This window comes from Rattus norvegicus, chromosome 1 (assembly GCF_021556685.1).
Source record: "Rattus norvegicus strain SHRSP/BbbUtx chromosome 1, alternate assembly SHRSP_T2T, whole genome shotgun sequence".
In the NCBI taxonomy this organism is placed as follows: Eukaryota; Metazoa; Chordata; class Mammalia; order Rodentia; family Muridae; genus Rattus; species Rattus norvegicus.
In genome coordinates, this window is record NC_141534.1 from 16754786 (window position 1) to 16898964 (window position 144179).

Genomic DNA, 144179 nt, shown 5'->3' on the forward strand with positions numbered 1-144179 from the left:
AGTGTGTAAATGTTTAACATACAAGTGTGAAGACCTGAGTCTGAATACCCAGGACCCACAGGAAAACTGGATGAGACAGCAGGCATCGGTATTCCTCGTGTTTCCACAGCAGGGTAGGACACCGGGACAGGAGAATTGCTTGGAGCTCAGTGTAGCTCAGTAAAGAGGCCGTTTCAAATAAGAAGAAAGGCAATGACTATCAGAAGCTGCCCTCTGACCATTTGCAAGCCTCAGCACACCTGTACACACACACACACACACACACACACACACACACAGACACAGGCACTCCCACATATACAAATACACATACCCACACATATACACAAATACACTCATACACACACACACATACACTTATACATACACAGTAACAAAACACACACTAACACACACACACACAGACACTCCCACATATATACATACACACCCACACACACCCACATACACAATACACATACATACACAGTCACAAAACACATACTAACACAAACATATACACAAATTCACTCACACACACAGACACTCCCACATATACACATACAGACACATACACATACCCACACACCCATACACAAACACACTTACAGGCACATACACATACCCACACACCCATACACAAACACACATACACATACACACACACACACACTTATACATACACAGTCACAAAACACACTAACACACATATACACAAATACACTCACACACACATACACACACACTAACACACATACACTTATATATACACTTATATAGTCACAAAACACACACTAGCACACACACGCGCGCACACACACACACACACACACACACACACACACACCCCTAAGCCCTGGCACTCAAGTTTAATCAGTTCAGAGTGACAATCCAGGATATCACTCCTTCTCATAGGTCTCAGTAATAAAAATGTAAAAATCCAACCCCTGCAGCCTGTGAGAAGACACTCTGGCATAGTGAAGACTGTCTGTTTGTAGCTCGGCTGTGGACTCCTTCTTCTCACTATGTGCTTCCTGGTGATAGTGACGATACTCACTTGGCTGACGTGGTCCTTGCCCAGGCCCACGGTTACTGCTGGACTCACACTCTGCTTCTAGGCCTCCTCTTCCCCAGGAAGCTGGTGCTCGGAAACAAGCAGTTACAGGACTGGACCGTTCACAGGAAGGTGCTTGGAGATCAACGGATGAGGCATCTATCAGAACTCTGGAGACCTTTCTCTGCAAAACTAATGACAGCTGGGCTCAGTTTGAAAACACACCAGGCCTCTCCTTTAGGAACCAAGCCCCAGTTCAGGTGAGTCCAGTTGCTATTTTTTGGTATCCATTCTAAGAAGTCATTTTCAGGAGAATGAGGTTCTTATCCTACCACAGACATTTTAACTTTGGAAAACAACTCTCTGTAGTTCTAACTTCTTCAAGGGTGTTGGGTTCCAGACTCATTTTTGTCCTCTGTGCTTGTAAATCTAAGGTCACTTTACTTTTCCTTGTAGTCTCCCCTGAAGAGTAAAGCCAGTTCACACTGCATCCCTCATTCAATGTGGGGTGAAGCCAGTTCACACTACATCCCTCATTCAACGTGGGGTGAAGCCAGTTCACACTATGTCCCTCATTCAATGTGGGGTGAAGCCAGTTCACACTGCATCCCTCATTCAATGTGGAGTGAAGCCAGTTCACACTGCATCCCTCATTCAATGTGGAGTGAAGCCAGTTCACACTGCATCCCTCATTCAATGTGGGGTGAAGCCAGTTCACACTACATCCCTCATTCAATGTGTGGTGAAGCCAGTTCACACTGCATCCCTCATTCAATGTGGGGTGAAGCCAGTTCACACTGCATCCCTCATTCAATGTGGGGTGAAGCCAGTTCACACTATGTCCCTCATTCAATGTGGGGTGAAGCCAGTTCACACTATGTCCCTCATTCAATGTGGGGTGAAGCCAGTTTACACTATATCCCTCATTCAATGTGGGGTGAAGCCAGTTCACACTGCATCCCTCATTCAATGTGTGGTGAAGCCAGTTCACACTGCATCCCTCATTCAATATGGGGTGAAGCCAGTTCACACTACGTCCCTCATTCAATGTGGGGTGAAGCCAGTTCACACTGCATCCCTCATTCAATGTGGGGTGAAGCCAGTTCACACTGCATCTCTCATTCAATGTGGGGTGAAGCCAGTTCACACTATGTCCCTCATTCAATGTGGGGTGAAGCCAGTTTACACTATATCCCTCATTCAATGTGCTGTTTTCGTACATTTATAAAATTGTTCCACACAAATACTTGATTTTGGCAATACTAGATTCTTTATACAATCTCCCTGCCCCCCCTCTTTCTCCCTCTCCCTCTCCCTCTCCCATTTACTTTTCCCATGGCATAAAGAGTGGAATATGCTATAGCCATAGGTCTGGTTGCTGCCCCATCATAACACCTCTTCTATTTAATAGTCTCTACACAGTGTTTCTCAACCTATGGGTGATGACTCATTTGGTGGTCGAATAGCCTTTTCACAGGGGTCACCTAAGATCACAAGAAAACACAGGTATTTACATACTATTCATAACAGTAGTAGAATTACAGTGATAAAGTAGCAACCAAAATAGTTTTATAGTTGGGGTCACCACCTGATGAACTGTATTAAAGGGTCACAGAATTAGGCTAAGAACCATTGTTATAACACACAGTGATTTGCATAAAAGATATGCATTAAGATACCTTCTTAAAATGCTGTTAAGAGTTCTTTGCTGATAACATTCTCTAGTAATAAATTTGTATCATTTATTCATCTTAAACTTATGACCCTTCATTTCTTCCACCCTCCCTCCCTCCCTCCCTCTCTCCCTCCCTCCCTCTCTCCCTCCCTCCCTCCCTCCCTTTCTTCTTTCCTCCCTTGCTTTCGGGATCAAGCCTAGGCCTTGAGCATACTAAGCAGGACCTTGCCACTAAGCAACATCCCGGCCTACTTTATTCCTGTTAGACCCAATGGCCTACTTCGTTGATGAGAATTCAAGCTTTGAGATCCAGAATTTGTAAAATAATTATAATCTCATTGATTTTTAGTTTAACTAAATTGTTCTTGCAAGAATTCTTGCGAGAGTTTTCTCTAACGCTCACTAAAAGCCACTTTGAACGTTGGTCTCTATGCGTTGCAGCAGATACTTTCAAGTTTATGGAATTTGAAACTTCCAGAAGAAGTTCAAAGACATTTCACTGTTTTACTTAGACCTGTAGGAATTTCTAAGAGGAAGGAGGCATTCTTTAGTTCCTGGCAGTTTATAAAAATAAAATTATGCTTTCTGACATTGGGTATTTAATTGCCTATTTAGGTTTATAGGTTTGTAGGTTTATAAATCTGAAAAATAATTATATTGTTATGCCAATAAAATTAAGCAAATTGAGAAACAATTGTATTTACAATATTATTTGTACCATAGCTCTAGATATCATCCAAAATGTGCAAGTATAATGGTTCATTTGTTGAAGAAACATGATTGCTCAAGCATTATATTACTCAGAGCGACATCAGTGTCTAGCATCTTACCCACAAAGATTCTTTTTTTCGCTATTTTACCCACAAATAATAAATAAGCACATTTTATGAAACCACAAGATCCTATCTTCTGAGAATAGAATTTTAAGTAGGATAGATAAAATTTGAAGTGAAATTGCAAATATTTGGGCCAGAGAGATGACATAGTGGATTAGGGCACTTGGTGCCGAGCCTGATGACCCAAATTTAATACCATAGATCTACACAGTAGAAGGAGAGTCAGCTTCTCCATGCTGCCCTTGAACCTCCTCATGTGTGTGGCATTTGTAGTCTGCCATAATTAATTAGTAAGTGTAGCAGTTTTGAAATTGTGAGGACTTACAATTCATACTGGAATGTTGACATATTAGGCAGAGCATTATCTCCATAGGATGTGTCTGCTTGGTAATGGCAGGACAGCCTAGACTCAACAGGAGTAAAACATGACAGTGCTCTGCCACAGGACCCCACAAAACCCAACCTGACCCCTGAGACAAGAATCAACCTTCATAAATAGGTCACATTTTGATTCTCAACAGGATCAATTTGTATCATTATGCATTACCACATAGCCTCTTTCTTTTCTTGTGTGTGTGTGTGTGTGTGTGTGTGTGTGTGTGTGTTTATGCAGGCACATATGTGTATGCACACGTGAAGTTCCAAGGTCAACCTTAAGTCCTATTGTTCAGAAGCCACACATGTTGTAGGGGCAGGGTCTAGCCCCGGAGCACACCAGCTAGACAAAGCTGACCAGTCAGCAATCCCAGGTATTCTCCTGTCTCTGCCTTCCCAATGCTGGGATTACAAGCAAATGACACTCCCTCCAGCTTTCTCCTTGAGTTCTGGGGATTATTTCATGTCCCTAGGCCTGCATGGCAAAGAATTTAACAACTGGGCTATGTCTCCAGCCTTCTTTTGTTTTTCTTCATAGCATTCATCATTCTCAATTATGTAATTATTCATATATCATCCCTAAAAAATTTTATTGGGGAGGTACTACATCTGTCTTGCTCACAACTGTATGCTCACAACTGTATCTACAAAGGCAATCAATTAATGATTACTTGTTAGATTAATGAGTAAATGAAAGAGAACTATGTGCAGATTTCTAACTCAGTGGGGCTGTAACTAAGGCTCCAAGGTGGGTTATATTGTAGGAGTGGCATTCGGAATAAAACAAAAGAAGTCCTTAAGAGGAGCAAAAACAAGCAAGCAAGCAAACAACAACAACAAAAAACAACAACAACAAAAAACAAAACAAAAAACCCAAGGAAATACCTGGGGATCTTTGGTAGATGGCTCAGCCAATTTTCTAGTGAAAATTCTCATCTAGTAAATTCAAAGTAAAGATGTCAAATAGTTTTCAAATAAATACATGATTCCAAGTAGCATTTGGCCAGGAGGCGTCAGTGAAGAATCTGCCAGCTGCTATCAGGACCAGCTACAGGGACACAAACATTCTAAACAAATTTAAACACACAAATGGAGAAGTTTTAGGACCTCAATTTAAAAAGGAAGGAAAAAAAAGGGAGACGCGAGAACAAGTACATTATGGAACCATAAAATTTGACTTACTAAAGAGATAACACCATAATTTAAATTTAAATTATTTTGCTCTAAATTATTAGTAAACTTGTGATCTATATCACCGAGGGAGTTTTCTGAATGAAAAGAATGTCATCACGTTAGCTTCTCAGGGTGTCTGACTGTCCTGAACACCAGTGCAGCCCTGCAGCCATTCCAAGGAGATGGAGTGATGGGCATTTTGTGGCTTCCAGAGCACCTTATTATACATTTTATTTATTTTCATTTTTTAAATTTTCTATTGTGTCTGCTTTGATCTTAAGAAGTGTTTCTGTTTTATTCATCCCTGTCGTTGTTGGCCCGAAGCACCACCATTTCTATTTGTCGCCCCAGGAGTGATTTAATTCTTTGGTTGAAGAAGAATGGCAGCATTAGGCACACGTGATGAGCACTGTTAGACGTTCTGAGCATTGACAGCATGCACAGCCCCTTGGCGACCAGTGAACACTGATTATTGCCTAGGGAAATAACACATGAGAATGAATTCTAGCCTGCTTCTTGGTGTCAAACATGAAACCAACCAAGAAGTAATTTAGTATACATAAGCTGCCCAATTGGTGGGGACTGGTGCTAGTTAGGTCCTCAGCATTATTCAGAGGTGGTTTCCTCCTCCTCCTCCTCCTCACCCTCCTCCTCGTCTTCCTCCTCCTTCTCCTCATCCTCCTGCACCTCCTCCTTCCCCCTCCTCCTGCAGCTCCTCCTACTCCCCCTCCTCCCCATCCTTCTCCTTCCTGTCCTCCCTCTCCTCCTCCAACTGGTGGGGACTGGTTCTAGCTAGTGCCTCAGAATTAGAGGTGGTTTCCTTGCCCCCTCCCCCTCCTTCCCCTCCTCCCCCTCCTACTCCTCCTTTCTGTAGTACTGGGCCACTGAAACTAGACGTTATTACTGTATTTTCGATAAGGGTTCTACCTCTGAGTTGTATTACCAGCTGAAGTGGAAACTTCTGGTTTCTTTTAGAGACTCGGTTGTGTCATGTGATGCCTTTCCAGGAGCTGTCTTATGAGAGGAAGTTTTGCTGAGGCAGACACGCGAGAGGACATGTGATGTTTGGAAAGAGTTATCACTAAGACCTAAAAGAGAGTGAATGGCGCTCTTGCATTGGTTTGCCTTGTAAGGCTTCACTGGTCTTCACTGATCTTTACGTGTGACCCCATAGAAAAGTGCCAAAGAACTTCTCATGGCAGTCTGGCTGCTTGCTGCTTCTGCAGATTCGGTTGAGCCACACGGTTACTTCTGGGTCGAGCCACTGCTGCTGATTCCTGTTCAGAGTTACCCGCAAAGAACTACTTCTAAACAGGTCCACATCCTGCTTCAGCCTCCAAAGCAGCAGGGACTGCAGGCCTGTGGCACCAGGCCTAGCAGATGATGACCTGTTTGGCTACATTAGGAAATCTGACCACGAGGACGCAACTGAAAGCCGCATGCACCCGAGTGAATGGAGTAGAAGCTGTGCGAAGCCATGCTACCTATCCACCCTACCGTCCTTAGAATTTCTCTCACTCTTTCGTCCATTATCAATCAAGAACTCCAACATTCATAAGAGGGTGTAAAAAATGCTCAAGCGGGTAAGATCTAACAACCGTTCAGTCGGAACCAGATAGAAAATGCAAAACCCGAAAACGGCTGCTGAGCCCAGTTCCCATTCTTTTAAAATGTGTGCAGATGGTAGCTTAACAGCAAGCAATTGGTTTGAAGTTTGTAGAACATCGTGCCTTCCTGCTGTGTGATGGTTCATAGTGAGTCTATCAAGCAAAACAGAGAGGACTCTGGGAAGCATGTATCTAATGTAATGAATTTTATCCTTGTGAAGGCCATGGCACACCTACCCCTCTGGAGATCTAGCATCCACTTGTAGCCATCAGTTGTCCTCTACTGGCCCAGTCTCCCCCCTCGGCTGTCGGCCATTCTTGTTCAGCACAGACAGCAGGATCATATAGCATGGGCGCTGTGTCTTGCCTCCTTTGCTTAATATGAGCTTTAAGGTTTATGTATGTGTTACAGGCACCACTAGCCCAGAACTTCTTAACTACTGACTGGTGCCCCATAAACCAGGCAGGCTCATTTTACTTGGGAACTATTGTGGAGGAAAAGACATCTCGGAGTAGTGAGTATCACCATACCCGATTTCCTTGGGTTATCTGAATTGTCCTATGGTATTTGATATGATTTTAGGGGGCATCATGTTTTCGTTATATGTTATATGTTATAAAGAAATATAAATGATATATTTTTATACTGCCTTTGTGCCTGTGGAACTGCCTTTGGCGTTTTTAATGATTGTGTGTATACATATATAGCACCGTGTTATTTTTAAATTCAGGAAGGCTATCTCTCCCTTTTAATGTTCATAGCTTCTCTACTTGTCTTAGAGTACTAAGTAAGCTTAAATAGAAATGTTGAGTGAAATCAAACACAAAAGGGACCTCATTGCCTATTTAGATCCTTGGAGAAAGTTTTGCTTGGGAAAAGGGATGGTCAGATACCCATCATGTCATAGTCATGGCTAATGGCTTGGCTGGATGCTTTAATTAATAGAACATGATTGCAAATTCAATGACAATGAGGCTTTGGATGATATGGGCAGATATTGCGTGTAAATCGCAGAGACAATGCTTCTCATATCAGTGTTCAGCAGCGGAGTGGACATGACGAGGCGTCCTTTGGACTCGAGTGAACTTGGTCCTTCAGCTATCCTTGTCTCCTGGGACCATGATCAGAGTGACCATGGGCAGTGGGGAGCTATGCATAAAGGAGTTGACCAATGTATTCCTCTCTTCCCATTGTTTGGATCTGGTGACCAAGAAGTAAAAATGAATGTACCTGGTCCATCTCACCGTTGGCCCTAATGCAACACTGATAAAATTACTCATAATTTTTACAGTTTTAAATAGACCTCTTGCAGAGAGGTCTTAGTTCTCATGTGAGGGGTGTTTCCACCATGGGACACAGCATTTCTTTTTATTAAGTGGGAATTTGATGCTTTCATGGACCCCTTAGAAATTTTAACAATAGTAAATCAACAGGCAAGGAAGTTCTCATTCTGACAGGAACAACTCCATCAAGGGGAAGTTAGGCTTCTGTTGCCCTGTTTGGATAAAGATGACTGTCTCTGTAGTTCATGTGTACTCCCGTAATAAAGGTCAACACAACCGTAACAGCAGAACCAACAGTTCATACATACACCATAGGGATAACAGTTCAGTTTATTCCAAAAGAGCAGTGGTTCTCCACCTTCCTGATGCTGTAAGCCTTCAGTACAGTTCCTCATGTCGTGTTGACGCCCCCAACCACAAAATGACTTTCATTGCTGCTTCACAACTGTAACTTCGCTACTGTTATGAACCATAATATAAATATCTGTTTTCTGACGGTCTTAGGCGACCGCTGTGAAAAGGTCACCTGACCCCCAAGAGTCACAGCCCACAGGTTGAAAACGACTGCACTAGACAAAGAGCTTCAAGCATCCAAACGCTTGCTTGAAACCAAAGGGAATGAGAGGTCAAAGGAAGAAGGAAGTTACAAATTTTAACTGAAATCACGTGATCAACTACAGGCATAAGCAGTAACGTATTTGATATTTCTTTGCTTTCATATGTGTGTGTATTTAACAAACCATCCTTTTTCTGACTACTACGCATGACAGTGTAATATCAGACAATGTTAATAAAAACTAAATCTACATTTCAATTTTTAAGTCGTGGTTTGTCAAAGGAAGAGTGTGATTCAGATAGAGGAAAAGAAATATTAATTAAATTCGAATAAAAATATTTTTATCTTCTTCTGGAAAAGTTTCAATATATTTTAATTACATACCTGACATTTGTATCATATCAATAAATAATTTTACTATTGTTTTTTAAAAAAGATTTATGTTTTATGTGTTTTGCATACATGTATGTCTATATGGGAGTGTTGGATCCACTAGTTCGCCTGGATCTCCTGGACAGTCGTGAGTCTGTGGATTGATGTCTATATGCAGGTGAGGGCAGGCACAAGATAAGGCGAGGCCTGTGATTGGGTAATGAAAAAGTAAGGTGGGCACAGAGTTTTGGAGAGAGGAGAGAGAGAGAGGAGAAGGTGGAAGAAGAACCAAGAGGGAAATGGGGAAGGATGAATCAGATCTGTTTGTCCTTAAAGATCACAGGTAGCTAGCTATGAAAATCCTATAAGGGATGGATTACAGGACAATTTGTCTGATCTAGGTGGGCAGTTTAGATCAGTATCAATTGGCTCTGAGTTTATTGCATGGACCTTTTGTGGGGTGAGAATTTTCTGATATAAATCTGATTGATAAGTTACACGCTTATTGAGTTTTGATTTTAACTGGTTACTGGGAATTGTAACAATAACCACAGGGGGTGGGTGCAGGGAATGTAAGCAGAGTCCACAGCAAGAGAGCTGCTAGATAGGCAGTCCCTGTATGGGACTGGCGTGGCAGCGACCCACCGTGGAAACTAGATGGGGCTAGCCGTGGTGGCGAGATCACCTCATGGCAAAGAGAGTACCCGGCAGGGGTGTGGGATGGTGCATTTCTAATTATTATTATTTACTGCTACATGAGCCTTCATGTGGATGCTGTGAATTAGACCTGGGTTCTCTGGAGGAGCAATCATTGAGCGGTCTCTCCAGCCTGTTACCATTGCTCTTTGTTTGATGACGAACATGGTTGAAGTGAGGTAGCCAGGGAAGCACCACATTAGAAAGGAGTAGACTCCAGTGCCTGTTCTGGACCATTTTAGTTAAACCATCATGCTTCTCCGAATCACTTACCCATGGGGCTTCAGCTTAAGAATGGCTTTGCCAGAAACCCGTGAGGGATTGGGAATATAGAAGTGACCTTACAATCGTCCTTTACAGTGGTTAGTATGGGAACCAGGCTCTGCTGTAGAACATGCTTGTCTTTACCGATCAGCTGTCTGCTAACCTAGATGCTAAGCTATTCTTTAGATCTTTCAAATCCCAGGCCGAGTCATGAGTAGCTTCAGGGACCAGAGATCACCTCAGTTTGCGATTTATTTTTATTATAAAAGGCAGCAAGTAACGAAAATAGGAGTTCTTGTCTGGGCTCCGGTTCATCCTCGTGAACTTTAATTTTTCCTCAGAGGTTCTCTCAATATTATAACCTTGGATTTTTATTTCCTTGGTAACTTCGCATCTAATTTGCCAACATACCTTTTCTAGACTGCTTAACTCTTCTTAAAATCAAATCCTTAAAGTAAATCCCCCATTACACACCCCTCAGCAGTTGTGCGCGTCTGTTCCCACCGGGCTGGTGTGGTCCTTGTGTAACTTCCATAGCTTTATCTTCAAGTTTTTAATCTGCTGATGAGATTTTTTTTTCCTTAATTTTCTAACCTTCGTTGTTGCATTCGTTGTCTCTCGCGTTTCCTCTTTACGGTTTCGGTTTTCTTGGTTGAGATTTCTTAATTTTTCTTTTCTATTTCTCTGAAATCGAAACTCTCAAGTACAAAGGACCCTTTGAAGTTATGACCAAATTATTTCATAATCTGTGCCATTTCTGAGTCTATTCTTGTTGAATGAACTGCCGTTCAGGTTGTGGATCCCAGCGTTCTACCTCTTGGGGTCAAAGGGAAAGCATTCTCCAGGGACTTAGCAGGTTGAATTGTTCATAGATTAATGAGGAAAGGGCACATGCTTGTGACAGGAGCACAGAAGCACAGCGGGAAGACATGTTCAGGTGCTAAGGTGTATGGCTTCACAGGGGAGGGAGAGATATGTGGAATATAGGGTTCTTTGAGACATACATATCAGTATTAAGGAAATGAGTATCAAGAAATAGTTGCTGTTTTTAGAAGAATGAATGGTAATAAGGATAAGGTCTTTTCTGATATGGTGACATTTCTCACCTACTTAAAAATTTAAATATATATATGTATACATATATATACACACACACACACATACACACACATATATATATTATTTTAGTTCTGTGTTTTTATTTATTGTTCTTGTTTATGCAAGCATTCCCACACATGTGCTTTGTGTATCATGGTCTATATGTACAGGTTAGAAAATAACTTTTGAGAGTCTATTCTCTCCTTCCATGTCGATTTGGAGAATCTAGCTTGAGCCATCAGTTGTTACCCACAGAGCCACCCCACCTGCTCTGGATTCCTCCTGTGATAAGAATGTAGTAAGGAGAACTCCACAGAGCAATCAAAGGCGATCGGTTTCCTCTTTGGTAGGTCCAAGTTAGCACCAGATGAGAAACGACCAAAGCATGTTCTAGCGCCCATGCGTCTTTAAGAGCCTTTGATTTAAAGTAATGGGAAGACCAGGAAATTCCTCAGTCTCCTTTATTTGCAAATCTAGTAGGATTATTTTTAAACTAAATGCTGGACATTAAGGAAGCCTCCTTAGTAGGTGGACTTCATCAGTATCTTTGAAAGAGGATTATGTGTGATTATGTGTACTTAACTTGCTGACAGCCTTGATTCTTCGGGACTTAGAGTAAACTTTATGACCAGCTTAGCCTTATTCTAAGACATGGAACTTCTGGAGCTTCTCCTTATTCTAAAGTGTTTAATGAAGCCTGGTGTGACAATCCACGCCAAAAAAAAAAAAAAACTGAGGTAAAAGTGGGTAGAGAAACTATTTCAAAATAGGGGGCCATTGAGGCGACAGAACTTATACACAGCTCAGGCTGCTGCTGGAACATGAACTTTTGTTGACATCACCCTTAGATTGGAATTAGATAGTTTTCAGAGACTCCAGATGCATACACAAGTCTCGCCTGACTCTGTTTTATGGGTATATTTACTATATATTACATATTGTTTCATTTTCTGCTTCCATAGCTTCTGGGCTGGAATCACTCAACGTAGGTAACTGCAGCAACAATTTCATGCTTTTAAACCCTGAGACTTCAACTCATGGGTCTTCCCTTCTTGTTCTTTTCCCACCAAGTTCTGTAACTTTAATTTTTCAACACCTATTTTTAAAGATGGATCTTAAGTGCTTTGACCTCCCTTGTAGCCTACGACCCACCAGAAGCAGTGGAAAAGGAAGGATTCATGGGGAAGTGGATCTGTTTAGAAAGGGTTCTGTGGGGCAAATCCTATCTACATTTTCACAAATCAGCAGTTCAGTTAACAGGAGACAGTGGCAGCTCGATCCACTCACCAACGCTTCACGAATACGCCAGTGGTCCAGTTCAGAAGAGTCAGGATAGGAAACAGCAGTGGTGGCACTACCTATCAGAGACAGCCAGTCCTCGGCCTCAGCATGAGTCAGTAGAAGGGACCAGTAGGAATGCAAGGAGAAGTTCTCATCTGTGCCTCTCTCAGTGAAGTGAAGAACGACAAAGACATAAGACCAGCAAGCTTGCACAGCTAGCTCCACGAGCAAGCCAAGCTCGGCCTCAGTCCCTGTCTGTCAAGTCCCTTTTATAACCCCTCGAACATCACATGTCCTCTGGAGGTCTTGTCTCAGCATGTGAGTCTGTCTCATCATGGTGCAGGTGACATCACTCTGCTAATCAGCCGGAATGTGTGGAATTGGCAAGAAATTGTAACACACCACCAGAAGTTTTTTGGTGTGTTTCTCTCTACGGAGTTCTGACAAATGTAGTTCAACTACATAATGTAAGGCAGACTAATACATGCATTGTTAGTGACGAATCCTTCATTGTGTGTCCTTTTATATGCTTGCTTTAGCAGAACATCCTTTCACCTGTGTCCGCTTCAGCTAAATGTCCCTTCATGTGTTTGCCCCAGCAAAACACCATCCAACCAAACTTTCCAAAGAACACTTAAGCTTCCACTTCAAAATTTTGCTTCAGAAACTTTCAGTCTGCACACGCACAGCTTACTGGTCAACCAGATACTCGTAGGCTTTCTACGCCACACTCAACACTGTCAAATTTTCACATCTCAGTGGCTCTGAATTCCAAGGACTCAAGTGGCATCTGAGGACTGATGTATTGTGTTGGGACTTCTTCCTAATCCAAAGCCTAAGAAGTGATGCCAGGCAAAAGGCTGGGACAATCACAGAGCTCAACACGTGTTTCTGTCCTTTCAGGGATTAAAGTCCTGTTGTGCTTTTTCTTTGGGGTCCAGATATTTTCAATAGTCCACATATTTTATAGCTGCTTATGACTGGAGGCCTACTGGGACAGAGTTCCCTTATTGGAGCTAGAATCAGAATTTATTTGCTCCATTCTTATTTAATCCCCAGCAACCAACAAATCTATTTACATATATGGCACTTTTAGAGCTTGATGACTAAGCCAAAGGAATAGAGTCCACAGTGAGCAGAATCTCTTAAAACTCTCTTATCTCTGTCATAGTTCCCAATACACATACTGCTTAGAAGTTGATGGTTATCTTAAAAGTAAAATCGCTTGAATGCTCGGCTATTTGCATGCACATTTTCTTTTTGTTCTTCTACTCAGCTCTGGGAATATCAGAATTTCCTGTGCATGAGTATTAGAATATAAATAAACAATCCCCTGCTTAATGAGATATTTAAAGGTCAGTTTTGATTGCATAACAGTTCATCCTAATGTGCTGAAGTTCACTCCTAGTTCCTAACTTAAAATGTGAATTTATTATTATATTTCTTTTATGGGTGTTGAACATTTATTATTTTGCATTCTGATTTATTTATCCTGTGGAACTATGCAAGGGCAATTCAGTCCTATTGAGAAGAGATGGAATGGTTTTGAAAGGAAAAGAAAAAACACTGAGAAAAATCTAGAACTAAATTATAGCCCTTACATAGAAAGAAGAACATACACTCTTCCTTTCCAGGCTAGAATACAGAGATTTTGAAAGATATGTCCAAAGAAACATTACTAGACAATCTTCCACATACAGAGGAAAATGAATGAGGTTTGTCTCAGGCATGCCAACCTGAACATATTCATGCCTTTATTATTTCGTTGGTGTTTCCCAGTAAAGTCTTCTTGATTGTTTGGACATCCGAGTCACTTTCTGTTGGGGATTGGTTCGAATGCTTTGAATTAATCCAGCCCCCCAAATCAGGAATCTGCATGTCCAAATGCTGAAAGTCCTTGTCCCCAATTGATTTTTGATGGCTCAATAAAGAGCCAATGGCCAATGGCTGGGCAAGTAGATTGCAGAGGGACCTTTAGATTTGCATGGGCTAGGAACTGGGAGAAAGGAAGAGAGAGGACTGGGACGTAAGAGCTGCAGGAGAGAAAGCCACGCAGCCATTTAAGAATTTGGGTGAGCACTGGTTTGGAGGAGAAGGTTTAGGAGTCTCAGGAGTACCTGAAGGGAGCTTTCGCTAGCAGGGGAAGGTTAGGAGTATCCAACCTTTGAGTTAGTCATGTCAAAACTTAACACTCTGTGTGTGTGTGTGTGTGAGTATGTGTGTGAGTATGTGTGTGTGAATGTGTCTGTGAATGTGTGTGAATGTGAGAGCATGTGTATGTGTGTATGAGTGTGTGTGTATGTGGGTGTGTGGTATATGTGTGTGTATGTGTGTGTGTATGAGTGTGTGTGTATGTGTGTGTATTTATGTGTGTGTGATGTGTGTGTGAGTGTGCATGTGTGTGTATTTATGTGTGTGTGAGTGTGTATGAGTGTGTGTGTGGTGTGTGTGTATGTGTGTGTGCATGTGTGTGTATTTATGTGTGTGTGTGGTGTGGGTGGTGTGTGTGTGTATGTGTGTGTGCATGTGTGTGTATGTGTGTATGTATGTGTGTATGTGGTGTGTGTGTGTGCGTGTATGTGTGTGTGTGTGTGTGTGTGTGTGTGTGGTCCATTTGTGATTCCAGATAGCTCCTATGAGGGTGTGCAGTGTGACCCTCCGAGATCCAGAGCAGTTAGCTAACTACTGCTACAACCTTCCATTTGTATGTGTTAGAAGAAATTCTTAGGCTATGCCTGACTTCCCCTCCTCATCATCATATCCCTCCCACAACTCCAGGGGAAATCCCTACTCCACCATAGGCCAAGCCAGCCCCAATAACCCCAAGCAATCCCCCTCTCCACTCCTCATCATCGTATTCTGCCCATACCTCAGGTGGAAGACCCCCTGCTCCATCTATCAAAGATCATGCTTCCTCCCAGAACCCTAGGTAGGCTGCTCACAAGTGGACTGCCCATAATCTCACTGTCTCCACCAGCTCTCTCCTTTTCACCAACTCCCAGTCCCCAACTCCTCTGGAGGACCTCATCTATATCAGAGGTCACACCAACTGACAGAACTCCAGCTCCCAACTTGAATAGAAACCCCCTGCCCAACCAGCAGCCATCGTGGCCATCAGAAGTACAGTCCCCAATTCACACAGAGACCTTCCACTCAACCACAGGCCACTCTGGCTAGAAAACCGGAGAGAAAACAAAAGCTAAGGAACAAAACACCCATGTATAAAAAAAAAGGCAAACTCAGAAATTAGAGAAACTGCAGTCAAGTCAAGACGTAATGTATGGAAAGAATAAAAATTAAGATAAAGAGAAACTAATTAGATTTAATGATATTCCTTAGTACATTATTACATACTTAAAAAGAGAAAAAAAGAAATTCTTAGGGGCTGGGGGAGGATCAATCAGTAATGCATCTGCCACACATGCATGAAGACTTGAGTCCAATCCCAGTACCATCTAAAAGCTAAGTGTCAGTGCCTATAGTCCCAGAACGGAGACAGAAGAAGTAGGAAGAGGTTCTGGGGTTTCTGGGTAGCTAGTGCAGCCCAGTTGAAGAACTCCACATTCAACAAGAGACTGTCTGAAAAATGAGGTAGAGAATGATTGGGGGAGTGTAATATTGATTTACTTGCCTGCACATACATGTGCACACATGTGCAAGTGCATGTGAACATGTGTATGTACACATTCTCACAAAGGCTTTATTAATTTAACCATAGAAGCTATTGCCATTGCTCTTGGTCACCCACATAAACTAGATAATAAAGCCTTATTGCTAAAGACTGTAGGGGGAGGAGTTGATACTAAAATATGGTTCCCTAATTGCTTCTTGACTATATCATTAAAGATAGCAGAAGTCACTTGCTGGGTGAAGAGGAAAAGGTGGGATTTCTGGGTCCCAGGAGAAAGAGAAGGGGACTCAGGGAAGAATAGGGATTTCGACCAGACTGTGGAGCAGATAGAAAGTGGCAGACATGTAGGTCTCTCAGGCCAAGGACAATGGAAAAGGTCACTGTTAGATTAAGGTAGGAAATTCTTCATCTAGTCATTGAGTTATCTGGTCAGTTTTAAGATAACAAAAGTCTCTAGTGTTTTCCTTGGTCAGGGCTAAAGGGGGCAGGTGAAAAGAGCAGGCAGCCAGGGTGGTTAGCTGTTAACCCACGAATAGCAGCAGCTCCCAGCATATTTGGGAAGGGTGGCTGACAGCAGCTTGCCCAAGCGAGCCAGAGGAGGAACGGGTGGCATTCTCATGAAAAAGCCAGCTGGCAACTGGCAGAGCTGAGTGAGACGGCAACATGGTGGCATAGCCAGGAGCTTGGAGAAAGCTCCCAAGAAAGAACAATTGTGATTTTAAAATTTAAAAAAGGCACCACATACAGGATATAGAAAGCATTCTGCAACTGAACTGGAAACTTCTTCTGTGCCGGCTAGTATCTCTAGTGTCACAAGGTTTTCAACAGTCTTTACAAGCTGTGGTCCATACATGCTCTAATAAAACCTTGACAGGCAAGAGGGGCTTATTAGTGCAATAGTAGCATGAATATTGTAGGAGTAACCAACTGATTACTGGTTGAATTTGAGGTCCATTCATAAAGGAGGAAATTAATGTCTGGTGCTATAAATCTGTTAAAACATAAACAAAAGAGACTGAGGCAGTCAGAGGAATGCACTTGGATGCTTAACTAATGGAACATGTATTTAAGTGCCTTCTAAATATTTATGTTAATACCCTTATATTAATTAGTTTTACTCCAAGCCTTGGTCAGAGAAACTTAATTTTGTAGTGGTTGATGGTTACTGTGGAGAGTCACAACTGGTCAAAGTGCCGAGAATAGGTGATTATTGAGTACCCAGCCCCGTGTGAGACGCCATCATCCCCCTTTCCAGGGACCAATGAACAGTATGGAAATGGGGGCAGAAAGGTTTTGTGAGAAACAGAAGTTGAAGCAGAATGCTGTAAATGGTGTCTTCTAGATTTGACACAGCAATGGTAGCAACTTGCACCATATTATACCTACAAAGGAAGAAGGAAAGGAAGGAAGGAAGGAAAAGAAGGAAGGAAGGAAGGAAGGGAAGGGAGGGAGGGAAGGAAGGGAAGGAAGGAAGGAAGGGAGGGAGGGAGGAAGAAAGGAAGGGAAGGAAGAGAGGGAAGGGAAGGAAGGAAGGAAGGAAGGGAGGGAGGAAGGGAAGGGAGGGAAGGGAGGAAGGAAGGAAGGGAGGAAGGAAGGAAGGGAAGGAAGAAAGGGAAGGGAAGGAAGGAAGAAAGGGAAGGGAAGGAAGGAAGGGAAGGAAGAAAGGGAAGGGAAGGAAGGAAGGAAGGGAGGAAGGGAAGGGAGGGAGGGAAGGAAGGAAGGAAGGAAGGAAGGAAGGAAGGAAAGGGAGGGAGGGAAGGGAGGAAGGAAGGAAGGAAGGAAGGGAAGGGAGGAAGGGAAGGGAAGGGAAGGAAGGAAGGGAAGGAAGGAAGGGAAGGAAGAAAGGGAAGGGAAGGAAGGAAGGGAAGGAAGAAAGGGAAGGAAGGAAGGAAGGAAGGAAGGAAGGGAAGGGAAGGAAGGAAGGGAAGGAAGGAAGGGAAGGAAGAAAGGGAAGGGAAGGAAGGAAGGGAAGGAAGAAAGGGAAGGGAAGGAAGGAAGGAAGGAAGGAAGGGAAGGGAGGAAGGGAAGGGAAGGAAGGAAGGGAAGGAAGGAAGGGAAGGAAGAAAGGGAAGGGAAGGAAGGAAGGGAAGGAAGAAAGGGAAGGGAAGGAAGGAAGGAAGGAAGGGAAGGGAGGAAGGGAAGGGAAGGAAGGAAGGAAGGAAGGGAAGGAAGAAAGGGAAGGGAAGGAAGGAAGGAAGGAAGGGAAGGGAGGAAGGGAAGGGAAGGAAGGAAGGGAAGGAAGGAAGGGAAGGAAGAAAGGGAAGGGAAGGAAGGAAGGGAAGGAAGAAAGGGAAGGGAAGGAAGGAAGGAAGGAAGGGAAGGGAGGAAGGGAAGGGAAGGAAGGAAGGAAGGAAGGGAAGGAAGAAAGGGAAGGGAAGGAAGGAAGGAAGGGAGGGAGGAAGGAAGGAAGGAAGGAAGGGAGGAAGGGAAGGGAGGGAGGGAAGGAAGGAAGGAAGGGAGGAAGGGAAGGGAGGGAGGGAAGGAAAAAGGATGGAAGGAAAGAAAAGGGAGGAAGGAAAATAAAAAGGACGGGAAAGGAAAGAAGGAAGGGAAAGAAGGAAGGAAGGGAAGGAAAGGAAAGAAGGAAGGAAGGGGGAGGAAGGAAGAAAAGGAAGGAAGAAGAGGAAAAAAGTATAGAAACGTGAAAGTGGGAGGGAAGTGGTTGGGAAGGAGGAGACAACGGTGGGTGGAGATAAAGAGATTGATGAGCAAATGCCATTAAAATGCATCGTGCGCATAATTGAGATGATATTAACTTATAAGTTAATGCAGCCATGCAAAGAAATCTCTTAGGTTTTCCTGACAGATATGTTTTCTGTGATGTGAGTGCATATATGCTGTGTGTGTGTGTGTGTGTGTGTGTGTGTGTGTGTGTGTGTGTGTGTGAGAGAGAGAGAGGGGGGGGGGGAGCTGCATAGTACAGTGGTTTGAAGTGTGGGTTCAGATCTGAATAAACAATGTCGTATCTGCTGTGTCACTTTTTAAAAGACATAATTCCTTCTTCACAGGCTTAAAGGAGCTCGACGCAACTTAACTCAGATCACACACAGAACAACCAATAAAAACTGTTAACTTCGCTTATGTTGGTGTTGCGTGCTTGCACCCAAGAGCCTAGGTTTGTGAATTCAAGGTTAGCGTGAGCGATGTACAAAGTTCCAAGCCAGTATGGGATACAGCTAGAAGCCCCGTCTCACATCAATAACCCCCGCCCTTCCACCATCCGTAAACTGCCCACAATCCCTCAGTGAGGGGTGAGTCTTTTGAATCTCTGCAGGAGGAGGCTTGTGGAGAAGAGGTTTCAGTAAAAGACAAAGGGGAATGTGGAAGGGCATGGGAGGATAAAATGAGCAAAATTCACCATAATATAAAATAAAATGAAAAAATGTACATAGCACAAGCATACACAGAGAGAGAGAGAGAGAGAGAGGAAAGAGAAAGAGAAGAGAGGAAAAACGGAGTGGGAGTAAGGGAGTTTTAGCTATCATAGTTATCTTGGATGTGAGTACATGTGAGTTTATGTGTATGCAGGCAGTTTCTGGCTTTTAATGGGACCACACCCTTAGGAGATGCCCGTGGCGTTCAGCTTTAGTATCCCGGACTAATGGTTTTGCATCAATACCTACTTTGGAGGTTCACGATCCTTCAGCACAGAAGGTCCGTGTTTAAAAGTGTTCTGCTCTAGACACAGTAGAGATAGATATCTGACTGGAAACATGCCACGTCTCCTGTCCTGTGACAGGACTATAAGCATCACTTGTGGTGATGGCAGTGCAAAGTCTTTTACGATTTAATAAATTTCAAAATGTTATGAATAACTTATGGAAGTGAATTTGTCTAAGTAGTAAAAGCCACTGATCTGAATACTGTTTCTGAAATCCTCATTCAGTCCTAGTTGAAGCATATGTGTTCTGCCTTGTAGAACATAGCTCCATTTCACTCTCTGCTGGAAAGTGCATTGCAGATACACGTATTCTTATTTGTCTTCAACTCCTCCATGATTAGAATCCTCATAGCCAGAATCGCAGGTCCACCCATTTTTATTTGCTTATTTATTCTGAGAAAAATGGCGAGGCTACTTTTAATGTGTTCAGAAGAAGCATTTTGTGGGTACACATTATTTTTAAATCTCTCTTATAAAAACTGCAAAACACTGACAATTCTAAGACAGTTTCTATGAAATGGTGCATTCTGAAAAGAAAAAAGAATATATACTGTGGTGTTTTGACCCCCGTATGCTCGAATGTTTGAGTGCTTGGTGGCCCTGTCAGGGAACATGGAGGAGGTGAGACCTTGCTGGAGTTGTATCACTGGGGGTGGGCTTTGAGGTTTGAAAAGACCTTACTCCATTCCCAGTCATCCTCTCCCTCCCCTTCCCCATCTCCCTTCTCCTCCCCTTCCTCCCCTTCTCCCCCCTTCCCTTCCTCTGTCTTATGATTCTGGATCAAGATATGAGCTCTGCCACTACTCTAGCACCATGCCTCCCTGCCTGCCACCATGATCCCCATTGTGATGATCATGGACTCTCCCTCTGAACGTTTAAGCCCCAGATAAACTCTTTCTTCTATAAGTTACTTTGGTCATAATGTCTTATTACAGTGATAGAAAAGTAATAAAGACAGACATGGGAAGAGATTCTCAACATATTTGCTATTTTATACTAATTTAAAGAGACATTGTCCCATAAGGTTTGGAAGCATTAAAGATGCAGTCAAGTCACCAGTCATGGGAAGGGGTCTGTCTTGCTACCACACTGTGATAATCAATCTTGATGTCAACTCGATGAGATTTAGAAACTCTATAGAAAAAAATCTTTAGGGAAGTCTCTGAGGGATTACCTCAATTGAGGTAGGAGACTCACTCTAAATATGGGAGCCACTATTTCATGAGCCCTAGGACTGAATTGAAGAGAAAAGAACCTCACTGGAGGACCATGTGACCAATTATTCTCTGTGCCTACCACATGCCTTCCCTGCCACAATAGATTATATATTTCCTGAAACTATAAGTCAAAATAAACCCTTCCTTCCTTCCTTAAAATGCTTGTGTTGGATATTTCTTTTTAAATCACAACAATAAACGTAACTGCGACATAGACCTGTGGTTCTGGTTGTGTACAGATTTTTGCAGAACATATTTTTCTCGTCTCTCTGCTGGCAGAAACTTAAAGTTCAATTGTTTCTAAGTCCTTAGTGAATATTATAGTATGTAGGATAATGTAAAAATTCAGAGTTTTAATTATATATGAAAGTCTGAGTTAAGCTAATGACAATATTTAGTGGTGTTTCATAGTTTGAGTTACATATAAAATAAAATTTTGTTGTCTTAAAATGTGAATAATAAAATTTGGGTTATGCAGAATTTTTCATTAATGAATAATTGAGCATGAGCTGTCAAGGTAATGTTCCTTAAAGTATTTCTGAAAGGATCAATAAAGACATGATAATATTTTGTCATAGTTCAGTTTGTTATAATTCAATATAGATAAGAATAACTAATCAAAACCCAACTTTCTGGCTGGAAACAAGCTATTTAATGAAGTAAATGGCAAAGTCTTGGGATAAGGCTGGACTTGGTGGCACATACCTTTAATGTCAGAACTAGAGAGACTCTAAATTCAAAGCCAGTCCGCTCTATGCCGTGAACTCCAGGACAGCCAGGACTTCATAGAGACCCCTTGTCTCAAAACAACCAAACAAGCAACTAACCAACTAAACAACCAACCAACCAACCAACCAACCAAATGAACAAATGTCTGAGGATATAGCTCAGTGTCAAAGCCCTTGCCTAGCAAGGGTGAGCCTAAGGTCGATCTTTAGTACTGCAGAAATCATAAAATGTATTATCTTTATGCTCCCTTGCAATTAAATGTTGGTATGTTTCTAAAAGAAATGTTACAGGTGGGATTAAATTTCAATCAAAAATTACTTTATCTTCATTTTCTGTCCAAAATTAGAAACGAATATCACAGTATGTGACTTATTAAGCCGAGGGTGGGAATTACCAACAAGACAAACACTAAGCATGAATTAGTTGCTATAGGATGGCCACGCACTGTGCCGGCACATTGTGAGATCAGTGATGCTCCTAGCCTGTAGGCCTCACAGCATTGCACGATCCCCCAACGTTACACTAATTAGTGAGTGTCCTTATATCAACACTAGACTCCATTGCTCCACAGTTTAGATTTGGTTTCTTTGTATAAGTTCTGCTTCTGACTAGATTCAAAATAGGCATCACTGAACAGCTCACTTGGTCTGTAGTAAAGAAAAGGGGAGGGGGGGTTACATGGGAAGATGATCCAAAGAAAGCAAACGGAATAGATTGACACTGTTTTTCTCTACTGTGTTAGAGCAAACAGGTTAGTGAGATGCATTCACCGGTTTGAGACTCATTTTTATTGATGAAGTTGGTAAGATACAGTCCTAATAGGTATTTAGGTTGTGCTAAATATTTTATAGTTTTCAAAGAGTTTAATAATATGTCATTGAATTTGATTTTACCACAACCAACAAATAAGCCAGGACGTATAGTGAGCAAGACACAGAGAGAGAGAGAGAGAGTGAACGGGCACAGAGAGAAGAGAGGGGAAAGATTTTGCTTGGAATGAACCTAGCTGCATTGAACAAGGGACAGATAGTGTCCTTTAGCCGCTGGGCCTGAATTTGTCTTCTGTCAACTGCAGGTCCTAAGTATCAGGAGGTAGGCAAAAGATGGCAGCTCTGTGCAAAGAGTAGTTAGCCCACTCCAGGTCAATATCACAACTTTTCAATGTAGATAAAAGTGTAAGGGGCAGAAACAACCACACCTAGAAATGTTGTTCATTCTAGTTGGGGCTCTAAATAGGCTTTAAGTCTATTTAAATTTTGCATTTAGACTTATAAAGACCAACGGGTTGTCTGTATGACTCAAAGTCTTTCTGGAGATTCCTTCATGTCCGACATTAGCTAGAAACTGTTTCAAGAGATCTGCTGCCCTCCAAAATTCTGGTTTTTAGAGTTAGTGAAAACCTTCTAGACTTTTGCTTCTGAAGTGCAGTAGAGAAAAGTTGAGTGTCTGTTTGGCAGAGTGTTGTATACTCGGTTATGTAACATGCCTAATGACTATGCTTCTCTGACACATGCTGGGCGTGTTAGCATCTTTAGTAAGGGAGCAGTGTGTAGCATTTAGTGTAGACATTTGAATGGTTAGTTTTATATGCCAACTTAACAAGGCTGCAGAATTATGAATCAAAGCTCAGTTCAGATACCCCAGTGAGGTCTTCTGTCATCTGAGTGGGCCTTCTGTAGTCAGTAGAGGGGTGTGTGTGTGTGTGTGTGTGTGTGTGTGTGTGTGTGTGTGTTGTATACAAAGGGTGCCTATTTACAATGGGTGTGCTGAGATTAAAGGTATGTGCCACCAAGTCCAGCCTTACCCCAAGACTTGTTGTGGTTTGGAGTTGAGGAAGTGCCATGGGGAAGGCTGTGTTTTGCTCTGGAAGATGAACTGATTCATAATTACACATAGTTTCCTTGAGAATGGTTCAAAAAGGTGTTCTGTCTTTTTCTGTTTTTACTCCATTGTGTTTTTAAAGGAAAGTAAGATGATCACTAGGGTGAGGAACGTGATACAGAACATCTGAGGTTCTATCACAAAGCCTGCAATAGGTACTTAGAACCCAAGGAAAACTTCATTGTGGTCCATTGCCCGGTGCTCAAGCTACAAGATGAGAGTTCCTGCTGTTGACTATTTGCGAACCTCATTTCTCTAAAACAAATTATATTAGTTTTTGTTTGTTTGCTGGTTTTGATATATGTATGTATATATGTGAATAATTTGTGTGTGTGTTTCCATGTGTGAGTACATGTGTTTGTGCACTTGTACATATGTGTGGAAACATGAGGTTGCCATCCAGTGTCTTTCTCAGCCACTCTCCTTCTGATTTATTGAATCAGGGCCTCTCACTGAACTTGAGTTATTCAGGATAGTCTAACTACCCAACTTGCCTTGGGCATGCCCTGTCTCTGCTTCCTGGGTGCTGGTATCAAAGTCAGGCTGCCGCACCTTCCCAGGGTTTGTGAGGGTGCTGGGATCCATCTTAACAGTTCATAACTTGGACACATTGGACAAAATATGCATAATGTTTCAAACATATGAGCTGTAGATGCTCACATCTTGTAAAAATGAATGAGAAATAGAAAAGGAAAATATTAAGCAAAAGGATGTGGAAATTCTGATTTGGGGGTGTAGAACCAGGAATGTTTTTAAAATGAGAAAACTAAATCTTCAGTTGTTACTGGATTCAAAAAATAATTTTGACAGATGTAAAAGAAGGGCTCATTTTTTAAAAAGCAAGTAAACAGGCTTGTAGAGGGTGCATTTTCCTTTTGATAATTTCTCTTTTCCTGCCACTGAAGTGTGGGAGGAGAGGCACATGTAGTTTGCGAATTCAGAAGAACTTCATATTACCATACTAAAGAAAAAGATCAAAGCTCGTAAATAACTTTCTATGTGGTCAACAAACTTAAGTCAAATGTAGAATGGAGTCTGGGTCTCCTGGAACTTAATCCTTTTCTGTCAATTCATTCTCAGCTGGGATCCTGTGTGGGGCCTTTAGGCTTTGGTTGGCCTCTCTTTAGTTCTTTCAACCACCATCCTTTTAGGTTTTATGCCGAGGACAAACACATAGGCTCTTTTCTGGATCTAAAGAAATCTAGAAAGAGTCCTCCAATATGTCCACCACAGAACTCAGTCGCATAAGAACTAAGAGAATTTAGCAGGCCATTGTACTAGAGCAGTATCACAAAATAACTCAACGACAGTATTTGGGGAAGATTTATAAGGAGATCAAACCGTTCTCAATTGGCTATGGATATAGTTAAAAAAAATCTGTCCAATGTATTTTTTTCTCCTAAGTACACGTGTATATCTAATTCACAAGTAAATGTGAAATCTGTGCTATTGTAAAAATAACCACAATTATTTAAAAAGCCATCTTGTATTGTCCAAATTCTATCAGCACTTAAATATAATTTTACCACATAAGTACTTATATATAGCTGAAAAAGGGCTTTGAAAAAAGGCTCATCAAAACCTCACTGTTTATGGAAATAAAGGAAACTTTAGAATATCTACTAAGAATTTAGTCACCAGATACATCTTGAGCAGCACCCAGGAACTCGGCAGGACTCTAGGCCCCAGGAATACAGGAAGAAACAAAACAGACAGAATGCCCAGTGGTGGTAGAATTTCTCTTGCTTTCTTGTCAAAGTCAGTCAGGCGATCTTCTAGAAAGTTCGCCTTTATAGTTGAACATCAAGTAAGAAAGCCACAAACCTATTTTCATCCCTCTAGGCAGATTGACTCTTAGGTGTGTATCGAAATGGGCTGTGTCTCAGGAGGTCACATTTGTAGTGAGCCATATTGGATTTGGGCCTAGCCGCTTTGTGACTGCATAGCTCAAGGTGGCTACTTGACTCTGGGCTGCATGACCACAGAGGTTTAACCTTGAAATGACTGCCATACAGACTTGAGATTGTTGAACTAAGAGCCTCTCCCAGGAACACCCTGGGAGCAATGACAGGATGTTTCAGCCTGAGCAAAACACCGGATGTCCCTGAGCAGATTCCTAAGAAGGGTTCGACCTTTTCAAAGAACATGTCCCCAGAAGACTGTTGCCTCTTTGTTATAGGAGGATATCTTGCAGTGTAGTGATTCACCTTATATCCTTGGGCATTTCCCAAACTCCCCCACCCTAAGCTTCAGTTCCCGCTTCTATTCCTGCCTCAGAGCTTTAAATGCTGTACATTTCTCTCAATAAACGAGACCTTGACAACAGAATCTTGCTTGGTCTCCTTCTTCTCTCGCCCCCCATTTAGGCCCAAGGGTAGCACCCCTTCGGGACCCTGAATAACTGGGTCCCCGCTGGCGGGGACACACATTAAACATGAATGTGACATGTTAATGGCATTGAAGAAATGGTGGTTCTGTGAACTTGGAATACGGAGTGTGTGGCTTATTGTCCAGAAATATCAGAATTTAAGAGATATGATCTACGTCCATTTCCGGATGTAAGTTAGGTCAAGTCCTGTCTAAGATCACGGACATAACTCGTCTGCTGCTGGATAAGGAAAGGGAGAGAGGAAAAATCAGGGTGTTTTTAGTTGATGGTCATTTGGTTGAGAGCTGGAAGATTATCCCTAAAGCATGTTCCCAGAAGATTCAAAACATAAATAAAAAATGGCTTAAAACTTTGAATGAAGGGACGTGGAAGCTACGTATAGTCTGCTTATTGACTGGGAATCATAGACCAAAAGTGAAAGAGGACATCATTGCTCTCAAGTGTTTCTTATTCAGTCAGCTTTTGGGGGTTTAATCCTTACAATTTGTGTTCCTGATCGTTCTCTCTGCTCCCTCTTGTTAACTGTTACTATTTTCCAATTATTCTCAGAAGACCAGACGTTGACGGGGAGGAGATGGAGTTCCAGTTAAGCCAGGGCCACCCATGCTTAAGAAAGATAAGAATCTGGCCCCGTTGTCAAGATGTTCAGGAAGAGACTCATAAACTTTCCTTGTAACCTATGGTAATATTTAAAATCTCATTAAACTGAAGAAGTGAGGCTTGTGTTTAGCCCAAATTTCTGACTCTATTTAGGAAGACACAAAACAGCTAGCTCTTATTCATAACATAAAAACTAAATCACCTTTCTAGTTTTAGCTGAATAGTCTTGGTTTCTCTAAACTTTTTTTATTATGGGATGTCTCAGAAATGTGCAAACGTAGAAGCACTGTAAGAAACAGCCCAGAGTCCAGCACTTGATGCAAAAATGTAAATATCACAAACATAATCAAATATTTCTATATTCTTCTTCTCTGAATAGTTTTTTTTCTCTATTTCCAGTATGAACAACTTTTTTTTCTCCATCTTTATTAAATTGGGTATTTCTTATTTACACTTCAGTTGTTATTCCCTTTCCCAGTTTCCAGGCCAACATCCCCTTAACCCTTCCCCCTCCCCTTCGATATGGGTGTTCCCCTCCTCGTCCTCCCCCCATTACCGCCCTCCCCCCAAACAATTCCATTCATTGGGGGTTCAGTCTTGGCAGGACCAAGGGCTTCCCCTTCCACTGGTGCTCTTACTAGGTTATTCATTGCTACCTGTGCAGTTGGAGCCCAGGGTCAGTCCATGTATAGTCTTTAGGTAGTGGCTTAGTCCCTGGAAGCTCTGGTTGCTTGGCATTGTTGTTCATATGGAGTCTCAACCCCCTTCAAGCTCTTTCAGTCCTTTCTCCGATTCCTTCAACGGGGGTTCCGTTCTCAGTTCAGTGGTTTGCTGCTGGCATTCGCCTATGTATTTGCTATATTCTGGGTGTGTCTCTCAGGAGAGATCTACATCCAATGAACAACTTTTCTAATTTCATATTGACCATGTACACGTGTGGCTTTACCCTTACATGTGTGTGTGCTGAGCAATAAATAATGCAGTCGTTTCAAGTGCTTTCAGCCATTAGAAAACTGTACCACAGAGGCTACAGCAACAACTTAGTGGTTATCTCTGCTCTCACACAAAAAAATCCAGGTTTGATTTCCAGAGCCCACATACCAGCCACCAGCCTTCTGCAACTCCAGGTTTAAAGGATGAGACACTCTTCTGGTCTTTTCAGGCCCAACACACACACACGGGACACCTACACACAGGCAGACAAAATTACTCCTGTGCACAAAATGCAAATAAATAAATCCTCTTAAAAATTATAGCGCAAGTATATTTCTCTGAAACTCACCTTTCTCTCCTCAATAAAGCATTTTGGAGATATTTAACGACGAGTCAAGTTGCTCTCTAAACAAGGGAAATAATTCATGTGATCACATCTTTTATGTATAATTTCCAGTTACTTGATACTGCTCACGTTAGAGGGGAAGGCTAGGAAATCAGAACTGAAAGGCGATAAACATTTGTGTCCTTTCTCGATTTAGTCTGGGAGTGACAGAGAGGAGTGATGACTGTGGCAGTCGTGCCCAGCGACCTCTCAGTTTGGAATGCACATTCTTCATGAATTTGCCTAACTATAGAAAATGTAAACACTGGGAAATGTTCAACAGTCTTGTAGTATTGACATTGGCATTGTGGCATTGCCTCAGCTGTCACTCTGAAGTTAGAGTCTGTATCTTAAGCTGAGTTTAGCTCAGCGACAGAACACTTTTCTAGCATGAATGAAAAATTGGATTTGACTCTACTACTGGCGGAAAAGCATTCATCTTAAGACAATAAATAATATGCCTCTTTTTCCAGATTTTGGGTCCCTATGCAGCAGCAATGTGGCAGTCAGAGACACTAAGGAAGAGACATTTAATGTTGCATTTTTGACAAGTACTTGAGACATTGCTTGATCACACGAGATACATGGAGGCTGGAAAATCTTTTCAAATTAACAAGATAACCTGTAAGTGGAAGAGAAAAGGCTAGCAAAAAGAGTAAAGAGACTGGAAGAAGTAAGAAAGGTTGGCTGGGCTCTCTGCCCCTTCTCTCTCTTTCTCTTTGACTCTCTTCTCTCCCTGACCCCTTTCTCCCTCTCTCCCCTTCCCCTTTCCCCCTCCTCCTCCCCCTTCTCTTTCGCTGACTCTACTCCCTTCTCAACTCCCTTTCCCATATCCCCAAATAAACTATTCTGCACTATAAAAAAAAAGAAAGAAAGGGGCTGGGGATTTAGCTCAGTGGTAGAGCGCTTGCCTAGGAAGCGCAAGGCCCTGGGTTCTGTCCCCAGCTCCGAAAAAAAAAAAAGAACCAAAAAAAAGAAAGAAAGGTTTGCTGGGAACGAAGTCCACTATGTGCATGTGTGTGCATGTATGTGTATGTATGTGCATGTGTGTACATGTATGTGCATGTGTGTACATGTATGTGCATGTGTGTACATGTATGTGCATGTATGTGTATGCATGTGCATGTATATGTATGTGCATATATGTGCATTTATATGTGCATCGTGCAAGTATTACAGTGAAGCACATTAATATGTGTAATTCATTTGTGGTGCTAGAGGATCATAATAGTATAGAAAAACATCAGAAATGATTGTTTGCTCTCCAAGTACAAATTTGTTCCTCTTAATTTTTGAACACATATTTAATTCTCTTGCTCTAAGTTTCGTTTTTTATTATTCCCCAATAGACTGTTTCTGATGCAATCGTGATTGCAAAGAAAATGAAATGTGTTTGCTCCTTTTGGAACATTATTCATTGTTTGTTCACGTTTCCATTAGGTTTGGCCTTATAGTTTCATGTTCCTCAAAGACGCATTTTTTTTAAATAACTTTTTGACCTGATTTACAAAGAGGATGAACAACTTCTACAAGAAATTACTACCTTGCTTCTGGAAATATTTGTTCTAAGTTACAGGGATAGGATCAAACCAAAGTATCTTTGAGTAAATTGGTACATTTGGAAGCATTTAGCCATGTAAGGACGTTAAACTTGAACGAGGACTTGTCTCTGCCTTTTGGCCTCTTTGGCAGAGCATCACTTGTGAACAATGGCCCCACCCCACTTGTGAACAATGGCCCCACCCCACTTGTGAACAATGGCTTTGCCCATCCATGGCCATGAGAAGAATCATGTTCACGTGTTTACATTACATCTGGGTTGTGAGCTACTCACAAAAAAACTTTATTTTGTGAATTTATATCAATTTCATAGAAACATTAAAAACAGATGTATGAGGTAAGGAAAGGCAAAATATGTACATGGATCCATTAAATCAGCATAAACAAAAGAGTGACTTACTCTTTCCCTTTAATATTGCAAAAAACCAAAGTCATTTTTACTCATTGACATAGAAATACACCCCCAAATAAGAACAAAAGTGTTATATATATGTATATATAACTATATATATATATCAGTATATTTCTGTTTTTCATCTTCTCCAGAACCAAAATGGAAATGCTTCTGGTATCATCAGTCACGTTTCAAGTGTTAGTTACACATATGTGTGTTTGTGTGTAAATATAATTTGTGTAGCTATGCAATAGACTTCCTAAGTGAATCTGTACCAAATGTGAAGTTGGAAAATGTTTGGGTTCTCCACCGTGACGTATTGATTTATTAGTTTGAGACTAGCATGTATAATAACATGATACATTTCACGGTGGCATCGTCATACATTATCTTTGTAGATCATTTTTCTGATTTTTTTCTTCTAATGTTGGTCACAAATTCACATAGTCAAAGGATCTTGGAAATGAAAGAGTCCTTTAAGATTGACTGTCTACTAATTAAATTTTCTCTTTAGTCATAATTTGGACAAGGCTTGGGTCACAGGTTTAAATAGCTATTTATCTGGCAGTTCAAAGAAGTTCTGGAGAGTGATATATTTCACTGTTGTCAACCATGAATTCTCTGTTTAGACATAGCCCATGTTTTAATTGGGCTATTTGTTTTCTTGATGTTCGATTTTTGGAATTCTTTAGATACGCTGGATATTAGACCTCTATATAGTTGGCTATAGAGCTGGTAAATATATTTTTCCTATTCCGATGCCTGACACTTTGTCTAAATGACGGTGTCCATTGCCATAGACAATGGTTTTAAGAAGCCTTAAGAAGGTTTTAAGTCTCATGAGGTTCCATTTACTGTTGCTCTTGGTGTCTGCGCTGTTAGTGTTCTCTTCAGAGAGCTGTTTCCAGTGCCAATGAGTTCAAGACTATTCCCACTTTCTCTTCTATCGGATTTAGAGTATCTAGACTTACATTGATTATTTGATCCATTTGAAGTTAAGTTTAATGCAGGGTGATAATATGGACCTATTTGCATTCTTCTATATCCAGCCATCCAGTTTGACCACCATTATTTATTAAAGATGCTGTCTTTTTTCCAATGTATTTTTCTGGCATACACACACACACACACACACACACACACACACACACACACATATACATACACACACATACAGATATCTATAGATGTATGGGCTTATTTTAATGCCACTAATACTAATTCAATTCCATTGATCACCAACCATGTCTGCTTTCAGGCCAATACCATGCTATATTTATTATGACTGCTCTGTAATACAATTTGAGACCGGAGGTGATTATATATCTAGCAGTTATTTCATTATCCAAGTTTTCTCTCTCTCTCTCTCTCTCTCTCTCTCTCTCTCTCTCTCTCTCTCTCAGCTATCCTGGTGTTCTTTTGTGTTTCCATATGAAGCTGAAAATTGTTCTTTCAAGTTCTGTGAAGAATTGTGTTGGGATTTTGATGGGGATTGCATTGACTGTATAGATTGGTTTTGGTGGGATGGTCATTTTTACCCCACTCATCCTATCAAGCCAAGAGCACTTGACTCATTTTTCATTCAGTAGTGAGCTGTTCAGTTTCCATGTTCAGTTTGTAAGCATTCTGTTTGTTTGTTTGTTTGTTTTTCTGTTCTTGTTGATACCCAGCTTTTATCCTTGGTAGTCAGATAAGATGAAAGGTATTATTTTAATTTTTTATCTTGTATCTGATAAGACTTGTTTTGTGTCCAAATATGTGGCCAATTTTGGGGGAAAAAATACCCATGAGGTACGGAGAAGAAGCTATGTTCATTTGCGTATGAGTAAAATGCTCTGCAAATATTTGTTAAGTTCGTTCGATTTATGACATCACTCACTCCATCACTTCTGCTTAGTTTTTGCCCGAGTGACCTGTTCGTTTGTGTGAGTGGATTATTGACGTCACCCATTACCACTGTACGAGTGTCAATATGTGCTTTCACCTGTAGTAGTGTTTCCTTTATGAACATGAGTGCCCTTGTGTTTGCTACATAGATGCATAGCGCTGAGACCATTGATGTTAAGAGTTATCAATGAGCAGTTATCAATGTTTATTGGTTCCTGTTATTTTGTTGTTGTGCTATGTGTAAATGACCCTCCCTTCCCCTACCTTTGATTTTCAGATCTGAGGATATTTATTCCTTGTATTTTAAACTTGGCTGGATTTCCCCCAGGATCTTTGGTAGAGCTGCTTAAATATAGTTTAAATATAGTTTTATTATGGAATGTCTTTCTCTTTCTGCTAAGATTGACAGTTTTTCTGGATACAGTAGTCTAGGCTGGCATCTGTTGTCTCTTAGAGTCTGTAGGACATCTGCCTGGGCCCTTCTGGCTTTTACAGTTTCATTGAGAAGCCAGGTGTTGTTCTAATACGTCTGTCTTTATGTTACTGTCCCCCTTTCCCTTGTGGCTTTTAATGTTCCTAGTTCTGAATGTTTAGTGTTTTTGATCTTTTCTGGTCTACTATATTTGGTGTTCTGTGTGTTTCTTGTACCTTGATAAGCATCTTCTTCTTTAGGTTAGGGAAATTTTCATCTATGATGTTGTTGAAAATATTTTCTGTGCCTTTGACCTAGGTTTCTTTTCCTTCCTCTATTCTTATTACTGGTAGTTTTGGTCTTTTGCATAATGTCCAAGATTTCCCAAATGTTCTTCTGTATTTGGATATTTTTATTTAATATTTTCTTTGGCTGAGGAATCCATTTCTTTAGTCTTCAGTGAATCAGACTCTCTCTTCCATCTCTTGTATTCTGTTAGTGAGCCTTGCCTCTGAGGTTGCCATTCATAGTCCTAAAATTTTCACTTCCAGTTTTCTCACAGTTTGGGTTTTCTTTGGTGATTTCTATTTCTACTTTCATGTCCTAAAGTGCTTTCTTCATTCCTTTCCATTTTTTGTTTGGGTCTTTACAGATTTCACTAATAAATATATTCATATCATTTTTAAGGTCCTTGAACACATTTATGATAGCTATTTTGAAATCTTTGTCTTGTGTTTCAACTGTGTTGTATGTCTCATGGTTTGCTGTAGTAGGTTTTCTGGACTCTGGTGAAGACATATTGTCCTGGCTATTTTAAATTGTGTTTTTACACTAGCATCTAGGTATCTGGGTTTGGGATGATTATAATTCTAGTGTTGATGTTTTTCTTGTCTTTATTGGGTAGCTTTTCTGCTTTGTTTGTTTTGTTTGTTTTTGTTTGTTTGTTTGTTTTTTGGTTTCTGTTGTCTTCTTGGGATCTTAGGAGACTGTTCACTGTGGGTCACCTGGTAGGGAGAGCTTCTGAGTCTCTGACAGGTGTGGACACTGTGTGGCCAGGGCAGGCAATGCTTCTAGGTATTGGGAGCTAACAGGAAGAAGTGAGATGGGCTAGAAGGACTGGGAGCTGAGAGGGCACATGGAAGGAAGGAAAGCTAGACTAGCCACAAGGATCTGTGGCATCCTCAGACAAGGTAGGGAGAGAGTGAAGACAGGTTCCCACAGGTAGGCTCCTGCAGGGCTGGGGTGAGGCAGGGAAACTGAAAATGGTGGACAGTAAGCCGAGTGAAAATTGTATGATTCCCAAGAAGAGAGGCGAGAGGGTTTCCAGGGAGAGTGACTCTGGGTGTTGGAGACTGAGACAAAGGGGGAGAGTGAGGGAGGAGGACTGTAAGAAAAGACCTGAATAGCTCCCTGGCAATTGGGGCAGAGAGGAAACAGGGGCCTCGGCAGGTGGTCTGCTACAAAGCTGGGGAAAGGACTAGGGAATTAGAATTGGGGACCGGAAGGAGAGTAAAGGCCACCTACCTAACTCCCTGGCCAGCAGAGCCAGCGAGTTTCCAGAGTTTGTTCTCTTTTTGCTTTGAAGAAAAAACCCTCATCACCTGCTGGTTTAAAAAAAAAAAAAAGAGTACATGAGAAAATGTGTTTTGAGACAGCGCATTTCAAATGCCCCCTTTGTAAAACTCTAGAAATTTCATGGTATTTTCCATTTACATCTTTGGTTTCTCTTACAGATGAATGAAATTTCCCCACCTTCGTTTTTCGTTACCACTGACCAAACATGAGCACCACCTGGTGAACGAATCATGCTGGGCGTGCCTCTGTGTTTGTTTACACGCTTCCTGTGAGGACTGCCTATGGCAACAAGAGGCCTCACTTTGGATTCCGTTCCTGATGTTTATTTGATCAAAGAACATTCAGCTTAGTCTTTGTGAAGCAAGCTACAGCACTTGGTGAACTCATTTATGTGAATAAAAAAGTTTGTGCACAGCCTAAACGGGTGCAAGATAGTTATTTTTTTTATTAAACCAGTAAAAATTAACATTCCATACAACTTGGCTTAGCTTAAATCCTTCTGAGCCTGCTTGCTAGCTTTTCTAACATAAGGCCTTGCCCAAAGAGAAATCCTTGCATTTCATGATTTCCACGAGAGCAAGCAATTGTATAAAAGGGATGAAAAACTGGCTTTCAAACATAAGCTTCCTACTTTGACCCATTTTGAATCTGTCTCTGCTTATCCTGAGCCTTGTGAGGAATGAATGGTGTAAGAGGATGCTTCTCTGCCTCCCCAGAAATGAGAAACACTCCTGTAGCCTCATGTTACAGAGCAACTAGTAAAGCTTTCCAGTCTAAAAATAGGGATGGCATAAACAGTTTTCTCGTGTGTTCTGTGTTCTTATATTAAAGGTTGATACCTTCCACTTCAACTTAGAGTAGATGCCAGCTCAACTTGCTGACACACTATAGGATCTTTACCGGCCTGTGTTCGGAACTCAGGTCCTTTCCGAAAACCCCTTTCCTTGTTGGTTAGTCAACTGCTTTTGGGGTCGTAGACTCGATTGTGTATGAATCATATCAGAATTACCGAAGCCCTTCACCGTGGCATACTATTTTGAGATGGGGACCTTTAAATAGTTAAGTTAAAATAAGAGTCAAGATTCAATCTCACCGATATTCTTATAAAAGGAAAATGTTAAGACATGCAAAATATACCCATCAGGGACCCCTGTGAACACCGGGATAGACCATGTGTGAACAAAGGCAGTTGCAGCCATGTATACATCAAGAAGAGAAGCCTTAGGAAAAATCAATTCTGTAAACACTTTAATCTTGATTTCCAGCTTCCAAGTGTGAAAAAAATAAATAAAACTGCATCATGTCTGCTGTCCACTATCTTCAGTGTCTTTGTTTTAAAAAGAAGGGAGTTTTTCACAACCCCAGCTCTGCCAGTGGGATTGGAAGAGAAATGTGGGAGTTTCTATCTTGACTGTCAAGATGTAGTAGTCACCACTTGGGGCAGGATGGAGTTTACTCTCCTCAAGCGATATGAGGACTGGATAAATGGATTCTGGGGGAAAACAATGTTCTTGAACATAGAGAAATGGAGAATGGATGTTCTCTTATTCTAATGTTCTATTGTGGAGCGAGCAGTGCCGACCACAGATGTGTGTCTCACTTGTTAAACAGACCAGCAGTACCTTCCTCACAGCGTACTTATCCCTCCTCTGAAATCCCCTCCACCTTTCAAAACCTTGAAGCTTGACCTATGGTTCCTTTCTTGTTATCTTCAAGGCATTGACCGCAACTTGCTTCCCTAGGGGATAGCCCAGAGCCCAAGCCTCTGAAGAAGCAAGCATGGGGACAGTAGTTTGGCTTTGTACTATTTGTGGAACGGAGATCTCTCAAGAAATGTAATTGCAGATATTTAAGTGGAAACATGTTATTTTCAGTGTTGGGTATCATACTCAGTGCCTTACACACGAGGAACAAGCCCTCTACCACTAAACTATTCCCCAGGCCAAATACTGACACGTAATGTGTGCACTTGAGATTTGGGTAAGCACTGTGATCCATCCTGCATTAGGAGATTGTGTATCTTTAAGGTGGATTAGGAGATTGTGTATCTTTAAGGTGGATTAGGAGATTGTGTATCTTTAAGGTGGATTAGGAGATTGTGTATCTTTAAGGTGGATTAGGAGATTGTGTATCTTTAAGGTGGATGGCATTAACACAGCCAATACCAGCCGCTACCTTAGTTTGTGTTTGAGGCACTTTAAAAAATGTTCCAGGTAGCCAGATTCTCAGTATCTTCCAAAGAAAAGAAATATGTTTTCTTTTTTCTTTTTTTTTTTTTAAGATTTATCCCAAGAAAGATGTGGAGTCACAAGCTTTGAAGAAACTTGAAGTACGTTTTTACTATTATAAGATCCTGAAGAAAATGAGCCACTTAAAAGGTTTGGGTTTGGAAAGACCTCTAGCAAAGCAGGTCTTAGGAAAACTGTATTTTCTCTGCCTCCATTCCAAAGACAGTTAGTTATACATTGTTTCAGGTACAATATTTAATTCATACACACATATACACACACACACACACACACACATACACACACACACACACACACGCTTATTAACTTCAAAAACTAAATGACTCAAATTATATCTAATATATACCTGAGGGTTTCTGACTATCAAACCATTTGGAATTTAATCTTACTGTCTGATGTACCCTTAAAAGAAGTCGTAAGATAAGACTAGATTACAAGAGTTATTCTGAAAAAGATCACCTGGTGTTTCAGTCATTCATTTAAAAAAATCAAAGCACAAACAAACAAGATTATGAAACCATAAGCCCAAACCCAGATCCACAAACACCCTTACTTTGTCATTATGTCCAGAGCCTTAAACAGGTTACACACGACCCATTTTGTTGGTGCATACACTGGTAACAAACACCTTCTGAGAAGATGAGAGAGACACAGACTACATTTGTGTTTCAGTTCTTTTTTTCTCCCTCAGTCTCTCCACCATTTGTCTTACTAAAGTTGAACAATGCACGTGGGCATGTGCACATGTATACTCAGACACACACACACACACACACACACACACACACACACACACACACACTGGTGCTCAGAAAGAGCATGGCCTTTGAGTCAGAAATTTGAGACCTGAGAAAATCTGTGGACACACATGTCCCATTACACTGACTAGCAGTATAAAATTTGCATACACACACACACACACACACACACACACACACACACACCTTTTAATCTAAGTTTCTTTATCTATAAAATAGGTAGCACAACATGCTCTTTCGCCAACCTGCTGCTGCAAAATTTTAAAAACGATGTCTTTTATTCTGCACTAGGTTCAGCACCTCAGTGCCCCAAGATATCTGCTAGATATCTTCATCTCAGTCAGCAAAGCCTCTCACCCACTTTGCTCCATCCCATATCACACTGCTGATGGCCTCTCTCTGAGCCTGGCAACAATCTCTCTACCCATCCAGTTCCCAAGGCAGGTTGTCACCATGTCAGAAATATACATCTCAGTTCCGTGGTGGCCTAGCGTCTTTGGCTGTCACATACTCTCTTACACTTAAATCTGCACATGAAAGAACATACAACACAATAACCTCTGATCCAATTGATAAGATATACTTGCCCATCTAGACATACAAATCCCTGTACAAAACCATCCCTTAAAAACATTCCTAACAACCTGTAAATGTGCAGAGAGGAATCTTAACATCAGCCTCCATACCCTCTCTGCTGCTTCTGCCTCGCTCCAGTCTCCTCCCCTCTCTAAAACTTTTCTCCCGCCCACCCTTCCTTCTAATCCAATGACAGGCCTCGTTCTATCTTGTACTCACCCTCACCTGTATGACATCCTACGTCACACCCTTTTTATCTAATTAAAAAACAACTTTTCTCTCAAATATAAGCTGAGCACGACTGTTATCATTTTGTAGTTAAAACTCTAAAATATAACTAACACCCAGTCCAACACTTTATCAGTTGAACAGAACATTTAGCTATCCATTTCCAGCTTAAGAAATGCTTAAAACCTATGTCATATCTTAGCTAGCTTGTATACTATCTGATAACTATCTAATAAAATATGTATTTTTTCAGAGTTAAATAACCTGATATACTATGAGACTATAATCAGTCTTCAACCCTGTCGGAAATCTGAGAATGACCAAATATCTCTACACATAGGAAGCCTAACACGGCTTCTAGAACTGAGAGGTTGCAGAGACAAATCTCCACTAGAATAGTCCTCTGTCAGCAACATGTCAGCGCAAGCCTTCAGCCTTCTGGCCCAAAATCAACTGACAGACTTGAAACGCAGAAACCCTGAAGGGCTGATAACTGGTGGTGATTAAGTATTAACTCTTTTCCAGACATTCGTGTGTGTGAGACAGACTGGTGGACAATAAAAGCGGGCTGATTTCTGTACCTGTGGTATTTAACTCTGGCAGGCCAGTGGGAAGAGGGAGAAACAATCCGCTGACGGCCAATATTGATTATCCAATACGGATGGAGGATGTAAGTGTCACAATACGAAGACGAAGAACAAGAAAGGCCAAGAATGTCCCCTTGCAGCTGTGGATGGAGGAGGTAGTGTTGGATTCACCCTAATAACAATACGCACCTCAAAAGTTGGACATCGTGTGTGGGTTGACTGCGGGGCTGTGAGGACTGCAGCCCCTAAAGAAAAACAGCTCCCAAATTCTGTTGCTTCTGTGTCTCTATTTATGAAAAAAAAGTAGGCTTTGGAGACTTTGTGCCAACCTGGAAACAGGGATGGCGTCCCCTTGACAAGCATTGATGGGAAAATGGGAAGCACAAAGGCACTTACTGAGCACCGCCTCACTTCGTTCACACCTCCTCCTCAAGCGGGAAACACTTCAAATCTACATATTTCTATTATCCGGTAGCATTTCCAACGCTGGTTCGCATGAGAGAGTACCTCACCTGTAAACAGAAATGTGCCTGTCATAGGAAAGAAACTGAACAATCGATTACTTAGTAAGGTTTCTTAAAATTATATATCATGGTTCCCCCTCCCCCACTAAAAAGAGTTGGATTTCAGCCTTCGATTTTAAACTTAAAAATAAAGACCAAAACTTTCTGAGGCTGAAACTAGAGCTTTTCTTTTCTTGTCATTATGTCCAGAGCTTTAAACATGTAACACACGACCCATTTTGTGTGTATATATATGTGTGTGTGTGTGTGTGTGTGTGTATGTGTGTGTCTATATATATATATGTGTGTGTGTATGTGTGTGTATATATGTGTGTGTGTATATACATGTGTGTGTATAATGTATATATATATGTATGTGTATGTATGTGTATATATATATAGAGAGTGTGTGTAGTATGTGTGTGTATGTGTGTGTATGTGTGTGTTTATATATGTGTGTGTGTATGTGTGTGTATATATATGTGTGTGTGTATATACATGTGTGTGTATAATGTATATATATGTATGTGTATGTATGTGTATATATATAGAGAGAGAGTGTGTGTATGTATGTATGTGTGTGTGTGTGTGTGTGCTTGTGTGGGATGTGTCTCTGTGTCTTTGTCTCTCTGTCTCTCTCTCTCTCTCTCTCTCTGTATGAGTAGGTGTGTGTGATCTGTGTCTCTCTGTGTGTATCTATGTATGTGCGTGTGAATCTGTGTCTGTCTGTGTGTTTCTGTGTCTGTCTATGTATGTGTGTCTGCGGGGGAGGACATGCACGTGAGTTCAGATGCACATGAAGGCCCATAGCTGACATTACATGTCTTCCTTGATCTCTCTCCATTTACTTATTGAGACAGAACATCTCACTAAAGCTAAAGTGTACCAGTCCAGTTCCAGAGTCCAGCCAGGCTGCTTGCTCTGGGGTTTGCCTGCTCTGCTGCCCCAGGGCTGAGATTCCAAGCAGCTGACGTCCACAGTAAGAGCTTATCCACTGGGCCATCTCCCAAGCCCTCCTGGGCAAACTTTTATGACACTACACACCAACTTCACTCGCTGCTCTCAACAAGACTAACTAAAACCTTTGAAAAATCATTTCATTTTAGCTTTCGCAGATCATGTACTAACTATTGTGAACAGTATGCATGTATTTATGCATTTAAAATATTTCTTTAGGCTCTTAACGTTGAATTACTAGATCAGGAGATAAGCATATTTCCATGTTTAACAGTCATTGACAAATTGCCTTCTAGAAATATGAATCTAAGAAAAGGATTAGGGGAGTTGCGAAGATAACTCCAATGTTTCCAAAACCCATATTGGGAAGCTCGCCGCTGCCTGTAGATTCTGCTTCTCGAAGATCTAATGTCTCTAGCCCTCATAGGCACATACCTACATACTAACACATAATTAAAAATAAAATGAGTCTTCAAAATAAAAGATTGGCGCCTAGAATCTGTCAGGAAGTTGGCGATTTGGGAGTGGAGTTTTTCCCCTTAGGTTAGTACATAGAAATAGAAACAGACACTCATACATAGACATACAGCAGCACATTTACTCATCCTCTGTAGTGGACATTGTGTAACAGTGTGAACTGTGTAGAGAGTAACAGTGTGAACTGTGGAAAGAAGCTGTGACTGTAGAGATGGACTGACTAGGAACTACAATATTGTGAAGAGACTAGAATGCTGCAGGCTATTGACCTTATCCCAGTCCAGGCAAAGTCCCCCAGAACAGTCATTCCTTGCTCACCTCTGCCTCTTTTTCTTTCTTTCTTTTTCTTTCTTCTTTTTTTTTTTTCGGAGCTGGTGACCAAACCCAGGGCCTTGCGCTTGCTAGGCAAGCGCTCTACCACTGAGCTAAATCCCCAACCCACTCTGCCTCTAAACTAACATCCCATGACTAAGATATAAAGACCTCTAGGCCACGTTAACTTGCCAGACCACTAGCTTCCATGACACAACAACTTAAGATAGCATCATAGGTTATAGAAAGTCTCACCCATCTTCTTGCCACTCCATATGATGTAGCCATCAGTGCATTTTAAACTTGCCTTGATGGGTGACATTTTGTTCTATAAAGCTATAAAACTTCATGAAACTTCTTCCACACTGGATTTTGGAGCTTGGGGTAACATAAATCTATATTTCTAGGCCATAGTCACAGGTGATGACTCCAGAATAAACTCTTACTTGCTCCTTTTTAGACAGGAACTGTGGTTTTTGCATTGATTATAGGATGTGTGTGTGTGTGTGTGTGTATGTGTGTATGTGTGTGTATACATGTATATGTGTGTGTGTATATGTGTGTGTATCTGTATGTATGTGTGTGTGAATGTATACAGGAGTGTATGTGTATGTGTGTATGTGTGTATGTGTGTGTATGTTTGTGTGGGTGAATGTATATAGGCATGTATGTGTGTGTATGTGTGTATATGTATGAGTATGTGTATGTATGTGTGAATGTATACAGGCGTGTATGTGTGTGTATGTGTGTATGTGTGTGCATGTGTGTATGTATGTGTATGTGTATGTGTGTGTGAATGTATACAGGCGTGTATGTGTGTGTATGTGTGTGTGTGTATATATGTGTGTATGTGTGTGTGTATATATGTGTGTATGTGTGTGTGTGTGTGGGTGTGTGGGTGTGAATGCATACAGGCATTATGTGTTTATTAAAGTCAACGTGCATGATCACCTATTTAAAATATATCAGAAAGACTGACAAGATGCTGGTAAGTACCAAGATGAAGAGTCTTAAATGTGTTAGGTACAAAAGTGTACATCAAACATAGAAGTACTATCTACTGAAATATTGAGAGAACTAGTTCTTGAAACTGCTTCTATAATGCATAACACAGAGAAACATAGTAAAGTCGCCCATTAAAATAATGCCAACTAAAAGCCATGACTTTTCCATCTAAAAGTCTGGTAAGATGGCTGCCATGCATCAAAATCATCTGACTATTGATCCTGCTTACCAGTAGCTTTACAATTTACACCAACATTTTAATATTTGAGACTGCTGAGATTTGCCACTTGCATTCTGAAATACAGCTTAAACGGAGGCAGGGGCTGTGGAGGATGGGGTAGGTGAGTAAGAGCAAGGTGTAAATGCCATATATATTGGAAAATGCTGCAAAAAACCTTTGTGTGCTAACTTGAAATAAATTGCAATAAAAGAAATAGTTGCACATCCATGAGAAAAGTAAAGATAATCGAGACAACAGAGATTTTTAAAACTGTGACGACAGAAAGTCAGTGTCAGTGCATACAGACATTAATGAATACTGCCAACTGCAAGGTGGACATGTGTGGCGTTACCTGGGAAACACACACACACTCCACACACTCCCCGCAAGACAAGCAGCAAGTCGAACTGCGGAACTGATTAAAATTCAGAAACAGGCAAGATTCGGACAGTCTTGCTCATAAAAACCTCCATATTGCTTCCTTATAAACTTCTCCCCTCCCACGGCCTCTCGCCACGGGACACCTTTTCTTTGCTCGGGCTGTAAAAAGCGAAGCTGTCTCCTGTCTCCCTCACTCGCTGTTTCCATAAGATGTCATGTGTCACATCCTGTTTCTGAGCTAGCTGATCTTTGCTAACAGATTCCCACTCGTATTCTCGCCTGCTCAGCTCCCACACACTGTTATTTTTCCTGCCTAGACAATTACGTCTATTTCCTAACGGGTATCCCCTCCCCCGGCAGCCCACCCTCACTGACAGCGACGTCCTTCTAAGGTCCACATATCCGATTATATAAGTCATCCCGTCAGAATCCTTTACCAGCTCCATTTGCATCCATTACAGAACGAAGCCAAATCTTCCCGGCTTTGTTTGCAAGGCTCTCCAACCATCTTGCTTGAGGCTGGTATTCTAAATTTATCTCTTCCTAACTCCTTGCCTTCCACCTACACCAGGACATCTTACCGGCCTCTCAGAGGTTTTCATCTACCGATACTACCTGATGAAGGCACTGGGAGTGCCCGCTGCCATTTCTGCTCTTGCCTGGGAACTACGCAGACTATAAACTGTTTCCAATCTTAGCTTTTTAAAGAGGCTTTCAAAAGTTGAGTGAAATTTTTTTTTTCTATTCCTCTTACTTTTTGTCTAATTATCTGGTCAACTAATATCAGCTGAAAAAAAAAGTTTAAGGTTTTTCTAATATTTCAACACAAGGCTTATTTGACATAAGATGATTTTATTGTTTATTTCTTCACACATGGTTTTAGCTACCATGATGCCTAATGGACATGCTACTGGACACATTCTCAGTGAATATTCACCAGAGTGTGTGTGTGTGTGTGTGTGTGTGTGTGTGTGTGTGTGTGTATCCACACACATATGTGTGTGTATGTCTATATATATATATACATATATATGCAAATTACTAGTAAAATCATAGAAACTGTTTCAGGAAGATGTATGGGCAGACATCCTTCAATTACGTTCTCTGCTAAGCTTTTAGTTTCTTTTTATAAGCAGAGGTTACCCATGTCCACCAGATTTATCCCACAGGGTTTGGGGAAGATTATTATAAGCAAAAGTAGACTTTGTGAATTGAATTACAAATACAAATTTTCATTATGTGTCCTAAATTAAATGGAAGACAAAGTGGTTTTGGCTAAGGAGAAACAGCAATGTGCACTGAAATCATTTATATAAGTAAATAGAGTACTTCAGCCCCACGTGTGCTTTGTTAACAGAGTCACAAGACAGAAAAGTTAATTGAATTGAAAATTAAGTCAGACATTTCTAAGTAGACATTTAACAGAACTGGTACCAGGCCTTTTATTGGAACAAATGAAGTTTTGTTGTTTCTTTCCCAGAGATAGAGTCTACCCTGTGTAGTCCAGGCTAGCCTTGAGTACACATGTAATGCAGGCTGTCCTCAAGTTCTTTACCTTCCTGCCTTAATCTTTCCAGATGGGGATTATAGGTTATCGCCACCCCCACCCCAAATGAGTTCTTAGTAAGGCGGGTGTACTTTGAGGCTCACTCAATCTAAAAGAAAGTCATATGAACTTTACATAATCTCTCAACAGATTTAATGAAAGGTTATAGCAATCATTCTACCGAGTTAAAAAGTATCTACCCACCCAGTAATTTGTTGTTAAGATTTTATGCAGTACCAGGGTTAGATCTGAATTAGATCACTTATGTCTCAATCAGTATAAGCAGGACCAGAAATGCACGCATACATACTACTTGTGGGATAGCTATCTGACCTCACTAAAGGCATTATGAGTCATGTTAAAGTTAAGTGTTTTTAAAAGAAACAAAACCACAACCAGCACCACCACATCAAAAACAAAAACAAAAACAAAAACAAACAAACAAAAAACACAACCCTCTGTGTTGCTCGATGCTACAACTGACAGACCGTCTCCATCAGTTGAAGAGCATAAAAAGGAGTCATTTGCTCTTCCTAAAAAAAAATCACAACACTGACCTTAGCCCAGGGTAAGTATTAGAGACTCCACAACCCTCTCGAGAGAAGAAACCCAGTGCCTTTAAGAATTATGAGATCTCTTGCTGTAAGCAGGTGTAGCCAAGGACATAGAGGCAGCAGAACTACCAAACGTGGGGTTTGTTTTGTTTTTATCATTTCACAATGAGGTTGGCCTTCAAACTGCACACAGTGCAACAAATATAGTTAGAAAGGGGATGAAGCCCATGAGCATCAGAGGCACAGAAAGAAGTCTGATTGCCTTTGAGCCACAAGACTGATTTATAGAACAAACAACAAACAAACAAACAAACAAACAGGACCAGGGTAGACTGCCCTGCCTCTCTTTGAGATATTAGCCAAAGAGGTCCTTGAGCATTCCCACCAATACAAGATATTGATTATATGGCAGAACTAGAATCAAGTCCCTATTGATGAAGACACAGAATGCTCTATGGGCAATATGTGCTAGAACATAGCTCCCTGATGGCTAGCTTTGTTAGTAAGAGACGGTGCTATGCTATGCCTCATCTAGAGAGAGATAATTGTTGCTGATGGCTCCATTTGGTTATGGCATTCATGTGCTGTACTATCTACATCTCAGAAAAGTCTCTGGGGCAATACTGGCATAACTGTCAAGAATACTACCAACTCAGTGGATACAAGGGAACTCATGTTGGATCCTGGAACCAGCACAAGACCCATGGCTCAGAGCTGGTAATGCTCCAATGGGGAGGTTACTGCTATTGTCTTGTCGAGTGGCTCTTACATGATTGTCAATTTGCCTTCTCAACGTTTGTGCGTATGCCCACAGATTATTCATGCTGTCAGTCTCTGCTCGTGAAGAGAATCTTTTCTGTGTTGGGTGGTGGTCATACTGCTGAGAATAAGTTATTATTTCTGTGGTCCAGTGATTTAATACTCAATCATAGGCAGAAAAAAAATAATACCCTGGAATGTCTGAGGGAACCTCATGGGAGAATGAAACACAAGAGAAGGGGTTAGAATACCGTATAGGTCTTCCCCATATTGGAACATTCGCTCTTGAAAGAAAAGGAAGACGTTTGCTCAAGAAGCAAGAGTTCTTTAAGAATTCACAGAGAAGTGTGCATACTCACACAGACCCTCCCCAAGGCTAAATAAAGAAAAACGAATAAACAATTTCTTGGAAAGAGGTTATCTGGTCGACCTCCCTGCAAGCTGCATGGAAACCCATGCTTTCTGACTCATTGCCTATCTTGGGGTGGGCTTTTTGGTTATGCAGTTGACTGAGAAATCACCCAGGCTCCCATAAGTAGGTAAGCCCTCATTCATAGCTCTGTAAGCAATCTCTATAAACTCATCGATTCAGTGAGATAGTCTGCATTTCAAAGATAATGTGTTTCTTAAAATTGATATGAAACTTAATATCTACTTTTTTGATATTCATCTTAAGGTAGTTTTACTAACTGTAGGCTAAGCTTATATTAAAATGCAATATAATATATATGACATGTTTTGTTAGGAAAATATTTATCTCATGGTTTGTCTGGCACCTTCAATACAAAGTGTTCATTGTTTAAATATTTGTATGTTGCAATTCATTGAAAGGTAAGAGGATATAAGAGCAGACCTGTGGGGTAGGTTTTATGAACCATGCATAGAAATGACACAGTTCATCCTCTTACGTCCCATTGTCTACCGACTAGTCACATTGTTGGTTCTAATTGCAAAGAAGTCTGGGAAATAGAGTGTATTCTTATAAAGGAAAGGAAGTAATTTTTCATGAAGAGCTAGAATTCTTCCTGTGATCTTAAACATGTCCCATTTGAAAGACTTCTGCTGTAATTCATTTTAAGGATGTCATATTGAATTCATGAACTAACACTTTATGTATGGGTTTCTCTTTTGAATGAAATCATGATGAAAAGATCTATGATTATATAACTAGGGACAGTGACTGAAAGAGCTAATACTAGAAGATGTTTTCCTGTCTGCATCATATGCTTTTGTTATATAGAAGTGGGTGTCTGCAACACATTCACATGATGAATCCATTAACGAAAATACACATTAACCCTTGATTGTTAGAATAATTATTCTTTTTTTACATATTAAATTACAGAAATTTTCCAACATGTAGCAATGTTTTTTAAAAATTTGACTTCAACAAGTTTCTAAACCCCAGGACCATTTCTAAAATTCAAAGATTGTTTTCTCTACTATAAAGTATTATGTGTATTTAATGGTTTTATCTTATAATTATTATATAACTTCTATCCATTATATGATAATGAACTCATCTTTTTCAGTAGCACATACATTTTATGCTTTATTATATAAAAGGTATGGCCCAGGTACATTATTTCACTGCATAACATTATATTTTGTAATAAAGAGAAAACAAAAATGCTTGCTTAAATAAACATGTCTAAAAATATATGTACTAGCATTATTATTCCTTTTTGGTCTTATAGTTGTAACATGATTTCTTTTTTTAAAAATTTTTATTATATATTTCTTTACTTACATTTCAAAGATTATTCCCCTTTCCGGTTTCCTGTCCATAAGCCCTATTCCCTCCCTTGCCCCTCCCCCAGACGGAATTCCCCCCATACATCCCCCTTCCTCCCCCCCCCCATATTCCCTTGCACTGGGGGTCCAACCTTGGCAGGACCAAGGGCTTCCCCTTCCCCTGGTGCCCCAACAAGGCTATTCTCTGCTACATATGCAGTTGGAGCCCTGGGTCAGCCCATGTATAGTCTTTCGGTTGTGGTTTAGTCCCTGGAAGCTCTGATTGGTTGGCATTGTTGTTCTTATGGGGTTGCAAGCTCCTTCAACTCTTTCAATACTTCCTCTAATTCCCCCTAAGGGGGTCCTGTTCTCAGTTCAGTGGTTTGCTGCTAGCATTGACCTCTGTATTGGACATGCTCTGGATGTGTCTCTCAGGAGAGATCTATATGCAGTCCCTTTCCTCAAACATTTTTTAGCTTCATCAATCTTATCTAGTTTTGGTGGCTGTATATATACGGGACACATGTGGGGCAGGCTCTGAATGGCCATTCCTTGAGTCACTGCTCTAAACTTTGCTTCCATATCCCCCTCCTATGAATATTTTCCCCCTTTTAAGAAAGAGTGGGAGCGTCTGCATTTTGGTCATCCTTCTTCTTGAGCTTCCTGTGGTCTGTAGATTGCATCATGGGTAATTTGAGCTTTTTGGCTAATATCCACTTAGCAATGAGTGCATACCAAGTATGTTTTTCTGTGGGTAAGTAACCTCACTCAGGATGATATTTTCTAGTTCATTCCATTTGCCTATGAATTTCATGAAGTCATTGTTTTTGATAGCTGAGTAGTACTCCATTGTGTAGATGTACCACATTTTCTGTATCCATTCCTCTGTTGAAGGGCATCTGAGTTCTTTCCAGCTTCTGGCTATTATAAATACGGCTGCTATGAACATAGTGGAGCAAGTGTCTTTGTTGTATGTTGGGGCATCTTTTGGGTATGTGCCCAAGAGAGGTATAGCTGGGGTAACATGATTTCTTATCCTAAACTATCATTTCATTTAGAAATAATTTACTGCTATATAGGATCCAAAGGTTTTATATTTTCCTATATAAATAGTTTTATATTTACTTAGCAAGTTTGTTTCTGCACTTGTCTTGTTGTGTTTAAGGTATGTGTTACATACATTCCCAAAAGCACTAAAATGGAAGTTAAAATAATCATTCTTCCAAATAATTCCCAAATTAAGCACTTCTGAAAACTGCCCAACAAGAAGACACTACCTTCAGGATCCTGGTCAATTTTTTAATCAAAGACGACTAACTCTCCCCAAGAAAGTGAATTCTGAAGTTGGAGGATGAACCTCCTAGAAAGAACTTGTTTTTATTTAGTATGAAGTATGAAATTATAGAGGCAACAAGTCTCGTGAAAAACTTAGAGCTGAGGACAAAGAGAGCCTAGGAAAGGGCGGGGCTCCAGGCTTCCTTCTGACCGCTTCAGCTCTTTCGTGAAGCCCTTTCTTCTCTTGGTCTTACTTTCCTTGACCCCATCCCTAGTGCTGTGCTTCCTTTCAGAGGTTCCGGTCCCATGTGCCCAGGAGGTTACAGGAGGATTCTAGCCATCTCCGCACCAATCATAAACGTTGTCTCAAAACGGAAACTTGAAAGGTTATGCTGCAAAGGTAAGGCTAAGGGCTCCAACCAGTGCACAGCTAATAAAGTTAACACGATCTACCATTCTTATGCACACGCGCCCTAGAGAGACACAGGCATGAGGAAAGATTGCTGAGCTCTCACAGGAGAGAGCCTTTGAAGAGGACAAGTAAGGGACTCGTGAGAGGAGCCCAGAAGCACCCAGAGACTCAAGGAAGGCAACCACATGCTCAACAGCTCAAAGAATATTCTCACCACGCTTTTCTTGAGTATGTTGAGCAGTATTTTCATTTTATCATCCAGATGTGTACCTTATGCTTTTAATCCTCAAATGCTTTCACATAAATAAAATCTCTATAAGGAATACTTACAAATGTAAATTGAAAAAATATTTCCACAGCGGAAGATTTTACACATGCAATAGTTAGCAGCCCGCACGCCTCTTTTTAGGGGGCCACATGGGATGCTCTGTCTGAGAAATGAATGAACTCACCATTCTCTCCAGTTTGCTCAGTAGAAACGAGTATTTAAAGTCATAGGGCAGGCAGCTGACCTCTTTGGTAGGGGATCTGTAGCGGTGTGCCTGATTAAAAGAATCAGTTTGTTGTGGCATGGCTCCAATGTGATTACCAGTGTTTAGACTTGCAATCTTTTCTCAAACGTGGGCACCATAAATGCCAAGTCAGCCGGCAAGAGTCAATTAAGCCATGATGCAGTTCAAGAAAAGCAGTCTCAATTTAACCCCTCTGTTGGCAGAAAAGATTATTCTAGGTGAAAATAGGAAAGGGGGAGGAATGAAGTAGAGAACAAAAATGCCTCCTTTTCATCTTAACTGAAACCCACAATCTGACACTTCTTTATGTCTTTATCTACATTCCAGTGCCATTTTGGGAAAAAAATGTCACTTGTTCTAGTCTATTTTCTGTTGCTGTAACAGACTATCCTGTTGCCTTCGTTTGCTTTTGTTATTGTGACAAACATCACTATGAAAAGTGACTTAGAAGAGGAAAGGGATGAACAAATTTCCCAGGTCACCAGTCACCACTGAAGAAAGTCAGGGAAGGAGCTCCTAAGAGAACCAAAGCAGAATGACAATGTCAAACTACAAAGAACCATCAAGGGTCATTGTTCTCCTGATCTCTGATGACCAGCTTTCTTACACAGCCCAGGGCTATCTGCTAAGGGATGACACCGCCCAAAGTGGGCTGGGCGTTCCGATGGAAATCAGCAATCAAGAAAGTGCCCCACAAAAGTGCTCACAGACCAATTTGATTAAGGTTATCCTCTCAGTCAAGGGTCCCTCAGGTAATGCAGGGCTGTGTCAAGTGGACGATTGAGGGAGGCTCAGGGTGTCTGAATTGCAAAGGAAAATATAATGAGTTCTAAAATGTTGCCTTGGTATACGCTCACAAGGTATAATGACCTGATCAAGGTATATCTACTTCTTCAAACATATTATTTCTTCACATTGGTAATACTCAAAATTAATTTCTGCTAGCTATTTAAAATATGCACTTAATTGTTGTCAATCAATGACATCCCGCCATGATGCCATTTCTTTTGTCCAAGGCACCACCTTACCCATTAATAAACCTCTTCCTTTCCTACCCTTCCCTTCTTCTCCCTGATTGAGGGGGAGGAACAAAGAGTTACAGTATTTTAACCCAGTGGTATAATGATTCTAGTTAAAATTCAGAACCTGAGTCCATGGGGAATGGAATCAATGGAGCTGATCTTGGGGTCTGAAAGATGCTTGCTTATGTTTTTTTTTCACTTCCTTTTTAAAATCTATTCTTTAATCTTTTTTTTTTTTGCAGTCCAGAATACATTTGGAGAGGTCTGATGTTTGACCCAATCATGGGAATGGCAGTTCTTGATGTCTTACAGCATATTTTAGCCAACGGAACATCTAGGCTATAATATTGATCTCTTTTATAATATAGCGTGGACCACTGACATATACCCTTTATGCCACTCGCCTGTGCCTGAGCACTGACTGCAATGTGGTGTTAGGAACAGCTGTTCACTCTGGCTCCCTGACAAGGCAAAAGCATTAAAATGTAGGCAATGGGGAACTTGGCCTTCCTGTGTGCTTCTCTTAATGTGTTCAGGCAGCAGACGCAAATAGCTGAATCTGGATTGTTTTTAAACAACAGAAAGTTGCTTCTCGAAATTTTGGAAGCCAAGAATGCTAAGATGATCAAGACGCAATGAATCCTGTGTCTGGCAAGGGCTCGGTGTTCAGTGTTTATAGGTGGAAGCGCTCTGAAAAGACAAGGTAGCTCCTCCCTCCTTACAGTCACCTACCAAGGGTCTCGCCTCTAGACGTCATCGCACAACAGGGTTAAATTATGACAGTTACATAGACAAGGCAGCTACATTTAGATTGCATTGGAATGTGCTGACAGTTCTTTTGAGGTACCTGCTTCTGTAAACCTAAACTGAATGTGAAGATATTCTCAGCAGAAACACTCGTTACTGACATATTCACCTCACTTGTAATTAAACGGTGATAACTCTGAAACCCTTTTGGGGTGGTATTGATAAATTACTTCACAAAGCATAAGTAAATTAAAACTACGACCTCTTCAGGGGTCTATATCTTGTGGCCAAGAACTACATTTCTAGCCTTGACTTGTTCGAGCCAATTCTGTGAACACAGAACACTTCCTATGTGCGAGGATCCCACGGAACCCTGCAGGACATTTAATGACACACAAGACAAAAGTCTCTATTGCAGAATTGTTTGCCACCTACCAGGGAGAAATAAAAAAAAATCACAACAATAATTAAACACAGGGCTGGCACAGCTGTTTGGCTTGAAGAGAAAACGTGGTTTTGATATGCAAACATACTTGCTTTCAGAATTGCCTCTGACATTTATTAACAATGTCCTTTTGTGCAAAAAAAATGTAACACATGGTTTACTTTTGCAAAGTAGAGATAGCAACAAATGTTTCAGACCCCTGTGATTAAGTCTTTCTGGCCATGTTAGACAGAAAGTAGCCACCAACATGTAAATGCTCTGGGTCAGCTTTCCTGGAAAGCCAAGTCTAAAATAGCGATTTTCCATTTAGCAAGCTGGTAGACATAAGGACCCGAGAAGGAAACATGGGGAGCTGGGGGATGTGAATAAGACTCCACAAAAATCTTAAATGATTGCATAGGGAACTCTAGAACTGGGTAACCCTGTGGCAGGCTCTTGACTTACACTGTTGGTGCTCTCACGGGCAGTCTTGTGATGTAGATTCTTCATAGCAACAGGGCAGGTCCATGTAAGAGGCTAGGTTAGCTCAAGGAAGAGCAATGACTAGGCTTGGGAGAAAGGCCCAAGCTGAGGCTATCAGCCTCTAGCAATGGGGAAAATGTAAATTTGGGTCTTATAAAGGGGGAGGGCGGGAGAGGAAGCCAGGTGGTGAACCACACAAACCACTTGAAACATTAAAAGTAATTGTTGTGTAAAACTTATGAATGTAATGTATTCATCTAAGAACTTAGAAAATATAAAAGGGTAACATTTAAAATTGTTTTTCTTTTTTTCCTTCTCTTTTATTGGATGTTTTCTTTATTTACATTTCAAATGTTATCCCCTTTATTAGTTTCCCCTCCGGAAACCCCCAGCCCCTGTTTCCATGAGGGTGCTCCCCAACCTGCTCACCCACTTCCTCCTGCCTACCCGCCCTGGCATTCCCCTACATTGGGGGATTGAGGCTTCACAGGACCAAGGGCTTCTCCTCCTATTGATGCCCAACAAGGTCATTCTCTGCTACATGTATGCAGAGTTGGAGTCATGGGTCAGTCCGTGTGTACTCTTTGGTTGGTGGTTTAGTCCCTGGGAGCTCTGGGGTCTGATTGGTTGATATTGTTGTTCTTCACAGATTACCTCAATCCTTTCTCTAACTCCTCCATTGGGGACCCTGTTCTCACTCCAATGGTTGGCTGTGAGCATCTGCCTCTGTATTTGTCATGTTCTGGCAGAGCCTCTCAGGAGACAGCTATATCAGGCTCCTGTCAGCATGCACTTCTTGGCATCTCCAATAGTGAATGAGTTTGGTGACTACATGTAGGACGGATCCCCATGTGTGGCAGTCTCTGGATGGTCTTTCCTTCAGTCTCTGCTGCAAAAATTTTTATGTCGACAATGATGTCACAAAATCCTTGTAAGCATGTTGCCATTTATCATTTTGATGTTTTTCTAGTTAACTTTCTTTTCCTCTAAAATAATATTTTGCTTGGAAATTAGTTTTAAGTCCAGTTTTTACATCATAGTTATTTTTCCAAATAAATAAATAAATAAATAAATAAATAAATAAATAAATAATTTTCTTCTTTTTAGTAGGTTGTGATGGTTTGTATAAAAAGTTTCCAAACCTGGTCTACATTTCTGAACACCTCCCTTCACACATTTTGCACGTTCACAAAATTCTATGAGTAATGTTGCACATACCTCTAAGATGTCCTCAGGAAATATTCACACAAATGAAAACCAAAGTGCCAAAGACTATTTGCATGTGTGGGATTTTGATCAATTTTGCCAAATTCTCCTCCATAAATTATTGTCGGCAATGCGTGCGTGAGACTTTCTTTCTCCTTGTCCCTACCAAGATTTGAAAGTCTTTAACTCTCAATCTCATCCAGGTTAAGAAGGTACCTTTTGCTATTGACATGTCGGTAGCGGCTAGAAGAATCAACGAGTATTGAATAAGAGAGTAGAGAGCAGCCGCAAACCCATGTTTCCTGGCAACATTCCAGGAAAGAGATGGGAGAGAATGTGGTCCTTAGTATTGGGCAGAATTTCAACAAGTTAGAAACAGAAGGAATCACTGACATAGAGGATGGCAGGGATAGATGTGGTGATGGAGTACAGTGAACGGCTTCTCTGGCTGGAGTATAGGAGAAAAGGCAAAACCAAAAGTAGTGTGGGACTGATGCACCTCACAAACGTGGCAGCATGCAGATCTGAACAACGCACAGCAGCCACTTGACTCTTGTGTGTTTAAGAATGTGGGAGCCATGATTAGAACCCTTTCCTTTGCTTTTACAGAAAGCTTTTATTTGATTCTTGACTTATGTCAAGTACTTGTGGCACTGATGGGAACATGGAAATCTCAAGCATTTCTCAATCGACGGGATCAAAAGCATATTCAGGACCTTAGCTTTAAGAAGGCCTTGTTAAGTGGGAAATAAAAGTAAAGAGTTAGACTTCGCAGTGAGGAGAAAGGGTGACAGGGAGAGAGAGAGAGAGAGAGAGAGAGAGAGGGAGGGAATATAAAGGTGAGGAAAGACCATGAAACTAAAAGGTTGGGAAGGGGACGGGGTGGAATCCAGGAGAAACTGGCAGGGATAAATATAATTAAAATATACCACACGCATATATGAAATTCTCAAAGCACAAAATAAATGAGTGGAGATCTGAGACTACACCAGTGAATGACTTTCCTCAGCCCAGCACATCAATAATTCTGCAGTCCGATCATCCAGTCATCCAAAGAAAGAATCAAAGGGGTGAGTGAACCATCCATTGCAGATGGTCACCCAGGGGCAGGGAAGGAACCTGAGAAAGTCCAGTGGAGAGCCAAGGATCAGACCAATTAGTGCTGCTCTCAGCCTACAGCAGAGAAGCTTCCTATTGTAGTAGGTGGCTGTCAACGAAGAGATTCACAACAGTCACAGAGCTCAGAACAAGTGGCTGTTGAAGGCTCAGCCCTAAATAAGACATCACTCCTGGCGCTCAGGGAAACACCTTGGAGGAAGGAACAGAAAGAACGTAAGAGCCAAAGAGTGGGAAGAAGTACTGTGATAGGCCGTCTTCTGAATACAATGTGGGCATTGCCACAGACCTGCCTGTGACTGAGCCCATCAACATTCCACTGTGTACTGGGGGGAGCCTCCCACTAGGCCTCCCCACCAACAAAGGAGCTATAGATGGTTAATGGTTGCTGGGGGAGGGGAATCAGATTTCTTAGTAGTGTTGACATCGGTAGGTTTCACCTGCTTAAGTAATCCTCTCACTGTAATGCAAGCAACTTTCTTAAATGCACTAGGCCAACACACACACACACACACACACACACACACACACACACACACACACACAGAGAGAGAGAGAGAGAGAGACAGAGACAGACAGAGAGACAGACAGAGACAGACAGAGAGAGACAGAGACAGACAGAGAGAGACAGAGACAGACAGAGACAGACAGAGACAGACAGAGAGAGACAGAGACAGACAGAGAGACAGACAGAGAGGGGGGGAATAGGAGAGATCTTATTGCAAGAAGGAGTTTGGAGAGAGGGGTCTTAGGAAGAATAATGCAGAGAGAATTCTAATCGAAGTACGTCATGTATGAAATTGTGAGAAAAAGAGACCTAAAAGTCAATGTTCAATCCAATCAAGGCTCTATTCCCATGTCCCAGCTCACTCGAAAGACAGAGGAGCTTGTTAAACGATTCAGAGATGAGCGGACCCAGAGGCAGAATGGAGAAAATGTTATGTGACTGAGAGCTTGTGTCATAAAACAACAAAATGAAACAAACACTGGCAAGGGAAAGAAAAACCAGATTATTTCTGCAAATCACAAGAGAGGCGATAGTACACATGCAGAACCCTAGTGCAGGCTAAGGCAGAAGGGCCATGCATTAAAGGTTAGCTTGGAATACACAGAAGGAATATGTCTCAGACTTAGATCTTCTGTTGCCTGGATAGAACACTAACCAAAGTGACTGGGATAGAGGAGAAAGATTTGTCTTAGTTTATATTTTCACGTTACAGTTTATCACCGAGGGAGTCCAAGGCAGGAGCTCAAGGTGGGAACCTGGAAGTGGGAACTGAAGCAAAGGCAACCAGAGGAATGATGCTGACTGGCTCGCTCCCCGTGATCTGCCCAACTTGTTTCCTTATACGATCTGCTCAAAGTGAGTCACCACTGACAGTGGGCAGAAGGAAATGCTTCCCTCGGGCATGCTCACCGGCCAATCTTACAAAGGCAATTTTCCAATCTAGCTTCTTTCTTCCCACGTGAGTGTAGTTTGTGCCGAGTTGACGAAAACTAACCAGGAGGATATATACACATAAAGTTTTTCAAACAATACTTGTTCAACGAATCAGTTTTAGATCCTTACAATGCTTGCAGGTCTATTACTGTGTGTCACACATACTTCATAGAGCCTGTGGCATGTTCCTCTCCAGCTTCAAAAGCTTTGATCTCGGATGTCCTTTTTTTTATTTTTTTTTATTTTTTTTTTTATTAACTTGAGTATTTCTTATATACATTTCGAGTGTTATTCCCTTTCCCGGTTTCCGGGCAAACATCCCCCTCCCCCCTCCCCTTCCTTATGGGTGTTCCCCTCCCAACCCTCCCCCCATTGCCGCCCTCCCCCCATAGACTAGTTCACTGGGGGTTCAGTCTTAGCAGGACCCAGGGCTTCCCCTTCCACTGGTGCTCTTACTAGGATATTCATTGCTACCTATGGGGTCAGAGTCCAGGGTCAGTCCATGTATAGTCTTTAGGTAGTGGCTTAGTCCCTGGAAGCTCTGGTTGCTTGGCATTGTTGTACTTTTGGGGTCTCGAGCCCCTTCAAGCTCTTCCAGTTCTTTCTCTGATTCCTTCAATAGGGGACCTATTCTCAGTTCAGTGGTTTGCTGCTGGCATTCGCCTCTATATTTGCTGTATTCTGGCTGTGTCTCTCAGGAGCGATCTACATCCGGCTCCTGTCGGTCTGCACTTCTTTGCTTCATCCATCTTGTCTAATTGGGTGGCTGTATATGTATGGGCCACATGTGGGGCAGGCTCTGAATGGGTGTTCCTTCAGTCTCTGTTTTAATCTTTGCCTCTCCCTTCCCTGCCAAGGGTATTCTTTTTCCTCATTTAAAGAAGGAGTGAAGCATTCACATTTTGATCATCCGTCTTGAGTTTCGTTTGTTCTAGGGATCTAGGGTAATTCAAGCATTTGGGCTAATAGCCACTTATCAATGAGTGCATACCATGTATGTCTTTCTGTGATTGGGTTAGCTCACTCAGGATGATATTTTCCAGTTCCAACCATTTGCCTACGAATTTCATAAACTCGTTGTTTTTGATAGCTGAGTAATATTCCATTGTGTAGATGTACCACATTTTCTGTATCCATTCCTCTGTTGAAGGGCATCTGGGTTCTTTCCATTTTCTGGCTATTATAAATAAGGCTGCGATGAACATAGTGGAGCACGTGTCTCTTTTATATGTTGAGGCATCTTTTGGGTATATGCCCAAGAGAGGTATAGCTGGATCCTCAGGCAGTTCAATGTCCAATTTTCTGAGGAACCTCCAGACTGATTTCCAGAATGGTTTTACCAGTCTGCAATCCCACCAACAATGGAGGAGTGTTCCTCTTTCTCCACATCCTCGCCAGCATCTGCTGTCACCTGAGTTTTTGATCTTAGCCAATCGCACTGGTGTGAGGTGAAATCTCAGGGTTGTTTTGATTTGCATTTCCCTTATGACTAAAGATGTTGAACATTTCTTTAGGTGTTTCTCAGCCATTCGGCATTCCTCAGCTGTGAATTCTTTGTTTAGCTCTGAACCCCATTTTTTAATAGGGTTATTTGTTTCCCTGCGGTCTAACTTCTTGAGTTCTTTGTATATTTTGGAAATAAGGCCTCTATCTGTTGTAGGATTGGTAAAGATCTTTTCCCAATCTGTTGGTTGCCGTTTTGTCCTAACCACAGTGTCCTTTGCCTTACAGAAGCTTTGCAGTTTTATAAGATCCCATTTGTCGATTCTTGATCTTAGAGCATAAGCCATTGGTGTTTTGTTCAGGAAATTTTTTCCAGTGCCCATGTGTTCCAGATGCTTCCCTAGTTTTTCTTCTATTAGTTTGAGTGTGTCTGGTTTGATGTGGAGGTCCTTGATCCACTTGGACTTAAGCTTTGTACAGGGTGATAAGGATGGATCGATCTGCATTCTTCTACATGTTGCCCTCCAGTTGAACCAGCACCATTTGCTGAAAATGCTATCTTTTTTCCATTGGATGGTTTTGGCTCCTTTGTCAAAAATCAAGTGACCATAGGTGTGTGGGTTCATTTCTGGGTCTTCAATTCTATTCCATTGGTCTATCTGTCTGTCTCTGTACCAATACCATGCAGTTTTTATCACTATTGCTCTGTAATACTGCTTGAGTTCAGGGATAGTGATTCCCCCTGACGTCCTTTTATTGTTGAGGATAGCTTTAGCTATCCTGGGTTTTTTGTTATTCCAGATGAATTTGCAAATTGTTCTGTCTAACTCTTTGAAGAATTGGATTGGTATTTTGATGGGGATTGCATTGAATCTGTAGATTGCTTTTGGTAAAATGGCCATTTTTACCATATTAATCCTGCCAATCCATGAGCATGGGAGATCTTTCCATCTTCTGAGGTCTTCTTCAATTTCTTTCCTCAGTGTCTTGAAGTTCTTATTGTACAGATCTTTTACTTGCTTGGTTAAAGTCACACCGAGGTACTTTATATTATTTGGGTCTATTATGAAGGGTGTCGTTTCCCTAATTTCTTTCTCGGCTTGTTTCTCTTTTGTATAGAGGAAGGCAACTGATTTATTTGAGTTAATTTTATACCCAGCCACTTTGCTGAAGTTGTTTATCAGCTTTAGTAGTTCTCTGGTGGAACTTTTGGGATCACTTAAATATACTATCATGTCATCTGCAAATAGTGATATTTTGACCTCTTCTTTTCCGATCTGTATCCCTTTGATCTCCTTTTGTTGTCTGATTGCTCTGGCTAGAACTTCAAGAACTATATTGAATAAGTAGGGAGAGAGTGGGCAGCCTTGTCTAGTCCCTGATTTTAGTGGGATTGCTTCAAGTTTCTCTCCATTTAGTTTAATTTTAGCAACTGGTTTGCTGTATATGGCTTTTACTATGTTTAGGTATGGGCCTTGAATTCCTATTCTTTCCAGGACTTTTATCATGAAGGGGTGTTGAATTTTGTCAAATGCTTTCTCAGCATCTAATGAAATGATCATGTGGTTCTGTTCTTTCAGTTTGTTTATATAATGGATCACGTTGATGGTTTTCCGTATATTAAACCATCCCTGCATGCCTGGGATGAAGCCTACTTGATCATGGTGGATGATTGTTTTGATGTGCTCTTGAATTCGGTTTGCCAGAATTTTATTGAGTATTTTTGCGTCGATATTCATCAGGGAAATTGGTCTGAAGTTCTCTTTCTTTGTTGTGTCTTTGTGTGGTTTAGGTATAAGAGTAATTGTGGCTTCATAGAAGGAATTCGGTAGGGCTCCATCTGTTTCAATTTTGTGGAATAGTTTGGATAATATTGGTATGAGGTCTTCTATGAAGGTTTGATAGAATTCTGCACTAAACCCGTCTGGACCTGGGCTCTTTTTGGTTGGGAGACCTTTAATGACTGCTTCTATTTCCTTAGGAGTTATGGGGTTGTTTAACTGGTTTATCTGTTCCTGATTTAACTTCGATACCTGGTATCTGTCTAGGAAATTGTCCATTTCCTGAAGATTTTCAAATTTTGTTGAATATAGGTTTTTATAGTAAGATCTGATGATTTTTTGAATTTCCTCCGAATCTGTAGTTATGTCTCCCTTTTCATTTCTGATTTTGTTAATTTGGACACACTCTCTGTGTCCTCTCGTTAGTCTGGCTAAGGGTTTATCTATCTTGTTGATTTTCTCAAAGAACCAACTTTTGGTTCTGTTGATTCTTTCTATGGTCCTTTTTGTTTCTACTTGGTTGATTTCAGCTCTGAGTTTGATTATTTCCTGCCTTCTACTCCTCCTGGGTGTATTTGCTTCTTTTTGTTCTAGAGCTTTTAGGTGTGCTGTCAAGCTGCTGACATATGCTCTTTCCTGTTTCTTTCTGCAGGCACTCAGCGCTATGAGTTTTCCTCTTAGCACAGCTTTCATTGTGTCCCATAAGTTTGAGTATGTTGTATCTTCATTTTCATTAAATTCTAAAAAGTTTTTAATTTCTTTCTTTATTTCTTCCTTGACCAGGTTATCATTGAGTAGAGCATTGTTCAATTTCCACGTATATGTGGGCATTCTTCCCTTATTGTTATTGAAGACCAGTTTTAGGCCGTGGTGGTCCGATAGCACGCATGGGATTATTTCTATCTTTCTGTACCTGTTGAGGCCCGTTTTTTGACCAATTATATGGTCAATTTTGGAGAAAGTACCATGAGGAGCTGAGAAGAAGGTATATCCTTTTGCTTTAGGATAGAATGTTCTATAAATATCCGTTAAGTCCATTTGGCTCATGACTTCTCTTAGTCTGTCGACATCACTGTTTAATTTCTGTTTCCATGATCTGTCCATTGATGAGAGTGGGGTGTTGAAATCTCCCACTATTATTGTGTGAGGTGCAATGTGTGTTTTGAGCTTTAGTAAGGTTTCTTTTACATATGTAGGTGCCCTTGTATTTGGGGCATAGATATTTAGGATTGAGAATTCATCTTGGTTGATTTTTCCTTTGATGAATATGAAGTGTCCTTCCTTATCTTTTTTGATGACTTTTAGTTGGAAATTGATTTTATTTGATATTAGAATGGCTACTCCAGCTTGCTTCTTCTGACCATTTGCTTGGAAAGTTGTTTTCCAGCCTTTCACTCTGAGGTAGTGTCTGTCTTTGTCTCTGAGGTGTGTTTCCTGTAGGCAGCAGAATGCAGGGTCCTCGTTGCGTATCCAGTTTGTTAATCTATGTCTTTTTATTGGGGAGTTGAGGCCATTGATATTGAGAGATATTAAGGAATAGTGATTATTGCTTCCCGTTATATTCATATTTGATGTGAGGTTATGTTTGTGTGCTTTCATTCTCTTTGTTTTGTTGCCAAGACGATTAGTTTCTTGCTTCTTCTAGGGTATAGCTTGCCTCCTTATGTTGGGCTTTACCATTTATTATCCTTTGTAGTGCTGGATTTGTAGAAAGATATTGTGTAAATTTGGTTTTGTCATGGAATATCTTGGTTTCTCCATCAATGTTAATTGAGAGTTTTGCTGGATACAGTAATCTGGGCTGGCATTTGTGTTCTCTTAGGGTCTGTATAACATCAGTCCAGGATCTTCTGGCCTTCATAGTTTCTGGCGAGAAGTCTGGTGTGATTCTGATAGGTCTCCCTTTATATGTTACTTGACCTTTTTCCCTTACTGCTTTTAATATTCTTTCTTTATTTTGTGCGTTTGGTGTTTTGACAATTATGTGACGGGAGGTGTTTCTTTTCTGGTCCAATCTATTTGGAGTTCTGTAGGCTTCCTGTATGTCTATGGGTATCTCTTTTTTTAGGTTAGGGAAGTTTTCTTCTATGATTTTGTTGAAGATATTTACTGGTCCTTTGAGCTGGGAGTCTTCACTCTCTTCTATACCTATTATCCTTAGGTTTGATCTTCTCATTGAGTCCTGGATTTCCTGTATGTTTTGGACCAGTAGCTTTTTCCGCTTTACATTATCTTTGACAGTTGAGTCAATGATTTCTATGGAATCTTCTGCTCCTGAGATTCTCTCTTCCATCTCTTGTATTCTGTTGGTGAAGCTTGTATCTACAGCTCCTTGTCTCTTCTTTTGGTTTTCTATGTCCAGGGTTGTTTCCATGTGTTCTTTCTTGATTGCTTCTATTTCCATTTTTAATTCCTTCAACTGTTTGATTGTGTTTTCCTGGAATTCTTTCAGGGATTTTTGCGATTCCTCTCTGTAGGCTTTTACTTGTTTATTAATGTTTTCCTGTGCTTCCCTAAGTGTGTTCAGGTCTTTCCTGAAGTCCTCCAGCATCATGATCAAATATGATTTTGAAACTAGATCTTGCTTTTCTGGTGTGTTTGGATATTCCATGTTTGTTTTGGTGGGAGAATTGGGCTCCGATGATGGCATGTAGTCTTGGTTTCTGTTGCTTGGGTTCCTGCGCTTGCCTCTCGCCATCAGATTATCTCTAGTGTTACTTTGTTCTGCTATTTCTGACAGTGGCTAGACTGTCCTATAAGCCTGTGTGTCAGGAGTGCTGTAGACCTGTTTTCCTCTCTTTCAGTCAGTTATGGGGACAGAGTGTTCTGCTTTCGGGCGTGTAGTTTTTCCTCTCTACAGGTCTTCAGCTGTTCCTGTGGGCCTGTGTCTTGAGTTCACCAGGCAGCTTTCTTGCAGCAGAAAATTTGGTCTTACCTGTGGTCCCGAGGCTCAGGTTTGCTCGTGGGGTGCTGTCCAGGGGCTCTCTGCAGCAGCAGCAACCAGGAAGACCTGTGCCGCCCCTTCCGGGAGCTTCAGTGCACCAGGGTTCCAGATGGTCTTTGGCTTTTTCCTCTGGCGTCCGGATCTCGGATGTCCTTTATCGCCAATGTCAACTCACAACCAGCTAGATTGCAGTCATAACATACTTCGTCATTGTGTGTGTGTGTGTGCGCGCGTGCACGCATGAGCGCACCCACAAATCTGTCACAGATATCAGGACTGTTGTTGGATCTATGTACAACGTAGGTATACTATTAAGTAAGATCAAAACTTAAATTCAAAGTGCTAAGAAAAACTGTATCACAGTTTGAGGTTTTTCTCTTAGTGATAAAATAAATGGGAATTTAATTTAGAAAAATATATAACCTTGTTCTTATTAAAATGTGTGAACAAGGCACTATACATTCAGGTGAAACAAGGGTGTGTAGTTCATTAAATAAATTTGTAATATATAAAAAAATGAAACAATGTATAGAATATATAAAATTCTCATAAATTACTGAGAACAAAACAAATAAAAATGAGACGGATAGTCAATTTATGCAAGTAGAACACTTAAATATATTAAAAATTTAGTCATACTGGTACTGCTAGGCTAAAAGTTATACATCAATCAAAAACAGTGAGATACTACTTTTAACTCTACAATTTACTCTAAAATTTAAAAAATTATTAAAAAGATACAGACTTTGAGACTAGGTCTTGTAAAACAGATAATGATTGTCAACTTGACAGTCTAGAACCCTCTAGAATACTGACTTCTGGGCATGCTTATGGATTTGTGGCCTGATTTTTCATATAGTGGAAAGATCTGTCCGCTGTGGGCAGCACCATTCCCTATGTGGGATCATGAACTGTGCAAGCAGAGAAAGAGACAGTGTGAACGCATCTCCCTTGGCTTCCTCACTGGGAGTTGTAATGTGATTGGCTGCCTCTTCAATCCTCTGCCTCTAAGATTTCCCCACTATGATGGTGCCAGTGTGTGAGCCAAAGCATACTTTTCTTTCAAGTTGATTTTGTCATGGATTTTTATCACAGCCACAGGAAACTCACTCAGACAGTCTCTAGTTCCAAAGTCCTTATTCTTCAGTGTGCATTTGTCTCATGGAATATGCACCTTACAGAATAAGGTTGCTGGTCCACAAAGGGTAGTTTCTCAGCTATCAGCATTAAGATTTCCTGTGAATTTGCAGGTTCTGCCTCAGACAGTCTCACTGGAGATTTGGGGGGTCAAGCTCATGACCTGTGTTTCAACCAGTCATCCTGACTCATGCCTTAGTTTGAGGTTTGCCAGAGTAGAGGACTAGAGGTCTATTCCTTAATGGAATAAAAGTTCCTTAAAGAACCTGAAACACTAGAAAGAATGAATTAATGATTCAAGGGAAGAGAACGAGTCAGATTGGAAGAGAATTTGTAGGGCGAAATAAAGATGATGCTAGATTTCTTTAAAAGACTGTAACTGTGGTGGCTAAATTGGAATGGAGATGGAAAAATAGGGCTTTGTAAAAATAATCGGGTAAGGTTAGGGAGCTAAAAGACAGACTAAGAGCGATGGTGAAGTCACTGTGTTGGCAAGTAGACCGGAGCATGGGTGAGCTTCATTCCTGATGTAATGGAGCAATGGTGGGTGCTCCCTAAATATTAGCATACGGTGACAAGGAAGGACACATATTCTCTTATAAGGTGGAGCTCACCTGGAGAATCTGGAATGTTCCGTGGTGTTAATGAGGACGGTGAGGAGGCTACCTGCACTGTTCATGACCCTATAGGAAAGAGACGAGAGCCTTCGACCTGAAGGGTTTGGAAAAGTTCTGTGGTGTTTCCTCTTTACTCTTTACTAATTTTATAGTTGTTAAGCATCAGCGTTGGGGAGCAGATTTAATACACAATACAAAGCACTAAGCCAGCACATGCCTCCTCTCCCATGCACTGTACCTAACATATGCATCTGGGATCTTCAGTAGATTCATTGTAAGAGAATCTTTCTTTGAAGTTATAAAGTTGAGCCATTTATAGTCCTTAATCATATCTTACTTTCAACAAACCTCCATCCTCATGCCGTGGTTTCTGCCTTTCTATTCCTGTGTAAGTGGCGTCATCAACATCTTGTGCTCGGGATCCTTATTATAGACCCGGAGGAGGCTAACGTTGCTCCTATTCTTCCTACTCCTGAAAAGACGTCACTTAGAACAGTGTTTCTATTCTTAGGCATTAAAAGATTTACGATGAAAATGTCAGTAGCGTGTGTATGGGACCAGCGCCTATCAATCATCAAGGACCATCCCCTCGTGTAAGTGAATGAGGGACTAGAGCAAAACCCACCCGCTGTCACAGCTCCAGGTAAAACTTTTCAAAATCTACGTTGGCTGCTGTGGACGGTAAAGATCTTTTTCAAAGCGAAAACCACTTCTTGTCATCCTCCCCCAAAGACTATGGAGGCGAGCTGCCAATGCTCACCGGTAACTAGCCAGGGTGTGCGAAGACCAAGATCAACCCTGGAATTAAAGAGCAAATAAATAAAATGCTTTATAGGGTCAAGCTCAAAAGGATGTACTGTTCTCTGGAGAAAAATGAGGTTACAGGCTGGTATTTCAAATGAGCCACAAATTCTGTATCTGTCCCAAATGGGGGATAATATTTTATTGAATAATAAATTTAAAATGAATCCACTTCTTTCTACTTACGACTTCGTAGGTGCTCATGATGTCGTCTCTGTAGCCAGAGTGTAATTCTCCCACTGACGAATGAAAGGAGTCAGTGTGTCTGTGTGTATGATCATCCAAATAGAACGATAAAGATGAAGTGAAAGAAAGTTTCATGAGAGTTAATTTTTGAATAAAAAAACAAACCAATGTCTTCCAGGGTTTCAAATACACTGAATGTATCGGTGTTGCCCCCCAAAAGACTACAGAGCTGGTGAACGGAGAAGCACAGAGCAAGGCTGAGTACCCCCCAATCTTTACCCACAGGAGGAAACTATGAATACATTTATAATGGTCAGTTTAGGATTTTATTGCTCTTGGCAAAAGTCCATTTGAAAGCAAACAAAATAGTCAACGTTATACAATTATACAAATAGGGATTCAAAGGGGGGTAAAGTTGAATTCTTCCTCAACAGGCAACATTTTTAATCTCTTTCAAAGCATGGGTTTATAATGGAAGCAAGGAAGAAAGGCATTTAGCTTAGACATGAAAGGTGAATATTATTTTTAAGTTAGTACACACTTGTCAGTAAGATAACATTCTATTAAAGCAGCAAGTTACTTTCTTCCATGAATATTTTTATTTGATTTCAAATGTACACAGAGAAAGAAATCGGAGATAGCCAGGAAGAAGTCTAGATGAGATTTTCCTGTAGGAAGATGTGTGGAAAGATGCAGATCTTCTTCCTAAACAAGTTAAAGCAAACTCATGATGCCGTGAGCTCTTTGGGGCAGTTCTGTCTGCAGTTGGTCATCCTGACACCTGGCACCATATGGTGTAGCTCCAGGCTAATGGTGGGCTGAGTGTAGTTGCTCCAAGTGGAGGGGCTATTGGTCAGTATCTAGCCATTCTCTCTCATGACACTTTTAGCGTCCATACTTCAGATAAGTTCATTTAGGTCTTTTATTTCTCATGGTGTCCAGAGCATGACAAATACAGAGGTGGATGCTTGTAGCCAATCATTGAACTGAGAAGGGGTCCCCAGTGGAGAAGTTAGAGAAAGGATTGAAGGAGCTGAAGGGGCTTGCAACCCCATAAAAACTAAAATACCAACCAACCAGAGCTCCCAGGGACTACACACCATCCAAAGAGTACACATGGACAGACCCATGGCTCCAGCTGCATATGTAGCAAAGGATGGCCTTGTTGTGCATCAATGGGAAGAGAAGCCCTTGGTCCTGTCAAGGCTGGACCCTCGCTCCGTGTAAGGGAATATCAGGGCAGGGAATCAGGAAGGGCGTGTTGCTGGGAAGGGGGAACACCCTTATAGAAGAAGGAGGAAATGGGATCAGGGACTTATGCACAGGAAACTGGGAAAGAGGATAAAATTTGAAATGTAAATAAAAAACTATCCAATAAAAAAAACAATAGCAAGGTGGGATGGTCGAGTACCCTCTGCTCCTGGCATCAGGGTTCTAAGATTATGTATACATGGGCTTGATGGGAAGGGGGAATGGGTAGCCATACTGGCTGGACAATATCTTATAGGGAGTGGTGCTATAGAAGCAAGAAAGGGACTCATATCCACCCATGTAAAGTTTTTCCTTCTAGTCTCAGAATAAAGAGTAGAGTTGAGGGTAGTGGAGAAGGGATGAGAAGAGAAAAACAGAATGTGGGGCATGGACTCATCACTCTCATGGTAGAGACGGGAGGATGAATTCTAAGACATCCTCAGTTATATAGGGAGTCCAAGGCCAGTCTGTACATGAGACAGTAAAATAAAACCCAGAAATCACCAACTTAAAACGTATGTGTGTCTTCCACTGTTGTCATGAGAAAAATGGGAGCGCTGACCACTCCCTCAAGGCTTCATTTATAGGGAAAAGACCCCATCTGGTGAAGGAAGACAGGTGATAGAAAGAACTAGAACCATGGCGAAGCCTCAGCTGACCTCCATAGTGCCCCTCTGTCTTTTGCCTCTTCTTAGGGCTCCTGGCTAATGGAAATTAGCATTGATCCAGACATTCAGCCACAGTCCCATTCTGGGGTTTCTGGGCTGTAGCCTGTCATTAAATTAACTGAAGGTTTTTAGTATGGGCCAGGAGCAGTGATGTAGAGGGACATGGCAGGACACAGGATTCATTGTTTGCTGCCCTGAGTACTTGGAAATGTTCTAATCCAACCAAGGTCTTTTCTGTGACAGCTCCCCCCACCCAGCCCACCCACAAAAAAAGACGCCACTTTCTAGGAAATTTTGCACCCAATTTTAAAAAAAAATATGTTTCTACATAGTCATATTTATTATTAACTTACTAAAGGGTAAATTTGTGTTATATTACATGGTAAAAGGGAAAATAAATATTTATATCACACTTTTAATGTTACTTATTTGTGCCCTTTCACTTTTTTTTTTTTGTTCAAATTACAGCTTCACCCATTTTATCTCTACTCTCTTTAAAATCAGAGTGGACTTCCTTTTCTCTTCCTTTATCACACATTAAATTGGTCTCGTTTTTGGAGGCCCTTCAACTTCCCTCAAGTTGTTTTTTCTTTTACTTCCTGTTATTTTAAGAAAAGTGTTTATTAGCATGTTTGTCCCCTTACAAGTCACACCTTTCTCTTGCCCAACCTGAGACATCATCACTCTAATGCTATTACACAATGCTTCGTGTTGATATGCTTAAAACTCAAGTCTTAAAAGTGTGCTGTGTGTTTCTCAAGTTCCATTCACATGGCTTAACTCAAAAATGACCAATCTTAAATTTATTTTCTTATTATTGATTACCAATTTCAACTGATCACATAATCAAGTCTACACGCATTCATTTTTATTTCGATGTGTTTATGATGTGAAGAATGACGCTTGACAAGCTTTTAATGTGTGGCTGAGAATTTATGAACTCTTCTGTTTTGGGGTCCTTGGCTTTATTGACACCTTCTACAGCAAGTCTGGTGAGTATGCTGCTCAAGGTACTTATCATTAAAAAGAACTAAGACCTCCCGTTTCAGCACTGACCTTAGGAATTCCCCTTGGATGTCTGTCAGGAAGTGTCTGGAGAGTTTTTGGAATGATATTAGACGCATGATAGTCTGAAATGGTCATGTATATCTTAGGTCAGTGGTTCTCAGCCTTCCTAATGCTATGTCTCTTTAGTACGGTTGTGGTGATCCCCAACCATACATTTACTTTGTTGCAACTTCATAACTGTAATTTTGCTCCTGTTGTGCTATGTAACATAAACATCTGATACGTAGGATACCTGATATGTGAACCCCCAAAGGAGTCATGGCCCACAGATTGGGAGCCATTATCCTAGGTTGCACTGGTTATTGTTATGTATTTGGTCGTCTTTGAAAATGCTAACGCTTCAAGAGCTTGATTGAATTTTAACATAGATCTACTGGCCACATGACTTATTATTACTTTCCAAGGTGAACTGTTGTCCAATCTCCTAATCTATCTCTTTCTATCTCCTTCTAATCTATGCTCTTTGACTTCGAGGTTGTCATAAGTAGCAATGGCTAGACTTGCATGTTGGTTCCATCCCTTAACTTACAAGTTTAATATATTATAACATATTATTATTGCATATATATATATATGTATATATATATGGAACCATTTCTACCATCCTGTGTAATTTGGGTCTTATTTTTGTTCATTGCTTGTTATCTTCATCTTTCTGTTTCTTAGAGTGCCTAAAATATCTGGTTTTTTTTAAATTTTTTTCTTTAGTATTTTGGGAACCCAGCGTCTGCTCCTTCAGTTGCTACCCATGCATTTTTACATGTGTGCTCACTTAAGAAGGGGAAGGAACTCAGGACGCCTCCTTTGCTTCCAAAACAATCAGGATTTGGAGAGCTGTGCCTTCCTCCTTTTACATTCTTGGTGTCTGCATTACTGTTTTATTGCTACTATAACAAATTATTGCAAACAAATTGGCTTAGCCAACCAAGGTTTATTGTCTACAAAGTCCTCACCGCAGTAAAATCACGCTATATAAAGAGGTGAGTTCTGCCCATGGGCCTTGAGTAGATTCCTCATTTGCCTTTTCCAGCTTCCAGAGACCATAAGGATTCTGTTGGCCCTTACCTCTATCTTCAAAACCAGGAGGATAATAAAACCCTCCTCATAATGCATTTGCTCTGAATGTAAGTTGCTCAGGCTGAATAAACTCACCAACACAGACAGTGTCCTGCCTCAGGCCCCTGAGTAGCAGACAAAGTATGCACCATGGATTTACACTAATGTTTAATTTATTAACTCCCCCTCTCCATCTGTATCACATCTCTTCACTCCACCCAATGGAAAATTCACTTCAATAATTTTTAAAATCCATATGAGTTCTAATGTACATGTATACTACTTCACACATTGTTGACATACATTCAAATTATAAATATGCACACATAGACTTTTTAACAGTATTTTCCTTGAAGATGAGAATACATCCCTGCATCATTTACTTGAATATTTTAAACATTTATGTTTCAGATATAGTAAGTTCAGAATCTGAAGCCTTTATATCCAACTTTGCTTCATTGAGCAAACCTTTTTTTAACACCTCAGATTGGTTTTGTATCGCTAGGCCATAGCTTCCTGGAATTTATCTCCATGAGTCTAACAAGGCCCAAGCAAGGTGCATACCTCTAAGAATGAGTTAGACTCATTTCTAGTTCTACTAAGTATTCTGGGGCATTTCTTGGCACTCCCAACTCAGCACCACCTCAGGTCATCTTTTTATCTTGAGTTTCTAAACTGTCCTACAGAGATGGGCCTGGAGTTATAAAGCTTATAAAGAGGGGAGTTTTTCCTTGGACCACATGAAATCAGTATGTTTCTTGCTTTTCTTCTTCTTTTTTTTTCTTTTTTCTTTTATTAAATTTTTTTATTTACATTTCTTTTTTTTTCTTTTTTTTTCTTATAAGGATAACATTTAATTGGGGAAGGAAGGCTTACAGGTCCAGAGGTTGCCCATTATCATCAAGGTAGGAGCATGGCAGCATTCAGGCAAGCATGGTGCAGGAGGAGCTGAGAATTCCATACCTTCAAATGAAGGCCGCTAGGGGAAGACTGGCTCCCATGTGGTTAGGAAGATGACCGGTCTCATTGCCCATGTCCACGGTGACACACTTCCTCCAACAAGCCCACACCTCCAAATAGTGCCACTCAGACCAAGCATATTCAAACTACCACAACCTTCTTACCAGGTTACACAGAAAAAGACCTCCGCTTCCCCCTAAAAATCTTTTTTTTAAGACCTTACATATTTAATACAGTGTGTTACCCCTGTAGAAATGGAAAAAACTTAAGTTCAACATTTCTAGACCAATATGGCTGTTAATTTCTGTACAGTGCCAACTCAACACAGTAAACGGGGATACTTTTTTCCAAAGTTGACAGCACAGCTAAAGTTTCCAAAAATTCAAATTATATATCTGTATATATATATTTATATTTATATTTATATTTATATAAAAAGACCAATAATAGCAGTGTGTTATGCATCAACAGCAGCAACAGCTTTTCCAGGTTCTGCAGTCATCTGAACAAAACTGTAGAGACATCCAGCACACTCCATTAAAAAAAAAAAGTAAAAAAACAAAACCCGAGAAAACAGCACAGTTCTGTTACTCTTGTGGTACCTGGCACCATTTTTTTTTTAAATTAGCTTCTCAATCATCATCTGGAAAGAAAACATTCTGAGCAACATCATTAAAAACAGCTCTGATAAAGCACGGTCACTACTACGTAACATAAAGCAGGTACAAGCTATTTTACATCCACAGAGGTATGATACAGTACTATCCTACGTCTATAATACTAGAGGATACAATTTAAAAGGCATCATTTGAGACTTGATTCTACTTTTCCAGCAGAGGGCCCAAAGGATGGTGTGACACAGCTTTGTAAAGAAACATACTCTAGACAGGATTTCCTTTCACTAGTGGCACAGTTCTAAGGATTCATTCTCTCCATGAATGTCAGCTAAAACCGTTATTAAAAAAATGAAATATCCCTAAAACAAAACCGTATAACCACCGGATTCACATGAAGATGACCTAGTGGAGACAAGCTGGACCTCACCTTACCAACAAGCTATCGAATCTGTTATGTTTAAACAGTGAGACCTCCAAGGAAGGAGATGCCAAGTAGTGCTTCAAAGCTTCGGACCACAATCAAACACAGCATCCTTTTCAACAGAAGCAGTAGCTCATCTGAATATGCTCAAGGATGCTGACATCAACATTTAATCATCTCCTCACTCATCCAGGAAGAAGGGGAGATCAGTTACTACTGTACTTTATTGTGTTCAACCAAATCACCATGTTACAAAAATAGCAAGCTGCCATAATAAAAAATAAGGCTCCTCTATCCAGCACCAGATAGCATCATTTTACTTTCAAGCCTAGAAATTGCACACTTGTACATAAACCAACCGAAGATGAGGATTGAGAGTTCATCCTGGTGGATTTTTCCTTTGATGAATATGAAGTGTCCTTCCTTATCTTTTTTGATGACTTTTAATTGAAAATTGATTTTATTTGATATTAGAATGGCTACTCCAGCTTGCTTCTTCTGACCATTTGCTCGGAAAGTTGTTTTCCAGCCTTTCACTCTGAGGTAGTGTCTGTCTTTGTCTCTGAGGTGTGTTTCCTGTAGGCAGCAGAATGCAGGGTCCTCATTGCGTATCCAGTTTGTTAATCTATGTCTTTTTATTGGGGAGTTGAGGCCATTGATGTTGAGAGATATTAAGGAATAGTGATTATTGCTTCCTGTTATATTCATATTTGGATGTGAGGTTATGTTTGTGTGCTTTCATTCTCTTTGTTTTGTTGCCAAGACGATTAGTTTCTTACTTCTTCTAGGGTATAGCTTGCCTCCTTATGTTGGGCTTTACCCTTTATTATCCTTTGTAGTGCTGGGTTTGTAGAAAGATATTGTGTAAATTTGGTTTTGTCATGGAATATCTTGGTTTCTCCATCTATGTTAATTGAGAGTTTTGCAGGATACAGTAACCTGGGCTGGCATTTGTGTTCTCTTAGGGTCTGTATGACATCTGTCCAGGATCTTCTGGCCTTCATAGTTTCTGGCGAAAAGTCTGGTATGATTCTGTTAGGTCTGCCTTTATATGTTACTTGACCTTTTTCCTTTACTGCTTTTAATATTCTTTCTTTATTTTGTGCGTTTGGTGTTTTGACTATTATGTGACGGGAGGTGTTTCTTTTCTGGTCCAATCTATTTGGAGTTCTGTAGGCTTCTTGTATGCCTATGGGTATCTCTTTTTTTAGGTTAGGGAAGTTTTCTTCTATGATTTTGTTGAAGATATTTACTGGTCCTTTGAGCTGGGAGTCTTCACTCTCTTCTATACCTATTATCCTTAGGTTTGATCTTCTCACTGAGTCCTGGATTTCCTGTATGTTTTGGACCAGTAGCTTTTTCTGCTTTACATTATCTTTGACAGTTGAGTCAATGATTTCTATGGAATCTTCTGCTCCTGAGATTCTCTCTTCCATCTCTTGTATTCTGTTGGTGAAGCTTGTATCTACAGCTCCTTGTCTTTTCTTTTGATTTTCTATGTCCAGGGTTGTTTCCATGTGTTCTTTCTTGATTGCTTCTATTTCCATTTTTAATTCCTTCAACTGTTTGATTGTGTTTTCCTGGAATTCTTTCAGGGATTTTTGTGTCTCCTCTCTATGGGTTTCTACTTGTTTATTTATGTTTTCCTGGAATTCTTTCAGGCATTTTTGCGATTCCTCTCTGTAGGCTTCTACTTGTTCTCTAAGGGAGTTCTCTACGTCTTTCTTGAAGTCCTTCAACATCATGGTCAGATACGATTTTGAAACTAGATCTTGCTTTTCTGGTGTGTTTGGATATTCCATGTTTATTTTGGTGGGAGAATTGGGCTCTGATGTTGCCATGTAGTCTTGGTTTCTGTTGCTTGGGTTCCTGCGCTTGCCTCTCGCCATCAGATTATCTCTAGTGTTACTTTGTTCTGCTATTTCTGACAGTGGCTAGACTGTCCTATAAGCCTGTGTGTCAGGAGTGCTGTAGACCTGTTTTCCTGTTTTCTTTCAGCCAGTTATGGGGACAGAGTGTTCTGCTTTTGGGCGTGTAGTTTTTCCTCTCTACAGGTCTTCAGCTGTTCCTGTGGGCCTGTGTCTTGAGTTCACCAGACAGGTTTCTTGCAGGGGAAAAGTTGGTCCTACCTGTGGTTCCAAGGCTCAAGTTTGCTCGTGGGGTACTGCCTAAGTCCTCTCTGCGGCGGCAGCAACCGGGAAGATCTGCGCCGCTCTTTCCGGGAGCCTCCGTGCACCAGGGTTCCAGATGACGTTTGGTGTTTTCCTCTGGCGTCTGGATGTGCACAGAGTGCAGTCTCTTCTGGTTTCCCAGGCTTGTCTGCCTCTCTGAAGGTTTAGCTCTCCCTCCCACGGGATTTGGGTGCAGAGAACTGTTTATCTGGTCTGTTTCCTTCAGGTTCCGGCGGTGTCTCAGGTGCAGGGGTCCTGCCGCTCCTGGGCCCTCCCCTACGGGAACCCAGAGGCCTTATACAGTTGCCTCTTGGGCCAGGGATGTGGGCAGGGGTGGGCAGTGTTGGTGGTCTCCTCCGCTCTGCAGCCTCAGGAGTGCCCACCTGACCAAGCGGTGAGGTCTCTCTCCCCGCTTTTCTTCTTCTTCTTCTTCTTCTTCTTCTTCTTCTTCTTCTTCTTCTTCTTCTTCTTCTTCTTCTTCTTCATCTTCTTCTTCTCCTCCTCCTCCTCCTTTCTTTTTCTCCTCCTCTTCTCTTCCTCCTCCCCTTCCTCCCCTCCCCATCCCTCCTCTACCTCTCCCCTCCTCCTTCTTCATTCATGTTCTTGGTAATCTACAATTTCCCTAGCTAATAGTACAGCCTCTGCAGAGGTCTAGCTTTATCCAGGCACAGACTTTCCAACTCCTCTCAGGCTCAACATCTTCACTCTTGCTACATGTGCACACTCGAACATCAGACCATCTTTCTGGTTTCAGGATCCTCCTTTTATTTCCTATTTTCTCACAGTGATGATGAACTAAAAAATGAGGGTTGCCATATAGTGTCCAGCTGTTAAAACGTATCTTGTGGAAAATTTTTAGGCTCTCTTATCTTCCCTGTGGCAGGAAATCAGTGTCTGGTAAGATTAGATATTTATCTTCTTTGGACACCCATTAAATGACCTAGTAATACTGTCAGCATTTACAGCCTAATACTATTTTCTTCTGACTCGCACTGTTATATGGCCATGTATGCTCACATCCCTATGTGGTCACTAAGGAAGAAAATAAAATCAATGGTTTTTGCCTATTGTGCTCATTTCAGCAGTGAACACACAAACATTTGTGTGTGCTGGTAAAAAGTTCTCATTTCCACACTTTATATATTCTATAGTTTGGCATTTTGATAAAATTGTTTTGCTTTATAATTCAAAGGATAATACAGACCTTTGAAAAAGAAATTTAGTGGTGGGTTAGGTCAAGGCACAGAAGAAGGCCAGGGAGGAGGGAGTCCTCTGTTCTTTTAAAACACTGAAGCTATATATAACAGAAGAATTTGTTTAACAAGAATGACTTTCCACTGCTAGCCTGGACATTGACAAGAGGGTAAGAAAAGCAATCGGTACTGCCTACACCCCACAGAGAGGCTCCCGTCTACGCTTTGCTCATCCCTGTCACAGAACGGTCCCCACTATTCCACAGATACTTGATCACACTTGTTTATTAAATGTAGCTGCATTACATCTATAATGAATAAGCACACATGTATATGTGATCTGTATGAAGGTGCATGCCCGACCAGGAGCTTGTTCCCAGAAGAACTTCCTTTTCAATGATAGGGCATATCCCCCCCCCCATGTAATTTACATGACAGTTGTCAGAATTCCATTTCCCTTCTGATATAGAAAATGAGCGGGTATTTACTGAACAGTAAGAGCATCTCAAAGGATGAGGATATTAACATGTTTGCCTTTCACCATACCTCAAACGTAAGTATTCATCGTGTATGCAGTTACTCTGGTGGCTTCAGAAGAGCGGAGAGACCAAATACAAACTACAGTTCTCCCCAGCTGCCAGGTAACACTTCTCTCAAAGCATCTTCATTCTTCTATTCCTCTATCTCATATCGTCTGCATTTTATTCCTATCATTGAAAGTTGCAAATCTCAAAGGATTATCAGGCAACTAAAGGATGGTCAGGCAGTCGGATATAAAATTCCTGTATTCTGTCATCTCACAACTCCAAAGTCTCACCGTTAACTAGAAAGGTAAGGATGCTTAAACAGTAAAAAACTGTGGAACTTTCTAGAAATAAAGTGAAATAATAAATGAAACTAACTTTATTTAATATGTCCAATTCAGATTTCATGCATGTAGTCAGGATACCATTAGAAGACTTGGACTCTGAGAGAATCCCAAGTACTGAAATCATGATAACTTTGCCCTCTACTAATAGTAAGACATCAGGCAAGGGAAAAACAAAAACAAAAAACAAAAAAAAACAAAAACAAAAAAAAACAAAACAAAAAAACTTGCTCTGTTATTAAACAGGAATGTTTGCAACTGGAAGTATGAGAACATGGGTACAGGAAATGCTCCTTAGTGTCTGGTTCATATTACGTATTTCAGCAGTGACTGAAATGGTTAGTTTTCTTGCTAGCCCATCTACCATATTTTAACAAAAAGCTCGAAGGTCAGACTTGTTTTATATTTGTCTTAGTTGGGGTTTTACTTCATACATCATGACCAAGTCAAGTCTTACAAAGGACAACATTTGCTTGGGGCTGGCTCATAGGTTCAGAGGTTCAGTCCATTTTCCTCAAAGTGGGAGCATGGCAACATCTAGGCAGGCGTGGCACAGGAGGAGCTGAGAATTCTATATGCTCATCTGAAGGCTGCTAGCAGAAGACTGACTTCCAGAGCTAGGATGAGGGACTTAAAGCCCACACCCGCAGGGCCACGCCTACTCCAACAGGGCCACACCTACTCCAACAGGGCCATACCCACTCCAACAAGGCCACACCTACTCCAACAAGGCCACACCTACTCCAACATGGCCACACCTACTCCAACAAGGCCACACCTACTGCAACAAGGTCACGCCTACTCCAACAGGGCCACGCCCACTTCAACAGGGCCTAGCCTTCTATTAGTGCCCCTCCCTTGGCCAAACATATACAAACCATCACAATATTTAAATGATTTTGCAATGGTTCTCAGGCACCTAAAGAGTTTATAAAGCAAAACTCTGCACCTCCCAATGCTCCCACTAGAGGTTCTGAGATACTGTTTGTGTGATGGAGGCTGCCTCTCCAGACCCTTTATTAAAGGTTGTTCTAGACTAGTGCTCTTAGCTTTTCTAATGCTGTGACCCTTTAACACAGTTCCTTGCGGTGTGGTGACTCCACCCACAAAGTTATTTTCATTGCTACTTCATAACTGTAATTCTGCTACTGTTATGAATCACAGTATAAACAACCGATGTTCAGGTTATATAGCATGTGGCCCCTGTGAGCAGGTTGTTAGACCCTTTGAAAGCCGCTCTTCTAAACAATTATATACCTTAGGGAACACCAGGGTAATGAATTTCATATAAAACTAAGTTAAAAATTTAGTTTCTAATAAGAATTTCAGGAAAGAATTTCTGAAGGGTTCAGCTTTGATTAATTCCATGAAGAAGGTAATTACATTAATCCAAATGACTTAATTCCTCTCAGCGGGCACATCTCTAGTTCAGTCCGTTTGTTAACATAACGGATTCTTCCACTGTGGTGACCTAAAGCTGAGCAGCTGTGCTGAGCTCACATTAGGAGAGTTGCCCTTCCATATCTTTGACATTTCTCAGAAAGCGTGTGCCTGAAGTCCATTGCTAGCACTACACCCCTAGTCGATTTTAAGCACAGTTTATGAACAGTGAGAATATGAATTTTACTTTTTATTTATTTGGGGGGAGGTCGGAATAGAGTCTCGGTATGAACCTTGGTCTGTAGCTCACTATGCAGACCAAGGTGGCTTCAAACACAGGGAGAGATCCTCTCGTCTCTGCCTCCAGAGGACTGGGGCTAATGATGTGTGTTACCACACTCTGCTACGAATACGAGTTTCAAAATGTGTAAAAATATCAGCTGCTGTTAGAAGTCCTGGGATCAGGCCAGAGCCAAATCTCTTTGAATATGCTGTTTCCTCTCTACCCACAAACCTCCTCTTTCCTTCATGAAGCTGCCTCTCCTAATTCTCTCTCGTGGCTTTTCTAATTGCCACTTTCATTTCTCTCTCCAGTCGTAAGTCCGGAATTAAGGACCCTCTTTTACACGGCACATGACAAAGTGTTCTTCAGACAGCCATGTGCATGCATTCTCTAACAGCAGTACAAGGAGAGGAAGAGGCGATCAGGCTCTTAGGAACAGGGTCAGGCTTCATCCCCACACCACAGGCTTCAAAACTGGGTGTGTGAGCCAAGCAGACTGTATTCACAACGGCTACGAAAACCGACTGCAATGTATATCTCACAAAACGCTACGTGGTTCCCAATGACAAATTTGTTAAATATATTAAAAAGTAGAACTATATTTTAAACATCTGGATTTGTAAAATCAATAAACTTTGGAAGAGCATTCTTGCATTCGATGTTTTACATTTCTGGTCCTTGGTCTTTTTCCACTAAAGACTTGTTTTGGAAAAATTGAGTAAATCTGCTTAACAGCTTTCAAATACGCTCTGAGCCAAAACAAAAAGCAGTATGAAGAATGCCATAGGGTGACTTAAAAGAAAAAAATTCAAAGTAAGATTTTGAGTGGTGATGCTTTCTTGTGGGAAAATGCATGTGTTTCTGAAGACCAGCTAATCTTCTGTTTGTGTGAAACTGTAAAGGGGAAAATTCATGTCTGTAAGCACATCCCATGAAAAACTCATTTCTGGCACTAAAAACACACAAGTGAGCAAGGCAGAGAAGAATACAATATACCTCTCTGGCCTCAACGGAAAAATACAGAGAATTGATGGATAAATAGGCAGGTAGTTACATAATATATACACAGCTTGCAGGTGTAGATAGATGGAGGATAAACAGTTATATGCATCTGTTTCACACACATGCACACACATACTTGTGTTGGCTAGGTTTTGTTGTTGTCAATGTTTGTTTTCAACTTGACATGAACTAGACTTATTTGGGTAGAAGAACTCTCATTCGAGAAACTACCTCCAGAAAACTGACCTGTAGCCAAGTTTGTGGTACTGTCTTGGTTAGTGATGGATTGGGGAAGACCCAGCTCACCGAGGGCGGCGCCATCCCTAGGCTGATGCCCCTGGTTGCTATAAGAAAGCATGCCAAGCAAGCCATCAGGAGCAAGCCAGTGAACAGCATTCTTCTATGGACTTTTCATCAGCTCCTGCCTCAGGTTCCTACCCTGACATCTCGGGCTGACTGTAAGAAGTGTAAGAGAAATAAACCCTTTCCTCCCCAAGCTGCTTTCAGTCACGGTGTTATAGCATAGCAATAAAAAACCCCAACTAAAACAATAATTGTGAATTAGACAGTGCCTTGCAATTTCAGATAGGACAGTCAGGAAAGGCCTCGCTTTGAAAGTGGGGAAAGAATATGACAGCCCACTAAGAGAAAACCACTCTAGGAAATCAATATTGTACCGGGACAAGGAGGACTATCTGGTTCTTTTGACTTTTGGTTCTTTACTGTGATCACTGTGGCTGATCTTTCAAGGAGAGACAAGTAGACAGAATAAGAGGGACAATGGTGGCTGAACCAGACTGGAGGTGGTAGATATGGTTAAAAATAGATCTCAGTAGAATGGTGAAGTGGACCAATCATTAAGTGCACTTGCTGTTTCTATAGTGGAACCTGGTTTGGTTTGCAATACCCACACGGCAGCTTACAACTGTGTATACTCTAGTTCCAAGGGACCCAAAATCCTCTTCTGAACACCTTTGGCCCAACAGACAGAAGATATCCTTATTACATGCAGAGAAAAACACTCATAAAGTAAACATTTTTCAAAATCATTTCAAGTACTATAAAGATTTGACCCACAATATGTACTGATCAACTGAATCTTACCTGTGATTAAAAAGAGAGATCAAGTATAATGTTTCTGATCTTAGCAACTAAATTTTTTTCCTGTATTATAAATTGGGGGACATTACAACAGGAATAAATTTGGTGATAGAAACCAGGGAATTTTCTGAAATGTTACTTTGAAACAAATAAGAAATTGTCTTAAGTAAAAAGTTAGGTACATAAAAAACTGTGAAAAAATAAATATGAATCTATCAGAATTGGGTATTGATGGCTTTTAAAAGTAAGGCAAATGGATATAGACAAATTTTTCAATCTTTGGGTCTTAGGATTTGCCACATTTAGGTTTTAGAGAGATGTGGGGGATAAAGCAACTGAGTAGAGAGGCTAGTCAGAGGCAAAAGACAAAAGACAGTGGTGTCCTGGAAGCCAACTGAAAGAGTTTTAAAAACAGGAAGTTATGAGCCTTGTAAATGATTTGCAACAGGTCAAACGAGAGCCTCCCAGACTGAGTCATTAGATTTCATAACCTGATAATCACTGTGACCTTGACCAAAACAACTTTGGTAAAGGGATGGGGTTAAAAGACTGCCAGAGAAGGTCTAGAGAGGTTGGGAGGAGTGGAATAAGTAATAGGGAGAAAGAATGTACAAAATTGGCTTTAGGATGTTTGCCTATAAACAGGAAAATGAGGTGGCTGGAAAGGAGACGAAGGCATTTCCTTGTTGACTGACTATAATTTGTCTTTGAGTTCACTAGGGTACGAGATGGGCTCCACTGACTTAAGACGGGAGTAGGGCAGAGGGCTATGGGCTTAAGGGAAACGGTAAGAAATGGGGACCAGTAACCTCAGATAATTCAGAGTCAGTGCAGTCAGGATGATTGGAGTGTCGGTGCAAAACACCAGCTCTCAACCTCTAAGGGAATCGTTTCTTCTGGAGCCAAATTTAAGAGACTATGGGTCAAGAAACATGTGTCTAGGTTCTGTTTGCCCATATGGAGGCAGTTTGATGAAGTTCTGTAGCAGCTGAACAAAAAAAAAAAAATAGTAAATCAGAACAATTTCAAAACACACTAGTAAGAGGCAGTTACAGCAAAATGGAAGACTCTTCTCTATAGAGTTAGATGCTATCTGAGAACACTCTTGGCTTTTAGATTAGGACGAGCTAGTGGTCTGCTAAGCTAATGAATTGCAGAAAGGTTTCTATTGTTCATAGGATGTTAGTTCTGATACAGTGGTGGGAAAGGAATGGCTACCTGAGGGTGTGGGGCAGGGATAAAACTCACTGAAGACAGAGATACAAGTAATTAGCTACGGATCAGCAACACCCCACAACCTCTGCCATGAGTGCAGCTCTGGTAGACCAGTCTTTAAAGATAAAGCCTCTTTGCAGGAATTGTCATTTGCGGGGGGTATCTTTCAGTAGGCACATGTCAGTGCACGTATGTCCTGTACAAACAGCAAAATGAATTTTTCTAGGCCAAAATTTTACCAAGTGATTGATTCGGTGGGAAAACAGGCAAGAGTGTTAGAGTCCATGCAAGTAAGTCTAAGGCAAATCTCAAAGTGTGAGGTGCATCCAGACCAGGATACTGCAGGATCAGTTGAAATATTAGATGTAGGTGTTTGAGAATACGGTATTAGAGGGTAGGACTACTCACAGACGGCTCTGGGTAATGGAATGCCTGATCAGTGTGGACACAGCAGTGGAGACCGGAGAGGCATTCAAGACAAAAGATCCTCAGAGGACCGAGATGAGTGAATGAATGACAGGAAATGCCAAGGGACAAGACGGATTTTCCAGGAGTCCATTGAAGGTCATGCCAGTGTGTCTCATGGAGTCAAGGTGGCAAGAGAGCATGTGGATGACGATTAGGATATAAAAACGCGGCTAACAGGCGCTGACAGTGTAGCCCCAGAACTGGATGAACAGGAAGCTGAGAGAACAAACTCACAGGACTGAGCATGGACGAACAACTGCGTTGACGTAAAGGTCTTCCACTCGGTGTGGGTGTTTGTAGGTGCATAATGAATATAAATTCAAGTTTAAATAATTACCCGTGGCTGGCAGTTAACACATTGAGCAAAGAATCAAGGAGGGCATCTACCTTAGTGTGGGCCTCGGTCGACAGGAACATGAGAATAAACTCAGCAAAGGGCCAACCTGAGGAGAAAGCAGAACCAGGCAAGAACAGGCAGTACTGAGAATACAGGAAATGGCTTCTTAGTGGTGACCGAGTCCTAGAGGGTAGTGTGTGAAAGCCTCAGGAAACGGAGAAGGGGAGAGGCTATAGAAAGAAACAGGGCGAGGCCATCTTTCTTCCTTTGTACATATAGTGATTCTATTGCCTTAGAAATTTAAGCACACAGTTAATAATCTATTAATTCAGCGGCCCTAAGAGAAAGAAATACAGTGCTTTGCATAATCTTGGTATTAACAGATACCTGACAAAGAACGACGTTTAAGAATTAACTGGTCAATCGATCTATTTGCATTGACAGGCTCTGAAGTGCAGAGTCTGAACGATGTTTATACCACTCCTTACACTGACCGCCTTGGACAGATGAAGTGGGGTTTTAAATGTCCATTTAAGCTCTTCTGTGTCAACAGAAGAGGCAGTTAACTGTTGGAGATCAAAAGACCCTGTTTAGAAAGCAGTGTTTGATGAGACCTCAAAGGACGGTGAGAGCTTACTGAACACTTTCCTTATAAGAACTTTCTAGCCACCTTTAATTTATCCCCTAAAAATCCTAGAGTTTGCTACCTACATGTGACAGATTGCAAAGTATTACGAGGAGGGTCACCCTGGCAAAGGCCAGGCAGACAGGAAGTATAAAATCTGAGATTAAAGCCACGTTTTCTGCATCTGCGAATGTATAATATTTCTATTTAGTCCTTTTAATTTTTTTTTTTTTGGTTCTTTTTTTTCGGAGCTGGGGACCGAACCCAGGGCCTTGCGCTTCCTAGGTAAGCGCTCTACCACTGAGCTAAATCCCCAACCCCAATTTTTAAGATCATATTACAATTGCAAAACTTTTCCCTTTTCTCCTCCAAACCCTACATATGCCTTCACATTCATGGCCTCTTTTTTTACTGTTATTGCATACATACGTGTTTATGTGTATGCGTACATGTTTATACACATATATATGCACACACCCTGTTATACATCTACATAAAACCTAAATATGAATACACATATACAATATAACCTAAATATAATCTGTTCAGCCCCTATATTGCTACCAGCATAATCACTAAAACAATCTAAACATTTGTCCTTCTGCCCACAGATAAGGTTAATCCTCACTCCTCATCAAGGAGGTGTCTCTTTTCAACAGATGGAGATGACTACAGAAAACCACAACTAATAAAAGTGCAGAGCCCAGTATCAGTGGGCGTTTCTACAAAAACAATCCCCTACCTAAGGCTCAGGGAACATTGCGGAAGAGAGGGCGGAAAGTTCTCACAGGGGCTAGAGGATCAGGGAGCTTGCTGTCTGATTGGCTCCCAGTAACGTTAGAAGCCACGCCCATAAAGTCTCAGCAAACGGGGCTGCCCCAATGGAAGCTGAATAAGGAGAACGCCAAAGGGCACATCACAGTGGTCAAGGAAGAGCCTGGAGGCTAAACCAAAGAGCTGTAGGCAACCGAGGAAAGCTGAGAGATGGTCTTCCCCACGGAAGGGCCCACCAGTTACCTGTCCGATGCCAAACGCTCAGCCCTAAAGATGTATACGGGATGTATACCGGTTCTCAGTTTTGTTTGATTGGGAACATGGGGAAAGATGTGAAGAAGGGAAGAAACAAATGAAGAAGGAATTTTTTTTCCTCTGCCTTTTAGTAGAGTGATAGTAGGGGGTTTATAAATAGCATATTATTGGTCTTTAATTTTAAGAGGAAGGTTAAATGATTAAAGGATAAAAGTTCAATGATTCAGACAGCGTTTCATACCACAAAATTTATCTCTGGCCAGAGAAGGCCAATGAGGATTAACCCAAATAAATACCTGAGTGGTAGCATTTGTCAAATTTTAAATGTCAAATTAAGACTTGCATTCAGTAAAAAGAAAATTATGAAGTCATCAATAGGCCAGATATGCCCTATTCTTTAAAAGTTTGTAAAAGCATATTTTCTTCTTCTAAGAATCTTAAAATTATGAATAAAAATGAAAGCACAACTAGGTGCTGATTACCAGTTGCCAGTATGAAGGCAGTGAGTTGTGTCACAATCTTCCACTAGAAATTTGAATTTATTTACTTTTCCTAGGCCAAAACTTACAGTCTTCAGGTCTGTAAGTAAGGTCAAAATACACCACCCAAAAGTCTTTTCTTTATGATATTGCATTTGTCAATATCCAATGTCCAAGGTTGGCACATTATAAGAAAATAGGTTTACTTAGCGGATATTTTCGAACCCTGGAAGTCTAAGATTGAGAAGCCTCATTGGTTAGAGGTCTAGTGGGGGTCCTGTTGACTGTATCACATCATGACAAATGACATAATGGAGGGGTCTGGCACACAGGGAGATACAACGTGATGACAGAGAGCGGGGAGGGGTTCACACTTGCTTTTCTGCAAGTATTCTGTTGATAATAGCCTAAAACGTTCTAGGGAATGAGATGGACTTCCTGAAAGACAACCTTTTCTTATCTAGGACCCAGAGTATAAAAATACAATTATCCAGCCTTCTATTCAACACACATGGGTTTTAATCTTGGTCTCACACAGTAGACGTGCAAATGTTGGTGCTTACCAATTTTTGACTCAACATTAGTTAGATAAGTTTACTTTTAAACTCTTTTGATCTGCTACATTTGGAGGGTTTGTTCGTTTGAAGTAAGGTCCTATCCAACACTGGTTGGCCTTGAATTCACCATGTAGTCAAGGATGACCTCAAACTTCTCCTACCTCCAGCTCCCAAGTACTAAAATTATAAACATCCACGCCCATACATACTCAGTCGGGGATTATATTTACCCCTCATTGATGCTGGATTTGAAGCAAACTACATGTATGTACTGGGGATAAAAGACAGTGTTTCACATATAGTGGTCATAAGGAGTACAAAAAAAAGAATGAAAATTAAATCCAACGAGTAACAATGAGAAAGTATTGAAATATGTAAGAATTCATAATAGTAAACAAAAGAGTGTGTTGGCATAAGGCTACAATGTGTGTATGTCTGTGTGTCTGTGTGTCTGTGTGTGACTGTATGTATGTCTTTGTGTGTCTCTCTGTGTGTATATGTCTCTCTGTGTGTGTCTCTGTGTGTGTCTGTTTATGACTGTGTATATCTGTGTTTGTGTGTGGGTGTCTGTGTGTATTTGTGTGTATGTGTCTGTGTGCGCATCTGTGTGTTTGTGTGTATGTGACTGTGTGTGTTTGTATGTATGTGTGTGTCTGTGTGTCTGTCAGATCATAACAGTTAAAGAAAAAGAAGCCATAAATACAAGATACATCAAAAAGGGGTGGTTGAAGGTAAGAAAGAGAAGGGGCATAAATGATGTAGTTGTATTTCAATTTAAAATGATTACTTTTTGAGTGATTAGAATTATTTTTATAACTTTCTTTCAAAAATAACATTGAATTTGTTCTTGAACTGTGTGTATGTATGTATATTCATATACACAGTATATTATATGTATATTACATATATGTGACATATAGCAGCATATATGTATATAATATATTTATATAGTATAGTATATATTATATATTAGATTAATTTCCCGCTTTTACTCTTGTCCCTCCCTAGCAGCTACTTGTTCCACATTTCTATGTCTTTGTTCTGTGACCCATTGAGTTTAATCAGCACAATTTGTGTGTCTTGAATATACACAATGGTATAATGTAAAACCCTAAATGATAAAATTCTGTAATATACAATAAGTAAATACATACTATGTATAAGTAATATATAAGTAAAAAATATACAAGTAAATATATATGTATAATATATTATAAATACACGATAATATTTATATTATCTGTTTATATTTCTATAAAATATTTTATGCTAATAGGTAAAGTTATAATATAAGTGGGACAGGACAGCATCATGCTAGACCAAGTAAGCTAGGCATAAGAGACAAACACTGCCCACGCATTAATGATAAAACTGATAACGCAGAAGTAAAACAGATGTCACTAGAAGAGTAGGCGGGAAGGCTGAGTCCACTGTGTTAGCCAAAATACAGCTGGAGGGAAGTAACTGGAGCGCTCTACAGCAGAGCAGGCTGAACATCAATAAATAGCTACACATCCCCCATCACCAGAGGAGAAAAGAATTTGGTTTCCAACACACAGAAATGCTGTCTGGGTAGATGGAAGTGATGGTTGACCTGAATTGGTCGTTACTCATTGTATACATGTACTGAGTTACAATAGTGCACCCAGAAATAGTCACACATTTTAAATCGGAAGTTACCAGGAGGGAGTGGGCTGAATGACAAGTGGGACAAGAAAACTATGAAGACCACACAAAGTCAAGAGTTGGCTGTTAGGCACTCAGCAGTGGGTTCCAGAATGCGTGTGCTGACACGTGCAATCTATTTTTAAAAATTCATCTAATGGGGGAGGGGTGGTGCACACCTTAAATCCCAGCTCTTGGGAGACAGAGGTAGATGAATCTCTGAGTTCAAGGTCAGCCTGGTCTACAGGGTTCCAGGGCAAGGAAGGCTACACAGAGAAACCCTATCTCAGAAAAAAATTATTTAAAAAAATCTACCCAACCACTGAAGGATAGCATGGTCGATACTACATATTGGCTATTGTGACTAGTGCTGTTGGAGTCATAGATGTTCAGGTACATCTCTGACAAAACGATTTCATTTCCTTTGGAATTTCAGTAGTGTAGTCACCGTGTATATGGTTCTTCCATTTTCATTTTCTGAGGAACTCTATACAGATTTTCATAGTGACTGTCCATTGGCACTGCCACCACAGTGTGTGAGTCACCCACTTTCCGCATCTTCCCCAACACTTGTCCTTTTGACAGGAGCGACTCTCAGAGGGGAAGTGACACTCCAGGGTGGTTTTTATTTGCATTTTACTGATGATCTGTGATGTTAAGCACTTCCTTATACATCCATTGGCCACCTCTATTTCCTCTTTTAAGAAATGTGAATGGAACTTATTTGCCCTTTTATTCGAACCAGGCTTCTTGCTATTGTTGGGATTCATATGTACTCTGGACACCAACCCTTATCAAATAAGCAGTGTGTCGGTTTTTCTGTTTGTTACCACTTCACAGTTCATTGTCTCCTTCATGGTGCAGAGGCATCTTGGTTTTCTAGAGTTCCACCTGTTTACTTTGCCTTTATTCTCCATGCTTTTAGGGCCATATAAAAATCCTGGCCTGTCCTAATGTCTCGAAGGTATCCCTTTATCTTTTCTTCAATAGGTTTTCTTTGTCTTGGGTCTCATAGTTCCTTGATCTATTTCAAGGTGGGGTTTGTATCACATGAGAGGGAGGAGGCTAATTTAATTCATATACATATATAGAGATAGATACACATATATAATCATATAAACATTTCCATATTCTTATTTATATCCATGTCCATTTCCGTTTCCATATCCATATACAATATATACATAATTATATACGTATACACATACACATGCATGTACATATACATAATCATATATGCATACAATGCACACACACATATATATAATAATACACATACACATACATATATACATACATACCAACATCTGACAGTGCAGTTTTGGGGAGATTTTATTCACCCTCTAGTGTTCTCACTGCTTTTGTTAAAATCAGTTGGCTGTGCATACAGGGATCAATGTCTAAATATTTATTCTGTTCTGAAATTGGTCAATGGGTCTGTACTGTGACAATACCATGCTGTTTGATTACTATAGTTTCATAGTGTGGGATTTTTTTTTAGTTTTTTTAAATTTATTAATTTTTATTTATATGAATACACGGTAGCTGTCTTCAGACACACCAGAAGAGGGCATTGGATCCCATTACAAGTGGTTGTGAGCCACCATGTGGTTGCCTCAGAATTGAACTCAGGACCTCTGGAAGAGCAACCAGTGGTCTTAACCGCTGAGCCATCTCTGCAGCCCTCACAGTGTGTTTCAATATTATATTGTAATAGTCTCAGTTTTATTGCTTTTGTTCGAGTACATTGGGTATTCAAGGTCTTTCTTGAGTCTATCTGAATTTTGTGACTGTTTTTAGCTCTATAGGGAGTGTTGTTAGTTGTAGCGTGTAATTTTAATAATCTATCACAACAGTATTTTGAGGTAAATAACACTAGATCTACTAATCATTTTAGGTAATGTGCATATTTTATCATTATTAATTCTATCATACACAAAACACAAACACAAAACATCTTTCCATTTTCGACAGGTCCTCTTTATTTCCTTGGGTAGACTTTCCTGTTTGCACACCCTGACATCAGAATAAGTTGGGACACCTCCTCATCAAAATCACCAACGTGTCTTATCTAGTGTGCCTTTAGAGACATTTAGACAGTGCGGCTAGTTCTTACGTTCAAGCCTCATTCTTAGTAGCCTCCGAGTTTGTTGACTGTGTGGTTATTACGTAAAATGTATTCAAGGAGCTTTCAGTGAAAGGAGGGAAGAACAGATGGAGGGAGAAATATAAAGAGTAAAGGCTTGTTAATCTCTCTCAAAGGGCTAGACATTGTGCTAGATTCTTTATACATATTTTACACACACACACACACACACATATTCTTATTAAAGGTTACAAAAACCTTATATAGTATAGCATAGTATAGTACAGTAGTATAGTAGCATAGTGGAGTTATAAGTGGTGGGACTAGAGTAACTGTGATCTGATCCCACAGGACTGCAAAGTACATGGTTTTCCAAAGCATTCCATCGTCCTATTCTGTTGAATAAAACTATGTTAAAATAGGATAGTTAACAGAACATTATTGAACAGGAATATCCCTAAAGGAACATCCTAAGGAACTCCGACACTCTAAAGGACATTGTTAGCACTTAAACACCTTTGCCTCAAGATTTTTCATGCCAGTAACATACTGAACTACCATGACCTCCTGAAGGAACTATCTGTTAAGGCACCACGCCTGAAAAGGAACATATTAGAGTGACTCTCATGGCTGGTGTGCACACTATCTGTGTATGTGTGTGTGGGGTGGTAGATGTGAGTGTGTGTGCATGCTTGTGCAAGACCATGTGTGCATGCATACACACATGTGCAGAGGATGATCTCAGGCATCCTTCCTTTTCAACACCCAGCTCTTTTCTTTCTGTATTTTTTTTTTAGAGAGGATCTCTTCCTGGCTCAGAACTCTAGTAGGCGAGACAGGCTGGCCAATGAGCCTCAGGGTCTGCCTCTCTCCATCTCCTTGGGGCCAGGATTACAATCAAAGGCCATCACACTAAGCTTTTTCTGCATGGCTTCTGGGGTGGATGGCAAGCCCTCTACTCATTAAATCATCTGCTTAGTTCCCAGAACATGGCTTCTGTTAGGTTTATTTTAACATAAATTGAACGCTTAAGGCCATGGACATGAGCTGTGGGACAGGACAAGGCTGGAACACAGAGAGTTATCTGGTTTCCAAGCCTGGAGAGCAAGGGTCCACAGTCTAACAGGAAAGCCAGGAGGCGCCTTTCTCATTTAGATGCAGGAGCAATGAGTCAGATGACTGTGAAGTCGTGGTTGGCTGCACTGCTATTTGTTGCCAAGATGACAAAGGACAGAAAGTACCAACAGGACAATGTGGGAGGGCTGGTAAGAAACACTGGGTGATCCCAGTGCTGCGTGGTGCCGAACGGGGTCACGTAACTCCTCTGCTTGGAAGCCCTCAATCAAGCAGGACTTCTAGAGCCCACAACTGTAATTTCAAACCACAAGAGGAAACAGAACTCCCTCAAATTTTTATTTTGCTGAGGAAGTGGATGATTTAAATAAGTCTGTTTGACACATGCCTATCTGGCCTCCCAGTTCCCTTACATTTCTTGCACGTCAGCCATAAAGCCTTTCCCTGCCTGTTCTAACTGGATTTATGCATTCTGCATCTGGTATTCAGCAAGCATATTTTTCTTCCTTTTCACTGAACTTCTGCCCATACACACATTCAGGGTCTCATTTAATAGTGGGATTATTCCCTGTGTATTTAAATACACAGGAAACAGGAGATCATCTGAGAGAACATGGTGAGCTCATGGTATATCGCTTTTCCCCACAAGAGACAAAGACAAGATTTTGGAAGTTACAGCCAGAGTTACTCAACCTGAAAGAACGGTTGACCTTAAGTTCCCTCTCCTGGTTCCTAACATAGACAAAATTAAGAACATGATTCCAACAGACAAGAATAATATTTTCTTTTCAAAATAAAGCTCTGGGTAGCTCTCAGAAGTGAGAGCGGTCTCTGAGGAGTCTGCACTAAAGGAAGGATGGAGATGGAACCCACAAAAAGGGCAGCAGGGGTGGTTCTTGGACATCCAAACGTTGTACAGTCATCTCAGACTCTCTTAAAGAGAATCCCATAGTGCAGGATCCTGTCAGCACCCATGGTACTTATTAACCACGGCTACACAGTCACCACCAGGCCACATGTGTTAGATACTGTGAGCCTTAGTTTACGGATGAAAGGCATTTGTCTCTTAAAGACTAAATTTGCTGTGAGGAATAGTTTCCCCTCCACTTGGGGTACACCTTTCCATGGGCTAAGACTTCCTAGGATAAGCTTATACCAAGAAAAGCACAGTTTCTGAACTTGACCAAGAGGAAGACCAAAGTTGAGCGCGATGACTCCAGAAGAAGTCTTAAAGACTCTTTAAAGAATCCTTATTTAGAATTAAGAATAAAGAAGAAATTACAATCTGTATATTCCTGTACTGGACCTCTTTCTCATATAAAAATCAGCTCTCAGTTAACTGTAAGGCATACATATCTGCATACTTGATCTCCCAACTGTGCTGGAGAATGAACCACCTGTGAAAATGGGGTGGCTGTCTTCGGCTCCCAACCAACAACTCAACTCTCAATTCCTTGGTAATTCCGAGGCTCCCTGCTCTGCCTCTGGCTTTTCTGTTTTGTTTTGTTTTTTAAGATTTATCTATTTCATGTCTATGAGTGCACTGTAGCTGTCTTCAGACACACCAGAAGATGGCATCGGATCTCATTACAGATGGCTGTGAGCCCCCATGTGGTTGCTGGGATTTGAACTCAGGACCTCTGGAAGAGCAGTCAGTGCCCTTAACCACTGAGCCATCTCTTCAGCCCCAAGGTTTGGCAGCTCTTATCCTACCCACTTCCTTGTGGCTGATCTCCTCCACAGTTAGCGAAACCCACCGTCACACATTTCCCATCGTCATGCCTCACATGTCCTTTAGCTCCTCAAAGCTGTCTTCCCTTTAGTCTACTGCATAGGCTACCAACATGTGCACTATTTATTTGTTATAGAGTCTCCCTTGCAGCCCTGGCTAGCCTGGACTATGTTGACCAGGTTAGCTTCAAACTCAGATCCGCCTGCCTGTGTCTCCTGAGTACCTGGAGTACCACATCCAGCTTCTTGCATTTTTGTTTCAATTATTTCTTTTATTTTTGGAGGTTATAATAGCTGCATCATTCCTCCCTTCCCTTTCCCCTCTTCAAACTTTCCTATATATCTCTCCTTTCTCTTTCAAATTCATGACCTTTTTATTAATTGTTCTTACCTGTATACATGTACATACAAACACACACACACACACACACACACACACACACACACACACACACTCCTAAATATGTAAGTATCACTCGCTAAGTATGTATGGTGTTATTTATATGTATGTTTTGGGGGCTGACCCTTTGGTATCGGTCAATTTGTATATAACTATTTCTCTATTTCCCCAGTTGCCGTTAGCTCTTTGTGTAGGGCTGGGGCTTCCTGGGCTTCCTTCTGTCCACATTAGCATGTATTTTTCAACCGTTATTTCCTTGGTTTTCCTTTGGCATTCTTTGCCTCTTTACCCATTCTGAAATTTGTACATAGCTAAGCTCGTCTACCCACTGAGTCTTGAAACTGTGTGCGCATAGAGTCACGCGGATCCTGTGTGGGACTGGAGCTAATCAGAAGAGCCAGTTGTATTCAGGGGGCCATTTATCTTTTCAACTCGGTCTTTAAGGACACCCTGTGGGTAGCTTGTCCATTGGAGTAGTCTCCTATGAAAATGGGCAAACTCTACACCTTAAAGTTTATTCTTCTCCCTTGGGGGAAGTTTGGCTAGCACCAAGTCCTTACTACTAAGAGCGTGCTCCCCAGACCTCAGAGCAGACATGTTGTGTGGGCCTGCCAGAATGGAGAAAAGCAGTCATTCACTTCCAGTCTCCCAAGAAAGGGTTTCACATTTGAACAAAAGCCGGGGGTGATTTTTTTGCCCTTGAACTCTATGGAGCAAAGACCTGTTCCACTCACCTCTTCCAGTTTAGAACTGAATCTTACAAAGACTGCGCTGAATTGTTTTATTGATTGAAATTCGCAATGTGAAACTACTTCAGTCCTCTAGGCTGCTTGCCAAGGGCCTGAGACATATATGTCCTGTTTACACAGTTATTATGCTGACATCCTGATGAGTTTGCTTTCAAATGTTGAAGCAGAACAATGTCCAACAGCTTGAGGAGCTCTAGATTTGAATATTACATAAGTGCCTACCAGCCCCATAGAGGAAATTAAAAACAATTTCAAGAACTTTTCTTCTTCCTTCATGCAATTTTGATGGACTTAGTGTATATAACATAAATTTAAAGCCAATACCAAGGAAGCAGCTACAGCAATGTTTGTACTCATGTCTTCTCCAAGGAAATCACAGATTGAAAAATAAAAATCCTTCTTAAGTCCAGAAGAAAAGCATCACGAGTAGATTAAGAAGCATGTGTGAGACTTGCCCAATTCTAGATGTGGTTTCTGAAAACTGTAGTTTTGGGAGTTGGGGAGGCAGGGCTACTCCTGACAGACTGTAAGCTGTAGGGGTAAAATTGGTGCACTGAGTGAGCCTAGTAAGCTCTGATCTACAGTCCTCTGAGAAATGAAAGTGTAAGATTATCACCTTCCTCATCATGGCCGGTGGATGTAACACCCGTTCCTGGTGGTCACATTTCGTAAGCTTGCTGACTCTGGAGACAGGGTCTTGCCATTAAACATTGGTCCCAATACCCTGTGCGTTACTCAGGCAAGACACTCATACATAAGGCATGGGCGAGGAAATAAATCAGTTTCTGGAAAATGGGGAAATGCTTTCCCAAGGCTCTGTAAGGTACTCCTGAGGAGTTCTGTTGAGCAATATTCTTTTGGTTTCTATTCTGTTTACCACCAAACGAGTAAGTCTGGGGCCAGTGAAATTACAAAGCTATCTATCACCATGTTTCTGGGTCTACATAATGCTAACTAAAAATGCAGACTAAAGGCAGGAGGGTAGCTCTGTGGTTAAGAACTTGCCTAGTATGCAAGGGATGCAGAGTTTGATTCCCCGATGCTGCAAGAGAACAAAAGAAGAGGCAGATTTAGGGATGACTTAAGTAAATGTGTGATGTCTTTACAGCCTCGGAAGTGTGTCCACTTGTCCTCTGCCTCCAGAGAGCTTTGACTGGACCCTGGACCCAGAGACGGTTGACATAGTGCACACGGGCAATAATAGCATTCTGGAAAGCATCCAATTGCTTCTGATCTGCAGCCACGATTAACAGCAGCTAACCCAAGGGTGTGAACGAACAGATGCATAAGCCAATTAAGAAGCGAGCTGAGCGGTAATTTGAGAAAACGGTTTTAGAGGCTGGCCCGGCCGGGAAGCAGCTGTAACCTTTGTGTTTTCAGGGTTGGCTTCTTAGCTCTCTATGTCCAGAATGGTGACGGTGCACCCCTCCTCCCCCACCAAGCGGGGGTGGAAAGTGGGCGGTTGTCCCATGACTTTCCTGGGAAGGTATAGTAAAAGACACAGTTATATACCCCATAGGACAGGAGCCCAGAGATCAAAGGTTTTGTCAGGAGCGGCTTGGTGAATGAACAGACTTATCTGGGTTACTTACAGGAGTGTGGGTGATTCATGGGCAGCTGCACTCCCAGACACTTTCTTATTTGGAATACTTGGAATCTGTTAGGTATTTTGCATTAGATCGCCTAGACTTGAGGCAGGAGGGGTTGTGGTTTGAATTTCCGTCAGGGTCGGTGAAGGGCCTTGTGACCAGCCCCCTTCATGAAGGAATGTTGACAGAACCCTTATTACAGACCTCCTGTGCCGTTCTCCATTATGACCGCCAGCTCCCTGTTGGTCACGACTGTCAAGCTCAGAGGAAACAACAGCACCATGATGGGACAATTTCTTCCGGCTACTTAGATTCACAAGCACTTAATCTGACCAAAAATCAGTTACTCACAGTCTTGACCTTTTCTAGGGGGAAATGCCAGATATTGGGAACAAATTAGCATCATAAAATTGCTTTAAAAACCAATAAATTCAGGAAGAGACCTGGGAGCTGGAGGAGGATGAATAACTTAGACTGAAGTTGTTGGGTCTTAGAAAAGAGAGAGCCGGGATGCTTCCCCCTGCGGTACCAGCCTTAGGACGGGTGTAGTGTAGAATAGAATTTATTTAGGGTATGGGAAGGGGACTTGAGAAGGGGGTAGAGGAGGGGGCAGGGGGGAAGCTGGAATAGGTGGAGAGTAAGGAGGAGGGAGATGTGGGGAGAGGGAGAAAGGGTCAGGGACAGAAGAGAGTCAGAGAGAATAAGAGAACGAGGAGGGGGCAAAGGGCTCCTTTTATAGAAAGCCAGGCCTACTTGGCTGTTGCCAGGTAACTGTGGGGCAGAGCTTAGAAGGAGTGTCAACCAACGCAATATAAACTGTGTTTTAAATACGAGATATTTCCCAGACTGCACTGCAGAGCATCCTGTAGATTGGGCCTCAGAGCAGATACATTAAATCAATAGCCCCGGGTCTCGTTTTCCCTAATAGATCCGAAGAACAACCAAGTTGATGACCTAATGAGATTACCATTTTCCTCATGGTTCTCCCATGTTCCTGTTTTCAAAATTTCAGGTCATTTGAGCCTGAGATATACATCGAAAGTATTTAGTTGAGGTAGAAACTATGTTAACATGGTTTAATCACCCAGTGCATATTCTTTTACAGATAGATGATATATAGGCAGATGATGGTAGGTAAGTAGGTGGATAGATAGATAGATAGATAGATAGATAGATAGAGATGATAGACAGATAGATGATTCTTCTAGATTTTAAAGAGATCATTTATTTTTGAATTCACATCTATTAAATATAATATAATTACTTCAAATATCAGAATGATGGGAAGTAATATATCAGGCATTCTTTCAAGGAGCAAGAGTCAGTTATTCAAAGTCAGTTTGCATTAATACTATATAGACTATAAAACTTTAAAGAAAACTGAGTCACAAATTACTATGGCTCCCTCTACGACATTATATTCACCCACTAATTGGTGTAAGCAGTTAGCAGTGTAGCTTGTTGTCTGGTGGTCACAGACATGGGAGAAACAAGAAGCAAGTTTTTGCATTTCTCCGATGTCCGCTGCTAAGCGTAGCGAGCTGCAGAGGGTGCTTAAGGACTCAACGGTGTTGTTAGGATTAAGTCATCTGCAGACCTTTGCTTTAAGCCCAAAACAAGTGATATTGTCTCTTGAACACACTGTAAACGTCACAAGTGGCACCAACAGAGCAATTTCAGTCAAGTTTTGGAGCATTCTGTATCGTTCCAGAGATCTCTGACATCATCGTTTAGGCTACTCTGGAATGTTGGAAAAGGCGACTGTGAGAAGGCTGTCACCTCCCTCACCCTTCTCTTGCCTTAAGCCTGCCCACTCTTGATTCCTTAGATCAAGAGACCCCAGGCTTTTGTTGACGCCTCTGTGGCCAGAGTCAATGGCTTCCTCCCATGCACTCTGTGGAAAAAAGAGAGTCTAAACCAGTTACATCTATTAACCTTGCTTGTTTTTCTTTTCTTATCCAAAATTCTTCAAGTTTCAAACATTTGGGTTAAGCAACTACAAAATCCAATATTTGGGCGGGCCTATGTTGAAAACGAGGAGGAAAGCATAGATAAGATTTTGTCCTTAAATCAGATCCGAAGACAAAAACACAAGACTTTTGTGAGTGTCAGGTCTAAATATTATGCCTTGGCAAATTAAGACTTAGCCAGAAGTTGGGGGACGGTTCAGTGGGAAAAGAAACATTTGCTGTGTGAGCATGAGAACTAGAGTTCAGATCCTGAGAACTCGTCCAAATTCAGGGTAGGCGTGACAGCCTACCTGTCATCCCGGTGTGCTGGAGGCAGACGCAGGGGATCCCAAGAGCAAGCTAGTGAAACTACCTGAATGAACAAACTCAAGGTTCAAGGAAGAGACCCTACCTTATTATACAAAGTGTAGATTGAGGAAGATTCTAGTCATGAGCCTCCATGTACACATGCACACACATGTATATCGACACACACACACTCACGCACACACATACACTACTCCTTCTCAAGTGGGAGCAGAAGTAGCAAGGAGCAACAGAGGAATTTCACAGCCTTCTGAAGATGCCAGGTGACCTGGGTAAAGAAGCTAAAGGGAGAAGTCCGGTAGAATCTTGGGGTGTCTGGGCAGCATGATTGAGAACTGTAAAGTAGAACACAGCCGCACACAAGACAGTCTCACAAGGGCTAGCTCCTACTGTTTCTGATGACGTCTATCCAATGACGCAAATGTGCCTAGAACCGAACAGGTGCAGCTTGTGCTAATCAACAGGATTGGAGGAGGGCAGAGGCAGGCAGGGATGTACGTACCTGAGATACTGGAAACTAGGAGCAAAGGCCATTTATATACACATCGCCTGGAAAGGACACAGCCCTACCTGAAATTTATTTTTTCATAGACTCTGTTACTATAAAAAGATACCCCTTAAAATTCTACCAAATTATACATCTAGGACTCCTTAGAACAGTGTGTTTATTTTTAATTTGAAGGTGCCCTTGGGTGTTCCCATGTTCACCGTCAAAGCCAAAGACCTCAAAAGGGCCAATGGCTTGATTGGTCAGCCCAGCACTGGAACACAATTTGCATCCTGTACCTTCCCAAGCTCCCAGGAACTGGAACTCAGAAACATTTTCATGTGAAAGCAAATCCCAGAAGCCAATGTTTATTCATTTACCTGGGGCCAGGTTGTACACAGCAGTCCATGAAAGCGGCTAATTTTCCCCGGTGGTTTGGGGAGCATCTTTTATTACCAGGTGCACATTTGCCGGGGTCATATGGGTAGTGTTAATTCTATACAGTTGGACATAAAAAAAACCTTCAGTTCTCTTGCACTAACTTAGGACTTTGCATGAAATCTTCCCTGGCTTTTAAAATCCACAAATCCAGAGTAAAACCATAAGCAGGAAACAAAGAAAACAAAATGAGGCAAATCTTGTTTCCCTGGGGGGATTGAATCCTTCCAAATTAAGTCGGAAACACTGTGAATTTCTTGTTTTCAATCGCACCTAGTACTTCACCCACCTCTCCAGGGAGAATTTATTGTAAGGCCATTTCTGAATAACTCGGCATGGAGAGATTCTAGAAGTTAACAGACAGGGCAAATTTCAACGACCTTATAATCTCATAAAATGACCAATAGTAAACACTAAGCAATTGTAACAATGTAACCAAATATCAGATGGATACTGGAAAAAAAATGAGCAAAAGATGTGATTAGCACCCTGATTAATTCGGTCTGGAAAGACTGAATCAATTTGCAAAAGCCATACTTCTTTTGAGAAGTTACCCAAAATGGGCATAAAGAGAGCAAAACAAAAGTGAACTACCTATTTAGATAGTCAAGAAATAATGATAACCAGCCCCCAGGTGTAGGAGAATTCAATTCAACATTCCCAAACACCCAAAAACGGAGCTAAAAATACTTGCACTTGTGAAAGACAAGGTTAGAGATCAGAAACAAGAGAAAAAGTTCCTTAATGCCTCAGCACAGCAGGAGCGCAAGGGTGAGTCAAATAGGAGAGTCCGTGGATCTCAAAGCTCGGGGCTGTGTCATTCAAGGACAGAATTCAGTCTAGGAATGGTGTGTTCACAGCAAGAATAAAAACTGGGCTCCCTAAAGAAAATCAGCATGGCATAAAGCATCGCACAGATCCTGAAGGGTCTGAGACATCTCTGCCTAGACGTTCATAGTAGCATCTGGAAAGGAGCCAACAGCCCTACCCTAAGGGCAAAAATGTTATGGCCAAGGAACAGGAGGACCCAGACTGAACAGTGGAAGGAAGTGAGGCCTGAAATCTCTTGGTCCAAGCACTCTGAGAATTCCAAGCCGAAAAAGACAAAACTCAAGATAATTCAGAAATAGTATGTCTTGAGGGAACTGGTACAGCACAGGTAGAAACCATCTCCAGGTGACCGTCACTAGGAGCTCCAGAAAAGATTATCCCCTATGAAACAAATTCATAAGTGAACTGAAGCAGCACCATGAAAGGCAGTACGTAGGTACCCTACAAAATAGTGACACTAATAGTCATTCATAGAAGAGTTTGTGAGAAGTGCGCTTACCTGGTTTAAAATATAAAGGAAGAAATACTCCGTAAAATACACACCGGAAGTTAGGAGACAATCTCAGTGAAGCCAAGGGAAGTACAATCATTAAGGCTTTTTGAAATTTTCTGCAGCTTGATTACCGAGAAGACAAGTCATCGCGGAGCAGGGCCTGGGTAGCATAGTGGGAGGAGAGAAAGCAGCATGGCAAGTAGGGAAAGTCAGCAGCTCTAGAAGGCTTAGCTAGCGCTTTGTGGGAATCCCAAGGCTGGGACCAGAGAGAAAGTAACAATAACCTAAACCATAAAGGTGGAGAATTTTCAGAAATCACTAGGTAGAAACACACCAGTTGAAAAAAGTCACCGAGGGCCAGGTAGAACAAATGAAAATGAAAAGGAGAAACCAACGCAAGGCGCAAGGGAGAATGCCAAGGAGAAAGGGAGAGTGCCAAGCACCACCGAATGGTGCGTCTAAAAGTCCCTGCCGGTCAGATGATAGAGCCTCCAGGAAGCAGTTGAGTTTCCGGTTAGTTTCTAGGTAGGGTAGCTTGATTCTTTTTGCCCTGATCTTTCTTTTGGGTGCATTCTTTTTTTTTTTCTCCTCCTACTTGGTCCATTCTTACCAGGACATTCTCTCCATTAAAGAAAAGACATTTTACCAAATTCTCCTTTTATATATTTTCTATATATCACATTTTATTTAAGTTTCAAATTCAATGTATTTCCTGTTCTCCGCTGTTCTGAACTATTACTTTAATATTGTATTGCCAAAGGTTCTTAAATTCTAAAAAATGGTGACAGAATAGGATATCAGAATTATAAACACAATTTTAAGAAGGTAGTCTATATCCATCCCCCATACTTTTTCAAATGAACCAAACAGATTGGAAAAGTAGTGTCTTAGGTTTTTACTGCGGTGAAGAGACACCATGACCAAGGCAACTCTTCTAAGGACCACATTTAATTGGGGCTGGCTTATAGGTTCAGTTCATAATCATCAAGGTGAGAACATGGCGGCACCCAGGCAGGCATGGTGCAGGAGGAGCTGAGAGTTCTACATCTCCATCTGAAGGCAGCTAGCAGAAGACTGACTTCCAGGCAGCTAGGATGAGGGTCTTAAAGCCCACACCCACAGTGACACACCTACTCCAACAGGGCCACACTTTCTAATAGTGCCACTCCCTGGGCCAAGCATATACAAATCCTCACAATTAGATTATTTTTAAACATCAACAAAAAGAGGAACATTCATTCATGTTCTCGTTGGACTACTTGAGGGCCAGATACCATGTCATGGTCTGAGGAAAAAGTAGTAATCAGATAGTATCTTTCCTCGAAGTAGTCATTTATCTCCAGTCTGGGAAAAACAGAACCATCAACCAATACCACTGTGTAGACTACACATTAACAGATAGTATGCATCTGCCACTATGGAAGTCCCTAAGGAGGGTGTATGAGACTGTAGGGTTCAGGAAGTTGGGTCTAGTGAGTTGTGCCAAAGCCGCCACTGAGAAATAGAACTAGCCAATCAGAAGCAAGACTTCCCCTCTATCACACAGCTAGTCAGTTGCCCATGATAGCCCAGCCTTACAGAACAAGTGAATCCTGAAAAACCAGCAGGCCAAAGTGAACTTTCTCGCTTCCTAAGCCACACCTACTGCCCTGCCAATTATCGTCACTATGTCAAGAATAATGTGTGCCACCATCCATTCAATCAGTTGTGACTACATGGAGAAATGACATGTGTCATGTGCATCAGCAAACATTAAAAACAAACAAAAGACAGTGTCCGGCCTTGTAACTGATCATTCCTGTTTAATTATCTTTTAATTAGCATACAAAGTAATTGGCCTCACTATGACATTCTCACATATACATAATATTGTTCTTGGTTCGTCTTTGTCCTGCATTAGCTGCCTGCCTCTTTCCCTCATTCTACTATCCCCTTACATTTCCAGTTTTATATGAAGTTCAAACTTCATATAAAAGCATATTTATTGTGAATGTTTATAAGGTAAATAGAATTACATCACTTCTCTGCACTCCCTTTTTTTTTCTTTTTGCCCCTCACAGCTACCCTCTTTCAATATGTTCCCACCCACTCCCTTCTCTAGTTGGTAGACTCTTTCCTGATTGTTTCTTACACACACACACACACACACACACACACACACACACACACACACACTGTATGTCTATTCATTAATACATGATGCATCTGTGCCAAACATATTATACAGACATGATGTATGACTAAGCCAATATATTGTACAGACATGACGCATGCGTATGTATGAGTATATTAAATATTTATGATTTTACACACAGCCTGCAGAGTCTGTTTTCGTTGTGTTTGTGTATATGGTTTCAAAGCTAACTACTCTACATTGGACAACCACAGACAGGCTCATCCCTGGGAAAGGCTAATCGTCCTTCTCACAGCCCTGGATAGTTACTTGTAGCTGTTTGTCTAAGGGTAGGACCTGGTGAAATTTCCTCCTTCCACATCAGCATGTTTATTGATGCTGCTATTTTTTCCAGTGTTGTTTTTGCAGTCATTTCTAAGGGAGATTGTGTTACCACAGATTTCCTGGTACTTTGTTCTTACACTCACCCCCACCCCCACCCCTTCCATGATGTGTCCTGAGCTGTAGATGCAGGAGCAATGATGTATTTATGTATCCACTGGGTCTAGCCTTGCCATGACCCATTGATCTCTGCATTGTGCCCAGTTGTAGTTTAGACTAACAAACCTCTAGTACCAGACATGAGAAACCTCCTTTCAAAGGGTTAGTCAGGGCAGTCCACTTGACTTCCAAAACAATATAGATTACCAACACAACCCCTGGTTGCCTCTCAGGGTGGATGGTGGCCTTGATGAAGACACCACACACTCAGGACACATTGCATAGATGATTCAAGCTGGATCTGACCTGAAAGCCTGTTTTCTACGGTCCGTATTTCATGACTCCAGAAAGTACTGTACACACTGCCCAGGGAGGGAAGCGGCTAGACAGTCCTACTCATCAACGGCACCTGTAAGCCGCAACAATTCCAATGAGGGCAGCAAGTGCATGAAGGTGTAATAGTGACCCCCACAAGCTGGTGGCAACCAGCAGCTGTCTAATCAGATGTAAGGCCAACACAACAGGAAGGAACTAGAGACCTAGTCAGCTTCCCAGAGTTAGTGAGGTCATGGGCCTTAGAAAATAATCTACTGCCACCACTTTGCGAGACCAGCATAATTCCTTACTACATTCTAAATCTTATCCCTATACCCACAGATAAATGAAGTTACCACCCCTCATCAAAGAAGCTTCTCTTTGAACAAATGGAGACCCTCACAGTAAAGTGTGTGTGTGTGTGTGTGTGTGTGTTAAATAAAGATTCTGGGTGAATGAAAGTGTGCGACGATGCCTTTCTGAGTCTGGCTTATTGCTTAATGGGATGATCCCCGCTCCCACCAATCCTTCTGTGATTGGGGAATTCATTCATTTTTACAGGTGAATGAAATACCACTGCCTATATAAACCATGTGGTCTATATCCATTCATCAGCTGATAGACAATGAGGCTGATTCTGTATCTTGCTATTGTGAATAGAGTTTCGGGGACTATGGGTGTCCTGATACTCTGCATGTTTCAACTTACTCTTCTCCAGGTGCACAGCGGGTGTGGTGTAGATGACACAGTACCTCTATTTTCTTAAGGATATTGTGTATTCGTTTCTATAATGGCTACTCGAGTTTGTAGACTCATCAGCAGTATGCGAGCAGTTACTTCTCTCCTGCATCCTTGTCTGTATCCTCACTACTCACTTGTTTCCTTGGTGAAAGCCATTCTAGTAGGGATGGAATGGAATGTCAACACTGTTTTAATTTGCATTTCCTAGTGGCAGAGAATGACGAGCATGTTTCATACTATTTATCAATATTTGCATGTCTTCTTTTATTTTTTAATTATTTTTATCTGTGTGAATGTGTGGTTGGGGAAAGGGGTCAGGTGTAAATGCTGGGTAGGAGACTGGGTGACCTGGTTTGTCAACCATTTTCTGCCATATTTCTCTTTAAGCAGGGGCTCTTGTTGGAACTGGAGAGAGGCTGGCGGCCAGCAAGCCTCAGAGATCCTCCTGTCCCTGCTTCGCCACAGCACATGTGAGGTATGAACACATGTGCAGCCATTCACTCAAACACAAGTATTTTGGTTGGTTGGTTGGTTGGTTGGTTGGTTGGTTGGATGGTTGGTTAGTTAGTTGGTTTGTTGATTGGTTGGTTGGTTGGATGCTTGGTTGGATGGTTGGTTGGTTAGTTGGTTGGCTGGTTGGATGGTTGGTTGGTTGGTTGGTTGGATGGTTGGTTGGTTAGTTGGTTGGTTGGTTGGATGGATGGTTGGTTAGTTAGTTGGTTGATTGGTTGGTTGGTTGGATGCTTGGTTGGATGGTTGGTTGGTTGGTTGGTTGGTTGGACGGTTGGTTGGTTGGATGGATGGTTGGTTGGTTAGTTGGTTGGTTGGTTGGTTAGTTGGTTGGTTTTCATGATGGTTGGTTGGCTGGTTGGTTGGTTGGCTGGTTGGTTTTTTGTGGGTGCTGAGAGCTGACCTAGGTCCTCATGATTGAGAAAGAGTATTTTCACACTGAGCCATCTGTCCAGTCTCTTGTGTGTCCTCTCTAGAGAACTTCCTATCCAATCCATTTGCCTATATGTTGCATATGGATAGTTAGAGGATTTTAGTGTTTAATTTTTTGAACTCCTAATAGGTTATTAGCTCCTAATAGATTATTTCAGATGTACAGTTGGAAAAGATTTCTCTTTCATTCTATCATCGTTCCTTTGCACTGTGAATTATTTACTTTGCTGCATAGTAACGCTTAGATTTTATGCAATTTTATGCAATCACATTTTCAACTCTTGCTTTTTTTTCTGAGTGATCAGAGTCCTTTACAGGACTTGCTTGTGCATATATTGGGAAGATTTCCCCCGGTTTCACTTTTTGGTTTTTAGTGCATGAAATAGGGAACTCTGCAGGGTCTTCATTCCCTTTTCAAACATCTCTACCAACTGGAGGCCAAGCATTCAAATACATGGTACTGTTCTCATCCAAGCCACCATAACTTGTGCAAACATCATTGGTAATTTGATCATGATTGCAATGCAATAGTTTTGGAAAGTCTGAACAAGTTCATGTTCATTCTTCTAACCTCTGAACACAGAATGTGTGTCTATTTTGGACATCTTCAAATTATTTCATTAATATTTTAAAGGTCCTCTTCCTCTTGTAGAGATCTTTTTCCTCTCTGGCTGATGTTTTTTATTGATATATTACTATTTTCCATAGCTATTTAATGTGATATTGCTTTCTGCTTTGTCTTGTTTATTATTGTTCAGTGTGTGTGTATGTGTGTATGTGTATGTGTGTGTGAGTGTGTATGTATGTTTGTGTGTATGTGTGCGTATGTGTGTATGTGTGCGTATGTGTGTATGTGTGTGTGTGCATGTGTGTGTGTGTGTGTGTGAGAGAGAGAGAGAGAGAGAGAGAGGGAGAGAGAGAGAGAGAGAATATGTGTGTGTACATATGCCACAGAGCTTATGTGGAGCTCAGAGGACAACATTTGAATGGCCATTTTCTCTTTCTACTTTTTTCTGGGCTCTAGGGGTCCAACTCTGTTCCTCAGGAATGTGAAGAAGGTGCTTTTACACACTGAGCCCTTTTACCAGCCCCAGGATTGTTGCTTTCTTGATTTCTTTTCCACATACATTTAATTGGTGTACAGCAATGCTATCGATTTTCCACATGCATTTTATATCGCGTGACCTCATCGAGTTTACTTAATTCCAGTCATTTCTTTGACATATATTAGAGAGATGTATATGAAAACAGATATTCAGAAGCTAGATTTGTGCCATATCAATTGAACTCAACAGCAGTAGTAAGCTCTTTCCTAAGATGCAGACCTTCTCAACCATGACTCTTTGACCGGGTTTAGATTACCAGGCTTGAACAGCCCCACAGGCAGCAAGTCAGAAAACTAATCAGAGAGAGTGAGTTGCCCCCAAAACGTTTCACGCCACTACAGTGCTAGCCCTACATAGCAACTCCCAGCACCGTGAAAAGCAGCTAACACCGAGGCTTCCAGTAAGCTCACTTCCAGCTTCATTTCTCTATATCTTGCAACCAAGGCTGTGGTGTTTGCACCAATAGGGTCTTAGCAACTAGCTCTGGTGAGCAAGCAAGAAGAGCAAGAGCCTCCATGGTCCCAGGGTCCCTGAAGCCTTTCTGACAGTGATTGCTTCCCTTTTGTTTCAACTCAATTTACTGGAAACAAAGAATGTGTTCACATAGATGATACACAGTAGCTCCTTGTATATTTGCATGCTAAGCTCATTGCCTTTTAACATTTCGCAGAATCACATAGAAGACAGATTCGGAAAGAAAGGGGGAATTAAATTAAAGCTGAAATTAAATCTTGTACCTCTGCTTAGACTTTGGTACTGATGTGCAATTCAAAGTCAAAGGAATTTCCAATTTCACATCTAAAGTTAATATAGCTGTAGCTCTCAGGAAAAGACTTTCCATTTAGTAATATAGTATGAGTTGAATTTCAATTTTCAGTCACTGTAGTTGTCTTTATTAAAAATTACTTTAATAAAACACTAATATCAATTCTGATCTGTAAGAAAAATACACTTTTTAATGAATGTACATAGAAAATGTGTCTAGTAAAAATGTTTTTGTCTTATTTCTAGGCCACCACACTGTGGAGATTTGACAAGGATATTAATTCTTCTTCTCCCATTTTCTGACCAGGTATGTCTAATGAATTCTTACCTAGGAGTCCTTTAAGAATTAGACTTTAGTCACAAAACAGGAAATTTTCTAAAGCTAAATGACTTTCTGCCCTGAAGGAAAGTTCAAAGACTCAAAAGAGTTGAGTTTTAAAACCCTTTATGTTCTGACAAGATTTTAACTCAAATGCATACAAAGCTCAGCTTCTAAAACAGCGGTTCTCAACCTTCCTAATGCTGCCCCCCTTGAATACAGTTTCTCCTCATGTTGTGGAGATGACCCCAACCGTAGAATTGTTTTCACTGCTACTTTATAACTTATTACTGTTACAAATCATCCTGTGACTATCCGTGTCTTCCATGGTCATAGGTGACCCCTGCGAAAGGGTCCTTCAACCATCAAAGATGTCATTTACACGTTGAGAACACTGTTCTGAAAGCTAAAAGGAAAGGACCACTTCAGGAATTGATGACCATGTGGGCCAACACTAGCCTGACACAGGGATGTGACCAGAACTGAATCACATCAGAATGCATAGGATTTTCTAACCTTGATCATCTCTGCTCTAGGATAACAACCGGGTCAAGGTAGCCGTGACCCCTTTACTGTTCATATCTGTAATCTAACGTTTAGCACTTATTGTAATCCATATATCAAACAGCAATCTATCGATCATGCATATCGCACAAAGATTTGCCCAGCTTCTGTTAGTTAAAGCCAGTAATGTGCCAACTTGAAAGAAAATTAATAAGAAAATTGCTATCAAAACTCTTACATATTTAATATCCTGGTTTTTTTTAATACAAGTGAAAAAATCCGTTGCCACCCACTGATCACCGTTGACAGCTCCCATGGGATTCTTGTCGTCCACATCTCATCGATTGAGATTTACAACCCTCCTCATCAGCTTGGACGGCGCTAGCAAGGGAGTGACTTCGTGGCTTAACATACAGCCTTTTCCTGCCCTTGAAAGGCAACATGGCACTCTGGAATTGTGCCACATAACCAGCTCTCACTACCTGCACAGACTGCGTGAGGAGGAATGTAAACAAGGTTGAAGAAGAAGGAAGGGAAGGGAGTGGGTACCGTAAAGAGCATCTGCACAGGTTTCCACTCTTGTTCTGAGGGCCGAACACACGAAAGAGCTTGGGCAGGGAGGGTACCAGCTGTCGACAGTTGTGTGGACTCAGAGACCCCAGCGCAGCCCTGCATCCCCTCTGATCCCACAGCTCATTATGCAGTCGTCTCACTCAGCCTTCCTCATTTCAGCACAGAGGAAGCCAACACAAGAAATGCTCTCTGCATATCACATGAGCCTTATTTCATCCTGATGTGCACAGGGGAGAACGGAATGCGGTTTGCTTTTCTAATTGGTTTCCGTTTTGCCGAACCTCTGTCAGGTTAACCCCAGGAAGGGTCACAACGGGTGTTGCCCACCACTTGTGTTTTTCTGTACCTTGTCACCTCTGCTTCCCCTTTTGAGTCACGTTTTCTTGGCCCTGTTTCAAACTTAAAACATTAATTGCTGCCCAGAATGTATGACCGGGAGCGTTGGTAATGGCTGTAACATGGAAATTAAACGTGTTTAAACTCTTCTGAAACAAAAAGGTGGATGCTTTACATGCAGGCTCGATCGCTGGCAAAACAATTAATTTAAAAACTTGTAGCGACAGGCCAGTGGTTGGCAAGCTTTGCTCTAGGGCTTGAAAACCAACTTTGGGGGAAAATGACGTTGTCAACTTATCACCTCACCCCTAGCACCCAATAAACCCCCACCTCCACCCTGTAACACCCACTCCCTGCTCTGTCTGATTTTCTCACAGCCAGCCTTGAGGCACAGGAAACTAGACAGCTTTTCCTTTTTCATAGCTCTAAAAGATAGCCCCGACTCTAAGTAACGTGACTGCCTAATAATATTGGATAAAGAAACGAATAACTTGGGCCTGTACACTTGAGCAATCCTTTGTAGATGGTACAAATATGACAGGGCACCATTTTCACCTACTCAAGGTTGACACTATGAAATAAAACTTCTGTTTGTGTGTCCTTCAGAAATCAGTAATGCATAATTGGACACTTCCTATTTCCCTTATTGAATAAATTGTTTATATCTACCTCTCTGATACTCTCCTCTGCTGCCCCCAATCCACACCCCAAAATAATTTCTACTTCTGTAGCCTCCCCACTGTCTTCTGGGATCATGCTAAGATCGACTACAGTTCAGGGTCTTTGTTATTTTCTCTTGGGTACCCTTCTCATTAACACTCTCCTGCCTTGTTCCCTCCATTCTCTGAGATCCCTCACTAAAAGGCACCATGCCTAATCACTCTACCTCAAAAGCTAACTGTTGGGGAATGCTGTCAGTAAAATGACTCCCATAAAGTATAAAGCCTTGGAATTAGACCTCCACCTCCAGTGTCAAAATATGGGTATCGTACTGTACTTTTATATTTCTAGTGGTGATGGCCAGTGAACACAGGAGGTTCTTTGGGATTCAGCAGGTTGGGCAGTGCACATCAGAGAACCGCAGGTTCACCAAAGGCCCTTATCTTCAAAAACCACAGAGAGTAATCAAGGAAGAGAGATGACATTGTCTTTTGGCCTTCAGTCACACATATGTGGCCATGCATACACATGTGCATGCTAACACATGTCCACTCAGTTTCACGGTCCTTTCTCTCCACCCTTGTGCTGCCATATGACATCACACATAGTTAGTTACTTAGTTAATTAGTTAGTTAGTTAGTGGTCTCCAGCACTAGGACCCTAACTGTATGAAGGACTTTATTCTCTGTGTATTCTTATTATCTAGACCAGAAGTTCTCAGCCGTCCTAACGCTGAAACCCTTTAATATGGTTCCCCATGTTGTGGTAACCCCCAACCATGAAATTATTTCATTGCTACTACCTAACTTTGATTTTGATACTTAAACATCATAGTATAAATATCTGATAAGCAATCCAAAGGTTGAGAACCGTTGATTTAGACAAATGGATATCAATAAATATTTGGAGGATGAACATATTTCGGGCTTGTTTGGTTATGAAGATATTTGACAGAGTGATAGCATGTGTAGTATGAAGAAAAAAATTAGGTTGAGAAAGATTCTGCCCCACTGTTTCCTGATCGTTGCCTTAGAGGAGAAAGTGGGAGAGAAGGTCAGATCCCAAAGGGTGGAGACAAAGAAGAAGGTGCACTGAGTAGTGGACAGGTTAAGGTGCAGAATGAGGTTTCTGAACTTTGCATCTTGACTAGAGTTTGGAATCCATTTATTAGTTCCCTTCAAAACAATGATCTATTCTAGCAAATTAACTCCTGGTAATATTTAAAAGTTGAAAATAGGACGAGCATGGTGATTCATGCCTTTAATTCAAGCACTCAGGAGGCAGAAGCTGGCAGGTCTTTGTGAGTTCAAGGACAGTCTGGACTACATCATAAGTTCCAGCCAAAGAGACAGAGTTAGACCTTGTTTAAAGAAGAAAAACTTGAAAATGACAAGGACTAACTAACTCCGTCTTCATCTCTTCATACCTGGAATCGAAGAATTCAGGGCAACTTTTTTCCTTTATAATAATCCTGAATCCCGTCAAAAAAAACTCCATAGTCCATCCACATAATTCTATACAGCTTCAAATCAAAGACTCCCCTTATCTGCTTAAGGATGGACCTGTGACCTTGAATAACCAGCTAACATCCTTTAACCCTTGATGGATTACAGCACTGACAATGTAGATATATTTTCATTCTACAAAGTCTATGCAGGCCAGTTGTTACATTTCACTACATGAAAGGTTGGTTTACATGGAAATTATATCAAAACCAAATGCCAAGTTGAAAGACAAAGACCTGACCAAGCCAGGCCATGTCTACCCAGATTATATGAGCCAGTGGAGTCTGTTCCTCTAAGTAAGCTAGTTTGAGTTTTAAGAGGCTGAACAAATACAGGATATGCAGAAACCACAAAATTCAAGCCAAGACGACATCAGCACAGAGCAAGAGGATAATGTGTTGAACGGTTTCCTGCATTCATAAATGAAAACTCACTTTGCCACCAACCCCAGTCCCAGGCTAGGATCCCAGTCTCTGAGCACAGCACCAACTCAGCACTGAAGGAAATCCCAAAGGCCACACACTGTTAGGTAAGGGAGTTCCTACACTGTCACCAATCAATAAGAAGATACTGTGTTCCGCCATGGAGATTGGACAAGAATGACATTTCACATAGAATTATCAACCTTTCAAAACATAGGTACAGAAATACTATTAGCACAGGTCAGTTGAATGAACAAATAATCTGGCTGCTTCCATGCAAACTTTTGAAACCTATTTTAATTTATTGAAAACTATTAAGTTTTATTATTCAAATGCTAAATGGATGTGAATGTCTGCATGTGCATGTGTGTGTGTGTGTCTGTGTGTGTTTGTGTGCTTGTGTGCGTCTGTGTGTGCATGTGTGTGTGCTTGTGTGTGTGTGTGTTTGTTTGTGTGTGTGTGTCTGTGTCTGTGTGCATCTGTGCATCTGTGTGTGCATGTGTGTGTGTACACGCACGTGTGTGTATGTCTGTGTGGGCATGTGTGTGTGATGCAGTACTAGATTAATTATGTACTCTCTGTAACAAAAGAACAGCTTTCAATGCATGAAGCAGGGAACTCTGAAGGGTCTCCACACCCTTTCAGAGATTTGCTGAGAAATTGCAACAATATCATTCAGAAAATAAAGCTATTTTATTCACAAGATGCACATTATTCATGTTTAATGAAAGGGATCTCCATTTCTAAGGTATTAATTATTTCCTATCTGTAGAAGTTCTCTATTTCTATTATTAATCAAAATACTGATGCATATAACTTACATAAATAAGAGCTCTTTGGGTGTTGAATGGTTAAGAAGCATTCTAGATTAGCCATCTGAAATTACACTTAGCAAAACCTGCTAAACATGCTAAACTTTCTATCAATCCTAAATTACATAACTTTTTGAACTCTAAAAATCAATACAATTATCCTCAGAAGAAACATTTTATCGTATTTTGTTAAAACTATTATTGAACGCCCTGCGCCCAAATCCCATGGGGGAGAGAGCTGGAACTTCAGACGTACAGACACTCCTGAGAACCCAGAGGAGACAAATAGTTTCTGCCCACATTCCTGACCCAAGAGGAAATCACCTAGTGCCATCTGTGCCCCCTGGGCACAGGGACCTAGGAGAAGTCAGGGGCAGGATCCTTCAGGTTTCTACCTGCACCTAGAGCTGAAAGCCAATCACCGAGAGTGCCTAGACAACTAAGAGCAGAGCTCTCTGTTCCTGTAAGAAAACAGGTCTACAGAAGTGCTGACACACAGGCCTACAGGAGGGTCAGGCACTCTCAGAGACAGCAAGACAAGGTAACACCAGAGACAACCTGAGGGTGAGAGGCAAGCACAGAAACCTAAGCAACAGAAACCAAGAATACTTGGCATCATCAGAGCCCAGTTCTCCCACTAAAGCAAATACTGTGTATCCAAACACATCAGAAAAGCAAGATTTATAAATAAAATCACATTTTATGATGATGGTAGAGGACTTTAAGAAGGGCATAAATAACTCCCTTAAAGAAATACAGGACAACATAAATAAACAAGGAGAAGGCCCTAAAGAGGAAACACAAAAATTCCTTAAAAAATTATAGGAAAACACAACCAAACAAGTGAAGGAATTGAACAAAACCATCCAGGATTTAAAATTGGAAATAGAAACAATAAAGAAAGCACAAAGGGAGACAAACCTGGAGATAGAAAACCTAGGGAAGAGATCTGGAGTCATAGATGTAAGCATCACCAACAGAATACAAGATAGAAGAGAGAATCTCAGGGGCAGAAGATACCATAAAAACTTCGACACAACTGTCAATGATAATGTAAAAATGTAAAAAGCTCCTAGCCCAAAACATCCAGGAAATCCAGGACACAATCAGAAGATCAAACCTAAGGATAATAGGGGTTGAAGAGAGTGAGGACTGCCAACTTAGAGGGCCAGTAAATATCTTCAATAAAATTATAGAAGAAAACTTACCTAACCTAAAGAAAAAGATGCCCATAAACACACAAGAAGCCTACAGAACTCCAAATAGATAGGGCCAGAAAAGAAATTTCTCCCGTCACATAATATGCACAAAACAAAGAAAGAATATTAGAAGCAGTAATAGAAAAAGGTCAAGTAACATATAAAGACAGACCTATCAGAATTACACCAGACTTCTCACCAGAGACTATGAAAGCCAGAAGATCCTGGACAGATGTCATACAGACCCTAAGAGAACACAAATGCCAGCCCAAGATACTGTATCCAGCAATACTTTCAATTAACATAGATGGAGAAACCAAGACATTCCATGACAAAATCAAATTTACACAAGATCTTTCTACAAATCCAGCCCTACAAAGGATAATAGATGGAAAACTCCAACACAAGGAAGATATTACACCCTAGAAAAAAGCAAGAAGGTAATCTCCTTGCAATGAAAGCAAAAGAAGAGAGACACACAAACATAATTCTACCTCTAAATACAAAAATAACAGGAAGAAACAATCACTTTTCCTTAATCTCTCTTAACATCAATGGACTCAATTCCCCAATAAAAGGACATAGACTAACAGACTGGATACGTAAAGAGGAACCAGCATTTTGCTGCATACAGGAAACTCACTCAGTGACAAAGACAGAAACAACCTCATAGTAAAATGCTGGAAAACAACTTTCCAAGCAAATGATCAGAAGAAGCGAGCTGGAGTAGCCATTCTAATATCAAATAAGACTGACTTTCAAACAAAAGTTATCAAAAAAGATAAGGAAGGACACTTCATATTCATCAAAGAAGAAATCCACCAAAATGAACTTTCAATCTTAAGTATCTATGCTCCAAATGCAAGAGCACCTACATTCATAAAAGAAACCTTACTACTTGAAATGTATATAAGAAATACTCAAGTTAATAAAAAAAAAAGAAACCTTACTAAAGCTCAAATCACATATTTTACCTCGTACAATAATAGTAGGATATTTCAACACCCCACTCTCATCAATGGACAGATAATGGAAACAGAAATTAAACAGAGACATAGAGAAACTAACAGAAGATATGAACAAAATGGAATTAATGGATATTTATTGAAGAACAAAAAAAATACACCTTCTTCTCAGCACCTCATGGTACCTTCTCCAAAATTGACCACACAGTCAGTCACAAAACAGGCCTCAACAAATACAGGAAGATAGAAATAATCCCATCCATCCTATCAGATCACCACGCACTAAGGCTGGTCTTCAATAACAACAAATAACAACAGAAAGCTTACATATACATGAAAGTTGAACAATGCTCTACTCAATGATAACTTGGTCAAGGAAGAGAAAAAGAAAGAAATTAAAGAATTCTTAGAATTTAATGAAAATGAAGGCACAACATACCCAAACTTATGAGACACAATAAAAGCAGTGCTGAGAGGAAAACTCATAACTCTGAGTGCCTGCAGAAAGAAACAGGAGGGAGCATATGTCAGCAGCTTGACAGCACACCTAAAAGCTCTAGAACAAAAAGAAGCAAATACACACAAGAGGAGTAGAAGACAGGAAATAATCAAACTCAGGGCTGAAATCAACCAAGTAGAAACAAAAAGGACTATACAAAGAATCAATAAAACCAGGAGCTGGTTCTTTGAGATAGATAAATAAGATAGATAAACTCTTAGCCAGACTACCCAAATTAACAAAATCAGAAATGAAATGAGAGACATAACAATAGAATCTGAGGAAATTCAAAAAGTCATCAGTTTCTACTACAGAAGCCTATATTCAACAAAACTGGAAAATCTGGAGGAAATGGACATTTTTCTAGACACATACCAGGGATCAAAGTTAAATCAGGAACAGATAAACCATCTAAAGAACCCTATAACTCCTAAAGAAATAGAAGCAGTTATTAAAAGTCTCCCAACAAAAAAGTGTTCAGGACCAGTGGGTTTAGTGCAGAATTCTATCAGACCTTCATAGAAGACCTCATACCAATACTGTCCAAACTATTCCATAAAATAGAAACAGATAGAACACTACCAAATTCCTTCTATGAAGCCACAATTACTCTGTTGTTGTAAAAATATATAAAATAGAAAAGAGTATTGGTGTCTTTTACCCCACTAACTCTGTACCGCGGTGCCCAGATATCTTCTAGCTATCTTGGTGGACACACTTTCTTACACTCAAACCCTCACATAAAAGAACACACAACACAATAATCTTATATCCAATTGGTAAGATATAATTGCCCACTTAAACATACAAAGCCCAGTATTATCCATCCCTTGAGAACATTAATAACAACCTGTAAATACACAGAGCAGAATCTTAACATCACCTGCCATGGCTTCTCCCCTCTCTCTGTCTCTCCTTCTCCTTCTAGTCTCCTCCTCTTCCTTCAAACTTCTCTCCAGCCCATCCTTCCTTCTCCTCCAATGACAGGCCTCCTTCTATCCAGTACCTGCCCCTCACCTGTACTTTACAAATTCAATGGAGAGGTGGTTCTGGTGAAGTCACCTGAGTCCTGAGTAGTGACCAGGCAGCTGTCCTCGTGGCAGTGGAATTAGCATCAAAATACAGATAACTTCAGGGCAATCCACAACATTTCACCCTTTTTGTCCAGTTAAAAAGCCTTTTCACTTATATATTGAGTACAATTACCATTCTACAATTAATAAAGCATATGATATACTCAACACCCAGTCCATCACTATATCAGTTAAACAGTTCTGTTTAATTCCATTCCAGGTTAAGAAAGGCTTAAAATCTGTATTATATCTTGGCTAGCTTGTATACTACCTGATAACTATCCAATAAAATATGTATATTTAGAGTTAAACAGCCTGTTAGGTTATGAGACTATAATGTCTTCAACCCCGTCAGAAATCTGGGAATGACCAAATATCTATACACATAGGAAGCCTAACACGGCTTCCAGAACTGAGAGGTTGTAGAGACAAATCTCCGCTAGCACAGTCCCCTGTTAGCAACATGTGAGCTCAAGTCTTCAGCCTTCTGGCCCAAAATCAACTGACAGATTCTTGAAATGCAGATTTTGAAGGGCTGATCACTCTGTCTTGGCAGAGTTTATCAGTCAACTATTCTGCATAATTTGTCCTTTTCTGGACAGTATTAGTCTGCAAATGAAACAGGCAGTTTTGTCCAGTGGCTGCCTTGCCACAAAGTATTGCCTCACCTGGAGGTAAAGATGTTCACATTCTTCATTAAATCCACCAAAGGGTAACTGTTAGGAGCAGATATGTCTCAACAAAAGATAAATAACTTTAAATCTCAAATTTTGTGGATTTCTGACATTTTTGAAAACCACCTATCTATATAAGACAATCTGGACCGTTGTCTTTATTTCTTAATAGTATCTTGAAAGTTCTCTCACAAACTCAGAGCCATGACTTTGCTATTTGAATCTTAACTCACAGATGTAATCAACTCGAAGTTTGTAATGACAACAATAGAAGGACTGGCTCTATACCTTGCAAACTTTTGATAAAAAATTCTATACCAAAACAAAGATACGATTTAAGCTTAGTTACCAAATGAGATTATGACTGTATAGTTCAATCTAGCTAATTCCTCCCTGTTAAATTACATCCAATTTTAAATTCCTCATAAAAACAACTTTAGAATAACCATTTTCAGATGAAGCACTACCGAATTTCTTCTATGAAGCCACAATTACTCTTATACCTAAACCACACAAGGACGCAACAAAAAAGGAGAACTTCACACCAATTCCCCTTATGTATATCGACAAAAAAATACTCAATAAAATTCTCCCAAAGTGAATCCAAGAACACATCAAAAACTGTCATCCAACATGATCAAGGAGGCTTCATCTCAGGGATGCAGGGATGGTTCAATATACAGACTCATCAATGTAATACACTATATAAACAAACTCAAAAGAAAAAAAAACCCACATGGTTATTTTATTAGATGCTGAGAAAACATTTAACAAAATTCAACAACCCTTCATGACAAAAATCCTGGAAAGATCAGGAATTCAAGGCCCATACCTAAACATAGTAAAAACAATATACAGCAAACCAGTAGCTAACATTAAACTAAATGGAGAGAAACTTGAAGCAATCCCCCTAAAATCAGGGATTAGACAAGGCTGCTCACTCTCTCCCTACTTATTCAATATAGTACTCAAAAGTCCTAGCCAGAGCAATCAGACAACAAAAGAGGTCAAAGGGATATAAATTAGAAAGGAAGAAGTAAAAAATATCACTATTTGCAGATGATATGATAGTATAGATAAGTGACCCCAAAATTTCCACCAGAGAACTACTAAAACTGATAAGCAACTTCAGCAAAGTGTCTGGGTATAAAATTAACTCAAACAAATCAGTAGCTTTCCTCTACTCAAAGGATAAACAGGCTAAGAAAGAAATTAGGGAAATGACACCCTTCACAGTAGTCCCAAACAATATGAAATACCTTGGTGTGACTCTAACCAAGCAAGTGAAAGATCTGTATGAAAAGAACTTCAAGTCTTTGAAGAAGGAAATTGAGGAAGATCTCAGAAGATGGAATGATCTTCTGTGCTCATGGATTGGCAGGATTAATATAGTAAAGATGGGCATTTTGCCTAAAGCAATATACAGATTCAATGCAATCCCCGTCAAAATTCCTACTCAATTCTTTATAGATAGAAAGAGCAATTTGCAAATTCATTTAGAATGACAAAAAACCCAGGGTAGCGAAAACTATACTCAACAATAAAAGAACTTCTGGGGAAATCACCATCCCTGACTTCAAGCAATATTACAGAGCAATAGTGATAAAAACTGCATGGTATTGGTACAGAGACAGGCAGATAGATCAATGGAATAGAATTGAAGACCCAGAAATGAACCCACACACCTATGATCACAAAGGAGCTAAAACCATCCAATGGAAAAAAGATAGCATTTTCAACAAATGCTGCTGGTTCAACTGGAGGTCAGCATGTAGAAGAATGCAAATTGATCCATTCTTATCACCATGTACAAAGCTTAAGTCCAAGTGGATCAAGGACCTCCACATCAAACCAGATACACTCAAACTAATAGAAGAAAAAGTCGGGAAGAGCCTCCAGCACATGGGCACTGGGGAAATTTTCCTGAACAAAACACCAATGGCTTATGCTCTAAAATCAACAACAGACAAATGGGACCTCATAAAACAGCAAACTTCTGTAAGGCAAACGACAAAACGACAAACAAAAGATTGGGAAAATATTTTTAACCAATCCTACATGTGATAGAGGGCTAATATCCAAAATATACAAAGAACTCAAGAAGTTAGACTCTAAACTTAGAAAATGGGGTACAGAGCTAAACAAAGAATTCTCAGCTGAGGGTTACTGAATGGTTGAGAAGCACCTAAAGAAATGTTCAACATCCTTAGTCATCAGGGAAATGCAAATCAAAACAACCCTGAGATTCCACCTCACACCAGTCAGAATGGCTAAGATCAAAAACTCAGGTGACAGCAGATGCTGGCGAGGATGTGGAGAAAGAGTAACACTTCAAGGGGCTGGGGATTTAGCTCAGTGGTAGAGCGCTTACCTAGGAAGCGCAAGGCCCTGGGTTCGTTCCCTAGCTCCGAAAAAAAGACCCCCCCCCAAAAAAAGAGTAACACTTCTCCATTGTTGGTAGGATTGCAGACTGGTACAACCACTCTGAAAATCAGTCTCGAGGTTCCTCAGAAAATTGGACATTGCACTACCTGAGGATCCAGCTATACTTCTCTAGGCATATACCCAAAAGATGCTCCAATATACAACAAAGACACATGCTCCACTATGTTCATAGCAGCCTTATTTATAATAGCCACAAGCTGGAAAGAATCCAGATGCCCTTTAACAGAGGAATGGATACAGAAAATGTGGTACATCTACACAATGGAGTACTACTCAGCTTTCAAAAACAATGACTTTATGAAATTCATAGGCAAATGGATGAAACTAGAAAATATCATCCTGAGTGAGGTAACCCAATCACAGAAAAACTCACATGGTACATACTCACTGATAAGTGCATATTAACCCCAAAGCTTGAATTACCCTAGTTACAATCCACAGACCACATGAAGCTCAAGAAGAAGGATGACCAAAATGCAGATGCTTCAGTCCTTTTTAAAAGGGAGAACAAAAATATCCATTGGAGGGGATATAGAGGCAAAGTTTGGAGCAGAGACTGAAGGAACGGCCATTCAGAGCCTGCCCCACATGTCATATATATACATATACATATATATATATATATATATATATATATATATATATATATATATATATATATATGACACAGCCACCAAAACTAGATAAGATTGATGAAGCTAAGAAGTGCTTGCTACAGGAGCCTGATATAGCTGTCTCCTGAGAGGCACAGCCAGAGCATTTCAAACACAGAGTCGAATGCTAGCAGCAAATAACTGAACTGAGAACGAGACCCCTGTTGGAGGAATTAGAGAAAGGATTGAAAGAGCTGAAGGGGCTTACAACCCCATAAGAACAACCATGCCTACCAACCAGAGCTTTCAGGGACTAAACCACTACCCAAAGATTACACATGGACAGACCCATGGCTCCAGCTGCATATGTAGCCGAGGACGGCCTTGTTGGGCACCAATGGAAGGAGAAGCCCTTGGTCCTGCCAAGGTTGGACCCCCAGTACATGGGGGGGGCTGGAAGGGGGCTGGATGGGGAGGGGAACACCCTTATAGATGAAGGGGAGGGTGATGGGATAGGGGGCTTAGGTCCAGGAAATCGGGAAAGGGAATAACATTTGAAATGTAAATAAAAGCAATCAAATGAAAAAAAGTTGGGGTCATAAGATAAACATATAATCACAGATAATAACTTTTTGCTATGACAAGGGAATTTTTCAAAATTTCAAATAGTTACTGAAAGTTTTTAGATATTTATGTTGAACATGTATATTATCTATTTTATCCCATACATGCTATTGATACCTGCAATAGCATCATTATTATAGTAAGAGAATGTAAGCTTTTGAGCAAATAATTAATCAATAAAGCAAATATCTATTATTAAGTAAAATATGGAAAAAAGAAAATATGAAAAAACTACTATTGCACGATTTTATATTGCCCTTAAAGCACCTATAAGAACAAATGCATTGATTTACTATGGAATATTACTCTTGTTCATGTACCTGCACTAACAGCAAAAGAAATAATAATGTTGGTATCAGTTTTCTACAGGAAGCATCAACACCCTATCAGCAGCATGGTCTCAGTGGGTGTGTATATAATTTTTGTTAGATAATAAATATTTTTGTCTTAGAAAGCCATGTAGCTACCATCTCAACTGCTCCACTCTGCTGTTAGAATATGGCTAGATACTGCCTCCCCCAACTGCAGATGATAGAGTGGGGGTGCACCACCGAAATGCCACGCAGACATTATACGGACACGTGTACAGAACATGGGGATTGATAAAGATTGTTGTTAACAGAGCTTGAGAACAGCCTTGTGTTCTGAATGAAGGTGTTTTAATTTATGAGACCACTGTCCAGTTTTGTTCTGTCTTTGAATGGCAGCATTCCCCAGCCTCAGAAACACTATGTCTTGCCATTTTTATTGGTTTTTTTTGGGGGGGGAGGGCGGGAGTGGCTGAGGACTTAAGAAAAGATATCCTCTTCGTAATACAAGTAAGACGAATCAGTAAGAAATGTTTGGGTGCAAGGTAAAGTCGCTGGTGGCGATAAAGAAAACACAAGCATGTTTTTGTTAAACAATGTTGCAAGTCCAAGAATGGAAGCAAGAAAATTGAGCTTTCAAGCAGTGGCACGTACTCGAGTGGAAGAGAGAGAGCAGTGTGGGTCCATTTGGTGCTGAACCCGGCCTGGCTAAATGGTGCTTTCGAGGGCTCTTGAGCCAGGAGAGCACTTGCTGGCCCTGAAAGAGTGAGGGGACTGGTTCATGCCCTTTGTTCACAGTCTGGCTTCCTAAGTCTCTCAACATGGTCATGCCCATTTGTGTCTTCTTTCACCTCTTAGCTCCGTCTCTCAGCCCCACAACACTACGTTCCTAACCTTCATCGGCCAAGCACGTTCTTCAGGCTCTGTCCCTGGTTGCACATATCACCAGCTTTACTTGGTTTTTCCAGTGAACTCGTGACCTTTATGGAGTGATGCCTCACTTCATATCAACAGCCCCTGAATCACTCAGTGCATAGCATTGGGTCTGTCTTTACAGCAAAGGCATCACACTTTGGGTTTCCTCGGTCAGTGTGGACCTCATCCTGCAGATGGCCCGCCATGTTTCCACTGCTCCTGCCACTTGACCACAGCTGCCTTTACCTTCTTCACACTTACACAAAATCAAGTTCTAAGTTCAGTGACTGTTTACTACGTCTCGATGGCAGTTGTACAAAGTGCAGGCTTTGGCTGGTGTGTTCTCTAGACGGAGCAGAAATCACCCCCTCTTCATGAAATGACATGTATTCATAAATGACTGATAGAGTCTGCTCACTTAACCTATGGCCCTTAAGTGGTTTCCCCAACATCACAGAAGGATTTTCCATGGACCTGGAATGGATTTAAGATACGAGGCATTCCTACCTGCCTCACTCACTGGGCCTGACTCTGCCAGAAGCTTTTATTCTTTGAGTTAAAGACAACTAAAAGATATTTGAGGACTCAAAACCCAACCCAACTCTTTTAAACATCCTCCATACATATTTTACCTCACGGATGGTGTACAGTGCTGTGGGCAGGGTTGGACCACCATACAAATTAATTAATTGAGCCTCAGAAGTTCGCCAGCTTGATCCAGAAACATGTAACTAGGAAGAGAAAATACAAGTACTCATGTGGGTGCACTCAGCAACTAGTCATGGGATGCTGATGTCCCTAACTTGCGAGAAGGTTCCTTGTCAGAAGGTTCCTTGTCAGAAGACATGTTGCTAACAGAATTTGTGTTTAGCCTCTATGTGTCTTTGTGTCAGCCATGATGACAGGTTGCAGATGGTCTGGCTGTGGGTTTGGGTTTTGTTGTTGTTGTTTTTGTGTTTGTGTTTTTTTTTATCCACTCTGGCATACATTACATTATGTGTTAGACTTAGAAGGGTAGGGATACATTATATGTTAGACTTAGAAGAGTAGGGATACATTATGTGTTAGACTTAGAAGGGTAGGGATACATTACGTGTTAGACTTAGAAGGGTAAGGATACATTATGCATTTCGGCTCCAAAGGGTAAGGTTATTGCCACTGTGTCTCCTTTAAGACTCTCTTGACTATTGACTCCTTCTAGATATAGATCTTGTTCTCTATTCTAACTTCGTCTGCTGTTCTTTTTCTATTTGTAGAGATTAAAATTGAGCGTTTTATTTCATGCCATTTTCTTTCCTGGTATAACAGCTAAACTTTTTTTTTGCACTTTGTAGAGTGTCCAATGTGTACTTATAACCAGCCCAGACCATTTTCAGATTCTGTCCCACTGTCATAGAACAGGAACTTCACAGTGATGTACTCCCAACTCTCCCTTTCAACCTTCCTATCACTGATACCAGTCACTTCTTGCTTATCGATAAGCTCCCGTCACTACGATATGCATACATGCAAGCATTAATAATCAAATCCATCGTTACTATCATTTTAAACAAGTGATTATATGTTAGGAGTCATTAATAATAAAAGACATAAAACCTCTGTTTTGCCCCCACTTTTTCCCTCTTTATACAACTCCTTTGTTCGTTCTGGTTGGAGTTTCATTCGTGAATCGTTCCCCTTCCCTCTGAAGAGCTTGCTTCAAGTTTCTAGCTGTGTATCTACTGATTTTTGATAAATCTTGCTCAATTTTTGGTTGCATGAGTCATTATTTCTCCTTCAGTCTTGAGGCTTACTCCACAGAGTAAGATTATTGGATTCCCCCCCCCTCTTACCATCGAATAGTCACTCCATTCTTTTCATGATTATGAGAATTCTCGCAACTCAGGCACAACACGTTCCTTTGTCTCGATGTTGGTAAAGTCCTTTCTGCCCTTGTGAACTCATGAACTGTTTTGTAAAGGATATTTATCTATGACTTTGGCAATTGTAACATGGAACAAGTGTGCATTGACTGGGGGTGTTGTTTGGTTGGTTGGTTTTTATTTTTGGTTGGGAGATTGCTTTTTGCTCACTTTAGCATTTATTTTGCTTAATGATGTCTAAGCTTACTGGTTCTGTAATTTAGTCTCCTGTATTAATCTTTGTAAAAGCTCCTAGTCATGTCATTATTACTTCAGCTACCTCTTTCTGTTTTTTCCTTCACTTTCTCTTCTTCTGGTATTAATGTTATATGTAACTTAGTCTTTGCATTGTAGTTTATGGGCAGCTTGTTTCATTTTTGTCCTATTCCCTTTGCTCTTGGATCTGGAAGTTTCTGCCAAAGCTTGGAGATTTCTTTCCTCAGCTGTCTTAAGTCCAATTGTTATCCAGCCCAAGGTACTTTCCGTTTCAATCAGGGGCACTTTTATCTCGAATGTTTCCTTTTGATTCTTTCTTACCATTTCCGTTTCCACGCTGTCCACATTATTCATCTGTTTCTGAACTCCTCACTTTGTCCCTTAGAGCCTGTATTAGTACTTTTCCCACCCATGAGACAGAACGCCTGAAAACAAACACCAAAGGAAGGACAGGCTTGTGCTTGGGGGCTCCTGGTTTGAGGGAATACAGTGTGTTGTGACGGTGAAATCATGGTGGTGACATTGTGTATGTTCTCAAGAAACCGAAAGGCATGGATGCTGTGCCCACATGCCCATTCCAGGGATCTTAGTCAGGGTTCTCAAGGGAACAGAGCAAGTATGACAGGACAGCCTATGTATGGAAAGATCTATTTCTAAGACAGCAGCTCACATGACTATGTAGGCTAGTCCGAAATTCACAGGACGGGCTGGTAGGCAGTAAGAGCTTAAATTTTGTGTCTGAAAGTTGCAAGACAAGGAGGCACATTGAAAACCCAGGCAAAGGCTGTTGCTGTGGTTCTGAGAAAAAAAATATCCAAGTCTTCAGTTAATAGATGAGTATCCATTTTTGTTATTAAAATTACTCAGGGCAGTGAGATCTTTCAGTGGATAGAGACGGTTGCCACCAGGCCTGATGATTTGAGTTTGACTCCTGAACTCACATGGGTGAAGGAGAGAACCAATTTCTGTGAGTCTTCTGATCTCTATAACCATGTCTTGGCACACGCGCAGACGCGCGCGCACACGTGTACACACAACTCCCCCCCCCACACACACACACTAAACGGAATAAAGAAAAATTAAGAATAATTTTACGACCCACTTTGAGGTGGCCCCTTCTTTGAAGAACAAAGCAATAATCCGCTTGGCTTAGAATGTACTGTAGCTACATGGACAGATACCGTCAAAGCCACAGCTAGATTAGTGTTATATAGCTGGGACGAGAACCTGGTCAAGTTAACACCTAAAACTTAACCACCAAACAGACTGCAAATTACAAGTTATCTATTTCCCCCTTTTAAACATTAATTTTAGCTTCATGGTATCATGTTTACAATCGAAATTATGTTTTCTTGACATATATATAACATATATATCATATACATATATATGACATATCATATACATATATATGACATATATCTTATACAGATATATGACATATATATCATATATATATATATACACATATATCAGAAAGTAATGTGAAAGACACTAAATTCAGTTATATTTTACTAAAGGGTGAAGGGATTCTATATTAAATAGATGATGTGAGAGTTTGGGGTTATTAAGTCACAGTGACTGATAACTTTTGACAAATTACTATTTTGGGAAACCTAAGGTCAAGTTCTGAAGATAAATGACCTCTCATATGACCCGGAGGGGTATTCGGAGTCAGGTAATGTAAAAATAATTTACACATGTGACATATTTGCTGGAATTTTATTTATTTGGACCTAGGAAGAAAGCCGTATTACATTTTCTAGGACTGTGGTAGGTAGGTGCCCTAGCCACTTGTGCGGTCATGGCTGAGCCGTTGGTTGGCCACCCTCAGGGCAGCACCTTGCGTGTGTAATGTGTGGAGAGAAGAAGGTAGACAGTGAGAGAGGAGACTTGACAATCCACAGAATTTTAATTTTAGATTCCCTCATGAAAAACACATTATGCTTCCCTAAAATCTACCTCGCATTTGTCAGGGCACTCTGGAGAAGCAAACTAGTAGCATGAATATATACTGAAGAGAGAACCTAGTGGACTGGCTTGTACAGGATGTATAAAGCAGCCCAGCAATGCCTGGCTTAGACGGAAGGGGCTGAGGTCCTGGTAGTTGCTCAGAATATGAAGCTGGCTGCTTCCGCAGCCACAATAAGAATTCCTGTTTATGGAGAGCCATCAGCTTTTAGACTATGGCAGAGGCCTGAAGAAGCTATTTCTGACAGCAGTGAAGGAATTATCATCATCGTCATCATCATCATCGTCATCGTCAGCAGCAGCAGCAGCAGCAACAACAGGGGCAGCCACAGCAGCAGCAGGAAAAAATTCACGGCCAGAATGAAACTTGGGGAAGCAAAATGGCAAATATCTTCCTTCTTCCACATCCCTTCATCTGGGCCACCACTAGTAGGTGTCACCCACACTTAGGTTGTGCCTTTCCACATCAGTTAAGGTAATCAAGACAATTCCCTACAGACACACACACACACACACACACACACACACATACACACCCACACACACTCACATATATACACACACACACAAACACACAGACACACACAGACACACACAGACACACAGACACACACTCACACACACAGACACACAGACACACACAGACACACACTCACACACACAGACACACAGACACACACACACACACACACACACTCACACACAGACACACACACACACAGAGACACACAGACACACACAGGTAAACCTGAGATGGGTGATCCTTCTTTGAGGCTCCTTCCCTAGATGACTCTAGACTGTGGCAAGTTGGTGATTAAAACGAATCATCACAGAGGGATGCTTGTGGAAACCCAAGGGTGGTGTCGCAAGTTTCTCCCCTTGCTCTCCACCCTGTTTATTGAGACAGGATCTCTCAGTTGCACACAGAGACCACTGCCTAGGCATGGCTTCCTACCCAGCATTCTCAGGACTTTCCTGACTCCACCTTAGAAACAGTCAGGGGCAGGCTGACAAACCTTCCTGGTACTTAAGTAGGAAACTGGGGAGAGGGGAGTTGAGTTCCATTTCTCATACCGGACTCGATCTCCCTGGGCTAGAAATTAATTTTTAACTTTCATACTTAAAATCGTCATTGACCAAATCTTGGATTTTATGTTGAGATGAAGGATTTCAAACAAGAATAAAACTATTCTTTAATTTTCTTTTTACCAGAACTAATAATTAACAGCAACAACACTAAAGAAGTCTTGATATTCATCCAGGCTAGAAGGACCAAAGCCAACATGAACATTCGTGCCCTCTGCGTGGACGGTCATTTCCATATGGATCCAATGTCTCAATTTGCATAGTGTGTTCTTGAACCCCAGGAGGAAAGAACTAAGTTCATATCCCTGCTGGTTTGTATCCAAACCAAAAAGAAAATAAACAGTAAAATTGGGCATAAAAATTTATTAAAATTATACATCTAGACATTTTTTGTAGAAAATACTGACTTCAAAATATTTTCCAAAAATGTGAAGAAAGCTTAAAGTGAGCTTTGTATTAAAAATTATTTGTAATTTCAAAACTATGTACTCCTATACTTAGTAGGCGCTAAAATATTCGACAGCTACAGTGCCGTCTCAAATTAATAGTTTACGTTTTTACAAATATTTTTCATGCTACTAAACTCAAGCTACAGTTAACAATTTTAATTCCATCTTGTTTGCTATTCTGTGGCTGCTATGTCTAAATTTCTAAACTTAATTATATAAAATGTATGCATGAGATGGTAAGATATGCACGGTTGCAGACTATTTCAAAGATCACACAATTTGCTTACAGTAATATATCTAATGAACAGAAATAGCTAAAATCACAATTCATTATTTCTTTTATGTAATAGTCACGATGGCTTTATTTTATTTCTAAACTTGAGAACCATTGGACAAATGAGCAAAATGTTAAGTTATTCATTTATCTAAACATTCTTCATATCAACTATTTCTGCCATGTGTTCATACCGTGTTCATGGCATGTCAGTTGGTAAGTATATCCCCAGATTTCCAGGAGCAATCATGAGTCTTTGAGGGTAGATAATCTCCAACCAATGATGATGCCGTCAACCTGATAATTGGACTTGCCGTGAATGGCATTAGGCAGAATCAAATACTGAGGAACTCCCATGTTTTCTGGAAATGAAGGAGGGTGTCAGTGGGGTGAAGGGGCAGGAAATGTCCAGGCAGAGAAACTGTTTCAGTGCTTCTTAAAACAGTTCCAGTTAAGCAGGATACTGTGAGGCAAGGGGAGGGGCCAGAGCCAACCCAGGCCTACAAGGTCAGCAGAGGCAAGGCACCAGCAGCCATTGTAGCTCCAATTAGAGATCTTAAAAGGAGCTGAGGAAACTCAGGCAAGGCAGACGCGGTGAAAATTTGCATTTTAGCTCAAAGTGAAGAGTAGATTGAACTGGCTTTGTGGTAGGTGAGAAAAATCCTCTCAGGGACTCTGGAAATTCAGAACAAACGAGCAACCATTTGACCAGGAGTAGGTGGACGGACTAGTGAAATCAGGACAGATCTGGAAACGGAAGCAGTGGGAACTGAAAGCTGAATAAATACCTGGGAGAGCTAAGGAGGGTGAGGGATCGAGTTAGGACCAAAGACAGCCATGGAGGGAGCAGAACAACATCTAGGGTTTAGTGTGCACAATTTGCGGACATTGCCACCGTCTGCTGGGACAGGTAAACCTAGAAGCAGCTCGTTATTTTCCTTTTGTAGTGATGAAGAGGCAGAGAGACCCAATTGCGAATCCGCGTCTGGGCACACCGCGTTTGCCGTCCTGTCCAGGAGGCTGTAAGCAGCGATTGGACTTGTCCGGAAGATAACAGAGGCTGTGAGAGAGTCAACTTGTCTCAGCCAAAGTTCTGCAGAGTCCGAAGGGCTTGTGAAGTGTCAAGAGGGCTTCCCTAAGGAAGAGTGACTGAAAAAGCATCAAACGTCAATTCCCCCCATTCCTGTGCTCCATGACGGCCTGTGAAGAGAGATTCCTATCGTCAGCGGTCTTAGAAAGCTTACTACACCTTACAGCAGAGCACAGGACACTAGGCATCTGGGGACGTCTGTTCTCAGCTCTTAGATACCCAGTTGGCTATACAAAAAGGAGGAAGGCAGTTGAATGCCAAACTTTTCCATACACAGCCAACCTCCTTTTATACATCGCTAGCCAAATAAGGATGCAAATAAATTCAACCAGTGTAATAAAAAAGTAAGAAGCATTTTCCTTCTAGGGTGGATACTCTAACACACTACGATTTACCTCATCCCTGCTGCCTAGCAGATTTATTCTGCTTGGATTTTCTGTCTCTGTTTTGAGATGACATCCCACAGAGTAGCTCTGGCTGGCTTGGAATTCACTATGAAGACCAGGCTGGCCTCAAACTCAAAAGATCTACCTACTCTGTGCCAGGATGAAAGGTGTGTGCCACCAGGCCTAGCCTTGCTGGTGTGTGTGTGTGTGTGTGTGTGTGTGTGTGTGTGTGTGTGTGTGTGTTGTTTGTTTTTTTGTTTTGTTTTGTTTTGTTGACAAGTGATAAAATATGTGAACCACATCGGTTAAAACTAGTGTTGCTAACGTAGGCATTTTTAAAAGATTTCCTTGGTATATGATTCCTTTCTGTTTAATTTTGTGCTCCATAAATATGTCTGACGGCACAGTGTGCAAATCTCAGAATACTACATGTAAGATATAGAGGAAGGACCCTAAGCACAGCACCCAGAACAGGCTTGGTAGTGTTTCAGTGCTGAGCCAATCCACTGCACAGTACAACAAAGCAGTGAGTGGATCATCTTTACCATGGAAGCTACTTACCTGTGCCTGCAACAGTCCATCCTACTGTCTGCTCACTGTGCACACTCAGTGGAAAACAGCCGGTAAACCAGGAAATACTGAAAGGATGCTCAACTCCAAATCACAGCCATTTCACTAGTGCATGCTGACTAGTACTTCAATCTGTCTGTATGCATGCATGCATGCATGTATAATGTATGTGCATGTATGCATGCATGCATGAATGTGCATATGTGTGCATGTATGCATACATATATTTTGGTTCAGGCTGCCCTTGAACTCACTGTGAAGCCAAGTCTTTCCTTCAACTCCTGATCCTCTTGCTTCCACTTTCCAAATGCTAACAGCCAAAATGAGCCACCCCACCTGGCAAGCTGCTAGTTATTTGCAAAAAAAAGCATCTCTCAAACAAGAAGAATAAAGATTGTGTTAACAAGATACCCCACCCAAGGAAAAGGCTTAAAGCGCAAGTTAAGTAGGAACTGTTCGAGTATAAGACGTTGCTAAGCAAAGGGAAGGTTGCGGACTTGCTGGGGCCATAGTAAGGAAAACAGGAAACTGTAACTCAGAAAATGACAGGACTGGATTCTGTACAAGAAAGAAAAAATCTCCATCTCAGCCAGCAGGAATGTTAAGGTACAGGTGACATGTCTCTTGATGCTGATAATATTTTATAATAATGATCATCTTGAAAATAACAGCTGTCTGCCAAGACTGATGTAGGAACAGGTTTCACCAATCAATGCCATGGAGTAGCGCTCGTGTTCACACTGCAAGACATTGTCTAGGAAAGCAAAGGACAAGATAATTTGATGTTTGCCTTCATATCTGAAAAACGGAACGTTCATTTATTATAAGCACTTCCTTGGTATTCGCACGGATGATGCCCGAAGAAAACTCAAACACCGCTTGCCAGTTCCTCCCCAGAGAGCGACTAGCGTGAAAAACTTGCCTGCGTGAACTGAAGAACAACAGATTGATAAGATCGAAATGGTCAACTTCACTAAACAAAGACCAGTTCCCTGTGGAAGGTCTTAAGTGAATTTGAAAATCCTAAAGTAAGCACTCTGAGCTCCTACACCCAGAGCCCTGAGAGGGGAAGCTCTCAGCAAGGTGTTGGGCTTTTCAGTGGAAACATTTTCAAGAAATGAGCAGGTCAGGGTTTGTTAATGTTTGCTGGGAATGATGGCCACAAAACATATTTACTTGGACAGTTTTTTAAAACTCCATTATCCAGTTGAATATGTCTTGTGTGAGTCAAGAGGAATTTTTTTAATTCAATAGATAGATCTTTACATTATAAATACAAAAAGAAAAAGGAAACAAATCACAAAGACATTTTGGAACATTTCAACTGATCATTGATCTGGAAAGGGAGAGAGGACCTGCCTACACTGGAAACCATTCCAAGACTAGAAGGGAACCCAGCAAAGGAGACTGCTGGGCAAGCATGAGAACTTGATGGCTGAAAAGACCTCTGAATAGAAGCCAGCTTCTTGGGGGTTGGGGATTTAGCTCAATGGTAGAGCGCTTGCCTAACAAGCGCAAGGCCCTGGGTTCGGTCCCCAGCTCCGGGGAAAAAAAAGAAAAGAAACCAGCTTCTTGGTTCCAGAAGATGATCTGAGAGCCCTTGGACACTTCTGAGTGTCTGTGGCAGGCTGCAGAGTATCTTCTCTCGTAGAAAAGTAACAAGCATTTTGTTTTGGTTTGTAGTGGTTTTGACTTAGAATAATCAAATACTTCCTTATCTAACCAGCATCAAAGAACAAAGGCGGACTTTAATTGTAGTTGAAAATAGAATACTCCTGTACTTCTTACATCATTTATTTTGAGACCATACTATAGTTATCGCATTTCCAGCTTCCTTTTCCTCCTCTCAAGCCCTCCTAGTAGCTGTCCTTGCTCTTTTTAAAATTCACGAACTCTTTTCATTAATTGTCATTACATGCCTATATGTACATGTATGTGCATGTGCATGTACAAGTATTTGTACATATACATACAACTTATATATGTCCAGTTGGCACAGTGTTAACTTGTATTTTGTATTTGGGGCTGACCATTTGGTATTGGATAAACAGATGCTGTGCTCTTCCCTGGGAAAGACTATTTCTCTTGCTCTCAGCATTCCTTAGTTGCCGGGAGTTCCCCCATGTGGAGTTGAGGCCTCTTGAGCTCGCCCCCATCCACTTCGGCATCCACTGATGTCATCCTTCTCCGGGTTATAATTAGGCCGTCATTTGGTGAGACGTCATGGGTGCAGATTGTGACACTACTATGGGACAGTCTCACAGCACGGTTCCTGATGCTCTGGTGTGACAGTCTTTCTCCCCCATCTTCTGCAGTGTTCCCGGAGCCTTCAGTTTGGAAGTGTTTAGTAGATGTGTCCACTGGGACTGAGTCCCATAACTCTGCATTTTGATTGGTTGTGGTTTTCCGTGATGGTTTCCATCTGTTGCAAAGAAAAGTTTTTCTTGGATATTTGAACCAGTATTGAGAATCACTGTAGCAAAAGCCGAGCCACAGGTTTCATGTTAACTATGCAAATTTCACTTTTTGATTAAAATAATACTTTTATCCATATTAGGCCTCTAGAGGAGACCAGGGAATCAACATATTTGCCAAATAATTTTGTAATCATCTAGCCTAAATTTCAGTTTAATCATGTCACCTAGTGAGAAATATTATGTTAAAGGTTTGCAATGCATGTGCACACGTAACATATATACTTATATGCGTATATAGCAAATGATATTTTGATTTTTAGTTCTTTGCCTTATTAGTGTTGGTGATTTTCAATAAAGCATTTATAATGTCTTTGTGTTCTTAGTAGCACTAATTAAACCAATTTGAAAACTTTAATCTGTCAACTACAGTTTAACAGAAAAATATTGTTAATTTGTGACTTTTAAATTTTTATTGAAAAAATAAGGAAATTAAAGTTTAAAAACTTAAAATAGGCTTAACTGACTTTATTTCTTTCGGTTTTCTTTTCTTCCTCACTTCCTTTTATTTATTTAAAGAAAAGTTGGTTTAAACAGCATTTTAGCTGTAAATAAGAAAAAAAACAAAACAAAACAAAACCTCTTGCCATACACTGAGAACCATGCATTCTACCTCACTGGGCTCTGTCACAGTGATACTCATAATGAAACTTTGAAATATGCCATGTACAGTTAAAGAAAATTAATTGGAATTTTCTCTTTTTTCCTTAAGGAAAATTCCATGTACCTTTCCCTTAAATTTAGGTCAGTGTCTTTACTGAGATGGAGAACCAGACCGAATGGGGCAGGCTGATGACTAATTAGCCAAGATAAATGGATTCATAGAAAACTGCCATTCTCTCTGTTAAACATGGTAATATTTTGGAATTTCAAGGCAAAAACCCTCGCCCCAGGGACCCCCACAGACTAGGTGTGGTCATCCATCTAAGGGTCAGAGAGACGGTAGAGAAATGGAGGGAAGAAGCTTGGACCAGATACAGAGGCTCCTCCTCAGAGGGCATGGGAAAGGAGAAATGACCTCTTCCCTGGCACCTGGCACGGGGGTCAGAAACCTCAACACAGCTGGACAAAACTCGAAACTGACTATAGACACAAGACCCATTTTGCTAAAGACATCGCACACAAGGATGCTCAAAACAAGAAGTAAATGTGTGCTTTGGACCGGAATGCCTGAGACTCTGAGCTTAAGCTGCATAGCACTCTCTCCCTGTGCGTAGCCCTAAATATCACACCTCGGAAAACCAGCTCACAGTTTAAAATGAAACAATCGGCACACAGGTTTGTAAATAATTTTTAAACATTGCTTAAACTTTAAACATGGTGACAAGTTGCAACTTTCGAACGACGTAACATGCTGTGTCATGTGAGGATTACTATGATTCCTGTCTTGGGGCAATCGCTCCCACGCAAGAGGAGCGATCTTATGAGGCGATCTCTTCCTAAGGCGAGCTTTCTTGAGGCTTGCTACTGCTTCTGGTCATTTGGATCCCTGTCGTAAAAAGCCTTATTCACCAGAAGTGTAGTTCCTGGGACCCAGGGTAGCTTCAGGGAGGGCGATTTGGAAGAGAAACTTTAAAGAGACAGAACAGAGACTGACGGGGCAAAGGAGAGTGAGTTAGGCCGGTGAGTGGCCCTCCTTCATTAATGTTACTTTTGGTTTGTTACAGTTATAACCAAGCTGATTAATATACTCTGGGATGTAGAAATACTTCTTATTGGGAATTCAGTGAGTGCAAACCTTATTGAGAAAGTCTGATAGAGAGAGAAGAGAGAATGTCAGACTAAAGCTTAAAGAAATGCAATACTCTAACCTGGTGGGAGTGTCTATAATCTCAGCATGTGGAAGAAAGGACAGAAAGACCTCCATGAGTGCAAAGCTAGTCTGGACTGTAGAGTGAGTTCTAGGCCACGCTAGATCATGCCTAAAACTTCACACACACATACACACATGCACATGCACACACACTCACAAGCACACATTCTCACCCACACCCACGCATGCACATATAGACAAATACATCCACATCGACACATGCACACATGCACACACACACACACACACACACACACACACACACACAAGTGCATACTCACAGCAGGATTGCAAGGCCAACTTGGGCTACACAGTGAGCACTAAATCATTCTGATCCACATATCAAAACTCTGTCTTAAAGAAGAATAATGTACAATTGTTACAGATCAAAGGGAAAATAATTGGCTGATGAAGGAATAATGAGAAAAACAGCATCACATGGTACAGAAAAGCAAGAGGAGGCCCGTCAGTGGAGGTCTACTCCATGGTCAGGCCAGTTTCATGATTTCTCGGGGGTCAAGTCTTAAGACTATATTTGGCCCATTCAAGGGGTCTTTCAACAATGAGAACTGAAGAGATCAAGTCATTGAATAAAGCTCAACTGTTTGCATTCTGTGTATTTCTTGTGTACAAGTAAATCAGAGAGTGTTAGGAGTGTTACACTAGGAGATTTTGGGTATGTGCGTAATAACCCAGGAGAAGGAAGATATCAAAGGCACAGAGGAAAAGGAAGGCAATGGGCTTGGTACAAAGGCAGTGGGAACTTCACAAGGAGATTCTGTGCACATTTCATTGGCCCAACTCATCTCCTGGCACCCCACTCACTTCCCCACTGACCCTCATATCTTCAGTGCTCTCTCCACTTGGCGTTATTGCCTCTTCCTTAAAGAGCTCTTTCCCCAGTCCCTAGACCACTTCTAGTGTCTTGGCCTTTACCTGTGTTCATCTCCACCAGGTTATGCATATGTAAAAGGGACTAGTACACACACATACACACACATACACAGACACACACACACACACACATATATATAAACAAGCACACACAAATGTACGTGTATACACATACATACACACACATGCACACACACACACACACACACATGCACACACATGAATATAGGATACTTGCCTTTCTGAGCCCGAGTTATCTTGTTTGATATAAGTTAATTTTTAAAAAGTTAATGTAAAATGTATGTGTTCACGTGTGTCATATGTGTGTTGTGATCTGTGTGTTTTGGAGGGAATCACTAACATTGGTCATCCCCAGCTTACCGTGATCTCTACAAGACATCACTCTTTACAAACTCTTTGTGAAGTAAGCAAGAAGTCATGAGAAAATGAATGCCTTAAGGGTCTTATTTATAAAGGAGTGTGTGTGTGTGTGTGTGTGTGTGTGTGTGTGTGTGTGTGTAAGCTATTTATGTGCTTCATCTTTTCAATTAGAGGAATTTGTTTTCTCTGTTAAGCATCAAAATAATGAGTGGTTTCTTAATCCCTTAGGGATTAGGGAGAAGGGTGAAGACTGAGGAGGAGGAGGGAGAGGAGGAAGACAAGGAGGAGGGAGTGAGGGAGTTCTGAGGTAGGTGGGAGATGGTCCCATGGTACTGAAGGTCAATCAATGGGAAGAAGCCATGGGACAGAGGCAAGGTAACGAGGTCTGCTGTAGAGACGTGTTGGTTTCCCGCCGATTGGAATCCCAGGTTTTGTTTCTAGCTTTTAATTCCGTGCTTTCTTTGTTCCATTATGCCACTGAGCTGTAAACAAACCCTAACTTTCATGTTGGAAATGAGAGCATGTGACAATTTTCACATCGCTGTCCCCTTTCCCTCTATACTCTCTCCTCTAACTTACCTGCGTCCTCTTTGGCAGAGGACAAGGGCTATGGTTCATTGAAAGCTGTGAAGTAGGGCCGGTAAGTCAAAGCCCTTGATGGACTGCTACGTGGTGGTGCCTGTGTTTGCCAGGAATCATCGTTCTGTTTGGGCATTTAATAAGGAGACAGCATATGCTACTACTCAAAGCAGATATTAAATCCAAAAGAGCAGAAGAAGACAAAAAGGAAGCTGTCACTTTGAGCATATAAATATGTCACCCTTTTCTGGGAGGGAGCCAGTTTCCTGCATCTTGTCAGTATGCATTGTGAATTTTATGAGATTTAGGAGGCTTCTGGCAGGAAAACTATTTGTGCTTTTGAAAGAATGTAGGCGGAGAAGCCGGAAGTAAAAGATTAATTACTTCTCCTGAGCAGGAGCAAATCTGGCCTTCTACTCATTTTTTTTTCATTAATTCTGATGTTAAATTAGCTTTTAAAAAAATCAAAGCAAAACGGAAAACTGAGTAATTATGCTGTGGTACAGGGATTAAGAAATTACTCATTATTTTGGTGCTTAACAGAGAAAGCGAATTCTTCTAACTGAAATGCTGTAACAGATAAAATAGCTTACACACACACAGATTCACACATACACACACACACACACACACACACACACATACGTAATTCCTTTAAATAAGACTCCCAAGGCATTCATCAACTTGAGTGTGTGTGTGTGTGTGTGTGTACGCTTTGAGTGTAACGTGTGTGTGGTGCATGTACACACGTTTGTGCAGGTACAGGCACCTGCACTTGTATTAAAAAGTCCAGATGAGGTTGTCAGGGTTCTACCCTATTACCCTTGATGTACTTGGAGCCAGGCTCTCTCCCTGAACCTTGAGGTAACCTGGTAACCAGCAAACCCTATCTCTTTCAACTTCGTTCTTTTCTGTAGGTACTAGGATCTGAACTCAGGTTTAGGGGTTTGTACAGCAAGCAGGTATTGCCCGCTGCTCTGTCTCTTCAGCCTCCAGAAATATTCTGGCCTATAGAACTTTAGATTGGCATGAGCACAAAATTCCCAACTTGATATAAAAGTAAAACTCTCAAGGAGTTCATTTGCTCGTGTGCCTAAAGCTGTAGGTTTGCTTTAGAAGTACATTCTGAATATGTTCTTGAATAAGTTTACCGACATCAGATTTCTGGCTCATTAGTGAAGAAATGGTGGCTCCAAGCAGTATCACCAGCACTCAGTGCAGGGCACGCATTTCATATATTTTTCTGAGCAATGGAGGAGCGTGCAAACTCAGGCATATGTGTGGGAAGCTCGCTGTAGAAAAAGACTTCAAGAGGAAACTAGATTCAGATATTTGGTGTTTGTAAGTTAGCCCCATGAGCATGAAGGCTTGTGTCAACTGAGTTCTCCATGTTCTCTGTGTCAGTCAAAATCCTCTCTTATGAGTTTAGAATAATACTTAGTATTCATTCTAAAATGCCAGTCGTTTAGAAGTGAATGAAACGTTAACCAAAGACTCTTACTTAAGGGTCAACCTTCAGTGACAGAAAGTAGCTTTGTTTTGGAGTTTTGCTCTCCCCGTTTTATTTTCAAATATTAGGAAAATAGAACGCCAGGAAAAAAGTCCACGAACTCTCCAATGAACACAGATAACATTATTGACTTTAAACTTGAATACTATTATACACTACCTGGCTTTGAAAAAAAGACAGGCTTTATTTTTATTGCATAAATTTGCTTTATTTTTCTTGTATAAATAGCCTTATGTGGCAGCCTCAGCTGGAGCCTGGGTCCTTTGAACAAACTGGTGTGGTTTTGCACAAGACGATCAGTGAATTCCTGCTAAGGCGACTTGGTGAATACAGTCTCCTCCCAGAGAGGTGGCATCAAAGGTGGCCTTGGCAAAGTTGCCCAGGGTGGCAGTCAGTTCCTGGTTGAAGTACAACGGTCATCAAATCCCAGCCATCATCAGTCACTTCTTGGGCACAGGCTCAGAGACAATGCCAGTTTCTCTCGGAGCAGGAATGAGCACCAACACAGAGGCACACACCAACACAGTAGCCTGTCACCTTGCACAGAACAGTGTGGGGTTTGCCAATCTAGTCCCCCACCCCATCCCCATAGCCTCTCCACACAAGGACAATGGAGAGCTTGGCTGGGATGCTGGCCCCTGGGTTGTCACTGGCTATATCCTTGGAGCAGTTAACACTAAGAGCAACGTGACCATTGTGAGCACTGAAGTCCCCAATAGCGACAAAAGCCTTGGACCTGGTTCGCTGGCCTATCAGAGTCTGCTTCTGCACTGGCGTGATCTTTAACACCTCACCCTTTGGGGTTGCACCCAGGAAAAGGTCAATAATCTCCAATTCCTGGATGAGCAGGGAGAACAGGTGATCTCCTCTAATGACTTGGTCTTCGTGTCCTTATCCAGGTGGCCCAGCCTGGTGACACGGATCCACTCCTTGTCTTCTTGTCTTAGGCTTTACCCTGCGGCCTCCTAATCCTGCCTACCCCTATATCCCCCCCCCCCCGGGTCGTCTGGTGTTCCTGCTGCACCTGTGTCATCCTCCTGCCATGTTGGTATTTCCTGGTGGAAGAAGAAACTGCCTGGCTATTTTTAAATTGGTTGTATTCATATGAGTTTTAATTTTCTAGTAATATTGTAATTTAGACATTAGGCTTAGCTCACAATTTAAATTGCAGAACACACACACACACACACACAGAGAGAGAGAGAGAGAGAGAGAGAGAGAGAGAGAGAGAAAGAGAGACCCTCGACACACACACTATCACATCCTCTATTTTATTTTTTATATCCCTTGCCGTTATTTTTTTTTTCTTTTCTTTTTTTCAGAGCTGGGGACCAAACCCAGGGCCTTGCGCTTGCTAGGCAAGCGCTCTATACTGAGCTAAATCCCCAACCCCGCCGTTATTTTAAAATGAATATTTGTTGACAAAATAGATCTATTTACTTTAAAATCGTTCATTCTCTATCATGTAGAAACACTTACCTAAGTTTCTCCATCATAAAACATTCAAAGCGGATCATGCTTTTAATTCAGAGCGCAGGGAATAATCTTGCCTTTTGGATTCCCTTGACAAAGATATAAACTGTGTTCTGTGCTAAAAACCCATTACACCAATCATGAACTTGGATTAAGCCATCATAAGTTGCTAATTTAATGAAGAACTTTAAAAAGTCACAATCAGCCCATTTGTGAGCAATTTAATGATAACCACAGTGTTGTGGTGAAATTTCTCAGTGAGCCCTCTAATTGGTCATTTTGAGCATGTGCCAACATGAAATATTCTTAGCACTATGCACAGACCACACCCCACCGAAGTCTGGCAGAGGACCTTCACGACAGGCGCTAATACCCATCCTCATTTAGCAGACAAGGAAACTGGAACTTGGTGGGATTGACTAACTTAGACTATGGGACTTGACTGAAAGAGAACAAAATTACAGACACATTGCATTCCAGCCCCTGTCTTCAATATTTACATTGTATGGTCTGACGCTTGGAAACAAAACTTCTTGTTTCAAAATCTTAATGCTATCCCATCCACACAAGAGGGGGTCAGCAGGAAGAGGAGGAAGACAGTCGTCCTAGGGAGGCTACAGAAATCAAGGCTCTTCTCGTAGTTTATGAGAAATCTGCATTAGAATAATTTAAATATGTCTTTCCTTATAGTCATGCTCTGCCTTATAAAATATGTAATATTTAGGAGCCTACTGTTATCTAAGTTCATGGCTCCCATTCACAAATATTTCTCTTTGCCTCAAAGCTCAGTCTGTAAGGGCTTCCTTTAACTATAATGACTTCACTTTTCTCTCCACCAAAAGTTGTGAACTTTGGGATTATTTCCCACCATTATCTTCAACACTTTTCCTCTGTGAAGTGACTCCTGAAAGGCTTCATCTGACTTCCAGACAAAAGAATGTTCACATGTCCCTGTCCCCGTTGTTACTAAGCAGGGTGCGCCTTTCTCTTCCCTGAATAAGTCTACAGTTGTCCTTTCTGACTTACTAAATTGGATTCCAGAAAGGATGCTTCAGTATGCTCCCAGGAGTCCGTAATAGAGTGGAGACAGAAATCTGATGTGTTACTGGGTCATCCTGCTGAAAAGCACAATTTCATTGACCAGGTCAGCAAATCCCAGGCAGCATTTGGGGTTTGCTTTTCCTGACTGCCCTGTGGTGATGTGCCACCACCCAAGTCAGGAAGCACATGGTGCTCCCTGTCTCCCTGCTACCTGGCAGGAAACACTTAGCTTGAGGTGACTGAGGATGTGCTGACTGGAAGAACTAAAACCATAGAGTAGACAGAGTTGCTTGGTCAAGTGTTTGTGTTAACTTTGTGTGTGCATCTCCTCCCCGTTCCTTCGGGAAGCCCCATCTACACATCAATAGTGATTGTGTCTCACTAGTACAGACCTACAAAGTGATATTAAGTATTTAATATCACTTGTCTATTCTTAAAACTTCAATTCTTTCACAGCTACTGGTCTGCAGCTGTCCTTCTGGTAACAGTTGTAGCGTTCCTCTGTGGGAAAGAAACTGTTACACCATTACACCATTTAATGCCTCTTTCTTAGCCACACAGAAAGAAGGAATAAGCCTGACAGACACAATGTGAAAGAAAAAAACCACTTCAATTCTAAATTGTGACTCTCTACCTGAAACAATAGATCATTCTATAGACACTGAAGTGTTTCCACTCTGTCATCAGAAAGGGAGAGAAATGGCAAAATTTGCCCTTTAGTTCAGTTATATGCCCACAAGCAGTAAGAAACCATCACAGAGAGAGCACAGGCTACCTCAGAGCTGCCGAGGAAGGAGTGGGGTCAGATCAGTATGCACCCCTTATTACTGTATTGGCTCAGATTCTTATAGAAGCCAAGAAAGAAAGAGATGTGAAGGGGCTGCGAGGGGAGAATCGTGTGAGGGACAGGAGGCCAGAGGCAGGAAAATTTATGAGGACCCCTACAGCATTTGTAGGCTGTTGTACTTTACTCGTAATTGAACAAAATTGCCTACATTTGGTAACTACAAGATAGTGTGTCTTGTTAAATAAAAAACAGTTTGTCATGTTAGCAGTTAATAATATCTGACAATAGGACACAGGTTTCCTTTTATTGTTATTATAACTTCAAAACTAACATTAATGCCTGGGAAAAGCATTAGACAGAAGCAACTTTTGAGTCCTTGGAACTTTTCACCCAATGATGGTCTTAACATTACTTTGAGCAGTTTCACCTCATAAAGGGTGGAAGGGAGGTAGGGAATTTTGTGTTAGCCACAGTATTATTTAACCTCAACCTTCTAAGGATGAAAAGGGTGATGTACGTGTTTTTAAAATCCTATGGCATGTGCATCAGTTTATTACTAGAAATTGAACTCATTATAAAGTTCCCACTCCTATTTCCACTCCGCACCCCACCCCCAACACACACACACACTTGAGACATGAGCTCTATTTTGTATCCCAGGCTGTCCTGAAACTCATTACATAGTCCAAGCTGGCCCTGCCTCACTCACCCTCTTTAGGCTAAAAAGCTTTTTTGCTTATTTTCATATATAGGCTTTAGGAAGGTATTGATACACACACACACACACACACACACACACACACACACACACACACACACACACACACCAAGAAGAAGAGTAATCTGTCAATAGAATTAAGTAATTTGGGCACCCGAAAATTTTGAGTGAGGTAGGGAATTTTGTGTTAGCCACAGTATTATTTAACCTCAACCTTTTAAGAATGAAAAGGGTGATGTAAGTGTTTTTAAAATCCTGTGGCATGTGCATCCTAAGGAATAACAGAGATATGCTTTTACCTGTCTTTGGTTCACAATTCCACGACCTACATCATCCTAGACCACCCACCCAATGACAAACCAAAATGTTTGTGTTGTTATTTTTTTCTGTGAGTTTATTTTTATTCACGATTATTTTTATTAAAGAATCTTAAGTATTCTTAGCATCTTAATATTGCCATACAAATTTTAAAATCAGCATTATTTTCTTTATATTTATAACACTTAGAGCCTATGTGCATCTCAAGACTTCAGATTAATAATTATTATCAGTTTTTAAGTTCATCTTCTCCCTATAAAATACACATCTATGAAATTCTTACGATGTATATTTTAATTGCATATCATAATTTCTTCTACCATGTCCAACATGATTTTACACTTTTCTGTGTATTTTGTTTCTGTTCTATTTTTCAATTTTTCTGGTACTTATATTTAGTTATGTAATCCTGCCTTTAGTTTTATCTATCCATGAAGTATGAATTTTAGATGTACTTTTTTTGTTGTTGTTGTTCTTTTTTTTTTTTTTTTCGGAGCTGGGGTCCGAACCCAGGGCCTTGCGCTTGCTAGGCAAGCGCTCTACCACTGAGCTAAATCCCCAACCCCTTAGATGTACTTTTCTATCAATAATTTCCAGTTTACTTTTATTTGTAGATGCCTAGTTTCTGTACAAATTATCTATCTTTTATCTTTTCTTCCACATAGTACCCATATGTGTGCTATATGTGTATGTATGTTGTTTTGTTGTTATTTTAAAACACTGTCTTACTGGGTAGCCCTGGCTGGCCTGGAACCCTCAGGGTAGCCCAGGCTGGACTCAAATTCACAGAGACCCACCTACCTCTGCTTCCTGAGTACTAGAATTAAAGATGTCTGACTTTTATCTGTTAATGTCAAAGTCATCGTGTCATACCCACAACATCTGTTTTCTGTAAACCAGTAAGCATGGAGATTGTGTATGCATGTGTGCATGTATGCGTGCGTGCGAGTGGCTCCCTAGATGTGTGCATATATGTGAAGGGTGCCCATGTGCGGAGAGCAGAGGCCAACCCCTGAATCCTTTCTTGGGTGTCCTCCAGCTTTTTGTTTCAGACAGGGCTCTCTCTGACAGGACTTCTCCAAGTAGCCTAGGCTAGCTGGCCAATAAGCTGCAGGAGTCCCTCTGCCCATGTCCATCCCTCCTTCCTGGAACTACGATCATGTGACAATATCTCTAGGCGCTTTACACAGGTTGTGGGGATTAAATCGAGAACTTTCTGCTTGTGAGGAAAGAGCTTTATTGGATGAAACACCCCCTGAATGTCCTTTCTCAGGTTCCAAGTCACTAACTTCATCATACAATTGAGAACCAAGGCAATCATACAGGGTTGGCTGAGCAGCAAAAGGAGAGGAACATAATTTGAACTAACCCATTAACGGTTTCATTATTTTTCCTTAGTGGAGCATGGGCGCCATTCTTAACCAGCTTAAGGGAGCATTCAATTTGTCATAATAGCAGCTAGAGAAAGCATCCTGTCCACAATATAATAAACTAAAGATCAAAAAAACAGGCAAGCAGGTCCTGGCTACTACTGTGAACCTGCAAAAATAATTTCATCCTCTTAGGGTTTACACAATACGCAGTTCTAAAGCAGAGAGCCCACAGAAATCACAGCAGAAAAAGAGGACTAGACGGCAGCTGTTTCTCGATGCTGCAAGCCAGCGCTCAAGAAACGAAACATAGCCCATTGCTTAGGTCCTACATGTGGGCTCTATTTCTCTGGGCTACTTCCTGGGCAACCAGGAAGGTTCTTATGTTTTATTCCTTTCCCCTTTGGACTGGATCCTGCTTCTCTAACTTAAAGATGGAGAAGAGACATGAATTTCAGTCATTTTTATCAGCTTCTTAATCCAAATTTAGACTTCACGGTCATTCAAAGTAAATACTCACAGCATGTCACAAAAAGACTTTGTTCAAGAAAGGTTATTAACTAGGACTGGTGAACACAGCTCCTACCAAAGAGGAGCTGGAAGTAAACGCAGGTATGGAAAATGCTAAACCCACCAGCCAAACCGGAAAGCCAGGGAGATATTGTTTCTATCCTGTGTCACCCATGGAAGGTGGAGCTTCTTTTTCTGTTCAAGTGCAGACTTCATCAGACATCTGAAGCTAGAAGACCTTGGAGCTAATGTCTTTTGAGCCAATATGATGTTTTGACAGAAAGCGTGAATCAGCCTGCCAGAAAATGCCCTTTATGGTGTTACATAATTATGGACTCCTATTAATAAAATGACCTTAGCTCCCTCCATAAATCTCAGCATGTAGTATTATAACCAACATTAAAAAAGCTGTATCTGTGTAGGCACTTATACAACGTAATAAAACATACCTGTGACAGGCACGCTCAAAGGGCATTTAGTAGCTTTAAGGAATAGAAGAGAACTGGAAAGGACTTCAAAGGGGGAACATAATGAGGCAAGACAATGAGTAAGGAAACTGGGGCATATACCGGGAGTACTGGGTGCTAATGTGTCTGAAAAGGGTTTCGGACTAGACACTATGGACAGGGAATGTTAGCATCAGCCTAAAAGTGAGGCTGTGGTTCCAAGCTCTGCTATTTCCAAGTCTTGTAGCCCTGACTACATTATATAGATTCCTCAAAGTCACTATTCTCCTCAGGAAATTGGCTTCATATTAGTCGATAGTTGGTGTGATTTCTGTGAGGATCAATTGAGATAAATCCCTAGGACGATCACAAAATCATGCTACACATAAGAAGGGCACTATTATGACTAAGAACTTTGATGGAAGGTTACCAAGGAAGATCCACAACAAGAAGACCTTGTTCAGGAACCCAAACCTCAAATTAAGTGGTTTTAGGGAGCGGTGCTATTAGGAGGTGTGGCCTTGTTGGAGTAGGTGTGACCTTGTTGGAGGAGGTGTTGCCTTGTTGGAGGAGGTGTGGTCTTGTTGGAGGAGGTGTGGCCTTGTTGGAGGAGGTGTGGCCTTGTTGGAGGAGGTGTGGCCTTATTGGAGGAGGTGTGGCCTTGTTGGAGGAGGTGTGGCCTTGTTGGAGGAGGTGTGGCCTTGTTGGAGGCGGTGTGGCCTTGTTGGAGGAGGTGTGGCCTTGTTGGAGGAGGTGTGGCCTTGTTGGAGGAGGTGTGGCCTTGTTGGAGGCGGTGTGGCCTTGTTGGAGGAGGTGTGGCCTTGTTGGAGGAAGTGTTGGAAATGAAGTGGTTTTAATTACACCATTATCTAACCATGTATCACAATTCTCATTCTCTCAGTGATTTGATTTTTTTTTTTTCTGATGAAGTTTACATTGAAGTGAAGCCCTATCTTATATGAATGGTGTGTGTCTTAGTTTTACTTTGTTTTACTGCAGACATTATGACTAAGGCCACTCTTATAGAGGACAACATTTAATCAGATTCAGTCTATTATCATCACGGTAGGAGTGTGGCAGTGCCCAGGCAGGCATGGTACAGAAGGTGCTGACCGTTCTACATCTTCATCTGAAGGCTGCTAGGAGACTGGCTCCCATGTGGTTAGGAGGAAGGTCTCATTACCTATGCCCACAGTGACTCACTTCCTGCAATAAGGTCACACCTACTCCAACAAGGCCACACTGCCTAATAGCACCACTCCATGGGTCAAGCATATTCAAACCACCACAATGTGGCATGGAAAAGTGAATCTCCATGATTTCCGGTACAGCTGGTCCCTTTCATCTTTCCACATGCGGGTTTGTGTATGAGAAATATAGAGGGTGAAGGGTGAAGTTTGAGGTGATCAGAGCGTTGGATTTTACTGGAAAGTAATAAGCAGTCATGAAAGGGGAGTTAGGTCTGCAACCCAGAGAAGAAAGCACTGAAATCTGTCTGGTGGCCAAAGAGCATGTGAGAGAAGAGGAGGCCGCAGCTGTTTCTCATACAACTCTCTGCGACGAACCATAAGAAAATGATTTTATCCACCTTCGTAAAAACAAACGAAAGTGCTAAAGTAAAAAATGATTTCGGCACAAAATTATACTAACCTCTGCCACAGCTAAACAAACTCTAGGACCCGAAGACCCTCGAGATAGACATTCCAGACGAGTTAGACATTGCCTGGCAAGGATCTAGAACTTTCTCTTAACCAAGCAAAAAGTCTATTTCCTAGATCTAAATCTCAGCCTTCAGGGAGACATTTATTCAATTAAATATTTAAAAGTGTTGCCTGTGGGGCCAAACTGCCAGAGTCCAGCATCAGCTCAGGCACTGTATGGGAAGCAAGTGACTCAAGCTCTCTGCCTCTTGGCTTACCTCTCGGGAACTACTTATATGTAGTGGTATTTGATCAATACCGATCTCTGTTGGGAAAGATTCTTGTGAAGATCAATGACTTTACATGTCTTAAACACTTAGAACTGTGCCTAGCCCACAACTAACTGTTGAGTAGTAAATCTTACATTACCCCCCAGACTATCCCTTTGCCATCTGAGCTGAGCTGTTCTGGCTGCATGGGTCAACCTCGAATACTGCTCACTTTCAAATACACTTCGAGCCACACACTGGCACTCACCAGCAATTACACTTACTTACTATAACCCTCCTCAATATGCCAAGGGTCTGAGATATGCAAACTCTGTACGTAGCTTGAAATGTTTCTTCTCTTTGTGTCTTCTACACATATTCACATTGTAAAATAGAATCGACTGTCTAACATCCAGAGCACGTCCAATACAGAGGTCAATGCTAGCAGCAAACCACTGAACTGAGAACAGGACCCCCTTGGGGGGAATTAGAGAAAGGATTGAAAGAGTTGAAAAAGCTTGCAACCCCATAAAAACAACAATGACAACCAACCAGAGCTTCCAGGGACTAAACCACTACCGAAAGACTGTACATGGACTGACCCAGGGCTCCAACTGCATATGTAGCAGAGAATAGACTTGTTGGGGCACCAGGGGAAGGGGAAGCCCTTGGTCCTGCCAAGGTTGGACCCCCAGTGCAGGCGATATGGGGAGGCAGTAAGGGGGATGGATAGGGGGAATACTCGTATGGGGGAGGGGGTGGGGAGGGAATGGGGGCTTATGGACAGAAAAACGGGAAGGGAAATAACCTTTGAAATGTAAGTAAAGAAATATATAATAAAAAATCTAAAAAGAAAAAAAGAATAAAAAATAGAATCGACTGTCTGGGAAGAAGGCTTCAGAATGCTAACAAATGCTCAAACCAACCTGCGATTTAGGTTCAAAGACTTCAGATACTTTACACCTCTATGACTTTAAGGAAAGCGATATTTTCAAGCACAAGTTATCGAAAAAAATCTGTATTCAAATTGCATTTTGTATAAGAACTTTTTTTGCATTTTTTTTATTAACTTGAGTATTTCTTATATACATTTCAAGTGTTATTCCCCTTCCCGGTTTCCGGGCAAACATCCCCCTCCCCCCTCCCCTTCCTTATGGGTGTCCCCCCCCAACCCTCCCCCCATTGCCGCCCTCCCCCCATAGTCTAGTTCACTGGGGGTTCAGTCTTAGCAGGACCCAGGGCTTCCCCTTCCACTGGTGCTCTTACTAGGATATTCATTGCTACCTATGGGGTCAGAGTCCAGGGTCAGTCCATGTATAGTATTTAGGTAGTGGCTTAGTCCCTGGAAGCTCTGGTTGCTTGACACTGTTGTACTTTTGGGGTCACGGGCCCCTTCAAGCTCTTCCAGTTCTTTCTCTGATTCCTTCGACGGGGGACCTATTCTCAGTTCAGTGGTTTGCTGCTGGCATTCGCCTCTGTATTTGCTGTATTCTGGCTGTGTCTCTCAGGAGCGATCTACATCCGGCTCCTGTCGGTCTGCACTTCTTTGCTTCATCCATCTTGTCCAATTGGGTGGCTGTATATGTATGGGCCACCTGTGGGGCAGGCTCTGAATGGGTGTTCCTTCAGTCTCTGTTTTAATCTTTGCCTCTCCCTTCCCTGCCAAGGGTATTCTTTTTCCTCATTTAAAGAAGGAGAGAAGCATTCACATTTTGATCATCCGTCTTGAGTTTCGTTTGTTCTAGGGATTTGGGGTAATTCAAGCATTTGGGCTAATAGCCACTTATCAATGAGTGCATACCATGCATGTCTTTCTGTGATTGGGTTAGCTCACTCAGGATGATATTTTCCAGTTCCAACCATTTGCCTACGAATTTCATAAACTCGTTGTTTTTGATAGCTGAGTAATATTCCATTGTGTAGATGTACCACATTTTCTGTATCCATTCCTCTGTTGAAGGGCATCTGGGTTCTTTCCATTTTCTGGCTATTATAAATAAGGCTGCGATGAACATAGTGGAGCACGTGTCTCTTTTACATGTTGAGGCATCTTTTGGGTATATGCCCAAGAGAGGTATAGCTGGATCCTCAGGCAGTTCAATGTCCAATTTTCTGAGGAACCTCCAGACTGATTTCCAGAATGGTTTTACCAGTCTGCAATCCCACCAACAATGGAGGAGTGTTCCTTTTTCTCCACATCCTCGCCAGCATCTGCTGTCACCTGAGTCTTTGATCTTAGCCATTCTCACTGGTGTGAGGTGAAATCTCAGGGTTGTTTTGATTTGCATTTCCCTTATGACTAAAGATGTTGAACATTTCTTTAGGTGTTTCTCAGCCATTCGGCATTCCTCAGATGTGAATTCTTTGTTTAGCTCTGAACCCTATTTTTTAATAGGGTTATTTGTTTCCCTGCGGTCTAACTTCTTGAGTTCTTTGTATATTTTGGATATAAGGCCTCTATCTGTTGTAGGATTGGTAAAGATCTTTTCCCAATCTGTTGGGTGCCGTTTTGTCCTAACCACAGTGTCCTTTGCCTTACAGAAGCTTTGCAGTTTTATGAGATCCCATTTGTCGATTCTTGATCTTAGAGCATAAGCCATTGGTGTTTTGTTCAGGAAATTTTTTCCAGTGCCCATGTG

The 144179-nt window shown here is 41.1% G+C and overlaps 1 long non-coding RNA gene and 1 other non-coding gene across 8 annotated transcripts; one reads left to right on the top strand and one right to left on the bottom strand.

The window, feature by feature from the left end:
- Positions 1-26750: 26750 nt before the first annotated feature.
- On the bottom strand, positions 26751-104558 carry LOC120098802 (uncharacterized). 7 transcript variants are annotated; one of them, XR_015649109.1, is made up of 6 exons: positions 104321-104558; positions 38299-38414; positions 37897-38042; positions 33454-33533; positions 27641-27696; positions 26751-27544 (listed from the first exon to the last, which is right to left on the bottom strand). It is a non-coding gene; the product is annotated as an uncharacterized LOC120098802 (long non-coding RNA). The 7 variants fall into 7 exon arrangements; XR_015649110.1 differs by having other exon boundaries at positions 26769-27544; positions 33454-33530; XR_015649114.1 differs by lacking the exon at positions 104321-104558 and adding an exon at positions 51208-51354 and having other exon boundaries at positions 26769-27544; positions 33454-33530.
- Positions 104559-135930: 31372 nt separating this feature from the next.
- On the top strand, positions 135931-136071 carry Snora41 (small nucleolar RNA, H/ACA box 41). The gene has a single exon (XR_015655784.1). It is a non-coding gene; the product is annotated as a small nucleolar RNA SNORA41 (small nucleolar RNA).
- The last annotated feature ends 8108 nt before the right edge of the window (positions 136072-144179 follow it).